Source organism: Phodopus roborovskii, unplaced genomic scaffold, assembly GCF_943737965.1.
Source record: "Phodopus roborovskii unplaced genomic scaffold, PHOROB, whole genome shotgun sequence".
Lineage (NCBI taxonomy): Eukaryota > Metazoa > Chordata > Mammalia > Rodentia > Cricetidae > Phodopus > Phodopus roborovskii.
Window position 1 is genome coordinate 11,538,536 of NW_026125278.1, and position 144,179 is coordinate 11,682,714.

Below are 144,179 nucleotides of genomic sequence, written 5' to 3' on the forward strand. Positions count from 1 at the left end.
ACCGTTTTTCAACGTGTCTTGGGATTCAGTAGCAGTAGCATCTGCTACAAGCTGTTCTCTAACTAGAGTCCGTCTGTTACAGTGACAAGCCTTCCTGGGGCACGTCTCTCTTTACTACTAACTGGCACCAAGATCATAGACAACCTGTTAAGAGTTCTCACCACAAAACAAAACACGCATAGGCAAGGCAGGACAGTGTGTAAGTACATGGATGGTACACGTTAAAGTGCTGCTTACAAATGTTCCTCTTTTACACACTAACTTGTGCGCATGCTCAGATACGTGTACACATAAGCTGTACCATGTGTGCTATGGCACGTGCTGCCTTCTCACCGTTTGTGTCCCAAGGATCAAACCGATTATCTGTGTGGCCGGCAAGCACTGCTCCTCATAAGCCCCTCACCTGGGCGTGAGACAGGCTTGCACACTAGAGACTAACCTGCCTGCCCTCAGAGCATTGCTATTCTCCAGTTAGCTCTTGCCTTATTTACTACTGTTGTTATTTGTAGAGAGACCATCTCAGACCAGAACAACACATTTTAATTCAGGTTATGATTTAATGACAGCAAAAATAGTGTCTACCAGAAGTATCTGGTAGTGTATGTCTTGTTTGCTTACATGCAGGTACAAGCTTTGTGAAAGCACCTCTGGGAACATAGTTGGACCTGGTTAATTTGTTTTGTTGAATGGATGTGAGTGACAAAATTGAATCATGACATGTTTCTACTAAAACTTGGTATTCCTTCAACCATGTATTATTATATTGTGTTGCATTAATGTATTATTCCTTTCTTGTTAGGAATGAGTCTGAATTCATACAGCGGCCAGTATAATCTTTGGAAAGTGTGTATTAGATTGTATTCTTTATAATAATTCTGAAATAGAATAAATAGATCTCTAAATTAACATTTAAGACATAAGCATGTCAAGTACAGGATAAATCCCCACCGTCACCTACAAAGCTCCTCCTCGTTTGGTGTGGGTTACTGAAAGTTTATTGAGGTAGCTTACTCTTTCCCACTGGGTTTCACACTTACTGCATCAGTTTTAAATGCTGTATTTCCTCTTAGGGCGTCTGTATGTATTGTTCCACTACTCCAAACAACCTGTAAGGTGTCATTAGATAACCAGGACTGGCCTTGAACTCTTTACCCTCATGCTCAGACGTCTGAGTGCTGAGACTATGGGCATGCACCACCACACCTGTACTTCATATAAAAATTGAAATTATAAAAATTATAAAAATATATTACATTTAAATCCCACATTTCTGGGGCCACAAACCTCTCTGTGTTTCATTAGGTGATTCAGACACTTAGCTGTGCTTGAATACCTGGTTCATGCTTAGAATCCAGATTTAGAGTGCTGGTTAGTTTTAATTTTCAACTTGGCACAATGTAGAGTCACTTAGGAGAGAGTGTCTGTAAAGGGTAGTCTTGGTCAGGTTGTCCTGTGGACGTGACTATCTGGGATTGTCTTAACTGTGTTAATTGAGGTAGGAATAGATAGGGGATCCCAAACGGTATGACTAGAGAAATTGAGTTGATAGAAGCACGCACCCTGTTTTCATTCACTCTGCTCCTGACTGGATCTGAGTAGCAGTTGAGAGTTCCTGCTGCCCTGACTCCTACCACTAGGATGGATGTAACCTGGAGTTACTAGCTAAAACAAACCCTTTCTCCCCTGAGTTTATCTCCCCAGGGTGGTATGTTAGAGCAAAAGAAACAAACGGACAGCTAACAACTGGGGAGACTTAGTATGGTACTAAGTAAGATGGAAAGGCCAGGTACAGTTTGTACTCCATTAAAACATGGGCCTTGAATGGGTGGTCTATAACCTCATGTAAAATTTAAAATGACAAGGAACAGTCTGATGTTGAATGTCTCATTAGTGGTTACCTGTAGGGAGTAAATGGAAAGGGAACAAGACGCATTCAGGGGTGACCAGTAATATTCATGGTGCAATTTGTTCATTTCTTTAATGTTTCACAAGTGTGTTTAAAAATTAATCTTCATTTCACAGATGACAAAAATAAGACTCCCAGAAGTTTAAAAATAAGATTGAAGTACTGCAAGTTGAGAATATTGTCATCTCTCACTGCCTACCCAACTTGGGTATTTTATTTTCATAAAATAAAAAGTGGAAGTTAGTCAGTTGGTGGTTGACGTGTGCCATTGGAAGATGAGTGCTTCTGTTCGTGGTATAGATGTAGAGTAAAGGTCGTAAGTTGGGTCTGTGACTTTTATGTCCGACTCTTCATGGAAAATTATGGAGTAGGATTCAGGAGGAGAGTCTGGACTCAGTGCACAGATGGGTCAGCAATCTCTCCCTCTCTCTCTGTCCCCCCCCACCCCCACCATGTTCTCCCAGTCTAGCTTTTGATGTGCCACAGGAAAGTGTTGAGCTTGCTTGCTTTGCCCCAAGAAGCGCATTTAATAGGTGAGGGGCTTCCACACGGAAGTCTCTGTCTAGCACCATTCTCAGCTCAGGGTGGAAGGAAGGAATGCCTTGTAGGGTTTCTGTAGTCGTGTCCCGTTTTGTACTGTATCTGGGCTCTAGCTACCATGACCTTCCCAACTCTTCACTCGTTAACTTGTGCTCTGCAGCTTAGGACCTCTTCAGGCAGTGCACCACGCAGTTGGAGTTATTAATACTTTCGTTCACTGATCACTGCCCTGTATTGTCTTGTTTGTAAAGTGTAATTTGTATGCAATTTTCGAATTTTTAGTTGTTCAGGTAGGAGCTAAATTTTAGTTCATTTACTCTGTGACCAGAGATGAGTGGGAGCTCTGGATAGAGGCCAGGCTACAGGGATGGCTCAGAGGTTAAAAAGTACCTCTAACTCCAGCTTTAGAGAGCTCACACGCTTCATATCCCTGCTTCATGCACATACACATAATTAAATTAAAAGTTTGGCTAGATGGTGGTGGTGCTCGCCTTAATCCCAACACTCGAGAGAAAAAAGGTTGGCAGATCTCTGTGAGTTCTGGGCCAGCCAGGACTGTTACACAGAGAAGCCCTGTTTGGGTTGGTGGGACACAGACAGACAGACCAACAGACAGACACACACACACACACACACACGCGCACACACTCACTCACACACACACACACACTCACTCACTTTAGAGTGAAGTAGTTAATTTTTATTTCCTGCTTTGTTTTCTTTCTTTTTTGGTAAACTGCATTTAAAGGGACAAGATTTAAAGCAGTTGTCTTCTTTTTTCTGTTGCTGTGTTAACATACTCTAACACAACTTCAGGGACAAAGGGTTTACTTTAGGTCACAATCTAGGTTAAAACCCATCATGGTAGGACACGTGAAGGCATCAGGAACTTGGAGCAGGTGGTGACGTGTCCCCGGTCACACAAAGAAACCAATGATCACAAGTATGCCATTGCACAGCACGTCTTCTCGTCTTCTCTACTTCATACAGCCTAGAGTCCAGCCAAGGGTGTGGTCCAGGCGTAGTAGATAAAGCTTCCCACTTGAGTTAACACAAGATAATTCTCCACAGACATTTCAGTCTATTTCCCAGGTGATTCTGAAATGTCTGCCTGTGGTAATGGTCATTGGTGACTGTATAACAGAAGTGGGAAGCAGTTTGGGAACTATATAGGAGGAAGAATGTAGTGCAGACTCTTTAAAGGGATGGGTGTGTGTGCGCGCCCTATGTACTTGATAAAATGGAGATTTTTGTTGCCCCTTTTCAGTGTGAGTTTCTGTGGGTGTGTCTGAGAAAGTGTTTAGCCCATACTCAGTTGGATGCTTACAGGCACCATAAGTTTTAGAAGAAGCTGATAGAGAGATCAGATCATTCTAGTGGCAGCCCTGCACTGAGATGGCCTGAAGTGCAGAATGAAGCCTTATATACTACTGTCTAGACCTGCTGAGTCTGTTTCTTGGTGGGCTGGGTCTGGGATAGAAGCAGATACACACAAGTTCTCCAGAAGTGGTCTCTTCTGAGCTTACACTAGCTCTCTGAGGTGGAGGAGGCAAGTGGTATGTCCACATCTTACAGATGAAGGAAGGGGTATAGGCACAGCACTGTCAGCGCCAGCAAGTGAAACGTCTCTCTGCTTCTGCATCTGATACTCCTCTCTCTGCTGAGCCATATTCCTGGACCTGTAGAAGGCATCCAGTTTAACCTGTGGCTTTGAACACTCCAGGAAACCAGGGGAATAGGGTTTCCTTGGTCATGTTTTATTTATACCAAGTAGTGGCTTTTTTTAAAGTGGGAAGTAACAAGGAAAGAATGCCCAGGAAAAGTATTTATATTTGTCCATTATTCTAATGTTTTTTATAATTGACTTTAAAAATCATGCTGTACAGCACATACTTAGTATTTTTACTTAGACTAACTAGAGAATCGGGTATTAAAAATAGTCCATAGTATAACCTTTTATTTGATCCCTACGCCCCAAGCCTTTAACATAGAGTATTGCAGTATCTTGCAACTCAAGTTAGTTTAGCCTGGATTTTGCAGTTTTGTTTTTTTTTAATAGTATTTGTGTTTATCCGTTTGCTTTATGACCAGAGCTGAGATTTTGTAGGGAAGTTGCCATAGTCTTTTGAAGGACTCTTGTGTGTCATGAATCTAAGGTCCTATAATTCAATGAGCACAGTAGTTCTAGTGTTCAGTAGCAAGTAGTAGAGAAGAGAATTCTCTGCAGTGAAGAGTGGTGTTTAGATTTGCTGTTGAATGCTTGAATAGCCCATGGCTTTATTAGTACAGGAAAACAACTGAAGCTCTGTGTCAAAGATGGGATAAAATAAGGCTTTAAGAACCGGGCTTATTACATAGCTTGTTTCTGTTTTGTGCATTTAAAAGACAAATAGCTGTCTTTTAAGAGCCTAGAACTTGTTATTAAAGTAAAAGCATTCAAATGAAAAATGTTTTAATTCAAAAGTATTTTATCTGCTTCATTTTTTGTGAAATGCCTAACTTTGAAATCTGTGTGAATAGTAAATGAAGGGCATTGCATTGGATTAGTTGAATCACTTTGCTTTTTAGGAAATGATTTGGCTTACTTGCATTGGTGTTAATTTTTTTCATTTGTTTTAAGAGACAAGGTCTCGCATAGCTCTGACTATCTGTCCATGCCGGTAGCTATAGCTGAGGGTGGTTTTAACCCTTTATCCTCCCAAGTGCTAAGATTACAGGTGTGTGCCACCATACCTGGTTTGACACTAAACAGGTACATGGTTACCTATGCCTTTTTCCGTATAGCTTTTGACTTTTCTATCATGTGAGAATTTGGAGTGGCATAGGTATTTATGAGATAAGCATAAGTCACAGACAGTAATTGAAAAGACTTAGGACTTCCCTTTTGAAGCGTCGTGTTCACCAGGGTTCACGCAGCCCTGCACTGCCTACTGAGCCTGGTGACTTAGTTTATGATACTCTTTCTTCTGTAGGGCAGAGGCAAATGTCCCAAAGCTGGGGCGTGTCCACCTGGTTAGACAAGGGACTCTGCCCTTTGGGAATGGTGGGTGAAGGGAGCGGCTTCTGCCGCCTGGGTGAAAACCAGGTCCGGAGAAAATGCGGATCCCGCTTCTGACACCAGATATCGCTGTTTAATTAGTATCAGGATAAACAATTAGGCCCAGATGTTTATTCGGGGAGAAATAACTCACAGCATAGACAGGTGAACACCATCAGGTTCCTGCTTTGGAGAATGCCTCCGGAAGTCCTCCTGCCCCCTTGGGGCTTGTAAGAGAGCTGTCTCCCTGGCCTCCTCTGACTTAGTTCTCCAGGTCACTTCCGCCCCTGGCTCCACCCCCCCAATGGGTGTGGTCAGTGCCATGGAAGGAGACAAAGTGAATATCCCACTACATACTTCCATCCTTCTGATTACAGGGATACAGCTTAGCTATGTTATCAGTACCAATCCCTTTAAAGGAACATATTTATTTATTCGTTTGATTTTTAAAGACAGGGTTTCTCTGTGTAGCTTTGGCTGCTCTGGAACTCACTCTGTAGACCGGGCTGGTCTCAGACTCAGAGATCCACCTGCTCTGCCTCCCAAGAGCTTGGATTAAAGGTGTGCACCACCACTGTCCAGCATTAAGTACTTTGTTTTTAGGAAATGTTGGCATAGCTGTATTTCAAGGGTGTTTTTGAGTTTGAGGGTGCTGAGATTTGACTTTAGGGTCCTACACATGCTAAGCCCGTACCTGTCATTGAACTGTGTCCTTAACCCTGAATTAGTTATTTAAGTGGAACCTCACTGTGTCACAGTGGTAGGGTCTATGTCTCCTTTGCCTAATTAGACTATTGAGTGTTGGGCTACAGTCTGGAGCTACCACATACTCGGCTTCACCTTATTTTGAATCATTAATTTCCTGATTATTCTGATAGATTTGTCCTGTAGAGGATGTAGGCTATGATAAGAATACTGTAAAAGAACCACGGGTGTACGTGTGTGTATGCTTAGTGTATGTCTCTGTGTGGCGCAAGGAATCTGACCTAGGACCTCCTGCATGGTAGACAGATACTGTGTGCTATTGTCCCAAACTGGACAGAGCCTGTGCAGTCCCTATCGGGAATTTCAAGTTATTATTGAAGAGGAACTCGTGTTCCAACTCTGCCTGCCCCCTGCCTTGTCTTTGTGGGTCAGCCTTAGATGTCGTCTTCACTTGTTGTCAACGTTACTGGGATAGACTCACTCGCTGCACCTGGAGCCTTACCAGGGGGTTAGGCTGGCAGGCCATCCAGACCCATCAGTCTCCTTGGCTCCCAAGCTTAGAATTGCAGGCATATACCCTGGGGGATCTGACCTAGTGTCCTCTGCAAGCATGTTATCAATGGTGTCATCTTCCTGGGCCTATCATGTCATTCTTTTTTCACATTGTGTGTGTGTGTGTTTTATTTTTTCACCTGCTCAGTCATCTAAGTCTCATACTGATTTCTTTTTAGTATCATAAAACACCAAAAGGTGCTTTCTTGTTAATGTGATGGATTGTGAACTTCAAAAATGATAATGTCTTCAATCTAAGGCTCCCTGCTTTGCAGAAATTTAAATTGAGAGTACTTGATTCTGTGTTATGTCAAATATATGAGAATGTTAACATATCATCTTGCTCTGATAATATGTATCATGATAAATAGAAGGAATTAGTTATGGAACTTGGTAATATGTGTGCTGTATGTATCTTGAAATATTTTTGTTATCTACAAATCTGTAAACAGTAATATAGTCATAGTTACCATATTGTGATTTCCCTTCACAGATAACAAGTTGTGCTAGGACAACCGCATAAATAATCCCTGAAGTCTCAGTGTAACGTGGACATTAACAGTGATGACACATAAATACAGATGCTTGGGAATTAAGTACTAGGCGAAGCACTTCAAAAGGTAAGAAAAGCCTGCGGTACTCTGTGAGGCCATGTGAGACAGTTAGAAGCCATTGCCTGGTGTGTTTTCAATGTGTCAGGCTTAAATGTCCACGGGAACCTGTCTAAAACTTGCAGGACTCAGCTCTAGGGATCAGTTCTGTTGTGAAAATACCAGCAGCAGATACTCTTGTTTGGCAAGTACATCGAGTGATGCTCTGTAGTGAGCCCTCCTGAGAAGAGGCTAACAGTGTGCTGAGAGTTTAGAATGCACGGAGCCTTGGGTCCTGATGGCGACTGTCACTGTCAACTGTGTCCTGTTGAGATGGACATCTGGGGAGGGCAGGGAAGTTGTGAGTTGGAGTCTTCAGTATGAGGCTGAATTTTTAAGGCATCTTACTTTTTGCAGGATCATATTTTCCCTGTGCACCCCTTCCTCATGTTATTTTAGAGCTGTAAACATACAGGGAAATGGCAGTTTTATTTACTTTGTGTACTATAGAATTTACAGGGAGAGGTTCTGTCTATACTTGGTAGGTCATACCTCTGTTTTTTCCTTCGAAGTAATCTATTCCTACTTCATATCTTATTAATGTAAACACTGAGATTAATAAGGGATTTCAAGGGTAAAGATATATAGTACAGTTTTTTTATTTTAATTTTATTATTTTATGTTTACGGGTATTTTTGTCTACACTCCAAAAGAGGGCATGGATCTTGTGGGACTATAGTTACAGATGGTTGTGAGCCACCATGTGGGTGCTGGGAATTGAACCTAGGGCCTCTAGAAAAGCAGACAGTGCTCCCAGCTGCTGAGCCATCTCTCCAGCCCTGCAGTCACTTCTGTAGGATATTAGAATGAGAAGGAAAGTTTGAAGAGAAAAAGTTAAAAAAAAATGTACTTTAAATAGTGCAGACGTGCTGGACATGGAAGTGCCTGCCTTCAACCCTGGCATTTGGGAGGCAAAATAAGGTCTACCGTACATCCTGAGCTCCAGACAACCACGAAGTGTAGGAAGCCCCTGTCTGAAAACCAGCAAGAGGAACAGCAGGTGTGATTATTCGTGCACACCTGTAATCCCCGCCCTTGGCAGCTCAAGTTCAGCAACGTAGGGAGGGAGGTTTGAGGGTAGTCTGCGCCACTAGAAACCCTGTGTTGGAAAACAAAATCACAACCAGGAGCGCTGGCTCTCATGGTTAGCTCTAGCACTCGGGAGTGCTGGCTCTCATGGTTAGTTCTAGCACTCAGGAGCGCTGCCTCTCATGGTTAGCTCTAGCACTCGGATGGTTAGCTCTAGCACTCGGGAGTGGTGGGCTTCTGTGAGTTAGATTAGCCTGGGTTACATAGTGAGACCCTGCCTCAACAAAACAAAGACACATAAACCAGCAAAATACTATAGCATTTACAGAAACAAAAAGCGTAAGTGTGTTAAAGTAAGTATAGCAGGCACTGAATCATTGTAACATTTATTTAGATTCTGTTGGCTATACTTAAGTAGGCCAACACAACACCCTTAATCTATTCATTTTTGCTAGATAGAATGTTGGTTTAAAGAATTGAAGATTACATCAGCCCTTAATTATAATTCTTCACTTAAAATAGTATCCATTTAAAAATGTCTAGTTTATTGCTTAGAATAAAGTGACAAGGTCAATCATAAACATCTGCTTGTCTTTTTTCGAGTACTATTATTTGCAGATGGCAACTCCTAATAACCCAGTTAGCTAGAGCTTATAGTTTCCGGAAAACAATGTCATTCCATACTAGTAAAACTGCAGTTAAATATAAACATGCCAAGAATTTGAATGCTATTGGGTTAATTAAAATACTGGACTGAGTATTTAACTCAGAAAACATTGACTTTGAATTTTTTTGATTTTGTGGATTTCACATCACACATACCAACCCATCCATTTCACTGTTGCGTTTCTCTTGTTGAGAGTCTGCATGGTAGTGCATGGTAGTACACACTTTAGTCCCCTCCCCTGGAAGGCCTGAGTGTAAAGCCAGCTGGGTGACAGAGTTAGTGCCAGGACAGCCGGGCTGTGTAGGGAGACCTTGTCTCAAAAACAAAAACCACGAGAGAAGGGGGAGGGGAGAGAGAGAACAAGAGAAGGAAAAAAAAATACATGTGGCAGAAAGTACCAGAAGCTTTGTTGGTAGCTGAGTCTTTAATGAACCCCGTGTGCTGTGCTACGAAGGAGTCATGCTGCGTGTTGGGCTGAGCCTCATGGTGGTTGTTAGGCCCTACTTTTTGTACTCAGTCCCAAATCTAGGAAATCCTTTAGGTCATCTTTAAGCCGGGGAGGGAGTGGGTGCAAGAAAGGGCTGAGTCATGTTTTACTCAGATTAATAATTGAGTTGTTGTAAGGATTCGTTATATTTCTCCATTTCTCTGCTTAGTGTCCCTGAGGCCACTTAACAGGAAGCACCAAAACACCCCTGTGAAGACACTGCTGTCTCTGTGATTCTGTCATCAGAGCACATTGCTAGCCTGAGTTAATTTCCTTATTTAATACCTTTTTTTTATCATTTTATTTTGAAGAGAGGCGTTAAGCTGAGAACCTGAAGCTAAAGCTCATGTGTAGATCATAGCTTCGTCTCCTTGAGGATACAAGGAAAAGAGAGGCCATTTCCACAATGATTGATCTTTGGTTATGCAGGTAAGTTTCTCGTCTGTGCAGTAGAGAAGACAATGGTAGTTTTGTTTACTGGGATGGGAGGACATGTGTTACTTTCCATCTTTCTTCCTCTGCCTTGCTGTTTTATGGCGATCTCAAGCTGTAGGAGATGAAGATTAAATATGTTTCCGTTTCGTCTAACAAATGGATAACAAGATGACTGTTGGCATCTTGAGACTAGACCATTAACCCTGTCTTTGCAGGGGCAGTTTGAAATTCTTTGGCTTCTCTTCAGTTGTTTTAAGTGTGTATTCATTTGAATCTATTCTGTCTGTCTTCCTATATAACTCTGTCTGTCTTGTCAATCATCTGTTGTATCTCTGTTGATGACAAAGAAGAGATCCCTGTATATATAACTGCATGATAGAATGTCTAGACTTCTAATCGGTGACTATTAACCTTTTGATAGTGAGTGGATAAGGTCATAGGTGCTGTTCTACTACAATAGATCGATACTTGTACAATTGAAATAATTAGTCTTTTAAAAGAGTGTATGACTAGGTGTGATGATGCGCACTTGTAATCCCACTGCCGGGATGCAGGAGGGTTGTTAGAGTTTTAGGGCCAGGCCTTCTGTCCAGGGCTACATAGTAAGTCCCTGTCTCAAAAGACATTTGAGAGACTTGTGTGATAAGCTAAGCCTGAGCATAGCTTATGCTATAGATAGGCAGGATTGTATTGGTGACACCTCTCAGTTACCCTGACTCGGTTCTTCCTTTGACTTTGGCCTTTGTACCTGAAAATATATAGGTATTGTGACCAGTTTTCTTAAAGTTGTCCACTTAGTAAAGCTAATATAACGATAATAATACTGGTGTTAGTTAGGTGTTGGTTGCTCACTCCTTTAATTACCAACGCTCGGGAGGCAGAGGCAGGAGGATCTCTAAGGGTTCGAGGCCATCCTGGTCTATGGAACAAGTTCCAGGACAGGGTCAAAGCAATGCAGAGAAACCCTGTCTCTAAAATACTGGTGTTAGCTGGGCATGGTGGTGCATGCCTTTAATCCCAGCACTTGAGAGGCAGAGGCAGGTGGATAGATCTATGTGAGCAGGAGGCCAGCTTTGTCTACATAGTGAGTTCCTGGACAACCAGAGCTACATAGCAAGACCCTGACTCAAAAAACCGAAAATAATAAAAAGAAAATAATATTGGTATGAATTGCCAACTCCTCCATTCTTAAAGTAGACTGGGAACACTTTTGGTGAGTAGAACAGGAGCCAGAGATTGCAGGTACTGCATTAGAAATGGTCTTTGAGTAAAAGTGTAGCTGCAGCATGGGTTGTTTCTGGTTTTGTCCAGTCTGTCCTGTGTTTTTTTGGTTCTTACTCAGTTATAAAGGTGTAGTCACGGGTTAGAGGTTTATGATAAGAAAGAGCTAATAATGTTTCAGGATTTATGAAAGTAGATTCAAGTTTAGGGGACGGTGGTTCAGTGGAAGGCTGATAAGAAGAGTTAGGATGTGGATTTAGGGGAGCTTGGATTCTGTGGACAAGCTGAAGAAGTTTGATTGGCCCTTTTCACTCTCCTTGGAAGACTTAGGAGGTTGGAGAATGCAGCACAGTGAGGGGTCTTCCTGTCTTCCAGAAATGCTGCTGTCCTTTAGATGGTGGGTAACATAGGACAGAGATCAGTATCATTAATTGTTTAGGCTTTGCCTTCATTCTGAAACTTTAATACAGATCCTGTACCGAATGGGTGTGGCTAAGGCTGCCACCAGGTGTCTCTAATTTAGTTTATTAGCAAAGGCATTCCTGAACTAGTTGGCAATGGGTTCAGTTCTATTCCCATAACAACTTCATATTTGGCAAGAATATAATTATATGTCCAAACCTCTTCATTGGATTCTTTAGTGACTTTGTATTTAGCTAAAATAAGGAAAATAAATATTGAAATTTGGTTGGAATAATGTAGACATACTTCATTAAACATCCCTTATTGATGAATGGCTTTTATATCCAGTTTATCATATAATTGCAAAACACATGTATACTTCATGTATGCTTATGTAAAAAATAGGAAAAAGAAGAAAAATATAACAAAGATTTGTTGTACTCAGTCTTCATAATTTGATTAGGTTTTTACTTTAAGTGTATAAGATAATTTTATAAGCTGTTGTTTGATTCGTCTTTAGCCAAAGCGAGCATGGCCTGATTTATAATGTTTGTTTTAATCATTACAGTTTAGTAAAATACTAAGGAGAATTATGTATCTAATTTGGTTTGCAACTTGATGATCGTTAGGCTATTGCCTTCGTGCCGGGATATCAGTGTTTCTCAAACTTCAGTGTGTGTGAATGGGTTGGATAGGGCCTAATGTTCTTCAGTTCTTCCCTTTACTTGCCTTTCCCCTCTTCCATTCTAAGTTATCAGATGCAGGTCTGAGTTTCCAGCAAGCTTCAGGATGTGGCTCTCAGGCTTGTGAGTTACAACAGATTGAAATACCAGAAAATGCTTGCTGTAAAGTGTGCTCCTTGTTGGTCTCTAAGATGGTTTATGTCTTCTAGTATTTTTGCAGTTTATTATTCCTTTCCCAAGACAGCTTCTTGATAATTGTAGCCTAGTAGTTGGACAGTACTAAACCTTTTTAGGGACTAAAAGACACTAATCAGTGTTTTAGTTTTATAACGAATCATGAAGAAAAGTACAGGCTTTCCATAGGTGTTTATTTGATAGTGATTTTCATATATATATTTGTGTGCACATACAAATATGTTTATATGTTTGTACATACACACATATACTTTTAAAGTAATCCTCAGTACTAATGACAGATGTCTGATTCAGTAGTCTCTTGTGGAAGTTGAATTACAGAGAAAAGTTTTGCACTTTGTTCAGCTTGGTGTGGAAAGACACTTAACTGAAATCAGTTCAGAGGTTTATAAACCTTTCACGGGCATTCTTTTTTATATAAATTTTTATTTAAATTAAAAAAAAATCTTATTTTACATAGCAATCCCAGTTCCCTCTCCCTCTGGTACTCCCCCTATCCACTGCCCAGGGAGGGTGAGGCCTCCCATGAGGGATCACCAAAGTCTTCACATCATTGGGGTTTAGTGGTCATTTTACTGAAAAGTAAAGCATTGAATTTTTCTTATTATTATGTAATCCCAAATTAGGAAGATAATTAAATTTATATTTCATAGTTTGTTTATGAAACTTATTTTTGATTTTATATTCATGTTTACCATAGATATTTAGTATCTAACCATCAGTTTTGAGAGCTCCAGACTTTGGTACATCAAAGAAATAAATTGCTTTAAGATTTTTTCAGTTTGTGTTAACACATTGAACTTACATTTATTGTAATTGGAAGTGGACACATTGATCAGTACTTATTACCTGTAAGTAAAGCAGAACTGTCTCTTGATGGCAGGGTTAGAAAAATAAATTGTAGTCAGATTGCTGCTGTGGGTCTTAGACAGTGGCGTTCCTGTGAGATGCTGTCTCCATACTTACTGCTAACTTGGCTTCCATGACATTCGCCAGAACAAGCACTTGCCTTTAAAGATTTTTAAAGCACGCCCTGCTTTGAAACAAAGTTAAGTTCATCCAGTTTAACATATCTCACAGAGTGCTTTTCTTCCTTAATGCACTAGCAGCGGCCAGAACAAGGCAGCAGTGTCCTTTAGTGTTTGTTGCGTAACAAGTTGCTGGAGTCTTCTGTCGTTCCAGCTTCACATACAGTATCAGGTCATGCAGTTGAGGCCTAGAAGGGAATGTGCTTGATTTGCATGGGGAGAAGATAAAATGGCATTAGAAGGGCTCTGTAAGAGGGAGGCCATTGCAGGGTGACAAAAGTGTGTGTGTGTGTGTGTGTGTGTGTGTGTGTGTGTGTGTGTGTGTGTGTGCGCGCACGCGCACACGGGATATTTGTGAAATGATATTCCTTACTTCTGAAGTGACTGTTTTCCCTCTGAGGGCTGCTCTTGCTTTCTGTCCTCCTCAGAATACTTTCACACAGTGCCGTGTCTCTCTGTAGAGAGTAAAGCCTTGATTGCCTGTGTTGTTAGCCAGTACAAGCTAATGTTGGGACTTACTGAGACTCCATAGCAATGTGCCAAACAGCTTGCTGTCAAGGGACTTAACCTGAAAGCATTTTAGTAAAAGCCGCAGACCGATTAGAATGTGTTTTATGAGATAACTAGCTGGCCCATAGCTTCAATGGTGCTCCTTGAAGGTTCATCAGTTGTGGGTACTTTATGCCCTTCTGGTTCTATATGAACTGGCTGTGTGGCTGTCAATAGGCTGTTGAGGGTGTGTGTGCCTCAGTCTTCTCAGTTGTAAAATAGGTACAATAACTATTCCTGTGTGAATTGTGACTTCAGGGAGTAGAGGGATGGCAAACATAAGCATGGAGTCTTAGGGCATAGTAAATGGTATTTACTTGTTAGCTGTTATTAATGTCATTATTGAACATTTTAATAAAGTAACTTTTGCCCCATTATTTATTAATAGTGGCTATACTTGGATAAAAAGTTATAACTTCATACTTTTGTTTTAGATATATTAACGATTACCTTTTTCTCATTATTTTGTTTACATTTTTGAAGGTTCCCAATGAGTGGATCATGATGAACGTATGGTAGGGACTTGCCATAGTATGGCTGCTTCCCGATCTACTCGTGTTACAAGATCAACAGTGGGGTTAAACGGCTTGGATGAATCTTTTTGTGGTAGAACTTTAAGGAACCGTAGCATTGCTCACCCAGAAGAGATCTCTTCTCATTCCCAAGTACGGTCAAGATCACCAAAGAAGAGGCCAGAGCCTGTGCCAGTTCAGAAAGGAAACAATAGCGGCAGAGCTTCAGACGTAAAACAGCAGAGTGCGCGAGAGGCGTGGGTCAGCCCTAGGAAAAGAAGACTCTCCTCTCCCGAGAAGGGTGACCTAGAAAGGCAGGCCCTAGAGAGCTGTGAAAGGAGGCAGGCAGAGCCAGCCCCTCCAGTCCTAAAGAACATTAAACGCTGTCTTAGAGCCGAAGCCACAAACAGTTCAGAAGAAGACTCGCCTGTAAAACCACACCAGGAATCGGTAGAACAGAGGAGGACAGTAGTGGACCATGATGCAGAGTTCCAAGGGACTAAACGAGCTTGTCGATGTCTTATATTGGATGATTGTGAGAAAAGGGAAATTAAAAAGGTGAATGTCAGTGAGGAAGGGCCACTTAATGCTGCAGTAGTAGAAGAAATCGCAGGCTATTTGACTGTCAATGGTGTTGATGGCAGTGATGAGTGTCAGCCTGACGGGAACACTAAACAAAATAGCACTGGTTCCTATGAGTTGCAGGAAAAATCAGTAGCTGGAAATGGGCATTCAGAAACCCAGACTGCAGTGCTCTTTGGTAGTAGGAAGGAAGACAGTTGTATAGACCATCTTGTGCCTTGCACCAAGTCGGAAGTGCAGGTCAAGTTGGAGGACCACAAACTAGTAACTGCCTGCCTACCAGTGGAACATCGTAATCAGCTGAGTGCTGAGCCAGCTTCACGCCCTGTTTCTGAAACCCAGTCATCCTTACGAGACTCTGAGGAGGAAGTAGATGTGGTGGGAGACAGCGGTCTCTCCCGAGAGCAGTGTGGTGAGAGCCGCAGAGCCCCTCTGGACTCGGGTCCTGGAAACATGCCAGTCTCTGTGGAGCCAGAGCCCTCCTCTATGCTAGACTGTGCTTCGGCTCAGATGACATCTTTAGCTGAACCTCAAGAACACCGATATACCCTGAGAACTTCGCCCCGAAGGGCAGCTCCGAGCAGAGGTAGTCCCACTAAAAACACATCTCCTTACAGAGAAAACGGACAGTTTGAGGAGAGCAATCTCAGTCCCAATGAAACAAACACAACTGCTAGTGATAATGTAAGTGAGTCTCCCACAAATGCTGTTGAAATTTCTCAGAATGCAAAGGTTCTGTGCTGTGACCCTCAAGGCTATGGAAGTGAAGGACTGAGTAAGTCACCCTCAGAGGCCAGAGTGGATATGGGACATTTGCCATCTGCCAAAGAGAGTGCCAGTCAGCACCCTGCAGAAGACGAGGATGATGACCCTGATGTTTATTACTTTGAATCAGATCATGTGGCACTGAAACACAACAAAGAGTATGTGTAACTATGGTAACCATGAGCTCTGCTTTGTTTATCACCTCTCAGGTTCTCGGTGTGTACTCATCAATGTCTGTCCGTAATGCTTTTATTGCAGATGAAGTGAACACGTTAGCAGCAAGGTTGCATTTAACATACGCTTTTAACTTAAAGCAACAGAGTGGACATTGAGCTTCATTACTAGTCAGTCTCTGTGCAGTTCACATTTCTAGAGCTGACTTCCCCCGTGTCCAAATAAGAAAGGACAAGTGGAGACTTGATGGTAGTGCTTTGATCCTGAGCTAGCACCTGCACTTTGCCTTATACTTGTAGAGATTTGTAAGGTCTGCCTTTAAATATGGCTGCAATAAATCACGACTGTGTAGCTATCATCCAGGAACTAGAGGTCTGGCAAACTAGGCATTATTTACATTTAAATCCCCATTACATTTTTGACTTGAGCCATAGTCTTTGCAGCTTAGAGAAATAGTTGTTAACATTGTGACAGTGATTTTTGACATGACCCGAGCAAATAGTGACTGTAATTCCTCGAGCCTGTGTGACAAAGGCACTAAATAATTGACTATCCAAACTCTTTACAATTTTACTCACTTACTTTAAGGTATTCTGGAAAATAACACAATCAGAGATAACTTTAATAACCCTGGAGAAACTGAAATGCTCGTCAAAACTACTTAATGTGTAACAGTAACCAACATGGGAATCAGTTCCTTCCCTAGCCTGGCCTTTAAAGCTGCTGTCACAAAATCAGATTGTGTTGGTTGTACAACAGTGATTGAATCTTAAGAATGTGTCTAATGCTTTTGTTGTGACAGATGCCTGATCAAGTATCATATCGTGGCTGTGAGACACGATCTTCCTACCATGCTTAGTGGGACGCTTGTTCAGCACATGCATCTGGTACTGTTGTGGCCTTTTAGCATAGGGCTCTTTTCTGGGGAAAAAAAAAGTTTTTTTCTGTGCTTTTTGATTTTGTTTTTTGATTTTTTTTTTTTGTTTGTTTGTTTTGTTTTGTTTTTGAGACAGGGTAGCTGTGTAGCGCTCTGGCTGTGCTGGAACTCCATCTGTAGATCAGGCTGGCCTCAACTCACTGAGATCTGCCTGCCTCTGCTTCCCGAGTGCCGGGGTTAAAGGTGCGTGCCGCCACTGCCCAGCTTCCTGTGTTCATCTAAAATTCTGTTTTAAAACCGGATTTAGAATTTTTCCCTGAATATTTTATGAATTATTGTAGAAGGTTCTGAGTCTAATACACTAGAGATCAGTTTGATGCAGAAAAACGCAGTAATTGTGTAAGGGAAAAATGTGTTAGAAATGAGGTAACTGTTACATGATGGCATCCACACAGTCCAGCATGAGAGGTCAAGGCAGGAGGGAGCTTGGGGTCAGGTAAGGGGACCCTGGCTCAAAACCCAAACTAAAACAAATCAGTAGATGTTTTCCATTTATGCATAATTTTAAAAAGGGGGTTTTGTTTGCAGATACAAAGAAATATATTTTAGAGAAACAACAAAACTTCAAAAAGTATGATGTCTTGCTTCATTTTCTTCTTTTTGAAATGAGGGCTATCTTTCTGTGTCATCTAGGTCAGTGTTGAATTGTGACTCAAGTGTTTCCGTTTAGCATCTTAAGAATATGGAACTTCGAGTTTATGTCTCCGTGACCAGCTCCAGCTTAAAGGAGTTTGATGTCTCCAGAACTTCACTTGTTTTCTGAATGAGAGCCTGGCTGGTGTGATGAGGCATAGGCTCTGCCACTGAGCCGCATCTTCTCATCCGGGAAATGATATTCCAGTAGTTTTCTTTCTCCTTGGTCTTTGTTGTCTTTGTTACAGGATTCTGGAGAATAGTAATTCAGTCTTGTTAATTTTAAAAATGAGCTCAAATGGTGGTTAATGACAATACTCCCATAGTTAACACTTAACTGCGGCTGACTTGTCCATCAGCATGGAGGAGCTCGGGAGGGAGTCAGTCCTTTAGAGTTGGGGCGCTGCTTGCTCTGAGGGCAGTGCAGTGCTCAGTGCCCATGCGTCATCGAGGCACTGGGTAAAAGAGATCGCTTGCTCTGCCCCCTTCTCTCTTGCTTTATCCCACGCCTTTGAAGACGACGCTTAGTTGCAGGTTTTCCTGCTTGAATCAAAAGCAAGGGCCTGCGCTTTAGGCAGGCCCTGTACCAGTGTTCCTTTGCGATGGAAAGGGTTAGTTAGCATCATGACCTTCTTGCTTTGCAGTAGCATCATGTGATCATGTTGCATGTAATTCTTTAATAAAGCCCCCCCTTTTTGCCTCATTTGTTCTATTCCCATGTTTTTCATTCGTGTCAGAGATGATTAAAAAAGAAAAAGCTTAAAAAAAAAATCCAGTGATTGTTCAAAACCAGCACAGTTATGGTTGTCTAGTGCTTTCAAGTGTGAGGGAATTTAAAGTACTTTGAAAGTGGTGTTGGTGAATTGTTATTCTCTTCTACACCCCGTGTGCTAGAAAAGACCTCTAGTTTGTTGCCTGTGAAAACTGGGAATTTAGCGTTGCCTACTGTATTCGTTGGACTACTCCAGAAGGGATCAAGTCATTTTTCCTGCTGCCAGTTAAAGGTTATTACAGCCAGGAGCCGTGGTGCACACATACATATCCACAGGCTCTGTCTCAAACAAAAGTATGTTAATGGAAAAGTCTGTGATTGCCATGGTTTTCTCTTAAGAGTTAGGAGGCTCTGATTCTACCTGTTAAACCTAAAACTTTCCTCTACGCTAACAGAAACGATGTTGGCAGCCTTTGCCTTGTCCTTGTAATTTATCCACCTGTTTGAAAGATTATTACTTGAAGGTTCTCATCACTTGTAAGTATTTGGGAAGATTAGAGGCCTCGCTTTAGACCTGGCTCGTGACAAGTTAGGCAGCGGCACAGGGAAATGAGTGTTTGGGGTCCCTAGCTGTGCCTCACATTGTACCTGCTGAGTAAGAAGCTAGAAACTGTCTTCTTCTAGTGAGATTCTTGCTCACGGTTGTCTTAGTAGATGCTCTCAGAGGTTTGTCGAAGAGGGCCCAAGGCAGTACTTTCCCTGAAAAGTTAGTGGTGGCCTTGAAGGAAGATAACACTCTGTGGCCCTGCAGTATCTTCCTGACTGGCTGCTCTTCCTGTTTAGCATTTAGTTCTGGCTTTCAGAGTCAGATAAGGATTGCTAAGGCCCTGGGGTTTTAAGATTTAGTGTTAATTTTCCAGTTCAAAGGGTAATCACTAGAAATGAAGCTTTGTATGTGCATCAAAGACAGCTACTAAGTAGCCTATTCCATAGGCAGTCAGTCTGTCTCCCACCACCAGGGCTGCGCAGAGGTTTAACTGGTCGGTAGCACACTTCCCAAGTGTGTGTGAGGCCCTGGGTTTCCTTACCAGTGCTGTACTGAGAATGCACAAGTCCACTGTGAGCTATTAGACCAAAGGGAAGCTCAGGCTGGCCCCGCTTGTGATGTTGCTGACGGTGACCTTGTGCTTCTGACCCTCCTCCCTCTCTGTTGCTGGCATACTACAGTGCCATGACTGGGCTCAGACTTCCGTTTTCTCATTGGTAATCTGAGCTGTGCCAGTTACCTCTCGTGGAATGGATGAAGACTTCCTCCATGGATTTAGGGAGTTTTTAGGTTGAGGATCTTGTAGAGCATGTATTGGTTTAAAAACCCTGACTAGTTAGAATGACCTGGTAATGACCTGGTTTTTATCTGTCAGAACCAGCACTTTAGGTAACAGCCCCTGTTTAACTCATTGTTTTAGGTGACAGCCCCTGTTTAATTTACTTAGCTGCTGTCCTGTTCTTTGTTTTAGCGGTGTGTTTGTGAAGAACAGCGGCTTTGTATAGAGGGTTCGGTTCATTTGAAAAGAGTGGTCTGAGGGTTTAGAATGCTGTGATCTATGAAAGACGACAGCTACTAGGGGAGAGCGTGCCCAGGGCTCCGTTTCAGTCCCTGGAAGAGCTGTAGGTTCCCAACCTTGGCTGGATTAATGGGAGGAGCAAAAGCTGTCAGAAGTGTAACATTTGTTGTTCCAGGGAATAGTCACTGACTAACCAAAACATGTAGTGAATTGTTGCCAATTAAAACATTGTTTTATTATGTGTAAGCTTGTTTTGCTTGCATGTATGTCTGCAGCACATGGGTGTGCTGGGTGCCTGTGGAGGCCAGGAGAGGGAAGGATGCCTTTGTACTGGAGTTCCAGAAGGTTGTAAGCCACCATGGGTGCTGGGGACCCTGTATGTACCCTGACTGCCCAGTGCCCTGGAAGAAGCAAGCAGCTGGTGCTCTAACCACTGAGCCATCTCCAGCCCCGTTACCAAAACCTCTCACCTTTAAAGTAATGTGGGAGATTTTAAATGATTGTCTGCTCTACTCCCAAGGGCCCGGCGGGCACATTGTTGATTTAGGCTGTCGCTGCAGAGGTGGTGGAGTGACACGTGACGTCCCTGTCCTGTGGTATGGTTCCTGCTCCGGTAGTTTGGCTTCTTGTATGTTTTTGGCACCTCTGTGGCTTGGCATTTCGTTTCAGTTTTGTGGACTTTCCCTTTTAATTGACTGCTTTTAGCTTTCCTTGAACTTAGAAATCGGAACGATCAAACGAACCAAGATGATCTTGTGTGGTTCACCGAGCAGTTTCTTTCTGAATGGATACACGTGAATGTTTGGTCACTATATGTCCTTATTTGTCTTGTTTTCTTTTTCTCAATAGAGAAATTATGGTTCCTTTTTTATACATGGTAAAAAAAAATTGATTTAGTAATAAAATATTCCTGAAACTGTATTATTTATCTGCTGGTTTTTTTTTGGTTTTTTTTTTGTTTTGTTTTGTTTTTTTTTTTTTGAGGCTAACCTTTAGTTGCACAAGCTGTGATTCACAGTTTTTGTGGTAGTAAGTGGAAAAATTAAACTTTTCTGTACTAATCTTGTTCAGCAGCTTACCTGGGATGCCGTGCTCATAAGCAAGTTTAACTTGGACCATATGTGTAGGTATCTTTTACCCAGTTCTCTGACTATTGAGTAACCTACAATTTGTTGTCATTTTCTGACAGTAAATGGCATTACTTAGGGAATTAAGATCTGAATTTCTCAAGACTTTCTCACTTTATCCCTGATAACAAAGAGGTCCTTAAATTGTCTGTAATTTCTCATGTGATACATTATAACTTCCCATTACCCTCTCACAGGGTTAGAGAAGTTCACAGACCCCAGAGAATAAGTCTTTTTGGTTAACTACAGAAAATACTGAAAGGATCCAAGTGAGTGGCCGTATGAAGAGATGCATTCATAGGCAAGGTTGGGGAAAGACCGAGGCACTCTGGACGCGTAGATTGTCCCTCTAAGCCCCGCCTTTAAAGAATTCTTTGCTGTGGATGGTTGTTGGAATGTGTGTACTCCATGGTGGTTCTTTGCTTGCTCCGTAGAGTCTCGCGTTAGGTTCCACGTAGATTTGGGGTCTGTCTATCACTTCTTCCTCCTTGGCGTTTTGTCCTGCATACCCTTCCTAAGTCCTCAGCTGCCCAGGCTGTTTTCCGGCTGTGCGGAGGAGGACGCCTCCCTGTGCCGTCCACTCGCAGTTCCTCCTAGTGGGAAGAGAGGTAGTGATGACACTGCTCGTGGCCGTCCTCACACGCACCACTGCACCACGGTCGTGTTACCTGCTACCTAGGGTGTGAAGAGCAGTTACTTCCCTACTTTCTCCGTCGGGGGTCTTCAGCCTCCTTCTGCCACAGCTGTGAGGAGATGCATCTGACATTTGTGTGCATCTGCCCGTGGGAGGATGTGTATGTGTGAGCGTGCGTGAGTTTATGTTCACAGGTGGCTGTAAGATTGCAGACATCGGTGCGGGAAGGGAACGGAGTCCAGGTCGTCTGTAAGAGCAGTGAGTGCTTGTAACTGCCTACTCTCTCCAGCCCTTCATCTGACTTAATTTTATTTTTAAAGTTTGCTTTAGATATTCATTTCACCTTATATATAAATGTTTCTGCTGCATGTTTGTGCACTATTAGAAGGTGTCAGATACCTTGGAATGGATGTTTGTGAGCCATGTTCTGGGTCCTTTGCATGAGCATCAAGTGCTCTTATACGCTCATCCAGCCCTCCAGCTGCATGATATATTACAACCTTTCCCTTCTCCCTCCCTCCCTCCTTCCCCCTCCTTTCTTCCCTCCCTTACTTCCTCCTCCCTCCCTCCCTCCCTTCCTTCCTTCCTTCCTCCCATTTTGTTTTGTTTTGTCTCTGTTTTAAGACAGGGTCACTGTGTTGTCCTGTAGACTAAGCTGGCCTTTAACTCACAGAAATCCACCTGCCTCTGCTGGGAGTAGAGGCATGCACTACCATGCCCTGCTTGACTTCATTTTAATGTACTCTGGGAGTATTTCTTATAATTTTGGTTGTGAGCCTAGCCTTTAATGGCTGAGCCATCTTTCCAGACCAGCTGGAAGTATTTCATGACACTCTCTGGCCTGCTGGTTGACTGACTATTTCAGATACTGACGGTTGAATTCAGGGCTCTATTGTTGAGATTTTCCTCCAGCCCTGGAAATTATTCTTTTATTGACCTTCAGTGACAGTGTGGATTGACTTTTGTTTATATCCTAAAAATTCATATAAGTAGATTTTAAATAAAGAAGCTGAATTGGAATATTGGAATAGGAGTTTTAATTGAAGATGGAGCTATGTTGGTTAGATAGATATTGCCGTGGCTGGGGTGGGAGTTAAAATTAGATCATTGGTTGAGATAAAGTTCATCAGGATGACCATGAAAGACATGAAGGTTGGACCAGGTTTGAAAGGTAACTCTGACAGATTAAGTGGCGTGATGCATCTGGAGTTTTGTTGCTGTTTCTCAGGCCTGAGGCCTTTGCTGGGTGAGGTCTGCTGTGTACTGCCTTTAGAAAGGAATGGGAGTATGTTCCTGTGTGCGCGCTCCAGCTTACGCTATCCCCAGTGTCTGGTGAAACCCTTCCGTTACTTGCGTTACTCGTGTGTGTGGGTGCTCTGCCTGCGTGCGTCTGCACCATGTGTGCTCAGTGCAGTGCCATTGCGGAATTGGTAAGAGGGCATCAGACCCCTGGAACCCGGGTTAGAGAACAGTGATGGCCCAGCTTGTGGTTTCTCTGAAAGAGCAACCTGTGCTCTTAACCACAGCCCATTTCTCAGCTTTCTTCTTAAATAAAATTAACTGTAGCAAGTGTGTGGCATAGGCCTTTAATCCTAGCGTTTGGGAGCCAGAGACAGGTGGATCTCTTGAGTTTGAGGCCAGCCTACATAGCTCCAGGATAGCCAGAGCTACATAGTGAGATCCTGGGTTGGAAAATTAAATTTTAAAAAGTTTACCTTTACAATATTTTGCGGAGGAAATTTGTTTTCTTTAATACTATACTTTATGCTGTTTAAGTTGGAATTTTTTATTCACCTTTTATTTTGCTACTTTTTACACTTCCTACATTATTATTCCTCTTTATTTTTGTTGTGTACTACTAAATTATTAAAATCGTAGAAGGAAAGTTTTGTGATCACAATTTATTGGTAATGAGGGTATGAAGTGAGAGTCAAAGTGATTATAGTCAAGAGGAAGTGTCTGATGGACTCTGGATGACTATAGTTAATAGATGTAGTGTGATAACACAAACATGGCTTATGACCTCACAGGGATCACATATCAGGTAATTATATTACAGTTCATAACAGCAGAATCACACTTGTAGCAACGAAAATAATTTTATGTTATTGTAATAATAATGTGTAAAATAATAAATGTATGGCGGGGTCAGTGCAGCCTGAGAACAGGTATTAAAGGGCGGAGGGCCACAGCATTGAGAGGGTAGACAGCCACTGCTGCAGATGCTGGCATTGTTACAACATGGGCAGGATGGTCTATGTTATGCTGGCTTCCCTGGTTATCACCCTCTGTTAGAGAGGCTGACTTGTTCTAACTCTTTTATTTGTGTATGATAATTGAGCACTTCAACGAGGGTATAGTGTGATATTTCAACACAGGTATAGAGTGTACCTGAATCAAATTGGAAAGGTTGGGTAAAGAGCAGTAGCAGTCTGTTACCAGTCCAGTTGTGTCTTCTGTCAGCGTTGAAGACTGTCTGTGCCGTCAGGCATCTTTCTGTGGTTTCTCCTCACACTCAGTTTCTTATTCTTCTTCCCCATTTCCTTTTCAGTGGGGTTCATTTGTATATGCTGCAGACGTGCTTGTTACAGTACCAGCCTATCCACAGGACTGTTAATGCTAGATCTGTTCACGTAACCACTGATGACGCAGTGGATTGGATCCCCTGGTCAGGTGCCCTGTTTGTTACTGGGAAAAAGAAATCAACAGCTCAGTGGAGTGTGCCAACCTTGCCCTTGGGGGTTGGGGAGTTGGCTCAGAAGATAAAACCCTTGCTGTGCAAGCTGCAGGCCCTGGGTGTGGATCCCATGAGCCCACAGGTTAGAGCAGTGAGTGCACTGTGTGTGATCCCAGTGCTTAGAGCCAGAAGAGCAATTCCCAGGGCAAGTTTTGGCAGCTGGAATAGCTGCATCTATCTGCTCCTGCCTCTGTATAGTGAGGGATGTGTTGAAATTAGATATCCTATGCCAGCTTCTGGCCTCCATGTACATGCAAGACTGCACAGCATAGACACCCACACAAATGACACACCTTTAGATATACCACATATATAAAAATAAAATGCCCAATAGGCCAAATTTTTCCTCTAAATATCCCAAAGAAAAATGGGTATTCAAATAAGAATTTAGATACAGATATTAACAACAGCACAATTCACAACAGCCAAAACCCACCCAGATGCCCAGCAATCGGTGAATGTCACTACTGATGGAATGTTACTTGGCTATAAAAAGGGAGGAATTGCTGGTAAATGGCTCAGTGATGGAGGGTACTTGCTGCTCAGTTTACATTTTACTGTAAAAATGCCTAAAATGCTGTAGGACATAATTATCATATCATATGTTGGAGATACATGTTTAAGATAACCTCCCTGGAGACGAGAAGAACTATATTTTTTTCCTTTGAGCTTTATTCTGTTTATAATGTGTAAGTACAGTGGAGGTTCACAGATTTATAATAGGGCACACATGATGGGAGCATGCTTCTGCTTTATAAATGGCCATGTTTAGAGCAAAAATAGAAAAACTGTTTTATGATTTACTTATTTTTACTTTGTGCGCATTGGTGTTTTGCCAGCATATATATCTGTGTGAGGGTGGCAGGTCCCCTGGAGCTGGGGTTGCAGATGGTTGTGAGCTGCAATGAAGGTACTAGGAATTAAAAGCAGGTCCTCTGGAAGAGCGGCCAGTGCTCTCAACCTCCGAACCAACTCTCCAGCCCTAGAAACTGGTGTTTTTAACAAGGAAAAGCCATTCATTGATGAATCTGTTTTTCCACCTTAGTAGGGGAAAATTTAAAGGTAATAGCAGATTTTGTTGGAATAGACTACAGAGCCCTGCCAACATGAGAGCTCAGCTAGCGTGCAGCAGACTTGAAAGCAACTTGGGTTGCTGGCTTTAACCAAATTGTGTGATATATTGGAATGTCTTAAATACGTTTTGTTCTCTTAAGTAGAACACCAAAGTGGTCTTGGGAATTACAGGTTTGTGAGTGTTCTTTATATTGTAAAGGTATTGTAATTTTAAAGGCTATTTAAAAGAAAACTGGGTGTTTGGGGGGGGGGAGTAAACAAACTCCATGACTCTGCAAGGGTAGGGAAAGGGACTGTGTATGACCAGTTAATGGGAATTTCCGCCCTGGGAGACAGCCCTGCCCTTGAATGAAATCCCCAGAATTTTTTTTTTTTCTTTTTCTTTTTGCTTTTTTTGTCTTAAGGTTTTTAAAGACAGGGTTTCTCTGTGTATTCCTGGCTGTCCTGGAACTTGCTCTGTAGACCAGGCTAGCCTCGAACTCAACAAAGATCTACCTGCCTCTAGAGTGCTGGGATCAAAGGTGTTGGCCACAACCACCTGGCTTTTAACCCCTCACCCCACCCCCCCAGAATTCTTAAGAGCTATATTATTAGCTTAATTCAAAAGCATTGTTTTTTAGAAGTTTACAGATTAATTAGGAATGTGTTGCAGAGTTCCCAGATGCCCTGCACCTCTGCTCAGCATCTTACGTTAGAATAGGGCATTACAAACTGTGATGCATTATTAATGTGCATTCTTTACTATTATACGTTCCTTAATTTTTAGGCCTAATCTTTAATTGTACAGATGTTTGGGGCACTCAAGAATAGTGTTGGTAATTTATTTATTTATGTTTTGAAAAGCACAAATTTATTTAGCAGAGATTCTTACTCTTGTATAGTTTGAATAAAAACCCATTTTTAAAAAATGAATTTAGCATTTCCTATTCCCCTGGATTTCGTAAAAACTTACTAACATTTTTCTGTCTAGATTACAGTGTGACAACTTTATTTCATGATGTTGGAATCATGGGAATTTTATTTTCATGTTCATATTTCTGCTCTGGATTTGTATTTTATGATTAGAAAAGTGTTCATAATGTAACAGAAATCTGTGCCCTTCTTTTGTGATGTTGGGGATTGAATCAAGAGTCTTGTGCTAGTAAATGCTCCTCTTCCAAGCTGCCTCCATCTCCGTGTTTATCCTTAAAGTGGCAACTTGTATTTCACTTTGGTATTCTGTGGTTGTGTGGTGGCTTCGGTGGTTATTTTGTTACATTTGGTGTAGTTGGTAAATTGAGGTGTGATCAAGTCTTACTTATAACTGTATTGGGAAAACAGCCGCCTCCCTCCACAGGATCTTGTCTTATCACAAGGATGGCCTTGAATTTGTTGTGAACCCTGGGCTAGACTCAGGTTTGTGAATCTTCTGCAGAGTATTGTTTATTACTGCCATTGTTGGTGAATAGGTATTGGTGGACACCGACCATATGGAGAGGTGTATGTAGTTTCTGTTAGTGACTGGAGGACTGAATAGAACTTCCTGTCACTCTGAAGAGGGAAAGTCAGTAAGATGGAGTGCCCTGTTTGATTTTTAGTGAGTGTGGAATATGTTGTTTCAAGTTGAGCAAGCTGAGGTAGGTTAAAACAGTGGACAGAAGCAAGACCGCGAAGTTGAAAACGCCCTGAGAATGGTGAGTAAGAGCAGTAAATTAAAGCAGTAACTATTGCATACACCACTCATTTTTGTTCCTATAACTGAGTACCCAGATGAGGTAATTTATGAATTTTTACTTTATTTTATTTTGGTTTTTCGAGACAGCCTGTCCTGGAACTAGCACTGTAGACCAGGCTAGCCTCAAACTCACAGAGATCCGCCTGGCTCTGCCTCCTGAGTGCTGGGATTAAAGGCATGCGCCACCACCACCCGGCTCGTTTGTTGTTTCTTATAGTGAGAGTTTTTATTTCCTAGTCACTTAGGATTTTTGTGATCTTGTTCCTCTTTGAATATCTTATGCATAGGTTGATCATGAATTGCTTTAGGTTAGGTAATCATTGCAGACAGAGCTTTCTTCCTCCTTCAGGTTTAGAGGGTAGCTTTGCTGATTTGCACTCATTTCTATGCATTGGTTCTTGGAGTCTGCTGAGAAGTCTCTCATTTGTGAGTGACTTGGCACTTTCCTCTTGCAGCTCTTGTTCTTGTGTATTGCAGTTTTTAATGGCATAGAGAAGTTCTTTTTTGGTTTCATCTGTTGGATGTGCATTTCTGTCTCAGTGTTTGGGAAGTTTTGGATGGTAATTTTCTGAATAAGTTGTATGTAACTTTAGTCTAAATCTTGATTCCCTCATCTGCTGCAAAGATTCATGGCTGCTTGAGTTCCACAGCGACTGGGATTGCAGTTCTCCAGTTATGTAAGGAGTACAGTTTTTTTCTCCCGCCGCTGCGCCAGCCCCAAATAATGCACAGAGACTCTGTATTTGATGTTATGCTGTTGGCCAGTTACTTGTTTCTTATAGGCTAGCTCTGTCTTAAGTATTAACCCATTTCTATGTATTTCCACGTGGTCTTACCAGCAAGAGGCGGCTAGCGGTTCTATTCTCTCCAGATTCTCCATCTTGACTCCTCCTTCCTACTTCCTATTTCCTCCTTGTCTCCTAGTCCCTCCTATCTTCCTTTCCTATTGGCCAGCAGTGCTTTATTCATTAACCAGTATGAGAAACATATACAGAATGACATCTCCCATCACCAGTTACTCTCCTGGTGTGGTAATACTAGCTCTGTCGTAGACTGCTGCTTTCCTTGGCCTTGGGATGTGTCCTGTTGAGTCTGACTGAGCTTCCCATTCATCAGATCTCTGTGCTACATACACTTTCTGAGTTTCTGACCCACATCATAAGATGACTTCTTCATTCCTCTCTTTACTGAACCATTTTCATTAAACTTTTGTTACTTTTCTTTTTGTTTCTGTTTTTTGTTTGAGACAGGGTTTCTTTGTGTAGCCTGGCTGTCCTGGAACTTGATTCAGGCTAACCTCGAACTCAGAGATCCATCTGTCTCTGCCACCTGAGTGTTGGGATTAAAGGTGTGTGTCACCAACTCCCGACTATCAACAGTAAATTTTGGAGTTGCCATTTCAATGTCCTTTAATTCAGTTATTGAATAGGTATGAATTTGGTAATTTTGGTTTGCTTTTTCATACTCTTGGTTTTATTTGGGTATAGTGAGCGGCCTTTTTCTGAGGGTTTAGTCATGTTCAGCTTATGAAAAGTAAAGCAAACCGCAGCAGCAGCAGCACAAACCAGGTGTGGACTGTAAGGAAACTCAGCTAAGAACAGTGCTAGCACCAGCAGCAGCTATGGGGAAGCAAGGGCACACGTGCAGGATAAAGTACCCTGTAAACTGTATGGAGATAAAATATGGAGATAAAAGCATGAAATACAGAAAGAAGGAAGCAGAGAAGGTGAAAAGGAGAAGGGGCAAAGAAAAATGGTTTAAAAAAAGGTTGAAATCCAGTTAGAAAACAGAACATAAATAAGTGTAGATAAAACAGAGGAATTCTTTTAAAGACAAAAAAATCTCTAAAAATAAAGTCAGCACTAAAGGTAGTAGAATACAGCCCTGATTTGATTGTAGTGACCACGCCTGTAGTGTCAGCACTGCACCAGGAGCCGCAGGGTGATTCAGAACCCCCGTGAGGTGCGCCTGGCCAGGGTTCCCTCCCTCAGCCTCCCAACTCAACAGGAACTGCAGCTGCTCTGCCTGCACTGTGAGGGCTGGGCTGGGGTTGCATGGGAAGTCTGGAGGTTGCTCTCCGCTCTCATGCACCCCCTGTGTGGCGTGTGCAGGCTGAGTGCTGGCTGGCCGAGGGTGTGTTCTCTGTGAGCTCGCGGCTGCCGACCAGGACTGTCAGGCGTCTGTGTGCCCCTTACTCAGATCCACCAGTTACTGGCGTTCAGCTTTCCTTGTCCTGAGGACTGTGCATCAGTGTAGAGTGCTTGCATGCTCAGAGCCCTACACACTTGCAGTCCATCCCTTCCATGAGTTTTTGTTTATGTATTTGTTTTGTTGTGCTGGAGGATGTGACCAGGCAAGTGCTATGTCACCAGCATTTGTACATCATCCTCTTTAAGCATTCACTGCCCAGATGAGAGTCCTTCCTTATCTTTAATACTTAGTGTCACACCCGTCACTTTAGTACCGGCACAATAAAATGGTCCTTGTTCTATCACAGTCTGTATTTAAACATTTGAATTTCCCCTCAATGCTCCTTAACAGCTGACTCTTCTTTCCTGTCCTGTGGGCTCAGGGCCTACATTGTGTGTTGCTTGCATGCCTTGTACCCTCTACAGACACACAGAGCAGGGAGGGTGTGGCAGTCTTCCTCATCAGTACCTATAGCAAAGACTCTGCTTGTTGGTAAACGTGTGGCTATGTAAAACTTTTGTTTATAAATTCAGGCAAGCCATGGTTGTGTGGATTCTAGATACAGACTAGATTGCTCCCCCCCCCCCCCCCCGTTTTTCCCCCATCTGGGTTATAATTAGGTCTTAAACCCTAGACCAATGGCTAACTAAGGTGCTCGTTTAACATATCGAAGTGGACCTACCTGCCAGTTTCTCCCAGCATTCCTTAGCTTAGTCCCTATCTGTTAGAGACTATAGCTACTACCCTCCTGCTCTCAGTTTCTCCACCCCAGGTGCCCGCCCTTCCTTCCTTCTGCTCCCCCAACTCTTCTCATGCCTGGCTCAGGGGCATGTTCACTCCACGGACATGCCTGCCAGTGCCTGTACTCTGCCTTTATCTCCAGCAAACCCTCACCTCCATCATACCTAGGAGCAGTCATGTTTGTCTGTTTGTTGGTCTTTGTCTGTCCGTCTGTTTGTTTCATTCATCTAGTACTGAAACCTGGGGTCAGACCAGGGGCCTTCCCACTGGCAGTTATCATTTTGAAGAATTAGACCAAATCTGAAGCTAGAGATTTTAAAAAATTTCCATATTAGGTTTCAAGGTTAAAAATGTCCTTGTGAGCTCTTAAGGATTCTTGCACTGTGGAAACCTGGCCCCCTAGAAAAAGATGCCGATGCACTGAAAAGTAAAAATTTCCATCCATCTCCTCTCCAGGGGTGCTGTTCATGCAGTATCTCTGCCTAGAAACAGAGCAGTAAAGGAAGCTGCCGGGTTACTGGTTCCTTAGTGCATCTCTTAGACATAGGGTTTTACCTGTAGGGAAGCTTGGGCAGGAAAGGTTGGTGAAGTAACTTAGGTGTAGGTCCTGTAGTCAGATGCCATCCCCTGTCTGAAAGCTAAATATCTGCATGTCAGTGGCACAAATAAGGCAGATCTGCTGGCAACGCTAAGGATCAGCTGTAGAACTGGGTAAAAAGTTTCACACAATCAGTGCACTGCTGTCCATTGGAAAGTTTTGACTTTTCCTGTCACACAGGAAGCACGTGTCATTTTCCCAGGTTACTCTGTTACTTAGAAGGTTGCAGGATTGGCCAAAGTGAAAAGTGCTTTAATATTGGTTCTATGGGATTTCAGAATTTTAAAAAATTATATTTTTATTTTCTTGAGATATTTGGATGAGTATCTGTGGTGAGCAGATACTGTTCTGCCATCTTCTATATGAGGCAAGAGTTTTCTTTGTAGTATGCCTTAAATAACAAATGTACCTGTTTCAAGTTTATGAAATTTAAGATACAGCAGTGTCTGGCACATAGAATACAAAGTGAATGTTAGACCTTTTTACATTTTCGTTGTTTGTATTTTCACACGGGGCTTACTCTGTAGGCTAGGCTGCCCTTTCATTTCCTGTCCTTCTGCCTTATCCCATCTGTCCTTTATTACGGTTTCTTATTACATGGGTGTTCATCTGTCTTGTCTGGTCACAGACTTGTCATCTGCTAAGCAGAGTTGAATGCATTGGCAGGTGTGTGTGACCAGGACTGTACAGTGTCACTTACTGTGTTAGTTTGGATCAAAGACACAGCTTCCTTCATCCCTCCCTCCCTTATTCCCTCCCTTCCCTCCCTCCCTCCTCCCTTCCTTCCCTCCCTCCCTCCTCCCTTCCCTCCCTCCCTCCCTCCTCCCTTCCTTCCCTCCCTCCCTCCTCCCTTCCTTCCCTCCCCCCCTCCTCCCTTCCTTCCCTCCCTCCCTCCTCCCTTACTCCCTCCCTTATTCCCTCCCTTCCCTCTCTCCCTCCCTCCCTCCCTCCTCTTTGAGATGGGAATCTCACTAGGTAGTTCCCTGGTGGCTTGTAACTCACTGTGTAGACCATGTTGACCTCAAACTTAAAAAGTCCACTTACTTCTGTCAGTCAGTTGCTGGGATTAAATATGCAATCCATCATACTCAGTCCTTTTTCTTTTTAAATTAAGTTTGGACAGTTTCAAACACAAAAGAGTGGGTGGACCACTGAGAGGCCCTCAGCTACATGCTTTCTTCCATGCCTGGGGAGGTAGTCAGTGCTGTTCACTCTACATACCCAGTTCTGTTCTTTCTCTGCCATCATTTTAGCTCCCTTGTTATACCCAAGTTTCATGTCTAATTTATTTTGGTAATTGCTAGAGCTTTTAAGAAAGTGCCTTGTTTTCTTAGTAAGCAATAATTGGATTGATGAATAGCTGTGTCTTACCTTGGATTCATTCATGAATCAACTTGTTCATTTTGCTTTTGAGTGTAGCAAAAGCTGTGGGTGGGACTGATAATAGGTTGTGTCAGATGGGATGTTGTTCCAATGTATCCAGGGATAGACATTATAGTCCCTCCCAACTGGCAAGGTTTCTGACTAATGTGAAAAGTGATTTAAACTGGGGGAGAAACCTTAGCGCCACTGCTGTACAGGCGTTCGGTATTCTGCCTGAAGCATCCATTCTGTGCCTTCTAGTCATTTCATCTGCATTAAAGAAGCAAACGAGAGTTGAAAGGCTGAGCTTTCATTGTCATCTCCTGTACCCTAAGCTGGCCTCAAACTGACTGTGTACATAGCCCTTACAGTTGTATGCTGATGCTCGATAGTCATCAAGTTAAACAGAAATGAAGATGCTTTAAGCATCCGCTTGGTAATGAGTCTCTAAGTTGCATTGCTTTACCTTAAAAGATGTTTCTGGTGCTTGGCTGGCTTCTAACTTACAAGACGACTATGCTTCTGGTTGGGCAAAACATCAGACAATTACTTACTTATTGAGCACCTGTATGCTGGAAAGTGTGTTATATCTTGGCCTAAATAAAAAAGGTAAACTGAACAGGTACATTTTCCATTGGGACCGTGAAGGAAAACAGCTCAGTTGATACTTTAAGGACACAGCCTCTTTAAAGTGAATTTCAAGTGACTTGAATTATTCTGTGACAAGCGTCTGAGCATTCAGGTCTTTGGGTTACTGCATTTCTGTGTGTGTTTATGCGTGAAGCCAGCATTCCAGACTCAGTGTCAGTGAAAAGGCAGTGAGTGATACTGGACTAGTTAGTATCTCTCTGTAATGAGATCCCTGGATGATGGGTGACAAGTAAGTCCATTGCTTATGTGGATGAAACCGATGATGGGAGCTTTTGCCTACAGGGAAGTAAAAATGACTTCAGCGTTTGCCTTGTCTTGAATGCTAGAGAAATATGGGTGAGGGGGATGATAGAGCCAATGAGAGCCATGTGACTACTACCATGGCAGTCTAGGGCACTGTCTTATGGGAAAAGCGTGTGTGCCTTAGAGGCAGAGGGTAGCCAGGTGACTCGTCTTTGTGAAACCATGTGATTTTAGTTCTTTTATTAAGAAGTTTCTTAAAACTTTGGTTGCTGAGACATCAGAGCATGTTCCTGTTTTTGAACTCACGGTTAAGAATTAGAAGTCTAAGGTTGAAAGGAGGCTTTGCTTTACTCTAACTGATGTTTTCTGACTAGGTACTTCATAACTCAGGAAGACCTCATTTAATCCCAGTAGTGTTTTACTAAACTCCTTCAGGTAACTTTACAAAGACCGTGTGGCTTCATATAAGTAGATGAGAGCTTGAACTCAGTTCTTGTTTATTGTTGTCAGTAGAAAACTCTAGTGAGATTTCTCTTTGTCTCCAGTTACCAGCGACTGCTGCAGACCATTGCTGTCCTCGAGGCCCAGCGTTCTCAAGCAGTCCAAGACTTGGAGAGCTTAGGAAAACACCAGAGAGAAGCACTAAAAAATCCTATTGGATTTGTGGAAAAACTCCAGAAGAAGGTACGCAAAAAATGTACTTTGGTACTTTTAAACATGTATTGGAGTGTGCTTGGTAATTTAAGATAATCATTTAAGATAAATATTTAAGAGTATTTAGCTCGCTGGACGGTGGTGGCGCACACCTTTCATCCCAGCACTCAGAGAGGCAGAGGCAGGTGGATCTCTGTGAGTTTGAGGCCAGCCTGGTCTACAGAGCTAGTTCCAGGACAGCCTGTTTCAAAAAACAAAGAAGAGTATTTAACTCCTCACCCCCTTCCAGTTAGCCCTGTTTCTGAAGACAGTAGCATCTTCTTTCCCTGTCCAGCACACAGTGACATTTGCCCAGGCGAAGAGAACTGTCTGTTTGGACAGAGCACTTCTGCTCTTTCTTCATCTGCCCTCCACTCGCCCCTCCTCCTGCTCCCAGCCCTTCAGGGTTAGTGGAGCGCTGGGGCCTGGTGCACAGGACGCACTAATTAGTAACTGCTTTCGTTTGGGTTACGTTTGCTACTGAGAGGAAAAGCAAATATTTATAAAAACACAAAAATTTATTTTATGTATGTTTAAGGTATAACCAAGTCTGTGACGAGAAAACTGAATTTCATTTAATCTTGAAAAGGGTTTTGTGTGGAACTAACTAGTTTTCTCTTTTATTTGAAACAAACTTTAATGTTTAACAGTAAGCCATTCAAATGTACTATTAAGTGCTTCAAATTCGGGAGCCCCTAATTGATCAGTATTAAACACATGAGTACATTGTGTTTGGGGGTGTTCTCTGCCACTAGGGATGGAGCCAAGACCCTGTGCATGAAAATGCTCTACCACTATACCTTGCTTCATACATTTGAAAGCCTCAACATTAGCATTATGTAAAAACATTAAAATAAAATCTATGAGTGCTTCTCCGTGTAATGAACCTCGGGGTAACTGAGATGTTTGGTTAATCAACTCACTGTCCTTTCTCTGGTTCAGAAAACGCTGCATTCCATAATACATAATCTATCTATCATCTTATTGAAAACTGGTTTTAGAGCTTTATTATACCTTTTCTGTTAAATGGGTTCCTCTTGGTCCATTGTGGTGGTGCAGATTCAGAGTCCCAAACTGCCAGGAGCATGAGGGCCCTGAGTCGAAGGTCATCCTCGAACCTACCAATCAGATTTCAGGTCACCCTGTGCTACAAGAGACACCGTTTAAGAAAATAAAAACGACCCTAGACAACAAAAGCCTAAGACCTTACAATAAATAAATGAAAAATATATCCATCTTTTATCATTATTAAACGGTTTGCTTGAGCACAAAGACATTGTTCTTAAGATGGCAATTATGGGCAGATTAAATTAAAAGTGTTAGAGAAACAAATAATAAATGTATTAACTTTGATCTCTTTTCTGGTAAGCAAACATGCATTTAGGCATACTTACTAGATTTATATGCAATTGGAGATTTGCTTATTTTCATTTCCATGTTAAATTTTTTTAAAATTCTGAAACAGTTGTGTTATTGAACATCTTAACTTTTTACAAAGATTAAACCCAGATACTCAATACAGACGCAAAGTTCGTGTTGCTTAGGAAGACTTCATTGCCCTACATTTAATTTGGAAGTTTCATTTTTAAGATGCCATAATTTGAAGCAGAGCTATGGTGCAGGGTGTATGTGTTTTGTACAAAGCCAGAAAGAAGAACATTGTAAGTTTTATATGTGGCAAAGGCTTTAGATTGTGAATTAATTTTTTCTTATGTTACAGATAAGCCACAAACTTGAGGTAAGTTTTATATGTGGCAAAGACTTTAGATTGTGAATTAATTTTTTCTTATGTTACAGATAAGCCACAAACTTGAGGCTAACTGTCAAATTTGTATGCCCCAGAGTCTCATCTGTTGTATTCCGCACACTCAGTGTGCTTGTTACGAGAACTGATAGGTGTTTATGTGTAGACTTGTTACTGATGTGGTCCCGTATGTCTTTATAGTTCGCATTTAGCACCCTGGGAATAGTCTTTACAGTGTGTCTCTTGCATTTTATTTTACCAGTTATCCTCTTGAGTTAAATGTAGATCGGCACTCTGATATTTTTGTCTTTTTTTTTTTTTTTTTTTTTTTTTTCCCCAGGCCGATATAGGGCTTCCATACCCACAGAGAGTTGTTCAGTTGCCCGAGATTGTGTGGGACCAGTATACCAATAGCCTCGGGAACTTTGAAAGAGAATTTAAAAATCGAAAAAGACATACTAGGAGAGTTAAGTTAGTTTTTGATAAAGGTAAGAACTCACATGGTAAGAATTTCATGAGGGAGATGTCTTGCAGTGTCTTGCTTCAATAATTCTGCATGTGTTATTTTTAGTAGGCTTGCCTGCTAGACCAAAAAGCCCATTAGATCTGAAAAAGGATGGAGAGCCCCTTTCTTACTCCGTGTTGCCTTTGAGTGACGGTCCAGAAGGATCCCATAGTCGCCCTCAGGTGAGTAGTATGTAATATCTGAGAGCATGGGAATGTTTAACGTTCTGTTGATTTGTGTTGTTAAAATGGAGAGCTGTTCACTGAAAAGTAATGGGGACATAAACTTTCCAAGTAATCAGAGAAACTAAATCTTCGTCTAAACTGCTGGCTGCGACTCTTCAGCTGTTGTGTGTTCTGGTGTCCACAGTGCAGTTCTTGTAAAGAGTACTTGGTGTTGGTCACAGTGTAGAGTCCTTATGGGTTTCAAATGGGCATTGTGGGTACTGTGCCTACTAACAGTGGTACTGTGGACTTGAGATACGGCCTGGTCTCTGTAGGGATTGTTACTTTCAGATTTTGAACCCAAATTTCTTGTTTCTAGAGACGAGTTGCTATCATTTATTTATATGAGGACTGTAAAAAGTTTAAAACCAAATGAAATATAAGAATATGAAAAATTTCATCAGGAAATAGGTGGTGTATATGTTACATATGCAAATATATTTTGGAAATTCTGACACTTTCCTTGTGTTCTCTTTAAATACATTTGTGATGTTTCCCGTTTATAAATGTCTTCTTTTACATGCAGATGATAAGAGGTCGTCTGTGTGATGACACCAAACCTGAAACATTTAACCAGCTCTGGACTGTTGAAGAACAGGTAATGCATATGTCTAGCTTGTCTGGGGTAAATGTCACTCTAAACTGCTAATAGTAAAGTTAGCGCTACCAGGCAAGTGTTTGATCATGAGGTTAAAATGTGTAGACTTACTTTTCTACACCTTGTTGCATGTTTTAAGAATTTTGAACTTTGAAGGTACATGAACTTGTTTTGGATAATTCTTAAAGAAAAGCGCTGGGTTTGGGAAGGAGAAATGGATGGACAGTCTTAAAAGTAGCTTTAAGAGACAAGCAAAGCTCCCTCAAGTTGCATTTTAATTTCTGTTGTGAGGGAGCTGAGAACCCAGACAGTAACACTCTTTCAGGTCGCCTGTGCTAAGGGCTCGGGTTGCCACAGCTGTAATGAAGTGTGCCCTTGATGTTGTGCATTGACTTAGGTTTTGTATCTGCAGCATTTGAGTGAGTGTTAGAAGCTGAGTGCTAGGATTCAGTCAGATGCTTGAATAACCGATGACCAAAAAAGGGAAGACTCTTAAGCTGCAGGAGCTTCTCTGCTCATTCGGGCACAAAGACAGTTGGGGAGCTGCGTTCAGTCAGATGTGTGCAACCCGAGGTGTTGCTTCTCTTCTGCTCTCTCTGGGCTATCTTGTCACTAAATTAGAAGTATACAGCTCCTCTGTGGGGGCTTCCTTCCCTAGGTGTTGTCGTTGAGCTCATCTTGCTGGTGGCATCTTTATGTTCCTAACTGGGACTGCTTTCTACGTTGAGAGTCTAGTGATAGGACCTCCAGAGCTTGGAAAGAAGCACTGTGCTTTTAGAAATCCAGTATTGTAAATGGAATACATTTTTCACTTAAAACTTGGTCTTGGGTCTCATGCAGAAAAAACTTGAACAGCTACTCCTGAAATACCCTCCTGAAGAAGTAGAGTCCCGGCGCTGGCAGAAGATTGCAGATGAGCTGGGCAACCGCACCGCCAAACAGGTGATGGCCGGGCTGCAGGCTGTGCCTGTAGATGTAGTGCACAGTTGTGCAGCCACACTGCCACGCTGCTGCCATTGCTAGCTCTAGTGTGTGCTGGCTCTAAATGATTGGCATTGCAGGGACAACATAAGTGACCCTTGTGTTCATCAATGCAGAACATTATTAATGCGCGCGCACACACACACACACACACACACACACACACACACACGACCTTTTATCTCTTGAGTGCTTAGTGACTGTGCTGCCAGGGTCATTTTGGTTAGACAGTGCTAGTGGGTTTTGTGCATGGCCTTAATGTCACCCTGGGTGGCTTTCTGAGCACGGACACAGCACCTTCCTTTCTCACGCTCATCCATATTGCTAATAGATGGCTTCCTGCTGTACTCACCATGGTCACCAGTGAGAGTAAGGGCTCAGCTTCGAAATCACACACATTTAAATTTACTGGAAATGATTTTGTCAAGGTTTTAAAATACAGATGTCTTTGATGATAAGCTAAAGGTTATTTACCATTTAAAAACTTCGCTAGTATCATATCATTTCATTGTATTAAAAGAACTGTTACTTTTCCTTAGGTTGCCAGTCGTGTACAGAAATATTTTATAAAGCTAACCAAAGCTGGCATTCCAGTTCCAGGCCGAACACCTAACTTATATATATACTCCAAAAAGGTAAGGAGCACAGCTGACCAAGCCTTAGCTGCAGCTCGTTGAATTCAGAACTGTCATGTGGGTGTGAGTTTATTAGGCTGCAGTCTTCTTTGTGACGTTTCACTATGTTGGGTATAAAGGCAGAGTGAAATTCTTGATTTTTAAGTTCTTCATTGTCTTCCTGGAAGTAATGTGAACGAACACTACTGGAACGGTGTGTACCAGTTCGGTGTTAGGAACGTCACAGTGATAGTACGTCTGTAAGGTGTACAGTCTTTCCCTGCTGTGCCGCACAGGCGGAAAATGTCACTGAGACCCTCAGCCCAACCTCACTGCAGTTCCAGAGTTGTACGCATTGTTCTCCCACTTCATGGGGAGAATGTTTTCTCAACCCTTTTCATTCGTAGGCACACTAGAGCATAATGACATATGAACACTGTCTTGTCTCTAACTAATGAGCCGAGAGCCTATATAGTCCTTAGCCGACCTAGAACTTGCTGTGTACACCGTGGCTTGCATTGATTCTCTTGCCTCTGCTGGGATTGCAGATGGATGCTACGGTGCCATTTTCATGCTAGACCCAAGCAGCCCTGTTGCCCCCCGCCCCACTTCAGGGTGGTAGGCATTGAACCTAGGTCCTTTAGCATGCAAAGTAAGGAGTCTGCTGTGGAGTTACGTCCCCAGGCCTCTCTAGTGCAACCCCATCGCTTGCCTTCTGCTCTCTGATGTACAGAGCTGCATTGATGTGCAGCAATTGGAAAACTAGAGGCATGGTTGGCTGCTTCTGTTAGCCTGGTAACTGCTCATTCCCCTCTTCACATACAGGGAGCTGACATGACCTTCCTGGTGGATGCTGGTTTATACTATTTAATATTCCATTAAGGAAATTGTTTATGTAGTTCACATTTTAATTTTACTATTTAAGTTATGGGTATGTGTATATGAATACTGGTGCCCACAGAGGCCAGAGCATTGGATTCCACTAGAGCTGGTTGTGAGCCACCTTTGTGGGTTCTGGGAATCAAAGTCCAGTGCTCTCCTGAACTGTCTCACCAGCCCCATGGGTTTTTGGAGTGGGTTTTTGGAGTTATGTTTAACCAAGCCTTTCAAGCTTGTTTTTGTTTGCTAATTGTTTTAAGTACAGGTGGTATATACACCTCTCAAAGCCTCGGGATGCTGGACTAACAGCTGTACTTTTCATGGTTATTATTTTTCTTTCCTCTCTTCTCCCTCTCTCTCCTGTTCCCTCCGTCCCCTCCTCCTTCCCTCCTATGGTTAAAACCCAGCACTTTATTTATGCTAGGCAAGTGCTCAGCCATTAAGCAATGTCCCCAGCCCCTTAGTTAATTTTTCTAAATTAATTTTATTAATATGTTACTTTACACCTTGTGCTTTCACAACTAAGAAAGCCCATGGACATTGTGGCTGTGGAGTTGTAGTGTAGCCATACTCATAATGTTCCTGACCATGGGGAGAACTTGGACTTTGACATGAGTGAAATGATGGGCCTCCGGGGGCTCCTCTTTCTGCCGAAGGCATATACCGACCACGAGTGCTCTCTGCAGAGTGGTTGGTAGAGAAGGCTGTGCTGCCACACAGATCTAATGCCGATTATGCTGTCTCCCTGAGACTCACCTCATGCCCCTGCCTCTTCATCTCTAAATGGCCACTTTGCAGTTGATACTGTTGTAAAGCAAGCAGTTACAGTTGTAAAGCAAGTGTTAGGTGATTGGTTTCAGACACTCAGATGTTAATGGCAACTTCTCTCTTACTGGACAGTTATTTTTCTGACTTAGCCATTTTATTCTCTGATTTCCAGTATAAGTTGATCATGAATCACGTTCAAGCCAGCATTGAATTCCTGCAGCTGGTAGGGTGCGTGCGTGCTTTTCCTGCACTTTTAATTCTGTTCTTGGTCTCCCATCTGTTTTCTCACACAGTCTTCAGCCAGCAGACGGCAGCACCCTCTCAATAAGCACCTCTTCAAACCCTCCACTTTCATGACTTCCCATGAGCCGCCCGTATACATGGATGAGGACGACGACCGGTCCTGTTTTCATGGGCACGCCAGCACTGCTGTGGAGGAGGCATCGGTAATTTGTTGCCTGTTTTCGTAGAGAGCGTGACTTTGTGGTTATTCCCTCTCTTCAGGAAATGCTGGTGTCCCCTCTTCTAACTAACAAGTCAGATTTAAAGTTAATATGCTTTGTTTTCCATGGAAAAATTGAGTCTGTGCCTAGTAGTGAGGAGCACACTGAGCCCTTGTCCTGTCACTCAGCTCCAGTAGTTGTCATCTGGCCGTGAGTCTGGTTTGCGTGTCTCCCTCCTGTCCACTTCAGATTGCTTTGGAGGGAGTTACTTCCAGAGGCCAGGCTTGGTCTGCTTATGTCAGTCATGCCACAGAAGTGTGTGTACACATGTGCTCAGGCCCTGTGCACATCAGGCAAGCACTGTACCCCTGACCGGGACTCACAAACTCGGGTGCTTTTACCTGTTTGTTTGGAGACAAGGAATGGGGATAAGTTGGGAGTGGGGGTGAGCCTTCCATTCCCTCATACTGCTTCACTGAAACCTGCTCTGTTTGTGCACGGATTTGCTGCCGTGTGTGGTGTGGTGTGGAGTGCAGTGGATCGTGTCAGAAGCATCCTTGTGTCATTTGTCCCTTCGTCCTGAATTCCCTGTGAAGGATTGATCCCTTGCTTGAAGAATGCATACTAATACTCTGATTGCACAGAATCAGAGCAGGGGATTTTCATGGAGAGCTACAAGACACATGTTTCTGTCTCTTAAATAACCATTGGTGGTTGTGTTGTGGAGTCATGTCCTCTGGAAATGCGCACGTTAGGTCTTAATGCGGGACTCTTATCTTATGATTTTGTACATTGTGATTGTTAGAATGATTTGTTTGAGGAGCTATTTCCCCAAACATGTTGTGTGATAGGCTTTGCTCGAGCTGTGAACATACATGTCTATATCTTGGACTTGTTAAGTGATCACATCGGTGAGCAGTTGTTAAAGGGCTTCAGAGCAGTAGAGGAGGGAGCATTCGTAGTCGGCTTCACTGCACTGAAGGCCTGACTAAATGCTAGCCGTGTGAGGATGGTGGCAGGACATTAAAACATTCCTTCAGTGTTTTATATAGTATATGTTATGTACTATATAGTTTATATAGTTATATAGTATGTGTAAGGCCCTTGACTCATTTCCCAGTATACAGTAATGCATTAGATTAGATTGAACCTTTGTCTCTCTGGGTAGCCTAAGAAAGTCTTGAAATGATAATCTTCCTACCTCAGCACCCTCAGAGATAGAACCTGTGTCACCATGCCCCTCTGATCCACATAGCTATTTAAAATGTGTACTTGTCTTCCCGTGGTAAAATGTATAGGTTTCTCTTTCCAAAGATGCAGCAGCTAAAGAACTTACCTGTGCATAATCTGTTCCTCAGTTTGAAACACCTTCATTCCACCGTCACCTTACTGAAATTGGTCCTTCTTAAGTAAAGTTGAATAATATAACTGAGAAAGCTATTGAGTACACATCCACTAGTGTTGGTATTGTGTTCCTGTGCCATTTCCGAGACCCTCTCCACACCATTACCTGAAACTGTCAGACAGCGCAGTCTCCAGCGTCTGCACGCTGCTTCCAGCTCCTAGTGCCCACCGGCTTTCACACCCTCTGTCCAGATGGACCAAGAGAAAGCGCACAGGCGGCTTCCCAGTCTGTAGGTCTTGTCTGTTGATTTACCCATCTGCAGATGGAGCTGCTTAGGGGAAAATATCTGTAGTAGACGTGCAAACTTTTAACAGTGGTTGACAGGCTTGGAGACGGATGAAAGCTGCAGTAGTGCACTGTGAAACTGAAGAGTCTTCTATCCACGGGAAGACCTTGGCCTGGACACTTCGGAAGCTGCAGGGAGTTTAACTGGGAACAGTGGAGGGAGTGGGTACTAGAAGGTGGATTTGAGGGAAATGTTACATCATGACAGAATTAGGTAGATGTGCATGAGGAGAAAACCCTGAGAATTCTGTCTTAGACAGCTGGGTGTATCAGGAAAATTAGGGTCCAGGTCATCCGCTCTTAGTTAATCTCACTAATTAATTGTATGGTCTAGGTCGGTTGTTATAGTTTCTGTCAGCATCTATTCCTTGGATGTGACATAAGCACAGTAGTTAGTGGTACTTAACATTACAGAGGGATGAAGAGGTGGGATTTGTATCTGGTGTGGGATTGAGAATTCATGGAACTTGGGGCGTGGATGGAAGGTATATTTAGGAAACTAGTGGCCATGGGATCAGTCATGCGGTTGCAGAGGATCCTGGATAGCAGGGCAAGATTGGGAAAATACAAAACCAGGTTAGAAGTCACAAGAGAGATGGGATGGGGCGTTGTGAGATGTTTGTGGTTGATGTTTGGAGCAGACTGCACTAGTGGAAGGCAAGGTCTGTTGTGTGGCTGTTAGTGGGAACCAGGGAAAAGACTAGAGGGAAGTCACTGCTGTGGAACTGAGCAGAGAGCAGGAAAGCCATGGACATGGCCTGGGCACCATGGGGACCGTAGCATCGTGCAGCACAATGAAGTCATCTCAGGGGTAAAAGCACAGGTTCTGTGTGGGCAGCAGCAGGGCTGGAGGAGTCATTACCGGATTTGACTCCTTGTGGTTCAGTGTTTTCTGAGACCCTTGAAGTATTTATATAGTCTACACGGTTTTCTAAATAAATAGCCAGTGTAATTCAGTTCATCCCTTGAGTGAAAAATGTACTGTTTTGGTCAGTCATTACAAATAGAGAGTATAAAAAAAAGATACAGATTGCTTTGCTTCTTAAAATAAAAAAGATACCATGTTTACAGAGGTAAGCGTGAAGACTGTTAGACTAGAAAAAGGAAATTAGTACAGAGCAGAGAGGGGTCACGTATGGGGCTTCTGAAGTAGCCCTGGCTGACGTTAGGTTACGTTAGTGAGTGCCCCAAGTGTGAGGCAGTGCACGCCGGCCTTAGGACAGCATTGAAAGCCGGTGTGTTAGGTGCTTGGTGTGTGATGGTGAAGACCCAGATTTGGATCCCAACCCCGGTAAAGAGCTGGGCGTGATGGCAGGCCTGTCTGCAGCCCGGTGCTGGGGCAGCAGACATGGAGGGTCAGGGGGGAATCGGTGCACGCACACTGAACAATAGTAGTGCTGATTTTCTGAGGGTTAAAAGTGAGAAATGTCAGGAGAAACATAATTAGGGCTGTATCTCTTACTTAGTCCATTGTAATTATCAAAATAACAGTATGTTTTGTTCTTTTTTAACAGGATGAGGAAAGCATTCCTGTCATGTATAGGAGTTTACCTGAATATAAAGAACTATTACAGTTTAAAAAGTTAAAGAAGCAGAAGCTTCAGCAAATGCAGGCAGAAAGCGGGTTTGTGCAACATGTGGGCTTTAAGGTAAGCAACTCGATCATCCAGTGTTTGAAGGCGTCTGGAGTGTCCAACTGTGAAGTCAGTAAGCGTTCAGGTAGAGGGTAGTAGGTTTCTCTGTAACTCTTTCATGCATACGTGCAATGTGCAGGTGGCTGGCTGGGATAAGGCTCATCTGCTTCCCTAGTCGCAGCCGTTCTGAACGCCTCTCCCTGTTTTATGTTGGGTTGCCTCATTGAGTTACAGGGGGCTGATGGAGGGTCCACGCACTGTCCACATCGCACAGGCTCTCCTGATGGGGGCTGGGACTGAGAGGAGGCAAACTCACTTCCTCCTCACGCATGTCTTCATCCCAGCAGAGCCAGGTGGATCTCTGGAGTTTGCAGCCACCCGGGGCCATGTAGTGACTCTGTCTTTAAAATAAAATAAAATAAAATAGGATCCTGGGGATGCTATACAAACAGTAGCTGAGTGATAACTGAGCACACCTAGAGAGTGCTTACAGTAACCAGAGGCTGTGAGAAGGGAGCTGGAGATTCTGCTAAGGAGTTTGCATAATGCAGGATTTAGAACAGAGAATAACGTGAAATTTTCATTGCAAGAAAATGGGTTTGCTACTTTAGGTAAACCAGATTTAGACTTCACAGTTCTTAGTCCTTCACCATTGCTAAATATTGTAAAGCAATTTATTCGTGTGCTTTAATGTCATTGAAATATATAAGTGAGGTGGCTAGAGATCGTTCTGAACACAGTGTGAGGACTAGATTAAAAGAAGGTAAGCCCAGAGATGGTGACATCTTGGAGACTGAGGATGATATGAAAGTGTGTCCTGCCTGAATTGTCTGTCCGTTAGAAGTGGTATGTGGAATGACGCTGGAAGAAGTCCATCAGGACTTTGATGTGGCGTTGCCATTGGCCGTGCGTAGTGTGGGTGCAGCTGTGAGTAGCCTGTCCTCTGGACGCTTCAGTGACTTCACTCATCCTTCACAGATTTTCCTAACTGGCTTCTAGACTTTCTGAGAGGAAACTGAGTCTTCTTGTAATTGAGTTATAGACCTTAGCCATGGCGTGTTGGGCAGTGTCGTCAGAGAGTGTAGAAAGAAGATTTGCTTTGTGTCCTGGTTCTGTTGCTGGGAGGAGACAGCACGACTAGGGGACTCTGACAAAGGAAAGCACTTAGTTGGGGCCTTGCTTACAGTTTCCGAGGGTGAGTCCATGACGGTCGTGGTGGGCAGCAGACTGTGTGGCGTGGTGATAGCAGTGGCCCCCAGCTCTACACCCTGATGGGCAGGCAGTGGTCAAAGAGACAAGGGCAGGCTACCCTTCCCAGACGGTTCTGCCAGCTGGGAGCAAGCACTCACTCCAGTATATGAGCAATGGGGTCATTTTCATGCAAAGCACTGTACTTTGATTTCCAGAGTTCCACACTGAGGGGGTCTTGTAATGCAGTAATTACCCTGTGGAAAACAAGAGGACGTACTGCCTTCTTGTCATCATGGGCTTCGTTCTTTGGGGTTCAGTCTGGTAGCCATCCAGAGAGGATTTGATGCCGGGTGGATGCCTGCCAGTACATGTCTGGGCAGCTGTAGGTCGGGTGTGAGTGAGTCAAGTGTTGACAGTCTCACACTGGTGCTAGGTGTCCAAGTTTGAGGTGACTCACTTAAAACTTCTTGGGTAAATACAAAGAGTGTCATCCACCAGTAGTCTGATCTTGCATGGATAAACTTCTATCCACTAAACTGGGAACTGTGTCTAGATTAAGCCAGTGTGTTGTATCTCTACAACTTGGGGAAAGGGAATGTCCATGTCATATCGTGTGCTTCCTAATAGAAAAGAGACAGCCGCATACTCTGCCTTTCTGCATGTGTTGCAGTGTGATAACTGTGGTGTGGGACCCATCCAGGGCGTCCGCTGGCACTGCCTGGACTGTCCTCCAGAAATGTCTGTGGATTTCTGTGACTCTTGTTCAGACTGGTGAGTGTTTTCTTTATTTTGGGGACAGGGACCTCAAACGGTGAACTTTATTTCCAAACTTCTTTAAAGTGTAACTACCCTTTTATGCGTTAGATTTATTCTAAGCATTAGAATTTCTGTAAGTCACATCAGCTCTCGGGCAGCTCTCCAAGGGATCAGTCTAACTGAGGATTTTGTGGTGGGAAGATGAAACTGCCTGGAGTTGTAGTGATGAGTCTGTGTGTGTTCTTTCCTTGCAGTCCACATGAAACAGACATTCACAAGGAAGATCACCAGTTAGAGCCTGTTTATAAGTCTGAGACATTCTTAGACAGAGACTACTGCGTGTCACAGGGCACTAGTTATAGTTATCTCGACCCCAACTACTTCCCAGCCAACAGATGACGTGGAAGAGGTGTCGGCACTAGTTCTCGTCAACACACAGCAATGGCGCCATTGTGATGGTGTGTGCGGTTCGGACACTCGAAGCGTGAGGGCTCCCGAGTGTTCTCAAGTCCAGCTCTGCACCGAGTGGCTGTAGCTGAGCAGCTGAGCTGAGAGTTTCCCCACCACCAGAGCCTTGTCGGCGGCGATCCTCGTGGGTGAGGTGCAAACGAGAGCACGCATTATTGCGAGAGGAAATCCCAAAGGTTCCAAGGACCTCAGTTATAAACATGATGCTGAAAGACAAAGTATTTATATGAAGTCAGTTCAGTAGCGTTCAGTCTTGTGGAAATAGTATTCAGAGCAGAAACTGACTCATAGACGAAGTTTTAACCAATGATGGTGTTTGCTTCTAGGATGTGTACTCTAAAAGAACTCACTGTCCGGTGGTCACTGATGGCCTTTAGTAGACTGGAGCTGCTTAACGGTTTGATACCTAACTTTTAATCACGATGAACTGTCCTTACCAAGAGCAAAGCATGAGCTAGCTGTGCTTTGCTTCCGTAACCAGCTCATGGGGTGTGAATGTTATAAAGTTGTCACGCAGATATATTTTTTAAATGTCATGTTATATAAGATGATCATGTGATGTGTACAGACTATGGTGAAAAGTGCCAGTGGTAGTAACTGTGTAAAGTCTGGTTCACAACATTAATCCCTTTAAAATACACAGCCTTCTGCCTCTGTATTTGGAGTTGTCAGTACAACTCGTCAAAGAAAACTGCCTAATATAAAAATCATATATATGGTGATAATTTTTCCCTCTTTTGTAGTCTGCACAAGATCCATAAAAGATTGTATTTTTATTACTATTTAATGAGTGATTAAATGTAGTCTGCACAGTGAGCGAGAGTTCACAAGCATTCTTTTATACTGCTGGATTTTGTTGTGCATCATTTAAAACATTTTGTATGTTTCTTATCTGTGTATACAGTATGTTCTTGAATAATGTTCATTTGTCGGGAGAACTGTGAGAAATAAACTATGTGGATTTGTTTGTTTATATTATAGAATGCTTGTTGTGGCTTCCTTTTTCAACAAGTGTTAAAACTATAATTTTTCACTTAAGTCTTTCCTCTGTATTTGCTTTCTGTTCTTTTAAAGGGTGAAGAGTGTATTGTGGAAAAGAGCGTGAGCTTGCAACCTGCTAGAGGGTTAGTGTTCTCGCCGAGCATGCTGAGACCCTTCACAGTAGGGTGCTCACTCATGAGCACATGGGGAGCCTAAGTATAAGTCAGATGTGTATCCAGGCAGTTCTATCCTGACAAAAATTAAGTACCCATGTGTAGAAACAGGTGATTTCCATAAAATTACCAACTAGGAAAAGGTAGTATCTTCTATGGTGGATTAAGTATTATACTAGTCTTGTTTTTAACTTTTTTTTGTTTGTTTGTTTGTCCTGTTTTTAAGTTCAGGGAACATTATTTACTAATTCCTTTCAACACTTAGCAAGGTAAAATCTACCCTGAATTTTTTAATTAAGAAAAATTTTAACTGTGGAAATGAGAAATTTAAATAATATATTGATTATGTAACACTGGTCATATTGATGCAGTCTATCGTACTCAGAAAGAAAAGTAGTCAGGCTTTTATCTCTGGGTCTTCAGTGAAGGAGAGATACTTAAACTAGGTGTCTGAATACTAAATGCTCAGTGCACATGCCAGAGGGCCGCCTTCTGTCTGTAATATGCAGGACACTTAGACCTGTCTATAGAAATAGTACCAGATAGTTTTGGAGAGCAGTTCGTATCCATCCAAAACCCCATGAAACTTGAAATACACTTTGGAAGGGATATAAGTGATAGATCAGCAGAGTAGACAGACTCACCGTAATGCATTTTCAAAGGCAAAGGCTTTGAGACTGAGGTAGCGGTGTGGGTGTCTCCTGTTTGGACAGAAGGTGTAGTTACTTTGGATTTTTCAGCTCTAAGCACATCATCCCTATGGCTTGATGGGATGTTTTCTTGTGTTTCTGTTGAGGCTTACAGAGGTCGCAGTGCTCTTCTGTGAGACCACCTTCTGTCTGCACAGGGAATACTGGCTGCTGACAGCTGTGCTTGAGGGGCAGTTGTTGTCAGGTGTCTTATTAGGTCACATTTACTTTGTGGCATATGATGCTCACGCTATTTGCTACTACTCTAATAACTCACCGAAAGCCATTGCTCTGATGTTAGGGGCTGGCACCAGGAGCAAATGCTGACAGAGCACTTACGTGCACAAAACAAGCCTGTGGCACTCTTGGAACCTCAGCCCAATGAGGCAGGTTCGTCTATTGCTCCGTTTTCATGGGAGACCTAGCCAGAAAGAAATGAAATGACTCACCCAGGGTCCTATTGTTAGTGGCATGATGAGTCTTGTCTCGGATTTATCCCTGTGTTTCCCACGCCTCTTCCCTTGTGTATTGCCCGGGAGAGAGGCCTGTGAGTGGCTGGAGAATGCACCAGAGCACCCTACCGTTGTGAGTCACAGGACCACACATGCATCTCCGTGGCCTTTTACCCAGCCCCATAGGATTCCTTGACTCTTCCCTTCCTCCTTTTACTTACAGTAAATCACAGAACACAGTTTACTGAGGTAAGGGAACAACTTTAAAAGGCTGACAGGAAGTGGGTTGCTGCTGTAATAGCTAAGTCTTGTTTGTGCAATTTCCCTTACAGCCATGTGAGATAGGTTGAATGAACTTTCTTGCTGTGGATAGCCAAGTTTAATCCCATTGTTCTGGAAGAAACCACCATCTCCAGTGCATTGTCCTTCTTAAGCCTATAAAGTTTTTGGTTTTCAGTGGAAGAGTAAATTTCTATTCGTATGATCCCAGAGGAAACTGAAACCCATTGCCTTGCTTACAGGGCTTACGTATCTGTTAAATGGGTTGATTTCTGAGAGTTGTGCCCCATTGAGCTGCCTGAAATGCAGTCCGTGTCTGTGCCTCTAGGCCCTGAAATTTTAACAGATTCTCTTGTTGGTGGTGGGGCCCAATCCATGAGTCACCAGTAACTCCTCAGAGGAGGAGGTCCCTCGACACACCCTAGAGAACTGTACTTGTAGTGTGTGGTTCAGCCAGTCAGGTCATTCAGCATGAGTGTGACTCTGTCCTGTGTGGGTCTCAGTCACAGCTGGGCAAGTGGAGAACCTCTGATTGAGTCCTAGGACCTAGTCACTGGATTGTGCTAAGTGCATGGAGTGGGAACCTGGAAGGCACTGGGAATTAAAACACGTTAGCCCTCGGTAGTAAGAGGTGTGTTGAGGACTCCTTCCATAGAAACGCCAGGCCTTTGTGAAGCTTATAGACTTAACACAGAAGGCAGCAATGTGTAAGCAAGCTTAAATACCTCTTAAATAAAAGAAAGTAATTGAAGAAAAAGAATACAGGGCTATGAAGAACAAGGGTAATGACCTTGGAGTATGGGAACTAGCTGTGTGGGTCAGCTGTAGGGACAGGCAAGAGGGTGCCCAGAGCCAGTGTAGAACTTGGTTCGCTCAGCCATTTTGAAGACAGGCAGGGTAGCTTGAGGCAGATGTATGCGAGGGAAAGTCCAGTTGATGGCCTTGGGGAGGGCTATAACATAGGTTATAGCCAGGGAGTTTACATTTGTGCTCTGAGGTCCACATACACGCACAGCCTTTTGCCAGGCAGAAACTGCTAAGGATGTTTTAAAATCCTATGGCTTTAGCATAGTGGTGTCACTTGCAACCATTCACAAGAGCAATGTGTGCTTTAGCTGTTCTTTGGAAAACTGATTTCTGTTGAAGTTTTCCAAAGCAGCTGTGGGACCCCGGGCTCCCTGGCCTGCGTGTCTGCTGCCTCATGTCCCCGTGCGCAGCTGTGGGCCAGCGTTTGCCGCTGTGTGTTTTGTGTCTGGAGACTGTTTTTACCCTGTAGCAGCACTTTCGCCTTTGGATACGTATTCATGTTACCTGCCAAGAGAGTGACAGCTTGGAGTCGTGTGAGCATTCAACAGCTCTGAATTTGAGAACGTGTTGCACCCTTCCTGGTAATAGAGGCCTAATTGTAACCAAAGAAACTCAATTTCTTGTCTAACACGCACTGACATTTCTGTTTAGGTACCAGTGCTAGGGGAAAAGAAATATGGAAATGATGGTGTGTCATGAATACATTAACGATTTCTCTGTAATAGCTCAGATCTGGTCTGTGGCCAAAGTTGAAACATATAAGTGGATCATAATTTTAAACTCTTACTGTGTTTACTTCTGTTTGGAATGAAAGCTTCCAAAGGCTTTCCAGAACGATGTGAGTTGCAAATAAATAGAGAAAGAGTTATCCTGGCTTCCATTTATTTCATTTGTACATAACTGTTTTGAGGGAAAAAATAATGATATTAAAAATACAGTTCTGTCCTGGAAACCGTTCTGTATTTGCACACTCACTGAGGAAAAGAATCATGCAAACCGAACTGCGTGTTGAGTGTAAGATGCAGGTATTTCAGAAGATAGCAGCTCCAGTTCAACTCGGTACAAAAGATGCACACTTCACTGCTAGTGTTTACCCATGGAGCAGCAGGCCTATGAAACACACACAACACAGGAGGCGCAAGACACCCGTGCAGCAGCCTGTCCCCGTCCCCAGCACTGAGAGACCCGTGCAGCAGCCTGTCCCCGTCCCCAGCACTGGGAGACCCGTGCAGCAGCCTGTCCCCGTCCCCAGCACTGGGAGACCCGTGCAGCAGCCTGTCCCCGTCCCCAGCACTGGGAGACCCGTGCAGCAGCCTGTCCCCGTCCCCAGCACTGGGAGACCCGTGCAGCAGCCTGTCCCCGTCCCCAGAACTGGGAGACACCCGTGCAGCAGCCTGTCCCCGTCCCCAGCACTGGGAGACCCCCGTGCAGCAGCCTGTCCCCGTCCCCAGCACTGGGAGACCCCCATGCAGCAGCCTGTCCCCGTCCCCAGCACTGGGAGACCCGTGCAGCAGCCTGTCCCCGTCCCCAGCACTGGGAGACAGGTCGTTGTCTCAGGTCAGAACAAGATAGCTTTGTCCAGTGACTGAAGTAACAGTCATCTCCTCTGCTTTGGATTACTTCCCATCTCTGGTACTAACATGGAATTGCTGAGGCGTACCACCACATACAGATGGTTTGCACAGTTGCTCAGGTGTGTTAGCTTCTGATTCCCGTTTTGCTCTCAGAGAAGCTGGTTGGTGTCTCATTTGGAAACATTTCTGGGAGAAGCAAATGAATGGGCAGAAGGGAGATGTGATGTAGAATTAGGGATATGTTCTCTCTGGATGATGGATGGGTCAGACTCCAGGCCGCCCTGGGGCACGGCTAGCACAGACAAATCCCACACTGCTCTGAGGTACAGCCTGGTGACAGACAAGTACCAAAGGGAATAGTTGTCTACAGGAGGAAAAGGTGGACAGTCCCAAAGATCCCATGCATGGCTTCCAGATAACGCTCACGTGGGTCGAGCTGGGAAGGAAACAGCTTGCCGGGATGGGTGGGGACAAAGGGAAATGTGTTTAAGGGGTGAATTTCATGTTTCCTTGTCTCTACTTTCCTTAACAGTTACACATTTTCTTCAGAAAACAGAGTCAATAGCTGTGCAGAGCTGAAGAAATACTTGATCTGGTGTTCCCTCTGCGTTTACCTGTATTTGAAAGGGAGAGAGAGACTTGTTAGTTATTAACCCCCTGGCCTGCTTGTAAATGCCATTTCTTAAAATAACGAAACACAATTACCTGCTTTTGCTCAGCAAACTTAAACTGTGCTCACCCTCCAAACTTACAGAGACTACGGAGTGGGAAGTGATCACTTGGAAAGCAAGTGCCTTTTGTGGTGGCTCACACATCCAGTGGCAGCACTCAGGGTGCAGAGGAAGGCGGATCTCTTGAGTTCAAGACCAGCCTGGCCCACATACCAAGCTCTAGGCCCGCCAAGGCTGAATAGTGAAACCCTGTCTTCAAAATCTACCGTTTTATCCCTAGGTGAAAGAGAACATCGCTATGAATTTATTAGAATGTCCCAAACCCCCAAGGCTGGTGCCACCAAATGCTGCCTAGGGTATGAAGCAACCAGAACTCTCAATGGCTGACACGGGAGAAAAGTGTTACAGCCACTAGGGAGATGGTTTGCTTCCTTCAAGTTCCCTTACAGCAGCCTCTCTCCACATCACAGAGGTCAGCACACAGTGTACAACACTAAGGTGTTGATGTCAACCCCTGCCTGTGGGTGACAAGCACAGGTTCATCAGTTGTGGCAAGTGGATGTCTGTTGAGTGATGTTGATAGCTGGAGTGATTTGCTTTTGAGGATGGGGTGTCTGAGAACTCTTCGTCTGTGGACTAAAGCAGAAAGGCCATCCAAGCAGCAAGCCGAGGGCGTGCTGAAAGTGTTAGAAGTCAGTGGACACTTTGGTGCTCCCGCAAGAGCTCCCAGTGTACTGGGTCACTTAGATCACGGTGGAAATACAGCCTGGATTAGAGGGCAGGTGCTAGCAGGGGTGTGGAGGACAAAGCAAAGGGTAGGCCCACACTGTGCACATGTGGACTAGGGGCAGAGTCGCTAGGGATAGAGGATACACCAGTATAGAAAGCCAGCGACAGATGCGAGCCGGTGGTGTCCTGGACTTCCAGTCAGGACATCCGCTGGAGATCGTTCTCACACATGTCTTCAGAAGGCAGAGGTCTGATCGCCAGAAGCTCTGTAGAGGCCAGAGTGATGCTGCTGGGATGCCTTGGACATAGATAGCCCTGCTTATTTGAGGGAAGTTGATGGACAGGGGCAATAACCACTTGAAAAACTGCTGTTCTTGATGAAACTGCACACAGGTCAGTGATGGTAACCGAAGCCATGGCCACCATCGGTGTCCTATTGGACTGTGGCGCTCTAAAGATAAAGACGGTTAGTAAAACGACACATGTGATGCTTAGGTAATCAAGTAATAACAGTGGCTTGAAGGGCAGGTGACTGAAATACGGCTCACATGGCCAGGGAAATGACAAGGTAGGGGCAGGTCGCAGAACTGAAGTTTGATACTCGTCCACTAGTTTAAGGTGACTGGATGGTTGGGCATGGGTTAAGTGGAGAGTGGGCTGCAAAGAGTGTGTGCAGCAGTCCTGTGAAACCCCAGACAAAGGTTCCTGGAGAGCACAGAGGCGGGCGCTGGAACCCTGCAACAAACGGACGGGAGTTGAAAGCAGAGCGTCCTGCATTAGCGGTGATGGTACCTAATCGCATACCGAAGCCTGCTGTCCCCACTGCGTCTCAGGGCATTGACTGGGCACCTGGCCTGCTGGAACTGTATCTAGTGATACAAAGAGGGAGTGGAGCTGAGCAGACGACTTTTGTTCAGATGCTCAAACCAGTCAGGCTTGGCTTGGCTTGGCTTTGAGACAGGGTCTCACTGTGTCAAGTCAGGTGGCCTGAAACACCATGTAGACCAAACTGGCCTCCACCTCCCCATGTGATGGGATTAAAAGTGTTTACCACCAGGCATCTATCTGTCTTTAAAAAGGAAAGCGTTTGTGGCGTGCACACCAGCCCTGTGTCCCTTCAGAGAGCAAGGGCTGCATGCAGGTTTGTACCCTGTGTTTCTTAGTTCAGGGCTGTGGGATGGCTGTAGGGTCCCTGGCAATGGGATTTTGCAGAAGAGAGGTAAGTAGGTCGAGTCTGAATACAGCATGGGCAAGTAGCAATTTATAGTCAAGAAGCAAAGTGGAGGCCAGGAAATCTATTACTAAAAGGCAGGAAACATTAGCAAGGGATGTCTGCTAGCTAACCCCACCGAACGGTTCCTGCAGTAGACAAGCCACGGTGGAAGCCAAGTATGGTAGCCTGGGTTATAATCTTAGCACTTGGCAGGTAGAGGCAGGAAGGTCAGGGGTTTCCCACACCTAGAAAATTTAAGGTCAACTTTTATCCTGTCACAGACTGGGATAAGCTGGGATGATGAGGCAGTCCCTGGTAGATGATGGGGTGCGGAATTATCCGTGGTAGGGATGGGGGCATGCTGATTTAGCAGCATTTGCTAAACTGATTTATATAAGAAGCTCACAGATGGGAATGTCCTAGAGCATGCCCACAGTTTGAGCAGGACTTGTCATCATTATTCAGTTGGGTAGTTGCTCTTGAGGGCAGGATCATTTCTCAGCATTGTATCCCCAGAGTCTGGCAGGCAGGTAGACTCAGAACAGCTGGCTGAAAGACTGCCCTGAGTGGCATCTCTCTCTCCCACACGGGCTGGTGGAGGGCAGCCTGTTTCTGTCTGGTGGGCGTCACAGGGAGCTAAGGGATCTCATGGAAGCCAGGTGACCTTTCCACACAAAGCCATTGAATGGCCGCTCTGAAGGGCAATACTTGGGAGCTCCTGACCAGTCAGACTCAAACTGGTGTGAGTGTGTGGTGAGTGTGTGTGTGTGAGTGTGTGTGAGTGTGCATGTGGTGTGTGTGTATGTGTGAGTGAGTGAGTGTGTGTTTATTGTGAGTGTGAGTGTGTGTGTATTGTGTGTGAGTGTGGGTGTATTGTGTGTGTGAGTGTGTGTATGTGGTGTGAGTGTGTGTATGTGGTGTGTGTGAGTGTGTGTATGTGAATGAGTGAGTGTGTGTTTATTGTGAGTGTGAGTGTGTGTATGTGGTGTGAGTGTGTGAGTGTGTGTGTATGTGTGTGAGTGTGTGAGTATGTGTATTGTGTGTGTAAGTGTGGGTGTATTGTGTGTGAGTGTGAGTGTGTGTGAGAGTGTATCTGAGTGTGAGTGTGAGTGTGTGAGTGAGTGTGTGTGTGTGTGTGAGTGTGTGAGTGTAAGGTCAGCTGGTAAGGCTAGCTGGTGCTGGACCTCGGAGGTTTCCTAGGACCCTGCCCACTTCAGTTTCTATGTACTGCCACCTTCATTTGGCAACATGGTTTAAATACAAGGATTTGTTGTTGTTGTTAAAGAAAAACTGTTCCCTGGAGACTCATGCTGTGGTGTTTGCTTCTGTCCAAAGGCCAGTCGGGCTTTCCCAGTAGAAAGCAGCCATCCTCATTAGGCGAGTGGAGCAGTTGCTTGAGTGACACCCATAGGCACACAGTCAGCCTCTTTTCTAAGGGCAGGCAGTGTTCGGTGAGAGCTGATGGTTTGCACAGTGGAGCACAGCGAAAGAAGGAACGGTTTGAGCCAGAGCCTCTCAGTTTCTCCTCCGGTTCCTCCCAGGTTACTTCAACGCTTTCCTCTGCGCGTCTCAGCCCACAGAGTAATCTCGATGATTCTGTGTATAGCTGTACAGCACTGAGACAGAACCAAGTTACAGTGCAGAGCCTGGTTTTGTGGGGTGTTTTGTTTGGACCCAAGGAGTCTGTAGCCCAAGTTGGTCTTGAACTTGCTACGACCCCCAGGCTGGCCTCGGACCGTATATGCCTCCTGAGTTTGGGGGCTACAGATATGTATCACCATGCCCGGCATTCATATTTAATTCTAAGGTCCATTTTTGATGCTTCTAGATTTAGCAAATCTAAAACACTGTTCACCCTGGGTGGGTGGTGGGACTCAGAAACTGGTTTTCTATATTTTCAACAATGAGCTTGTATTGCTTTAAACTATGGGGGAAGCTTTCCCCCACTACGGATCACAGACTAAAGGCCTGGAAGAATTCCAGCAGCTGCCACCAGCCCACTTTACATCAGAAAGCTCTGTAAGGGAGATGACTCACCGAGGTCCCCAAGTCAGGCCTGGGACTTTCCACCCCGTGTCTGGACACCCAGGCCAGTGTTCCCAGCAGTGTTCGCTCAGTGTGGGCACTCTTCACAAATGCTTCTTTCCCAGCTACTCATTTAGAGTAAATTCGCCCACTGTGGACTAGCTCTCGCTCCCTTGGGCTAGCTCATCTATGTGCGGCGCTGATGGCAGTTGCCCGCAGAGCCTGTGTGGTGCCCCTTTGCATTCTAACACAGGAAGCAGATGCCGTGCAATATTTCCGTGTCTCACACACATCTCAGGCTTGGAGTTGTAAGATCTGGTTTGGCAGGTACCCAGAGGACCTGTCGAGGCAGCAGAACCAAGCAGCGTCCACTTTCAGTACTGCCGCAGTAGATGATAAATATCGCTTCTCTGTGGATCCAGCTGCCGGCATTCCCAGTAAGGGGAAGCCTGAGAGATGAGCCACAGGGGCCTGGGAACTTGGCTTCTTGGAGAGGAACAGAGTTGTAAGGCTTGCGAACACAGGTTTCCCTGAGAACACTATTAGTTTGGTGCCATTGAGCCGTTCATTCGTGAGTCTGCAGGATGCATTCAGGTAATTCAAGAGAGAGATTCTGATTCTGAAATGATAAACTAGATCACACCCAGCGTTACCCCCCCCCCCCCCCCGTCTCATACTGAGTGACAATCTACCTGGACAATCCCTGGGCAGCAGGTAAGGCTAAGTCATGTGGGGGAACTTCCCAGTTCCCAGTGATTTAACCTTACTAAGGTTTTTGCAGCCCTGAGATTCTTTAATTTTTTGTCTCCATATGTACAGTTGTATTCCTGCATGTGTATCTGTGCACCATGTGTATGCAGTACCCTTGGAGGACAGGAGAGGGCGTCAGGTTCCATGGTTGTGAGTGACCATGTAGGTGCTAGAAAGCGAACCCAGGTCTTCTGGAAAAGCAGTGAGAGCCAAGTGCCAATCATGGCCTGTGTGAATTCCAGAATCCAAAGGTGTTAACTCTAGGGTCTAGAAGAGTCCTGCCTTTGGCCCAACCTATTTAGCTGAGGTCTAGCGCCACCTACAGTTGGTGGTAGAAAGCTTACTCCAGTTCCCACTGCCCCCCATTTTCTTTTCAATCCTGGAGATTGAACCCAGGCCTGTTAGGCGAGTGCTCCCCAGGCCTCGTGCCTGTTAGGCGAGTGCTCCATTGAACTGCATCCCTAGCTCCTCAGTCTCATTACCTTGAGACAGAGGCTCAGTAACCTGCCCAGAGCTTATTGAACACGAGCTGTCCGTGTGGCTGGGATTTCAGCTTGTGCTTTAGGCCCTGATCTTGCTGTCCGTCATTTGAAACAAGAAATTTCAGGGACTACGATGGCACCTGCTATTAATTAATGACCAACTTCTTATGGTCATCTGCAACCGATACTCAACTTTTTTTTTTTTTTTAAAGACAGGTTCTCCCTGGCTAGCCAGGAACTGGCTCTGTAGACCAGGCTGGACAGATTCATAGCGATCCACCTGCCTCTGCCTCCTGAGTGCTGGGATTAAAGGCGTGTGCACATGGTCATCCCTCCTCTTACGTTCACATACTTTCAACTTTGAGACAATAGCAAGGGGAGAGAGCAATTTGGTCTCAGTCTTGCAAGTGCCTGAGCTTCCCCGGGTCTCGTGGGAACGCTCGCCTCCACTTTCTCTCTGCTCTCGAAAGAAAAGAGCAAGCGGCTCATTTGGAGGAGGCGAGGCTCACCTTCCGCAGCTGTGTTTTTCTCTCGTAGTAGGCGATGACAGGGATGGATGCTCGGTGGTAGGCCTCCAGGCGCTTGGCGATGGTCTTGGCTGTGTCCTCCCCGCTCTGGCTGCTCCGGCTTCTCTGCAGAAGGCGGTTGGTCATGGTGTCTGCTGAACAGTCCATGCAGATCACCAAGTGTGGGTCTCCAATCTGGGGTGAAGGAGAGGAGCAGAGATGGTCAGTTGGATTTGTGAAAAAGGTCTAAGGCCTTCCATTCCGGGGGCTGCTGGCGCCTATCAAGTGCCCAGTGCCACACTGGACCCCGTGAGATGACACTGGACCCCGTGAGATGACACTGGACCCCGTGGCTTCTTATTTCCAGGGTGACCCTCACCACCTGCTGCCTCAGAGCTCTGTCTTGTTCAACTTTCTGGTCACTTCACAAATGCAGTAATTACAAGCTGGCCGGTACAGCCTGCATGTCCTTTACACCCAGGACAAGGGTGTGCACATGCCTGTATGTGTGTCGGTACATGCCTGTGTGTCGTGCATGCCTGTGTGCCCATGCATGCTGTGTGTGTGTATATACATGTGTGTGTATGCAAGTGCATGCGTGTGATGCATATGTACACACAAGCGTGTGCATGTATGTGGTTGTTGTTCCCTATGTCAAGGTCTCTCTGACCTGATAATTCCTCCTTCATGCCACCACCGTGTCTTATTCCAGCCACCAAGAACACCCTGTGCTATTCCATGGAGTTAGGGAGCACAGCTAGCAAAGCAGGTACAGACTGGAGTCAGGCTGTTAGGACCAGCGTCTGGTGTAAGAGCTTCATCCCTTGGCATCTTTCACCTGCACGCTGTTCTTCCACGGAGGTACTGACCTCAGCCTTCTGTGTCGCCCTGTGACTCTGGGGCGATGGAAGGGAGGCTGCCTGCTTTTGGAGGTGAGGCAGGGCCCCCTAACCTGCTTCCTTTGGTATGCATATAATTTTGCCACAAGAAACCACAATTTCTGTCTGGTCTTGTGTAACACTCGATATGGGGAAAGCAGCTACTTTTTATGATGTCTTACTACTCCGACGGCATCAAGCAGTGAGAAGCTCTCAGCTAGCCACCAGGAGAGGCCATGTCAGTAGAAATGCCAGGCTAGCCGGCTCCCAACACATGCCCAGCTTTACCCAGTATCCGACTCTTACAATCCTGGGGACCTCGTGGGAGAACCCACCAGCTGAGCCTAGCAAGCTGCAGAACTGTGAGAGGTAAAAACAAAACAAAACAAACTGTCCTTTTAAACTGCCTAATATGGCTGTACCTTGAACCCCATGAGGACCGTGGGGAGACCAGGCTCGCTAGGAGGGTTAAGTGGGGCAATGTTGGTGCACTGCCTGCCATGCAGTGGGTGTGCAAAGCCTTAGCTGCCCTGCTCTGAAGATGGGATACAACAGCCTTGAAGAGCTCATCTGTGCATGGTGAGGGTTAGGGTACTCCGAAAAAAAATAACCCAGTTCACCAGCAGAGGGCGAGCTTGGGAGGCAGGTGGTGGTTCCGTTAACTCGCTCAGAGAGAGTGTCTGCCAGGCTTGCTTGCTCTTGGGAACAGCAAAGACAGCTCAGGGATTCACTTAGTCATAAACAGAGGTTATTTCTATCTAGTCTGGTGCCAGCCCTGAAACTGTAAGAGGCGGCCGAGAGGTTGCTCCCATGCCCAAGGCAGCTTGGGTGGGATCTCCAGCACACGGCTCGGCGCTTGTTAGGAGTGGGGTCTCTGGCATAGCACCTGACATTGAACCAGCGCCTGCATGCTACCAGCATCCATGGTGACATGGATGGTAACATGGTAAGGATCCTCACAGTGGACCGTCTAAGAGCCTCCTTGCCAGGTCGTTTCCTTGGGTGTAAACCACAGGCTTGACCTCACTGTCCTGGAGCACTGTTCCATGAACTCAGCTGGTACACAGTAATTAAGCCTGGAAGTGACCTGAGCCATTTACATGGTTTTTATTTTTCTTAAAATTTTATCAGCTCTTGGGAATTTTGCACACTGTGTTTTGATTGTATGATAACATTTTGATTACTGAGAAACAGACATGACCGTGACTGGTTCAGTGGTGAACGCAGCTCCGAAGCTCCAGCCACCCACCGGTGAGACACTTCCAGCTCGTGAGGCCTGGTGGGAGAGCTTCATCTAGGCCATGTCTGAAACCTGACTCGAAGCTGCTCACGGTGGGAGGGAATTCCCCTAGTGAGGTGAGCCTTGGGCCCACACTCCCTGGGTTCTAGGCGGAGGGGGGGGGAGGGAGGGGGAGAAATGATGGGGTATTGAAGGGCTGTGTGGGCAGAGCGACAAGCTCAGTGTCTTGTCTATGCCCTTACGCAGCAGCCAACCCCAGTGAGGATGCTGACATGGAAAAACATCCAGGGGCATCGCACCTTTTAACTGTGACATAATGCTGCCATCTATAAACGCAGCGGGCTATATTTATAGCAGCCTTGGGACACGTGGCCCATGGGGTGCTGGTTGGCTATGCCTGTATCTCCTCAGATCCTCACTGGTGCCTGACATGGCATGTGACTCCACATTGGGACTTGCCACCAGATCTAGCTTTTAAAACTCCAAATGAAGAACCCAGGTTATACTTTTGCTGTTGCTTTTACCTGGAGAGTAGGCGGAAGTAAAAGATGCCCATATTTACAACATGTCTTACCTCGGACAACTTGGGGCTTTCAGAAGAGAGTCCTATCACCTCTGAACACACTTTTGAAAGACCTCCACACCCTGAGCACCCAGGCAGGGGCATGGCTGACACTATTTCCACCTCAGCAAAGGTAGCTGTGACATCGGCCTGTCACTCAGAAGCCAGCTACAGTCATCTGCCCAGATGTTTACTTGTTTTTTGCTGTTGCTGCTTACATTTACTTACGGATGCTGCCACAAGGCTTGGCCACACGAATCCACCACCCCTGTCCACCTTTGTCGATTGGACCACGATGCTTTTCTCTGACTCTATTTTTAAAAGAATACTTCATTTTCATTTTCTGGCATAAGTGTATGTGTGTGCCTCTTTGCTTCTATGATGAACACCATGTGTATGCCTGGTGCCGGTGGAGGCCAGAGGGGGAGCTGAGTACCCTGTGTCTGAGTTCGTGGCAACTGTGAGCAGGAAGTGTCCTTCACTGCTGGGCCATCTCTCCAGTCCCTTGACTGTGCATTTAAGAGGGCACAGGCAGTGGAGGCCCTGATGGAAGCTAGACAAAGCAGACTCCAGGGCAGGTGAAGCTCAAGGTTTAGCCACCGTCATCCGTGTGGCAGGGGATGGAGTTGGTGCCCCCAAACCTCTGTCCTGTCATCAATTGTCCCCAGCTGTGTGGCCATGGGCAAGTCACCGAACCTCTGTGCTTAATCCACTGCCTTGGCGTGAGGCCTTTCTTAGTGGTCACTTTACCGAAAGAATCCAGTGGAATGAGACAGGGGGGGTGAGTGCCTTTCTGTCTCGGGCTATGTGGCTCGGGTAGAGTGCCCCCTACTGGCTGTCTTGCTGGATCTATCAGCAGACTCTACTCCCTTGTCACAGCGATTCAGGAAGAAGGAAACAGCCTTGGGTTTTTTTTTTTTTTTTTTTTTTTTTTTTTTGTGGGACGTCCTGCCACCACCCCCTACAGAAATAGTTTCCTGTGAGGCCACAGAAATGGGCCTGGATTAGGAGAGAATGGGCAGGAAATCCGGACATGGACAGGAAGGGCCGACCAGCGTAGTTCTGCACCCAAAACCCAGCACGCCTGACCACGACTTACTCACTAGGCCATTCTTGCCCTATTCCTATATTTCATCTTTTGAAAAATGTCTCTGCTCTCCGCAATGGAAAGATGTGGTCAGTGTTGCTGGGCAAACTGAAGGCTTTGCACGTATGCCCTCAGCTGAGTGATGGTCTTTTTTGTCTTCTAACATCAGCTCACCCTTCGTCCAAACTCTTCACCTTGCTTCACTTCCCGGGGGTAGCCGTCAATCAGGAAGCCCTTGGTGTTGGCCAGGTTGGCCACCATGGCCTCCTTTAGCAGCTCCAGGATGATGCCCTACGGCAGAAAGAGTGGTCAGCGCGGGGCTGCAACCCCCAACTCACAGTAGGCGTGATTCCTCAATGCTGGTAGTGTGGGTGGGCATCATGAGTAGTTTTCCCGCCAGCCAGACCCACAGCCGCACCAGCCCCAAATAACACTTTATTCATGAACCGATAAGAGGAACACATTTACAGAACGACACATCCATCCATCAGGAGGGTCTGTCAGTCAGGTCTGGGCCATGGTTCTATTGGTGAGGGTTTGTCTGTCCTTACTGCTGTTATTTAACTAAGTTTGAAGGCCTTCAAACATTTACACCCATGAGTCGCGCTAACCCCGCCTCCCACAGCAGCCGCGAATGAACAAGGCATCACGGCAGACTAGGGGCAAATGAAAATCGCTCAGGACATACTTCACAGCTGATGTCCCCCCACCCCAGGAAGCAGTGCCCAGGACTTGGCACGTGCTCACTGGAGAAGACTTTTAGATTGCAGAACTATTTTCTAGCAGCATGATTTCCCCATCAAGAAGACTGATTTGACAAGAGTTTGTGAACAGGAGGGAAGTGCATCGTGGGGAAAGGCCTGTGGGAGGAGGTGCTGAAGTCCTCATGCTCTAGTTTTTGGCAGGAGCCTGGGGGGGCCGCAGATGGCACAGGTATGGCTAGAACCCTTCCCTAAATAACTGTGAGTTGATTCTTCATCAAGGTCACAGTCTAATGTGGGAGACAGACAAGACAGACAAACGGTTATACGGCAGCTAAGGAAAACAGGCACACAATTCGAGCAGGGCAAGGGCCTGGCGTGTACCAGGAGCGCTGTTTGCCACAGGGTGGCCCCTTTGATAAGATGTAGCACTTAGGGAGAGCTCTGCTGGAAGCCAGTGAGCCAAGAATGCCTGGTGGGGCTAAAGCCAGCACAGAGGCAGCAAATCCTGACCTGAGGAGAAGAGCCCACCCGGAGGGCCCTGAGGGAATGGCGCTGTCATAGACAGTTTTGAGGAATATGTAAGTTTTGGGGCATGCGGACAGTTGGGAAGAGCTCTTGCTATGAAGACATGAGCTCCTGCGTTCACATTCCCTGGCACCCATATTAAACAGCCAGGCACAGCAGCCACCCACAGCATCGGGAGGCAGAGACAAGTGGATTCCAAGAGCTCCGTGACCACCCAGGCTGGCCAAAGGGTAAGCTGCAAGTTCAGTGAGAAATCCTCTCTCAAAATCCTCTCTATTGGGGGGCAATAGAGGAAGACACCGGACATCCTGCTCGGGCCTTCACACACACACACACACACACACACACACACACGCACGCACGCACGCACGCACGCACGCACGCACGCACGCACGCACGCACACACGCACGCGGAGAGGTGAATATATGCTTAGCCTGCCTTCTCCATCCTAGACAGCCCACGACTGCGCTGGCTGCTTTTTGTCAACTTGACATAAACCTAGACACACCTGGGAAGAAGGAACCTTAACGGAGGAAGGGCCTCCATCAGATCGGCCTGAGGGCGTGTCTGAGGGACGTTTTCTTGATCGTGGATTGCTGTGGTGGGCCTGGGCTATATAAGGAAGCAGGCTGATCAGGCTAGAGGAGTAAGCCAGCCAGCAGCTTTCCTCTGTGGTCTCTGTTTCAGTTCCTGCGTCTAGGCTCCGTCCTCGAGCTCCTGCCTTGCTGAGCTCAGCAAAGGAGTGTGACCTGTGACCCAGGCGAACTGTTTCCACCTGTAAGCGGCTTCTGGTTCTGGTGTTTATCACAGCAGTGGAGACGCTCTGAGGACAAGGGTCCCCTGCTCAGAGTGGCCCCGTCCATAGTCAAGCTGCGTCTTCTCACATCTATGAACCTAATCAAGATAGCCTCTACAGATTACCTTGTTCTTCTAGGTGAGTCTAGCGTCAGTCATGGGGAGAATCAATCCATCCTTACTCGACAGACTTTGTGTCCTTGGGCTTCCTCATTTTAGCTTTCCATACCACCTGGGGTTTGAAGATTTTACTCCAAAGTGAGGCCGGATTTGGAAACACAGGAACCAGATTGACATTTACGTGACTGGCCAAGGAACAGCTTGGAAGACAAGTGACTGTTGGCATCAACCACCCCTCTTCAGGACTGTCACCAAGGGCAGAAATCAAAGCTGTTCCCTGGCCCTCAAGGTTTCTTTGTCTTGGCGATCTAGCCAGGGGTGCAGGGCGGGTCTCTGCTTACCGAGGGCACCAGGTCTCCACGCTCCATGATGTCACGGATCAGTCTGCTTCTCTCTGACTCGGAGGCCAGTTCCTGGCGCAGGAGCTCGCCAGTAGAGAGCTGAGTGAATCCATATTTCCCTGCCAGTTTCTCACACTGGGTGCCTTTGCCAGAGCCAGGACCACCTTGGGAAGGAGATATGTCAGGCATGCATCTCAAGTCTACTGCCTCTTTTTAGCAGACATAATAATTATTTCTTTCTAGTGGATATTCATTGTATAAAATAATGGTGTCATGATGACATTTTTTGTAAGTTTATCACGTGCCCCCTGCCCCCTCTTACGCCCCTGCAACACTGGTCCTCTCCTCTTCCCGAACAGTCAACTTTCTACTTGCATGTAACACGTATGTGAATTCTAGATTCTGCCGAGGAGACAAAATGAGTATACATGTCAGTGTCTTCGTTTATTTTTCCTTCGTGCGTGTATGTGTATGTTCATGTGTGTGGTGGTGCATGTCTGTGCCCAGGTCAGAGGACAACCCCAGGTTCGCGCTCAGGAACGATGCCTGCCGTCCGTGTATTTTAGACAGGCTCACTCACTGGCCCTGAACTCTCCTGGTAAACTGGGGGGGGGGGCTGCTCAGTAAGCCACAGGGGTTGCCCTTCTCTGCCTCCCAGCGCTAGGATTCTGAGCACACCACTCTGGCTTTCCCCACTATGGTGCACACGTGAGGGTCTGTGTGCTCACACACATGGAGGTCTGTGTGCTTACACCCATGCCATGATGCTCACATGGGAGTCAAGGGACTTCTGGGGGGTCTGTTCTGGGGACTGAGGTCAGAGCCTGAAGCATCCTGGCAGGCAGCTTTATCTGCTGAACTTGCTTGCCGGCCCTCTGGACTTTTTAAAAAGATTTATTTATTTTATTCTTTGTGTGCATGTGTTTTGCCTGCATGCATATCTCTGTACCACGTGCATGCCTGGTGCCTATGGAGTCCAGACTGTCATATTTCCTGACTCTGGAGTTATGGATGGTTGGGGGCCACCGTGTGGGTGTTGAGAATTGAACCTGGGACCTTGAAAGAGAGAGCATCTAGTGCTCTTACCCTCTAAGCCATCTCTTGGGCCCCACCCCTGGATTCTTTATGTCTGGAGACTGAACTCAGGCCCTTGTGCTAGCAAGGTAAGCACGTTTCTGGCCCTCAGCACAGCACATTTTCTTCTGGCAGCTTCTGGGCTGACTCCGTGCCCTGTCTGTAATGGACAGTGCAGCAGCTCACATGACTCCCATGATGTGATGGTCTTTGTGGTATGCTCACATGGAGCGTGCAGCTCAGGGGCAGAGCTGACCACACGTATGTGCAGCGTATAGTTCTGTGTCTGAGGGGCAGAGCTGACCACACGTATGTGCAGTTCTGTTTTTAGTGTTGTCACCACGGGAGTAAGCTGTGGTACTTCCTTCACCAGATAAGTATCAGAGTCTTATGGCACCCAAAGTTGTGCCAGGACCCATGGACGGACACACAGTGTGTAACATGGGCCAGTCCTTAAGGGGTAGCTCTCCATGAAGGGACAGGTTTTGAGGCAAGCACAGCAGTTGTGAGCAAGTGAAAGTGTGTGTGTGTGTGTGTGGACATGTGCGCACGCGTGTGTGGGTGTGCATGTATGGGGAAGAGTAATTCAGCCTGCTGTGTGGCCTGGAGACAGGAGCACCCAGACTTTTCCTGGGGCACAGAACCTTCCAGGGTTAGAGAATGGCCACAGTACCCTGCACTTAGGGATTTTTTTCTTTTTTTAAATCACACACTGACACACAGTGACAGTGGTTGCTCCAGTACCTCACTCTTTTTCCTTTTAATTAATTAATTTATTACATATACAATGTTCTGTCTGCAAGCCAGAAGAGGGCACCAGACGTCACTGCAGATGGTTGGGAGCCATCATGTGGGTGCTGGGAATTGAACTCGAGACCTCTGAAGAGCAGTCAGTGCTCTTAACCTCTGAGCCATCTCTCCAGCATGCACTTAGTGAATTCTTAAGAAACGCTATTGCTTGTTGCTCATGTTTTCAAACATTTGTAACCGTGTAGAAGGTCTGTAAGTGGAGCATGAAGACGGTGTGACTGATGATGGCACACAGGTCTCATCACTCTGGATACTTCAGCATCCTTCCTACAGACGGGGCGGGGACAAGTTTTCCAACCTCCCACGCAGTTACATCTGCAGACCACCTTCCACTTTCAGTGGAACCACCCTGACCAACTCAACAGTCCTTTAAAGCCAGCAGACTAATTCAGAGTCCCACATTGCTCTTCTGATCCTGTGTGTAGGAAGGATGCCGATGTGTGGCATCATCGGTCACCGCCATCTACACGGTTACAAATCTTTTCAAACTGGTTCCCTCAAGGGACCAGGAAGCACCCAGTCTTTCTGGTTCTCAGCTTCAAATGCCAGGTCCTTCCTTTTCTTTCTGTTCTCCAGCTTTCGGAGAAAAACTAAACTATGTTTACTTTATTGATTTGGTGTCGTCCTTGTGTCCGTAATTGGTACTCACTGTTCATGCCTCCTAATCATAGCTTTCCTGAAAGGGAAGCATTTGAAATAAAAATGCAAAACACAATTGAGATTCTAGCCTGAGTCACAACTGTCTTGGGTAGGGGAACTTGCTGGTAAGGAATGTCAGCTCCTGACCCACTTTAACCGAAGGGCCTCTCAAGCTCCCTGCCTTGCTCGGGCAGACAAGCCAGGAAGGATATGCGTGTTCTGTCCTCTGCTCATTCAGTTAGCTGCTTTCAGCCCCACAGTACTGCACGGATGGGCAGACATGACGGAGAGCTGCGATTACAGGGCAGCAGAGACAAGGCAGACCGCCACAGCAGCAGCCATCTCCAATGCCACATGCCCTCCGGCAGTGACCTGCTTCCAGTCGTAAGGGAAGGGAAGGGGGAGGGGGAAGGGGACAAGAGGAGACACTCAGAGGGAGAAGTCCTTCTAGGAACATGACTAAGAGGGGTTCACAGATGAGCTAGCTCTGTGAGGCCACGGGGCTTTTGTGGCTTGTGTTTACCTGGAAACTCTTTTCCTAGGATGACTGGTCACGTGGAAAAGATGTTTTCCAACTTGCCTTCCAAGGCAAAGATGCTGTGTTCCAATTATTGCCTCCTGATTTCAGCCTCCTACTAATATGACTATTATAGGTTTGCCCCTCTGAAATGTTATTTAATAAATCTCCACACAAAGGCAATTAAGATGCTCCATCCCAGATTAACAACAGCTGAGTGGAGTGGCGTTTGCTGCCCTAGTTAGAAGCCTCCTGTCGGAGCAACAGCTGCAGATTCTTAGCATTTTTTGGGCCCAAATCGGGCAGGCAGTGTGGAATTTTAAGTAACCTGTACAATGGCATGATTCTTTCCCTGGCTCCAAATGGGGAACACTGTGCTTTTTCTCACTGTAAGAGGAGCATACAATCTAATACTGACCACATGGCTTTTCATCCTGTCTCTAACGTCACCAGAGACCCAACTCAACACTTTTAAATAAAGTTAAAGAAAGCGCGTGACATCCCTCTGGGTAGTTTGATACATAAACAACATTCTCCGGCCAGGTGACTGATGAGGAGCTGCCACAAACTCCCTGCAGGCTCGTGCCCCTGGGCAGATCCGCTGCTCACAGCCCCACGAGGTATGACTTAGAGTCTAGATGTGATGCCACTTCAAAGGGAGGAGTGGAAAATCCTTCTCTTCAGCCTCAGAGGGAATCTTAAAAAGACTGGTCTGTCGAGTTTCCCATGTGAACCTCAAGTTGCACTAAGGGAACAGGGCAAATACTCTGAGCCTGGCTTTCCACTCAGCCGGTCCCTCCCCAGAAGCCAGCAGAGCGAGTGCTGCATTCCCGACGGACCTGGAGTTCTCGGGGCTAACCCTGTACCACTTTTCATAACCTCGCCTTAAAGGCAGCTCCTGGATTCTCAGCCAGATGTAGGTGAGGACCTACACCTCGAGCACTTGTTGCTGTTGCCTGGCTTCGGCAAAGCTTGCAGGGGTGGCGCATGCTCGCCAGGGCTGGAAACCACAGGCGGATGAAGACATCAGTCAGATAGCTCTCCGCATCCCAGACCCCGGGACACCGGGGACCATACACTCGGGCTTAGAGGGCTCCTACCGCTGCTGTTCTCTAGTAAGGAACGGTGCTGAGCTGGGCTCACTGTTGTCCACTTTATCTACCACCTCATGGATCCCGGAGGAACAGCTGGGGCTATTTAAAAAGCCAGACCACATTATTTGCGTGCGTGCGTTCACACTCAATATTATAAAACGCATCTCCACAAAACATGGTGACTTTTATCCCCACCACGTGGAAATGCAGAAGGCGTCTGTCTACCTAGGGCTATTATGAGGTTCATCTTGTATGAAGAGCTCTGAACGCATAGTTTTGCACATTTACAGTTACATATATCTTTGGCATGGGGTGGGCATCTTAGATTCTGAGCATGAGGACCTCACGTAGTCTAGGCTGGCCTTGGACCTGAGGTAGCCAATGGTGATTTTGAATTTCTGGTCCTCCGGCCTTCACCTCCCAAGGGTGTGATTGCAAGCGTCCACCACGGCACCTAGTTTATGTGGTGTAGAGGGTGGGACACAGCTCACGGACCCCCGGGAAACACTCTACCAACTGAACACAGCCCCAGCCACACTGCTGACCCTGTCCTCTTGGTGGTAACCCTACTCACTCACACAGCTCTCGCTTGGGGGACTTTGCTGGGGGGCTACTGTAGTGGGACACTGATAGGCCCTGGTACAAACAGTCTCGGAGCTGTCTTCCTACTGAGGAGTTTTAGCTGGGTGCCAGGTTGTGATTGGGGCCCATCAGCACCAAGTCAGAGGGAGGGGTCTTTGAAATCTCTCTGCTGTCTATAAGCCCACTATGAATAAATGTGCCTTATCTTTTCTCTCAGGCAAAACCATGGTGCTTGGTACCTAACCATTCTCAACAAAACCCCATTCCTCAGCTTTGTCCTGAGTGCCATCATTGAGCACACAGAGGTCTGAACCAAACATAACCCAAAGTCAGAAGCAAATGTGTGCACACCTCACTCTGTGCACGCATGTAAGCTCTATCAGTGTGCACGCAATTCTGCACTTGCGATTGGTGCTTGAGTCACATGCGTTGGCTCCAGAGAGCTCACAGAACTGCATTTCTCTAAAGCAAAGCAGGGGGCAACGCTCGCTGGGTTTTGATTGCCATCAGCAAAATGTCCCAGGCCTGTCTACTACACAGTTGCAGCTACGTAAACAGCTGATCAAACCTAAGAACTCACCCCTTGATCCAACCTTCTCTCTAATGGCGTATTCCCACCCCCCCTCACTGTTCAGAATGTTGTCTATTCTCCTTATGACTCCATCAAACTGACCCAATTCCTTGAGGCTCTGCCGCCCTAGCCAGCTATCCACTGGCCTGTCGTGGCCGGCGCTACCCACTCTTTACCACGAACTCACTTTATTTAAGTGAACTCTGAGTTGGTAAGTATTCCTTGAAAGAGTCCGGAACTAGCCCACTGGGTCACGTGCTCCAACGTCATCACAGCTTTAACGCGTCTTGGCAACTCTAGTCCTCTTCTGCTGATATGAGATGTTCATGGTTGTGCTTGAGTACTTCCCAGAGTTCTCTGTGATAGTGATATGGTAGGCAGAGACCGGAGAATCCCTGGAAGTTTGTGGACCAGTTATCTTTGACTGCTTGGCAAAGTTCCAGGCCAATGAGAGACTGTCTCAATCAAAAGATAGAAGGCACCTGGGGACCAATGTTCAAGGTCATCTTCTGACCTACACACACACACACCACACACACACACACCACACACACACACCACACACACACACACCACACACACACACACCACACACACATACACACACACCACACACACACACCACACACACATACACACACACACCACACACATACACACACCACACACACCACACACACACACACCACACACACACCACACACACACACACCACACACACACACACACCACACACCACACACATACACACACCACACACACCACACACACACACCACACATACACACACATACACACACACACATACACACACACACCACACATACATACACACACACACACACCACACACACACACCACACACACACACCACACACACACACACACACACACACACACAGTGATCTTAGGGCTAACACTGCACACTTTTACAATGATTAGACACAACTTTTAAATTGTGGTACTATCTTCCATATCTTTAAAGGTGAATGGTCTTTGCAATTATAGCTTTGAGAGTACTAAGTATCTTTTGAAAATCAATCTATGCATTTCTAGGCAATCTCTGTTTGTTGTTGTTGTTTTTCAAAAACCTACCCATTCCTGCCCTTGACATCCTCCTCTCTAAATGAAAGCAGCCTTAACCCTGAGTTCATACTTTTATGACTGAATGATTCCTTTCAGAGAAAAGCTATCTTGCTACTTAACTGTGACCTGACTGCCCAGGAATAACTGAGCCAGCTGGGACTCCCAGGCCACTTGAAACCTCCTACAGCTAAGTGCTTTGCCAGGCTCAGCTCCAGGGTGCTACTGCTGGGAGCCAATGTTCTGTGGCCTGGAGTGATTAAGAAAACGACAGACATCTTTATACTAGTCAACATTTCTGTTAGTTCTGGAAACTTTTGACAGGTGTTTTGGTGGATGTGTTGAAACATGCCAGTGACAGGCCCAGCTGTGGGTCATATAAGAACTTTAAAAGGGACTGGAATCCTGAGAACAGTAGACATGTTCCTTATTATTATGGCCTGGTGTCTAGGAGGTAACCTGGCAACTACTGTATCAGGGAGAATGGCTCTCAGCAAGGCAGTGCGGGGCATGACACAGGGGTCAATGGCCTTGCAGGCTCAATGGGGCTGGTTCTAGGCCTTGCAGGGTCAATGGGACTGGTTCTAGGCCTTGCAGGCTCAATGGGGCTGGTTCAAGGTCTTGCAGGGTCAATGGGGCTGGTTCTAGGCCTTGCAGGGTCAATGGGGCTGGTTCTAGGCCTTGCAGGGTCAATGGGGCTGGTTCTAGGCCTTGCAGGGTCAATGGGGCTGGTTCTAGGCCTTGCAGGGTCAATGGGGCTGGTTCTAGGTCTTGCAGGGTCAATGGACCTGGTTCTAGGTCTTGCAGAGTCAATGGGGCTGGTTCTAGGTCTTGCGGAGTCAATGGGCCTGGTTCTAGGCCTTGCAGGGTCAATGGCCTGGTTCTATGCCTTGCAGGGTCAATGGGGCTGGTTCTAGGTCTTGCAGGGTCAATGGCCTGGTTCTAGGCCTTGCAGGGTCAATGGGGCTGGTTCTGGGTCTTGCAGGGTCAATGGACCTGGTTCTAGGTCTTGCAGAGTCAATGGGGCTGGTTCTAGGTCTTGCGGAGTCAATGGGCCTGGTTCTAGGCCTTGCAGGGTTAATGGTCTGGTTCTAGGTCTTGCAGGTTCAATGGGGCTGGTTCAAGGTCTTGCAGGGTCAATGGCCTGGTTCTAGGCCTTGCAGGGTCAATGGGGCTGGTTCTGGGTCTTGCAGGGTCAATGGGCCTGGTTCTAGGTCTTGCAGAGTCAATGGGGCTGGTTCTAGGTCTTGAGGAGTCAATGGGCCTGGTTCTAGGCCTTGCAGGGTTAATGGTCTGGTTCTAGGTCTTGCAGGTTCAATGGGGCTGGTTCTAGGTCTTGCAGGGTCAATGGCCTGGTTCTAGGCCTTGCAGGGTCAATGGTCTGGTTCTAGGCCTTGCAGAGTCAATGGCCTGGTTCTAGGCTCTGCTTTGAACTTGCTGAGTGGCTAGAAGAGAACTGATTTGCCCCCTCTCTGGGGCCACAGGACTCCTACATCCTGACTCCAATTCCTTGACTGTGAACTGGGACTGAATTCCATGAAGGGATCCATCCCTACTCGGGGTTGTGTTACTCCACAAAATCCTATGGAAGGATTTTCATCCTGTCCTTTTCAGTTTGTTAGGGTTAGAATCCACTCTCAAGGCCCCTGTGAGTGGTGAAGGCCTGAGTCCTCAGCTAGGCACAGTGTGGTGGAGTTGAAGAGGTGGGGCCTAGTGGGAGGCTTAGGTCTTGAGGCATGAGCTCTGAAGGTGACTGGGATGCTGGCTCACTTGTTTTCTCTCTCATGGCCTGTCCACAAGGTGAGGGGCTCTGCTGTCAGGTACCTACCTCACCGTGGCAGGCTGGGCAGTCACTGCACTATTGACTCACAGCCCTAACCCATGTCCCTGAATGCCTGCAGCTCATGCTGCCTGCAGACTCAAGGTTTTAGAACTTTCCCCAGGAAAAGGGGGATTGACTGTGAATTGCATACGAAGTAAAGGCACACCGATGGGTAGATAGAAGCCCAGATCCGTGCGTGAAAACAAGACGTTGCAAAATGCTAACAGTAGAATGTGGTTCACAGACACACACTGTGAAAATGCTTCTAGCTCTGTTGAAATGTCTTATTATTAAAAAAAAAAAAAAAGATAATCATTAAAACTCATTCCCCAGGTGATTCTAGGGCTGGGCCTGGCCCCTCTAGAAGAAATAAAGAATAAGCAGTTTCCCATGATCCCGCAGGAGCTGCCTGGGGTGCTGTGCAGATATTTCTCTTCATTCACAGTACGCTAATGCTGAGATAATGGCTCCACGGTGAATGAGCAATTGTTGTGACAGTTCATTAAACACTCATGGCTTTATTCAATGCGGGGCCAGCCCTCTGACAGCAGATGTAGGGACTGTTGGTGTATCGTCAAGATGAAGGGAAGGTGGGTAGGATTGGGAGCCCCTGCATGCTGCCCAGAAGAGAGTCTCCACTCCACCAGGCTTTTCTGCCTTCCGTGATTTGTTTGCAAGAGGTCATGTGATGTTTTTAACAGCATTAGAGACGGGTATGCTCTAAAACCCTATAATGGAGAACTGCGCCGAGAGCCACAGGTGCCCTGGCACCACTAGGTGCTGTAGGGGGAGAGAGACTTTTAAAACTCCGTTTACTCTCATTCTGACAAGTCAGCGAACGTTCAATTCAGTCAAAACTGATCACAGTCGTAGAGACACAATACATCTCATTAAGACAGAACCTGGGAGGGGGCACCCTAGCACCTCTGTGGCAAGTCAAGGAAGGCGCGGCTTGGTCTGCACAGTGAGTTCCAGGCAAGCTATAGAGACCACACACGCGCACACGCGCACACGCACACACACACGCACACACACACACGCACACACACACACACGCACACCCTCAGGAAACTGAGGTGTTCTTCCCACAGCAGAGCATTGCTGCGGTGAAGTGGGGCCGTCATTTTAGCCAGTGTTATATGGCTTCCAGAAGGGTTTCAGCCTCACAGAAGGGGTGACAAGTGTGAGGTCAGTGTTATTGTGCCGGGCAAGCCCAGGAGCTGGGATCTTTCCTTTATTGTGGTAATTGGTATTCTGCACCACCATGAAGTCAACAGTACTGCTTTCTTGTAGGGACCGTTTGACAACTTGATGAAAGACCATGGAAGAGCTGAGGAATGACAGAGGTAGACAGAAACCTGGCTGTAATGCCGTGCTCCAAGCATCGTGCTGTGGCCTTTTGAATCTCGGGTTTTTTTTTGCAGAGTTCGTTATTACCTTTGCTTGAGTAAATGAAGAAAGTACGCATGCCACTTCTATTAGACATGGGTTCCGTTTGCAGTGTTTATGTAACCGAGTTTGCTCTCAGGACATGATACCCACATTTCTCACTAGAGAGATGTCTCAGTTTGTGATGCATTCAAGGGCTGTCTTGGCAAGTACTGCAATGTTTGCCTGCCTTTTCTCTCTGTGAATGGCCAGGTGTTTGAAAGTGTGACAGAATCAGCTAGAATGTACACACTTTCACAGAGGGATGTGTGTGTGTGTGTGTGTGTGTGTGTGTGTGTGTGTTCAGTTAAGACCAGCTAAAGGCTGAGAGTCAGATAGAAACTTCTTTCTCTATGGCAACCCAGCTTTATTTGCCAGGGGATTCACAGCCTAGTGCTGGGTATGATGGCATGAATCTATAATCCCAGCAGCATTCAGGAAGCTGTGGCTGGAGGATTGGTTCAAGTCTGAGGTCAGCCTGGGCTGTGAGACCTTGTCTCACAAACTAACGCAACAGCAAAAAGAGGGAATTAAATGTGGGAATTGGATTACTTGATGTTGGAGGCCAAGATGTCTCTCTGTGGCCATCTCAAATCAGAACGCGGGAAACTGATGGTGACAAGCTGGGCCCAGATGTCGACTGAGCAGGAGGTCTCTCAGGTTTCTGGCAGTTTGCTAGTCCAGTAGGTGGTATAAGTTCCAGAGTCTGAAGGACCTGGAGCTGTGATGTCCAAGGGCAACATAAATGCATTCCAACAACCAAAGCGACAGAGGACTTCCGTTTCTTCCGTGCATTCCACTCCGAGCTGCCGCTGCCGGCCGGCCACTTAGACTGATTGGTGATCACCCATATTGGCGAGGTCCAGCCTTCCTTACTTGGTCCATGGATTCAAACAGAGTTCTCACTTGGAAAAACCCTCAAGACACGTCCAGAATTCATGTTTTACCCACTGTCTTGGTGGCACATAACCAGTCAAGTGGATGCAAAATGGCCCATGGCTTTCTCATGAGCGAGCGGTGAGCTCCTGGGACCCCACAGCTCACGGTGGCCATCCTGATGGCTTGGTCCAGTTTGCTTGCTTCTGCCTCGAAACCCGGGCTTTCCTCGACCTCGGAGGGTTTCTCTGCCCTCCCTTCCTCCCTGGCTCTTCCCACTGTGCTGACACACACTGTGCTGACACAAAGCTGGTCCTCTGACACACTCTTCTGCGCCCTCCCACATGAGTCCTGTGCCCCTGGGTCCAGAGGGACTTTTGGAGTAGTCCGGATCTCCAGGAGCCAGGGAGGTGGAGCCTGCCTGGAGATGTGGCGCTGTCTCTGACACCGCCCGCACAGCTGTGCTTTTGGAAAGACCAATGGCAGCACACACCCGCTCCGAGATGCCTAAAACAAAGGCTGGCTCCCTTCGGTCCCACGCCCTCTCCACGCCCACTTCACGTGGCTGCTGGCTTTCTCTCTGAGTGTGGCCACAGACACTGGGAAGGCCCTGCTCGTATCTAATTCTGAGAAGTTATTTGCTTTCCGTGGATGGCAGAGGCGATGACTAAAACTACTGAATCAAAGTATCAGAACCCAGCTGAACAAGCCGCATACAGCTTCTTTAATTTATTACTATGGATGTATTCATGCCACAACACACCGAGTAGGTTCCAGGGGTCAAACACAAGTCTCCAAGCTTGGCGGCAAGTAATCACCTTTGCCAGCCAGCGAGCTGTCTCCCTGGCTCATGTCTCACCACAGCGCTCCTGAATCGCTATCACTCAAGGACACTTTGGTGAAGCAGAGAAGAAATCAATAAAAAAATTACACGTAAGTATGCATTATATTAATTCTTTTGAGACGGAGTCTCACTATGTGGCCCTGGCTGGCCTGAAATTTGCTGTAGACCAGGCTGGCTATAAACTTACAGGGCTTCCCCTGTCTCCACCTCCTGAGAGCTGGGGCTGAGAGCAGGCGCCACCTTCTGGTGGCGTGGCAAAACGAAGGACTCCTGAAGGCCCTGGTGCTCGGAGAAGACTGTGTGTGACTACTTTGCAGAACCGGCTGCTGCCTGTTTAACCGAGTGCTCTTCCTGATCCCTCCTCCCAAGCAGTGTCCAGGCCCAGACCCTACTTGGCTCCCGAGATCAGGTGAGATGAGATGCACTCACTGTAGTGTGACTCTAGATCTGTTTACTTTCTGAGGTGCCATCTACCGCTTGTCAGGCTCCAGTACCCTGCAAACATTTTTTTTTTTTTTTTTTTTTTTTTTTGAAGTAAATAAAGCCTGTCACTACTCCATAGAATAACCCTGAAGTGCTTTCTCGGGCAGGTGTTGAGCTGACGCTGCTCCCTACACGAGTTGATGGAACCAACCTATTCACGCCAGTCCCCAAGTAGATACTCCCGGGAGGCGATTAATTCACAGTTCTTTCATAACAGGGAGTAATACAAAGACAACGGGTTATAATGAAGTCATGACGGTCATTTAAAATTGAATTTTAGGAAGAAACTTTCAATTCTCTAGGAAAATAAACGGGTCTCGGTGTAGTGGCTCAAAAGGCACGTGGTGACACAAAAATCTTATCCGGACATCTCAAAGCTGACGCCTGTGTTAATTACGCTTTTGCATGGCTGTGACAAAGGACTCGTGGAGAGCAACTTAAAAGCCAGAAGATTGACTGTGGCTCCTGGTCTCTGCACGACGGCTCCATCATGGCTGTGAGAGCATGCTGTAGCCGAACAGTTCTCGTCACGGTAATCAAGAATCAGGAAGAAGGGAAAGGGAGAAGTGGTAAGCCACGAGACATTGCGCAGAGGCGACAGACAGTCCCCACGAACTCCCAACTCCTCCTTCCCTACACCTTCACCCTCTCCCAATAGTGTCATCGTATCGTGAATCTGTGCCCTGACACTGTGGAAGCTGCCCCATTGAACGATGGCTGTGTCATGCTGCCCCATTGAACGATGGCTCTATCATTATGCCATTAGCGTCGCCTCTCACCCGATTAACCAGATGCGCTTTCCAAACAGGGACAGCGCTTCCACCAGGCCTCTGGGTGAGTCAACGTGACCCTCGGGTTGTGTGATGATTTGGGCACAGGCAACACTGAAATGTGGAGAAGGAAAATGAGTAGATTGGGCAATAGCAAGGTAATATTCACGGGCAGGAGGGGAGGAAAGGTGGGCAATAGAAGAGGCACCGCTTGGCGGGACACAGAGCAGTTCTTGAAGCACATTCTCCAAATGCTCCCCGTGTTCTGCTTGCTTCACCTGCGGGGAAGGCATCTGTGTCTGTGGAAAGGGTTTCTCTACAGTCACCCGGCTGCTCTCCTCAGGAACGCAACAGTGATATTCATACAGGAGTCAGAAGTCAGCTAACTTTATCCTTGCACCTGCCCGTTTGGTGTGGAGGACGCTGTTCCTGAACATTCCTCCCACCGGGATGGTGGAGAGCATTCCTGCTTGCTCCACAGCAGCTTAGGCCCTAAGGCCTAAAGCGGGGTGGTGGGGATTGGGGTGTTCCCTAGGCCCGAGCCTTAGCGGGAAAGTCACTGCTGTCAGCGAGAGGGTTGTGCAACAGCGAGGAAGGGAAATCGTGAGGCTCATAATTAATGCTCTTCCCCGAGACATCCACAGCGCCAGCAACCTGCCCGCCAGTTCCGGTCCACGGATGCTGCTTGCTGCGTCGGTTGTTATGGAAACAGACAATACTACTTCCTAAAGAATTCATTATTCTAACCAATCTATTTTTTCACTAGGTGTAGGCCATCCAAATGAGCGGTTCATGTGCCAGCGACAAGGAACTCCAAGGAACAAAGCTGGTGATCAGCAAAGACCCTTCCAGGAGCAGGCCCCCTCCAGTGAAACAGACTGACAAGGAGGCCGGCCCAAGACTCGGAGCTGGAGTCAAAGGTTGACCTGGGGCTATAGGGGAGGACGCTGGGCCAGCCAGCATACAGTAATGAGGGCAGTCTACTGGGGTCTGTCCCCCTCCACAGGAGCAGATGGGACTTGAATGCGGGCCAGAGTGTGTGGATATTAACTTTGTTTTAAGCACAACAGCGAACACGTGCACCTAGGTGCCAGGCCTGGAGTTATACATGCTGCTGTTGCTAAGGAGCTAAGGCATTAATTGCAAGCTGCACCATCCAGGAATGTTCAATGTGACCTTGACAAAGGTCCTCTACGTCCACCTTTAGTGTGGGGGACGGGACCGGGCTGTGCGCGAGCTGTCCCGCCCACCGATCGTCTGTGCACAGCCACATCTGTGCCATTGACATCCTGTGGCGCTTGTTAAAATTTACCCAAACAGCCCTAGCTGTGCCTTTGCATTCTCCGGGACTTCACGACCTCAGACTGACCTGTGCGAAACAGTCACTCTGCTATATTAGAGGGTAGGCCTCAGTTTTAGTAGCTGTCCTAGAGAAAGAGAAGTCAATTCCGTCTGTCACAGTGGCTTTGCCCCTTTCTGTCTACACAGTAAGTTGTTTTATTTTTCCAAGCAGGGCAGAGACTGACCAATAAGTAGAAAAACAGGACAATTTGCTCAGAGCCAAGGAAATCCTTCCGTTCCGAGAAAGGGGGTGTGAGGGTGCTGTGGACCTGGAGGGTCTCACGACTCCACACTAAGGGGCACAGTGCTTTGCAACAGTGAGCCGAGGTCTTCAGCTATGTCCATACCACAGAGGCGACATCTGACAAGGTATTTCCAGGTCATAAGCTGTGAGTCGCAACACGGCAAAACTGGAAACAATAATACCAGAGGTGGCCATGACAACCAGAAGCCATGCCACTGTTACAGGCTTCGGGGACCACATAATTAAAACCACACGATAATATAGGGTTCCTTCATTATCCCTGGTTCCTAGGTATCAACTATATAGGATCTCTCCTTTCCCTGATTTGGTTTCTAACATAAAATCTGAACAGGGGCTAGAATACATTACAATACAAGGAAGGTTTCAGGCCTAGACAACAGACCGGGAAAATCTTAGTAAGCCATAAGCAGGACTGATTTTCCTGTGAAATTAAGGTATCCAGTAAAGGTTAAGAAATACACTTTTACTTCCTGAGAAAAATACAAAACAAGTATGGAAAAACCGACAGCCAAGGCAGTAAAGGAGCCCCTAGCAAGACCGCAACACGCAAGGATTCTCACGGAGAGTTTCCCTTCCGCCTCCTCCCGTGAGGCCCTTCACAGGCTCCTAGTCCCCTGTGTCAACATGCCCTCCTCAAGGAAGCTGTGCCGTCTTCCCATTTGATCCCTCAAGGCTTAGCCCAGATGTGAACAGCTAATGGGGTGTTGGCTCCCTCCCGGCACATCCCCTCAAATAGTTAATGTGTGAGGCCAGGAGCTCAGGTGTCAGCTCACAAAGCTGAGTGATGAGGGTAAGACCCTGGCACAGGGAGAGGCAGTCACAGACTCTTGTCTCTAGCCTGCCACCAGGTAACTGAGTGTCAACTTCTCTGGGTTTCATTCTCCTCACCAACCATGAGGGAGGTTTACCCCAGGGGCTGCCAGGTAGTGTCCTAAAGTCAGCATACGCAACTAGAAGAAGATCTGATTGTATTGCTCTGGGATGACACACTGTTTTCTCATTCTTGAAGAGGTAGGGGATCATTCACTATTCATAAGCATAAATAGATGACTATTATGGAAAATGGACAAGGTGTGGGTTCTTGCATATATATACATATATATATATATATATATATATATATATATATATATGAATAATAAACAGTAAAGTGTAACTACTTTTGGGAGGCATTCTGATGGCCTGGCATGTTTTGGAGAGGGCTGGGGATTGAACCCAAGACCTTGAACATCTCATTGCCAAGAGCTCCTGGCACTAAGCCACACCTCCAGCTCCTCCCCACATTTTAAACTGTTGCATAACCAGTTCATTCCTGTCCACAAGTAAAGCTAATCTCTACCCCATGATCTTGGCTAAGTCCCTTAACTTTCCTGAGTGTTGGCTTTCTTGTCTGTGTAAGAGAGATGTAACAGGGCCGGGCCACCCAACTGAGGTGTGTGTTGTGTGCTGTTGGGGGTCAAATCCAAGGCTTCACACATACTATGCAAATAGCCTTGGGCTTCACACTCAGCCTAAACTATTTCACCACGAGCTGTGCGGAATATAGTGTGTGGCGAGGAAGGTAATGCTTTCATATGTGGTTACTACGCATTTAGTTTAAGTAGAAGGTTGGCAGTCTAATGGCAAAAGTGAGTGCCAGACATTAACACACAGCATCCCCATGGCCAATACACTCCAGCTGAGCCTGGGGTCTGAGATTCCAGCAGCCCTGCCTTTCCTATGCTGAAAGCAACAAGGCAAAAAAAAATTTACGTATTTATGCACACAACCATCTGGAAACCTCAGGGTTATTATTTTGATCAAAAGAGGAACATGATTTCAAAGCAGGACAGAATGAGAGATGAATATAATTTTTCTACTCTTACAATGTTATTAATAACTATATGAGAAAAGTTAGAGCTGTTACTCACCCATCAGGAAAATAATTTTACACTTCCTCAAATCCTCCATTAAGCCTTTAAAATAAGAATAGTTTAAATTATTGGCGAGAAACACTGCCCCGAAGCCCTTTCCCTACCCATGCTCCGTGCCCACACAGAACAGAGGGGCAGTGACGAGCAGGCACTTAGTGACTGCCTGGGTTTTTCCCACGCAGTAGTCTTATTTAATGTAGACTCTTCCAAAGTGTGAAACTGATGGTATCGAATAGTGGGACTCACAAGCAAAGCCGGCTTGTTTTTTGTCTGCTTTGGTTTTGGGTTTGTTTCTTTGTTTCTGAGACAGGGCCTCACTGTGTGTCCCAAGCTGGCCTCAAACTCAGCCAGACTTTCCATCCCTACGCCTCTGTCTCAGCTCCCTGAGTGCTGGGTTACAGTGTGCACTATGCCTGGACATAAAGCCAGTCTTACAATTTATGCTTAAGTTCCTTAAATATTAAAAATAATATTAACCTTAAACTTTATGCTTAGGCATCTTAAATATTAACCTTAAACTTTATACTTAAGCTTTCTTAAATACCTCATCTTGTTCTTTCGCTTTAAAAATGTAGTCCTCCTTTTGTTTCTAAAGGGTTTCATGTATGCACACAATATATTTGATTGTGCTTATTCCTGGTCCTCCCCCTACTCCTCCTAGATCCACTCCACCCTGACCCGATACTTCACATTTGCAACATCCTGCTTAATGAAGGCAAAATTAAGATGTCTAAAAGACAAAAAATAGTTTATAGCTACAGCAGGCAATGCCACTTTCTGTTTGAAGTTGTGATGTAAAATTTCCTTTAAAATATCTGTGTTCATCTGTTAAGTCAGTTTGTAGACCAAACAAGTAGCAAATAGAATCAGTAGTACATAGCAAAACTCACAACAGTAGCAACAAGGTGTGAATTCGGGAACCGTTGCCTTAAGGAGAGTGATCCGGGACGGGGAAAAGTATGAGGACATCCGGAATTAGTGGATCCTAAATGATTTTGGATTGCCAAGTGTTGGAATGGGAACCTCAGGGGTAAGTAGACAAGTGTTACGTTTCTGGTCCCTCCCACAAGCAACCGGTTCGACCTACACAGGGGAGGGATGTGCGGCATGGTGGAGGAGGGGATACCGTGATTGTGTGTTTTAGTGGGGTATGGAACTCAAAGTTTCACACATGGGGTCAACTGCAGAGCTACATCCCGGCCCTTAAACTTTATTATTATCATTTTTTACTTTATATAGCCTTTCTGCTCGTATGTTTGTAAACCACATGTGTGCATGGTACCCACAGAAGCCAGAAAACGGGATCAGATCTCCTGGAACCGGAGTTACTGATGGCTGTGAGCCCCCACACAGATGCTGGGAACAGAACCCAAGTTCTCTGGAAAAGCAGATAGTGCTTCTAACCGTGGACTCATTTCTCCAGTCTATTCCAGTCCTTTGGCTTTTACTTTTTAATTTGGGGTGGGGTCTTACTAAGTGGTGCAGGCTAGCCTTGAACTCACCCTGAGTCCAGGCTGGCACTGAACTTTGGCTATTCTGACTTGGCTCCCTGAATGGCTGGGGCTCCAGGCCTGTGCCAGGGTCATGCTGGCGTCTGGAATTTTCTATTGAGTCAGACACAGAGCCTCACATGTTCTGCGGCCTTCCAGCTTATCTGAGCATCTTTGAACATATTTTCAGTTTAAGAAGGGGGGCACATTTATTGTGGCTATTTTCTTTGTTTTCAGGAGGGATCATATGGCTGTACCATACTTCGGTTTAAAATTATTTTTTTAGTTGATAGTCATATATTTACACAATGTAGTAATTATTAAGTTGTAATAATTTTCAGTGACTTGGGAACATGCTTATATAGCAGTACATGGAAAAAGTAGGAGGATATTTATACATACACGTAGATCCTCAGCGGGGTAAAAACAGAATGAGGACAGTTTACTCAAGTAAGGCATACTAGAATGTGAGGCACCAATGTCATTGGCCATAACGTTTTAGATGGTTCTAGTTTCCTACCTGAAAGTGCTTCTACAGTGAGTGTGCTGATGGTGTGGCCAGGGATGAAGGACCTTCACACGGCAGCCATCCATCACACCGCACACACGCACGGCCAAGAGGGAGCTGGCTGTGGGCGGGGCCGAGTGAGTGATGGCTGTATCACAGCTCAGGACTGTGGGCCTGCCCTGATGATTACCACAATCGTTTGGTGACTGTTATTTTCACACACTGCTGTTTCTGTTCTCATTGAATAACACTTTACCACGGATCGATGGGGAATTAGAGCTGGGGTTATTTAAAAACCCAAATCGCTTGTGTGAGTTACAGTCGATACTATAAACCTATCTCCACAAGCCATGGTGACTTTCTTTTTCTAAGTTTCATGTGTCCCAGGCTAGCCACGGGCTTACTATGTAGCTGAGGATAATCTTGAGTTCATAATCCTTCTGTCTCCACCGGTTAAGTTCTGGGACTACACGTGTGCCATCACGTTAGGCTATGAAAGCCCAGAGACTGAGCCCAGGGTGATGAGCGCGTTAGACAAGCCCTTCCTAGACTTTGAGGACCTTTAAAGGACACAGGTGATAGGTAGTACTACTTTGCTCAGGATCTGTGCTGGGTTGCCTCTCAGTGGGACACTGTTGTACACTAACTGCTATTTGGGAAAAAGAATTTTGTTTCCAACTCACTTAGCAGAGACAAACCCGATTGACTGTTACCACCACTGTGAAGCTTTTATGTACCAATTAAGTTTGAAGTTTAGTCCTGGCTCAACTTGGTATGCCAGACTTTGTTGACTCCCCAAGAAGGCCTTACCCCTTCTGAGGAGTGGATGGGGGATGGGAGGGGGGTCCTAGGGGATGGAGGAGGGGAGGGAGGGGGAACTAGGATTGGTATGTAAAATGAAAAATATTTTTTTTTAAATAAAGAAAGAATATTGAGCGGAAGAATGTTACTCTTTACTATGTGGCCTTGGTACATGGTAACAGGTATGACTTCCAGTGGGGACCAGACCACCTTGGCCAGAGCATCTGCTTCTCATTGAGCTTCTCGGGTGCCATGTTCTCTGGCCAGTTAGGACATGCATCTCTTAGTAATGTTTCCTTTGTTTCCTCATCAGGACAGCTCATGTTCACTGGCCAGGGGTATGTACTCCGTTATTATTTTTAATTTTCTTAGCTGGTGTTCATCAAAGAAAGCATATTTGAAGCTATGTGTTCTGATTAGCAAAGGGAACTCACCTCCCATGGTGTCCTCTCCAAACACATTTAGTTGATCATCGCCCTGTTTTTAAAAATAATCAAAGCATTAGATGGTGACATTAACAGATACTTTAACCTCCTTGCTAACACTGAATGCTTGACTTTTGAAACAACCCCATTAAGGGAAGAATTTCCAAACACTTGTACAGGTGTATAGCAGAATTACAGGAGTTACATTGTTGCAAGCTGCTGTTCTTTTGATACAACTAATGTCTATAAAACACAAACACCAGACTCAGTGACTCAGCGCCCACATGGAGTTTATTGAGAGAGGGGAGAGAAAGGGGGATAGTTGGTGGCCAACCAAAAGCAGGGGAGGGAGGAAGAGAGAGAGAGAGAGAGAGAGAGGCCAGAGAGAAAGAGCAAGAGAGGGCAAGAGAGGGGGGGCTTGCACATGTGTAAGGACATGAGTCCTCTGGCAGCCAGGTAAAGCTTGACATATCCATGACATGGCCATGAGCGTCCCGCCCATCATCAGGGGTGGGGTCAGCAGACTGCTGATTCCCAACACAAGCCATGCAGTGGGAAGGCACAGAGCCGAATGAAGGGTACGCCTAGGTCATCTGCCCTCACACTCCATGGTCTGTTGGCATCTGGTACAGAATTCAGTCTTACAGTTCGTTAAAATTAATTTATTTTTTTATATTCCAATTCCAGTTCGCCCTCCCTCCTCTCCTCCTGCTCTCCCCTCTTCCCCCTCCTCCCATCTGGTCCTTGGAGAGGTAAGGCCTCCCCTAGGAAGTCTACTGAGTCTGTCCCATCCTCTCTTTGAGGCAGGACCAAGGCATCTCTCCACATCCCGCACCCATGTCTAGGCTGAGCAAGGGATCTCCATATAGAATGGGCTCCACTAATTCAGTGTGTGCATTAGTGTTAGATCTTGGACCCACTGCCAGTGGCCTCAATATTGTCCCAGTCACACCACTGTCACCTATATTAAGGGAGTCTAGTTTGGTCTTTTGCAGATTCCTCATTTGTCAGTGATCGCTCACTAGCTCGGGTCAGCTGATTCTGTGGGTTTCCCCTCATGGTCTTGACTCCTTTGTTCATGTTATCCAGGAGCTCAGTCTTACTCTTTTGGAACATAAATTATATATGGACAGAAGAGCTAGCTCCGAGAAGACAAAATTCTTCAGTGTTCAGAGCTAATGGGTAGGCATGGTCACAACTGTTTTATGAACACTCCCTAATTTAAAGTTGATATTGGCATGTTTTTTCAGTAAAGGGCCAAGTAGTAAGCATTTTTGATGTGAGCCTCTGACCCTGGCCATAACTACAGCCTGTTAGTTCAGAACGTGAAACGAAGAAAGATCAGATGATCATTCTTTTTCCTGGCATCTATCTCTAAAACTCTTGCTTTACCTTTGGCGAGGCGACCGTTTTCCTTACAACGCAGCCCAGTGTATTTAGGGGGACATGTTCATAAAGAGGCATTTGTTGAGAATGCTCATCACTACCTAAATTGTTGCCTGTCCTATTTTCCTACTTCCTTACCCAGAGGTTACCACATGTGCAGGTTAATTTTAACTGCCAGCCTGAAACAGCCTAGAATCATCTCTGGAAAGAGTCTTAATGGAAATTATTTAGATAGGGTTGACCCATGGCCATATCTGTAGGGAGTTGTTTTGATTTTTCATTGATCAGTAAGATTTAGTCCACTGTGGGTGGCACCATTTCCTAGGGTGTGTCCTGAACTGTTTAAGAACGAAGACGGTCAGCTAAGTAACAATCCAGCAAGCAACCACGTGGCTTTGCTTCTCTCTGCTCTTGGCTGTGGATGTCATGCGGACTGGGTGTTTGACTTCTCAACGGTGGACTTCTGCCTGGAATTGTAAGCTGGAGACCCTTTCCTCTCCAACGTTGCTTTTAGACATGGCATTTTAGACCAGCAACAGAAATGATGGTAGAATAGCATGTATAGATGCTTCTTTCCAGGTACATGAAAATGTGACTTCCAGATATCCAAGGATACACGTGTGTGTGTGTGTGTGTGTGTGTGTGTGTGTGTGTGTGTGTGCTGTTCTATTTTTGCAGTGTATTTTGGAGAAATTTCTGTCAACACAGGATGTTTTCAGCACAGTATTCTTGGTTGCACAGTATCCTGTTTTGTGAGTAGGACCGTAATTAATTTTTAACCTCCTTTTCATTGATGAGCAAACAGAGCTGTCCTCCCTATTTTAGGGAAGCTGCTCCAGTGAGTAAATTCATATAAATTCACGTCACACAAGCATTCCTGCAGGGCAGGCTCTACGATTGCAAATGTGTGGCCACAGATTAAATGGATTTATAGTTTTGGTAGATTTCTTTCTTTCTTTTGCTAAGCTGGTCTCTGTGGAGGTCACAGTGTTCTGCAAGGACAGCGTCCACGGCACTTTTCCCAGACTTCAAATTTCATTCTCTTGGATGCCAGGGTCAGCTGAATGAGGTCACTGGTTACACGGACCCCTGAGGCAGAGTGCATGGAAAGCACTTTGTGTAAGCACGGGGCCTTGGCTCCTTGTTAGAATCCAAGGCTTCAGGGCATCTTCCCTGCTTGTCTCCTTAGACTGCCCTTGTCCCTGGAGCCACTGCAGGAGGAGAGGCCGTCCAGGGACACAGTCACATCACTTAATCTTGGCTGCAAAGGGAAAACAACCTCAGAACTCCTCAGGGACACTCACTCCCAGCAGCTCCCTTGTTGAAACCACCACCTGGGGAATCGTCGAAATTCCATCCATTCCTGCCACCTCTCCCCTCCCCATTCTGAAGATGAAGAAGCTGAGAGACCTCTGGCGATGCCTTCACCACCTTGATCAGCTCCAAAGATTTGGCCCCATCAGCAGAGCCACCATGGTGGGTGATGTGGTCTTCTGGCCCTCTGGCCTTCTGGACTCAGCACTCAGGATCCGAAGCCTGGGCCTGGGGGCTGGGATGACTCTGCCATACAGTGGCATGACTCTACCATACAGGTGAGCTCTGGATCTCCCTCCAGGATCACAAAAGCTTGGATGGAGCAGGGACCACTGTTGTGCCGAGCTTTCATCCCTGCTCTGACCTGAGAGCAAAACCATTCACACCACTGTGTGAGAATCTCTGCCTCAGGAGCAGCTTCTAGGGAAGCCAGCCAACTGTCCTGTTCTGTAGCAGTGAATACACTTGTTCAAAATGCACACTCTAGGAGGTCACCAGCATTGGGCAGAGAGTGACTGCTAATCAGAATTTGCTCTCCCCTAGTCAGACAGTTGTTGGAAATGTCTAGGCGATTGAAGAGGAAGCTGAGTTGACACCTCACTCTTCAGGGTTGTTAGAATATAGGATGATATGCTGACAGGCTGAGATGTGTCCCATCTTTCCTGTTTATGGTAGCATGCCTTGGGAGTTTGATCAAAGTTAATCTGAATTCCCAAAACAATGGACCACATCACAAAAGGGCCCTCCTCATCTCTATCAGTCTTTATCCCTAGCTTCTTCTTTACTGCTATCTATCCTGTTTGCCTCGAGGCTTTGACTGAACCTCCCTTTATTTCTATTAGCTCACTGCTAGTGAATAGGTTTCTGGGGCACAGAAGGAACTGTCATTTGTTCTTAGGAATGCCATGAATAGACATGAAAACCGAGATGAAGGAAATGTTTCACTGAGGGTATAGTTCTCCAGTGGTTCTCAGTATCTCATGCTTATAGGGTAAATCTGCAAATAGAATTATAGGCTAATGGCAGAGTGCTTCCCTAGAACACCCAAGGTTCTAGATTTTATTCTCATCCCCATAAAATAAAGCTGACCTCTTGCCTAGGCTTTGTGAAGCCACCCCAATTCACAGCAAAACCAGTCAACTAACCAACCAGCTAGTTATTCAGTCAGCTAGCCAACTAACCAACAAGTCAACCAGCCAACCAGTCAACTAGCAGCCAGTGAGCCAGCCAACTAGCCAGCTAGCCAACCAGCCAGAAATCCAACCAACCAGTTAGAAAGCCAGCCAGTCAACCAACTAGCCAGCCAGTCTGCCAACCAACTAACTAACCAACCAACTAGTCAGGCAATCAGCCATTCAACTAACTAACTAACCAGCCAACCTACCTACCTACCAGCCAGACAGCTAGCCAACCAGCAAGCCAGCCAGCCAACCAGTCATACAGTGAGCTAACCAGTCAGCCAGCTAACAACAAACCCACCAACTAACCAACCAACCTACCTACCAACCAACTAATCAACTAACCAACCAACTTACCTACCAACCAAATAACCAACTAACCAACCAGCCAGACAGCAAGAAAGCCAGCCAACCAGACAGACAGCTAGCCAACCAGACAGACAGACAGACAACTAACCAAACAGCCAACTAACCAACTAACCAACCAACCAACCAACCAAGCAGCCAGCCAGCCAGCCAGCCAGCCAATCAACCAGACAGCCACCAAGCAAGCCAGAGTAAGGGTTAGGATTGTAGCACAGTGGTACAGTACTCTCTTGAGTTCAGGGTCCAGGCACTGCAAAAATAGGGTTTAACTGAGTCAGGGATATAGTTCTATAGCAGAGGTCTTTTCTCACATGCTCAAGAGCCTGGATTCGGTCCCTAGTAATGAAAAAGAAGAAATGAAGAAAGGGAGGGAGGAAGGAAAAGAGGGAAGAGAAAGGAGGAGGGAAGGGGAAAGGAAAGAGATAGCCTCTCTCTCTCTCTCTCTCTCTCTCTCTCACACACACACACACTCATGAAGGGTGAAAGGAAACACTTGTTTTAGTAAACAAGTTGCTAGAGGCCTCTGGAGGTAGTCTTGCCTCTTCCCATGCTGGGTACATTCTACATGGAAGGTGCTAATTTGGGGATATCTGCTGGATGATGAGAGAAAGCACTGCCTTATTCTGGACCATCATTTATCCCCAGTTGCACTGAGGTTTCCTCTCCACACTGAGGTGAGAAATCCCTTTAACGCGTTGATTCCAGCCAGCCAGCCTTTTGTCACTTTGGGCCTGCGTGAGGAGTTACAGTTAGAGGTGCAATGAGGTAAGGTGTCTTCCCATCGCCTTAGAGTTTAAGGGGGCATGCTATGGGATAGCGCAGCCTCTCAACCGACAAAGACAGCACACAGACGGGCACAGGCGGGTTTCACGTAAACAGCGTTGTGGCACACAGGTGCAGAGTGTTGTAAGGAGTAAGGTTTTTCCTCCCGCCGCCAGTCTTGTCCCGCCCCCGCGCCAGCCCCAGTTAATACACAGAGACTCTGTATTTGATATAATGCTGTTGGCCAGGTACTAGTTTCTTATCGGCTAGCTCTATCTTAAGTATTAACCCATTTCTGTTAAATATAAGTAATTCCACGTGCTCTAATCTTACCGGGGAAGGGGCAGGCGTCTGGTCTCGCCAGTCTCTCCATGCTGACTCCTCCTTTCTCCTTCCTTTTTCCTCCTTGTCTCCTAGTCCCTCCTATCTTCCTTTCCTATTGGCCAACAGTGCTTTATTCATTAACCAGTATGAGAAACATATATACAGAATGTATATCAGAGTGTAGAAGTTCCCTGCAGTGATGCAGTCTCTGCAATGGCCCGAGAGCGAGCTCGTAAAGTCATCGACACAGCCCAGCTTGCTGCATATTTTTGGGTCTCCATGGGGAGCGGTTTGCTGATAATTGGTGGGAAAACGTTCATAACTCAACTGAAGGCACATCATCTCCTCATGAAAGGCTCAGAGAAACTCCAGCTTCTGCCACAGGTTGCCACATCTAACCATCATTCTCCAGTCAACCAACACTCCACTTCCTGCCCCGTGTGGAGGGGCAGACGGCAGGGATTTTGAACAGCTGGCTGCACTGGGGTGGGGTCATCTGCAGGAGCATCACCCGATTGACACCAGACATTTCCGCTGGGGTAACGGAGCCTGGGTTAGTTACTTCTCTTGTCATTAAGACCGAACGCCCGCCCGACAAGAAAGCTCAGGGGACAAAGGAGACACTTGGGGTTGGGAGCACAGCTCATCTCGGTGGGAAGGTGTGTCAACGGGAGTGGCCCTGGCCTGCGAGGGGGGAGTGTGACAGACCAGGAGGCCGAGAGGTGTGTGGGAGTGCCCACCAAGCTTTGTCCTCCACCCCTTTTTATTTAGCCGCACAATGGTGCCACCCACATTCAGAGTGAGTCTTTCCCCTAACTTCCCTGGACAAACCTTCCCAGACAGAGGTGTGTCTCCTAAGTGATCCTAAATCCCACTAAACGGACACCGAGCGCCCACTATCACGCGTCTTTCGTCACGAACTCAACAGAGCACAGCCTTGCCTCTACTAGTTTCTTACTGAGAGAGGACAAAACTGAACAACCCAGTGGCACGGATGGCTTCTGCGTCCTCACACTCTAGCATTCCGCACAGCGTTACCACAACGCAGATCTTCACAAGGCTGAGAAGGCGCATGCAGCTGTGATCTCAGGGGATGGATCACCACTGCGGCCCTGGCCCCCGCCCCGTGGGTGGGTAAGAACTGAGTGACTGGAGCCTCTGAATGGGGTGTGCCTGATTATCCGTTACCAGGAGGGGGCACTGAATTCAACCCCCATACGAGCCTCTGCCTGCTTAGTGCCCATACTCCTGTCCTTCCTAGCCACCAGGCTGACTCCGGATTCAGGGAGAGGCTGTTATCTAGGGCTAAATCAGAGAACAATAGAGCAGGACACCTGGCATCCTCCTCTGGGCTCACACACACACACACGTGTGCATACCTGCACATACACGTGCAAATATAACACACACACGCACACACACACACACCTTTTATATATGACACACTCACACAAGACATATTAAAAGGAAATAAAGATGAGGATGGGAACTTTCGCTTAGATTTCAGGGACGTTTTCAATGCATGGCCTCACCTGAGCTCAGCCCAGGAGGAGGCAGGGGAATGTGGGGTTTTCTGTTAGGTGAGGAAGCATTGTCTTGGAGAGGAGGCATGGCTGGGGGCTGGTGGGTTGGGGCCAGTGTTGTGAGCACATGGCCTGTGTCCTGCCTCTCCCACCATCCCACATGGAGAGGGGTGGCGTGTAGGTTTGTGAACTGCGAAGGACCCAGCTCAGCCAGCATCGGGGTCACAAGAACATGAGCACAGGTCAGCTGCAGAAGTGAGCGGAGGTCTCTAGCTAACAGATGACCTGAAGCTAGGTCATGTCCGTCGTGAGGGGTTAAAAGGTTACTTTGATGTGTGTGGGTGTGCGTTTTGCCTGTGCACAAGTCAGCATACTAAATCATGCAATACCCATGGAGGCCGGCAGCTCATCTCCCGGGAACTGGGGTTGTAGCTGTAAGCCACCGTGTAGATGCTGGGAACGGAACCCAGGTCCTGTGTAATTTCCCACCCATCTCTTCTGCTTTGCTTGCTTTTCGAGAGAGGGTCTCAGTGTATATAGTTCTATCTGGCCTGGGGCTCACTGTGCAGACCAGTGTTTTTCCAGAACTCACAGAGACTTGCCCGCCTCTGCCTCTGGCGTGCTGGAGTCCCTGGTGTATACCTGCACACTTCACCAAGTGAGCTAACAGCGAACCATTAAGCTTTGCTGCTCAGCTGAGAAGGGAGTTTCTGAAATCTCCAGGAAAAAGAAGGAAAGAAAACCCCCAAATGTGTAGGAAATGGTATGTACTTTAGTTACACTCGAGAATGTAGTCTACAGCAAGTCTGACTTGTCATTCACTGGCGTGCGCACGGTTAGGGGACAGATCTCTGGGAAGCGCTTTGTACCTGGTAAATAGACATGGGAAATACAGTTCGTGCCCGACTGCTGCTCCAAATCACAGGTTCTCCACACCAGTGGCTCTCAGGCGTGGCGCTTCCCTTTTTAATGTATAGATGGAAACACTGGTGTTTCTAGTCAGCAACTCTAAGGGAAACACTTTCTCAGTAGTCTACAGGTTCCTGATCCCATAGCCGTGTGTTCACATCGACTTGCCTGTCTTGTAGAAGGCAGGTTGAGTTCATGGATGAATGAGTCCATTCCACTTCCCTCACACACCATACCCTCACACACGGTGAAGCTGCTGGGCTAAGAGGAGGGGGTTTACGCCATCTTTATTTAATGTGTGCATGTCTGCTTGAATGTATGCCATGAGTGGGTGGGTGCTGGCAGGAGCCAGGAGAGGACACGGGATCACCTGGAGCTGGGGTTACAGGTGGTTATGAGGTGCTGGTGGATTCTGGGAACTGGACTTAGCTTTTCTACAAGAGCAGCAAGCCGGCTTAACCACTGAGCTTTCTCTTGAACCTGTCAAAGTTCCCACTTTGATTTCTTTCCTCACTTAGGGTGAAGGTTGGGGTTTGGGCAGAGGGCTGAGTTGGTTAAGTGCTTGCTTCATGAGAGGATTCGAGTTCCATCCTTAACACCCCCATAAAGAGCCAGGTGTGGCCACAAGTGCCTGTAATCCTAACAGGGACAGGAGGAGCCTCGGGCCGCACTGGCCAGCTAGTCCTTGCTCAGTTGGTGACTTCCAGGTTCAGTGAGACATCCTGTGTCAAAATATAATGCGGACAGCTATTGAGAAAGATACATGGTCGTCTCTGGCCTCCACGCATGCGCACATGGAAAGCCCCTCCCCAACCTTCTTTTCTTTGGGTCAACCTAGGGCTCCGTAGTGCCGACCCCCATCAGGCACAGCTTCCCAGAGGCCACCACAACCATCTGCAGTCTAGTGCTGTCATGCACCAACGTCTCCCACTTTCATTATTCCTCTGCGTTAATGTTTATTCTCCGTTTCCCCGAGACTAAGAGCAGGGGTGGGTAGAGGTTGCATTTGGAGATCCAAGTGACAGGTCAAAGTGTTAGATCACAGACCTTCTAGCTCTTTCTCTCCCTTTCCCTCCTCCCCTCCCTTCCTCTCCCCAGAAGTCAGGCTACCCCCCCCCCCAGCTCTTTCTCTCTGGGATGGAGAGTTGATAAGAAAGCGTGCTACTCCTTGCCCATGTGGCTGTTAAGTTTACGGTCCCAGGTAAACCAGACTAAGTCACAGGTGTGGAGCACATCTCACCACCCTAACCCTAAACACCTGTGAGTCGGAAACCCTTTCTGTTTCTCCCTTCAGACCCCTGTCACACTGCACAGAGTGGTCATCTCTTGTAGTGCTTTCTGCCTTCAAGGCCTGATCATGACAGTCCGAAGTCGTGAGGCCCTCTCCTAGTAAGGCTCATTCAGAAGGTTAATTTCAGCTCAGCTCCCTTCAGCCAGCCTGCATTGAGGTGAAATAACTAACAAGAAGAGATCTTCTGAAAGAGATATTTCCTAGATTGGCCAAGAGGATGTTTGAACTTTGGGATTTCTTTTTGATGAATGAGAAAAACAGCCACACATGGGGCAAATCATTCTATGATCTCACCGTCTGGAAGGGGTGTGTGTGCGCGTGTGTGTATGTATGCGTGTGTGCATGTGTGTGCGCGCGCGTGTGTGTGTGTGTGTGTGTGTGTGTGTGTGTGTGTGTGTGTGGTGCTGAACAAAACCAGAGCCTAAGTATTCTACCACTAAGCTACACAGCCAACTCCTGTATTTTTGGAGGCAGGCTCTTCCTGTATGGCTGAGGCTGGCTGGGAACTCAGTACACAGCCCAGGCTGGCCTTGCACCCATGAGCCTCCTTCCTTGTTCCCTGAGTTGTGGACTTAGAGCCATGCATTACCATGTCTGGCTTTAAAAGATCTGTGCTTTGGAAGATCTTCACGACACATTCTTATCCCTTCCCGAAGAGCCTTGTACCTTAACTGAGGTGATCATCCTTCCCACCCCTGCCCCGCTGTCAATTTTGTGATTCAGTCGTCATTTAACAGAAGGAAGCTGGGCAGAGGTTGAGCTTGCACGCATGAGCACGAGAAGACATGTGGAAGGAGTCTGAGTCATAGCACTTGAGACCATCCCAGGCGGCCTGGGCCTCGAGAGCTGCTGGCCACCCAGCCAGATACGAACTGGTCTGTTTATGCCCATGTCCATCCACAGCTATGTCTTTCTTTATGTGGGGTTCATCTAAGACCCTGGTTTCCACAGTTGAAGGGACTGAGGAGGCAAGCCTGACAGGCACAGGCAGAGTGAGTCTTGAGACAGGAGGCTGATGGGAGATGTCATTCTGTAAATATGTTTCTCTTATTGGTTAATGAATAAAGCCCTGTTGGCCAATAGGAAAGCAAGATAGGCGGGACTAAGAGACAAGGAGGTTTTGGGGAGAGGGAGGAGGAGATTCAACATGGAGGCCCGAGAGAGCAGAGGTCCAGACTCTCCAGTAAGATAAGACCACGTGGAAACACTTAGATCAATAGAAATGGGTTACTATTTGAGACAGAGCTAGCCAATAAGAAACGCTAATAACAGGCCAACAGCTTTATACTAATACAGCATCTCTGTGTGTCATTTGGGGCTGACGCGGCTCTGGGACCAGGCTGGTGGGAAAACTGTTCATAACAGGAGGTGGTACTAGGGACATGACCCCTAGAACTTCTTTGGGGGACCTTCAACTGAATGGAGAAGGCCACCAGCTTCTAGAGGAGAAAACCTTTAATGAAGGGCAACTGTTGTTGACACCAGTGGTATGTACAGAACACTTTCCCAGCATAGGAGTCTCTCTGGTAAGGCTGCCTGCAAGCTTTATAGACAACGCCAGGGATGCAGCAGCCGAGTCCCCCCACACTCTTAAGGACCACTTCAGATTCCCTGGCTCATGAAACTAGACTTGGCCGGGCTAGTTTCTTTGGTCTGTTATCATTGTTCCATCTGGATTTGTTCACATCTCCCCAGGAAGAGTCACTCTGTAGTGCTACATCTTAGCAAGGCTGACACTTGAGTCTGAACACCATACACTACAGACAGAGGAGCCGGCCAAGACCAGCCAACCGGGTGGGAATCGGTGGACCTGCCCAGCCACGCCCAGCCACGCCCAGTGTCCCACCCGCATCTGGAGACATCACCAGAAGAGGCTGCTTTAAGTCCCAAGGTTGTAGGCAGTGGCACAGCAATAGTTAACAGAATCCCAGCGTCCTCTTTTGAAATGGTATTTGAAAACCCCTCCGTCCAAGGATGATTGCCCTTTCTATTTCCATTCTGGTATATATATATGTTTTCTCTCCCCCCCCACAGCACAACACAGAGGTCATCTCCCAGGCTTGCAGCATGACCTCCTCTAGTTGTGTGCTGGGCTGGGAAGCCAGCCTTTAGCAGCCGCACCTCTTTCTCTTAAGATGAGAACACAATACTCTGCAGGTGGTAAAGAAAAACATTGACAGCCCTTTGAAAAGCCTTTGGGGAAGAGTATTTTGGGAACATTTAAAAGGCACAAAGACATCACCAGGAACAGCACACATTCAACAAAACACCAGCAGATGCAGGGGCCCAGGAAACTGGTCTGCCCCTTTCTACTTCTGCGAGTCTCTCCCAGACAGCAACCAAAGGAGAACCATGGTAGAAGAGAGAGAAAATGCTCAGACACTCTAGCCTGTGCCAGAGTGGACCCTCAGCAGTGAGGGCATTGCCAATGGGAGGCAGAGTGACTAATGGAGAAGAATGAAAAAGAAAGGCTTCCCTCTGCCCTCTAAGGATGGCTGCCTCCGTTCCTCAGCTGGGCACCACACAGGCATTCTTGGCTACGGGGCTGCGCTGCTGTTGACTGCCTGAACCAAGGTGTGTGTCCTCTGAGACACACGTGCTTAGAGAAGGGTTAGCCTGTATCGGTGTAGGAATATCAACCCCTTTAATTTTAAACATTCAGACTATTACAAGAAGAAGTTGCGGGGACAAGAGCCAATGGGAGTTTACAGCTCTTGCAAGCTCACAGCCATGGTCCTTGACTGATGCTGCAGGCAGTCGTCTGAAATTTGCGCTTCGTTTCCCAGCTGAGGACTTGCTGGCTAATGTGGCGGTTCTTTAAGCTTTCCTTCCTTTTGTGAATACAGGGTCTGTGTACAGCCCAGATTGACCTTGACCCCTGATCCCTCTGCCCCTGTCTGTGTCCTGAGTGCTGGAACTGTAATTATGTAGGTGTGAGCCACCATGCCCAGCTCCCAAGCCCTGGCTGACCCAGCCCAGCACTTTAGCTTGTACACATTCTAGAGAGGCAGCTGGAAGACGGGAGAAACACCGTTCCTTTCCCCTGAAGATGCCCGTGGTGCGGGTCTAGCGAGGTGTGAAGGGAAGGGCACTACGATGAAGGATGGGTGATGGTAGGATGGTCTTCTCAGGAATGCCCCGTGAATTCAGAGCCATCTTCTCCTCAAACTGCGCCCCTTTCTTCTGGCTAGGAACTAGAGGCCTGCCCTCTAGGCATGGCTGCCCCTTACAGCCCACTCTGCCCTTGCTTAGGGGACAATGGGAATGTCCAAGAGGCAGGAGTCAATCCCTCCCCTCAGTGCCCTTTCCATGACATTCCCCAAAATGAGAGGATGAAGAGGCCGGAGTAGGAGTAAACAGGGAGGGCATTATGCTGTAGATTTCACACAGAAGTATTTACTTCAGGAAAAAACCACCAAGAATAGAATTACCATGCAGGAACTAGATATACAATATTTTTCCCTTTGTATGAATATATGTTTATGTATGTGTTCAGGTGCGTGTGCAGATTTCTGCACATGAGCAAAAGGAAGCAGAGGCCAGCCCCAAGCATCCCTTCAGGAGCTGTCACCTTCTTTTTTTGACAATGGAATTTGCCAGTGAGGCTTGCTAGCTGGCCAGAGAGCCCGGGGTAGGCATGTCCCTACCTCCCCAGATCTAGGACTATCGGTCCATGTCATTTTGCCCAGCTTTTACATGGGTTCTGGAGACTGAAATCACATCTCATGTGTGAGTTGCAAGGCAAGCAGGACCTGTGGAGCCATCTCCCTAGGAGCCAAATTTTACTCCTGAACATTATTTACAATTTGTGATGAATAAGTCACCAGCCTTGGGATCCCAGGGTGCATTGCCTGCCCTGTTTCCACTCACATCTTGAGCAGCGTGCCCTGCAAAGAGGAGATTGCAGGGGTAGAAGAGAGGGTCGTCATGGCTGTGATGGTGCAGCAGGGACCAGAAAAAGTCAGGGAACACAGGCTCCAGGGGTGGGGCGAGATGGTGGTGGTTGTGACTGGGACCCCACCTGTGACCACACCCCTGGCATTTAGAAGGATGCCGTTACCCAGCGTTCCTATGCATGAATGAGTGACTGAGGAAGCTGTGCATTATTTTCCAGGCGGGAGCGTGACTCTGCACATAAACTCACTGTTTGCTTCCTGCTGACAGCTAAGTCGATGTGAGTGACAGAAATCTGCCTTTCCTTTCTAAATGTCCGTATTTTGTATTTCAGGTCTTTACACAATGGAGGATAATTTCATCTCCATGATGTGCAACGCTGTGGTATATTAGTAAAAATGCTGGGTTTGGGTTCTAGTTCCCCTGAGAGAGCCTCCATCCAACACTGAAGATCTGTCTGTCAAATACTGGGTGGTTTGGGGGCAGGGGGCACAGACACATAGTCTTGTCCTCATGACCCCTGTCCTCACGGAGTTTGGTGTCTACTTGAAGAGTGGTACTGTTTAACACATAAGTAAATGCATTTTAGAATGAATGTGTAATAGATGCAGATTTTCCAGAATGTGAAAATGAGAACTCTGGTGTGAACTGGGGTGTTGGCCAACGGGGAAGAGACGGGAAGGTGGCGGGAAGAGACACCGTCCTAGGAAGAGCACTCTGGGTTTACGAAGGGACCCCAGGGTGGCTGGGGCTCATGTGGATGGGGTGAGTACACTGAGGTGCCTGGCAGAAGGATTCAGGGGCAGGCAGCAAACTGAGCAGAGACACCAGAGGCAAATCCTTGTACACATACACGGCACTGTGCCCCTGTCTGAGCCTATCAAGGCGGGGCTGCTCTCATATCTTCAGAAACTCACACCTCTTAGCGAAGGTCACAGGCGTGGCCTCCAGTCCAGGGTTAGCATCCACTAGCTACCGCTCCTGCCTGTGAAACAGCGCTGCACTCCACTGGCTTAGGAGAGTGGCCTGCAGGGGAAGCTAGGTCTTAAGCACACATTATCAAAGGACGCTCGGAGGCTGCACCCGAGGCTCTTGTTCCTACCCTCAATGACAGCTCTAGCATCCAGCTCTGCATAAAGTGTATGAAGGATACGTGCTGGTTAAAATGCAGAAGAAGCAGTCTAGGAAAGGTCTGGGGAAAACAATTTACTAAATGTCACTTACTTTCCCCTCTTCATCGTCATCATTTTAAAAAGAACGTTAAGCTCAACGGTAAGCATAATAAGTACACTTTTTTTTTCTCACTTAGTTGAGTAGTTACCATGGTAACTTGAGAACTGAACTGAGTACTCATTGCCCTCAATGAATTTCAGATACATTTTTTTTTTTTTTCTGCTCAAAGTTGCGGCAAGCTGTCAGGAAAGGTAGTCCAGCCTCACCCCAACCCTTATCTGATGTCAGCAACCCTCCCTATGGGACCCAGAAATGGCAGCATTTCATTTTCGTGGGTAAGAAAGTTATAACCTGGGGAGGGATGTGTTGGAAATATCATCAGGTTTCAGATCTGTAGCCAGACAACACTGGAGGCGGTGTACCATCCTTCCAGAAGCTCCTTTTCTTGGCAGAGATCTCCTGGAGGCCCATCTCCAGAAAGGAATTGTGGTATTAGAGGGGCAGGCCACGCAATCCTTTCCAGTGTTCTCCAGAATCTGTCTCTCCTCATCTCCCTTCTGCTTCCCACCCGCCCGGCGTCCCCTCTTGTCCTAACATATTGCGGAACAAGGGAGGTGGCCTACCGAAATCCTAAAGCAATCAGGGTGAGCCAGGCTTCTCGCTATGGACTAACAGTGCTGAGCTCCGTCCCCTCAACACTTCTCAAAGGAAGCCGCTTGTGGCTCACGGTCAGGAGTCAGCCCAGAAAGAGTGCAGCAAGAACTTTTGGAACTTAGCTGAAGTGCTCTGTTAGCTCATATCCAACCCATGCTTCTGAACACCTCACTAGAATATGGGTTCCCTGAACCGTGAAGGGAAGGATTCAGCAACAGCCTGAATAAAGTAGCCAAATAAAATAAGTAAATCAGATAAATTTTAAAAAAGTAGCCAAATAAATAAATGAATAAATTAATAAATAATGTGGCCAAATAAAATAAATAAATATTGTAGCCAAATAAACCAGGAACAAGGAAAAAAAATTAGGAAAACCTCCCACCTTGCAGAGATCAAGTTTGTATAGAATTAGTCACCTTCCTTCATTAAACGGGTTCATGCTATTGGCAATAATCGTCGTTTTAGCCCATCTCCAGAATATTTCCAGTGAACTCAGTTTTTAAACTATATTAATCACTTAAAAAGCCCATCATCTTCTATGGTTTTGCTGAGGGATGTTTGATCACACTGTGACACTCCTAGACTGTTAATAAATTTAACTTTGAATCAGGGGGTGGAACCAGCTGCTAGCTGACCGGAATTAGCCATAGAGAAGCCAGGAATATAGATCGGGAAGACAGACAGGAAGGAGAAGGGGGGGGGGGCTTGGAATTCATGGACTTTCTTCCATCTGGGGCATGTGGGAAGAAGAGGCTCTGATTGAGTCTCTGGTAAGAAAGGGAAGGCCAGCTGGTTGCTCCTCCTCGGCTCTTTGTCTAGAAGGTTCTCACCCAAATATCTATCTCTTGAGTTCTTATTGGTTATAGAAAATTCAGCAAACACAGTGTGGTGTTGGGCAAAGAACTGCCCCCACCTTGACCACTGATTTGGACATGCAGTCCTATGTGCTTGCAGGAGACAAATATAGAAGACTGCTTGACCTTGCCAAGTCAGGGTAAGACAGCCATTCTACCTCCCTGCTGTGGTCGTGGTCTGTCAAGTTCTCTTGGCCTTAGCTAAATCTGGGTGTACCAACATTGCTGTGAGACCTAGGGTGACTGTTCAGGTGGCTTGCTGTTTCTGTCCTTGCTGCACCTTTTGGAAGTTGTCCATCCGCATTTCCTGTCTACTCTAGTATTGTTAATTTCCTTCTCAGGTCTTGATGAGGTTGAAGATTAAACTATCACAACTATTATTCTCTCTTCCTAGTTAGATATATTAGGTACTAGACTTATGTTTTCCAACTTGGGACAACTCTATTGTAAACTCTATTGCCTTCACCCTAGGACTAGATATGTAGGTCATTTTGTTCTCGATTTTCCTTTTCTTAGAGCACACTTGTTATTCACTTGTTTTGTATATAGTTTTGTATTAAGCCTAAATCTTTTCTTTAGACTAAAAGGGGAATTGTAGTGAGATAGTCCTTCTGTGGCACTGACCACGCCCATTGGAGGGTGGAGCGATGGGCGGAAGTGACCTGTGGAAGGAGGTCGGAGGGGGCGAGGAAAGGCGCTCTCTTTCTGGCGTGACTCGGACAGGAGAGGATCGGGTTGAATTTCCTGGTGTTCATCTGTCTAGGTTGTAAGTTATTTCTCCCTAAATAAACCTCTATTCGGCCTATTTGTTTATCCTGATCCTTATTTAACCGGGATAGTGTGGTTTCTCCTATTTCATGTAGCTATTCAAACAAGGTGGTGAGGGGCATGTTTGTCAATATTGAAAGAGCTTGGCATCACAGTGTGGATACAGAGGTAACAAAGTAGCGGGTGCACTATGGTTCCATTTTATTAACTTACTTGCTTTCCCTTGAAAGTTACCTTACAGAGTCAGGAGTTTCACGATGGCGTTTCCACACATACTTTGTTCTTACCGAGTCCCCATCTCTCCTCCTGCCCTTGATGGTGGTCTCCACTTGTCAGGGATTGTGTCTTTTTGCTGTCAAAGACCTTTCCACAAATGTCTCTGCCTTGACACATTCATCCTGCGGTTTCTCTAGCAATCTTAAAGTTTTGGGTTTCACAGGCAGACCCTTGACCCACGGGAACAGACTTTTGTGCGTGGTAACAGATATGGGTTAACTCTAATCTTCTGTATGTGTACAGTCAGTTTCTCCACCACTGTTTGTCAATAAAACCATCTTCCCCCAAAAGTAGGCCGTGTGGCTATGTGGGCTTAGCTTTTGAGCCCTTTTTGATTCCATTGGTCTCTGTGAATGCTTTGGTGCCAGTACCAAGCTGAGACTTTACTCACCACAGGAAGAAGTGATAACCAAGCTGTGTTACAATTGCATGTAGTTATGCTACAGCACAGGCACGATGCATGTAGCGAGCTGCATCGTAAACACACACTGAATGAAGAGGTCAAGTTGCCGAGGGGACAACACGTGCACTTTAAATAAGAGCTCGAAAGTGTAACAAACAGCCCCTACTACACTGCATAGGCAAACATTATTTAACAGCCAATAAATGGCGTCTGAATGCCTGTCTGCCACATGCCAGATGACTTGGGTACCAAGGGCAAAGAGATGAAGTACATGTGTTCCTAGTTCTGGTGTCCTAGACCCTGTGGGACTGGGAAGACAGATGTAGGATCGGTAAACACTGCACTGAGGGCTGTGCGTGTCTCCTTGTCTCCGGGAGGGAGGCCAGAGGATGAGGCCAGAGGATGAGGCCAGAGGATGAGGCCAGAGGATGAGGCCAGGGAGTGACAGGCTTTTAGCTTTTCTGAAACACCTAATGAAAACTGATTTGTGTTTGCCTCCTGGTTCCAATGAAAACGTGTTTCCCCCCTACAGACAACAGGGAGGTCATAGGGAGATTAATGGAGGGGTCTTGGGCACAAGGTGTGTTTAAGAAAGCCTGTGTGCTTGGGAATGGCGTGGTATCTTGATACTTCCCCTGGAGGGCTGTGCTCTGCGCTCAGCAGCATGGGGTAAAGACTGAGTGTGAAGCCGATTCATTCCCAAGGAGGCTCTGCTGCTCGCCCTAGGCCCCTGGCTCGTCTCATCTGACCACAGGTGGCTGGGTGTCAGAGCAGAGCTTACTGGCCACTGGACTGCAGATGTTCTAGCGTCCCTTGTGTCCTACAGCCCGAACCACGGAGCAGAGAACTGGATCAGATTTAACACAAGAAACAAGGTTCTAGAACTCTTCAGTGTTCCCACGGCCGCCGTTTGTTGAGCATATGTTGTACGGCAGGTTGTGTGGCAGGTAATGGTGACAGAAGGCATCACATGTTCTATGACAGGCAAGCAAATGTTATGACTTAAGGTGTCATGGGTCCCTGAAAGAGATGAATCATCCATTATTGTTAGCTTTTGTTTTTCTTTTAAGAAAGAGTCTCACTATGTAGTCCAGTCGGGCCTGAAACTCACTCTATAGATCAGGTTGGCCTCAAACTCACAGAGCTCCACCTGCCTCCACCTCACTGGTGCTGGGGTTCGTGGCGTGAGTCATCACATTCAGCTGAGCAGTTGTGTTTGTAAGCGAAGGGCTTCCTGGCCATTATGGTACATATCGGGGCTCTCCAGGAGGGAGGTGACTGGGCTGGGGAAGTTTCTCCACGAAGGGAGGAAACTGCAAGGTACAGCTCTGCTGAGGTGGCCGCCAAGCTCTTGGTGTGGCTGGACCAGCCACAGGGAGAGGTTGGAGATCAAATTCTGATTCAGTTTCCCGTGGGTCGCTTTAAGCGATTCTGAGATCAGTAAATAGCCAGGAGGGTTTAAGCAGTAGACTGCATGGTTGAGTTTGCTTTCATGATGCCGATTTTGTGTTATATGAAGACTGGTGCAGAAAGACAGGGGAGCAGTCCCAGACAAGGGGACAGAGAAGGTGCTCAAGCAGGGACGGTGGGACTGGAGAGGACAGGAGCCTTCCTGCTTAGCAACCCTGGTTGAATCGATGTGGGAGGGGGAAGAGACTAGGGAGCACCTAGGTTCCCGGCTTGGGGAGATGGTGGTATCACTCACAGAAATAGAGGAAGCAGAAGAAAGAGCAGACGTTGTGGGGGAGGTGGTTTGGGATGCGTTGAGCTAGAGGTGCACACGGAAAGTCCAACCGTGCTGTTTGGTGGGTGGATACCGGCACCAGCAGCTCACTGGGGAGCCCAAGGGGAAGCCAACCCACCGAAAGGTTGAGCCTCTCAGAGGACAGTGTATGCAGTGGAGGGCCACGGACAGGAATCCAGGCACGTGCTTGAGTAATGGAGCAATGGAGAGCTTGGCGGGGAAATGAAACTGAGCGAGAAGAGAATTGGAACAGAGGAGAACACACACACCATGGCTACAGCCAAGGCGAGAACCTTGCATCCCGGCTGGCTGGGCCTCACAGACTTCCCTGGTCACACAGGGACTCTGTTTTCCAACCTCTCTGCTTCATCTGTGCAGAGCCACGCTATGGCTGTTGCCAAACACGAGGTGAGGTCATGTTTGGTTAAAGTTCATTCCTCAAGCCCCCCAGCCCTCAGCCCTCCATAATCTCTTTGGAAGTCAGCCATCAAATGTCCCCTGGGCTTTGATTTTGGTTTAAGATCCCAGCACAGTTTAGCCTATTTCTCTACATCTACAGCATGCGGTTTCTTGGGGGATAAAGTCACCTAAAGGAGGTGAAGGAATGAAGAAGTAGGAATGTCAGAAACTAACGGAGCGGAGGGTATCAAGACCCAAGGATGGGTGGTTCACAGAGATGGTGAGGCATGGCCCAGTGGCCAGATCCCTCTGGCTGCCGCCTTTCACTCAGCCTCCCAGATGACAGCAGGCTTGATTGTTGTGTTTAAGAATAGTGCATATTTTACTTCAATGAAAACCAAGTCATGTCTTATCTTCAAGGACATCCTTGAGCCAAGGAAAGGAAGGCATGGATGAGACACAGCTTGTGTCTCCACCTTCAGTTTGACTTGGCTGGCTTACGTGTTTTAAAGGGTTAAAACACACCACATGAGGATTATGCGGAGTTGAGAATTCACTCCCCACAAATATTGTCGCCACACTCATTTGCTTTGATAGCGTTACGACTCTTTCAGTCTGAGTCACCACGGCAGAGACCAGATGGCCTGCAAGGCCCAAGACATTTGGTGCCTGGTTCTTTAAAAAGAACATTTGGTGAATTTTACAGTGTCGGATGTACCAAGGTCAAGAAAAATAACTAAAAGTCGTCATCTGGATCCAGCAGCAGCTTTCAGGGGTCCTGATCGGGCTCCCTCAGAGTGCAGAAGCGGGCTTCGGTGCCTGGAATATCAACGTTTGATTCCTGGCCGGAGCCTGCCAGCTGCGTGGGCCTGGCAATCGCTCGCCTCCAGTCTCCTCAGCTATAAGTGGAGGATGAGCAGAGCTGCTCTCCTGAGTGACTGGGAGGGTTAGTAATAACACTGCAGATCACAGGACGTGGCACCTGCTTCATAGCGTGGTCCAGACAGCAAGTCCAAGTGCAGCGTTTTATCTGCTGCCACCGGGTTTCAGTGCCTTCGCGGCCAGTGCCCTGTCCTTCTGAAGGTCTTGCTTTCATCTCCGGTACTCTGACAACTTGTGCTGTGGGTCACTCACAAAAATCTCACCTCTTCGCTGAGGTCATCCATTTCGTTGAGCATCCTGTTTAATGTGATGCTCGACCCCGCTCCTTAGAGCCCTTTGCCCGGCTCTGTTTTTCCTTTGCTTATGACATCTGACATGCTGACTGTGCAAGCTCCCTGAGCAAACGTCCTCATCGGATCGATTACAAGCACCTGAACAGAACCTGGAGCTCAATATCTGTCCCATGATTACATGGAAAAAGACTAGCGGAGGTCACATTTAAAATTTCTTTCCTTTGGACTGAGTGTGCTCTCTCAGTCTGAGTATTTGTCTTTATCATGGCTATAAACTCTCAACCGCTATCTGTTAAAACACGGCCCCTGCTCCATCTTCAATCTGTTCCTCTGGAAAGTTCAGCACATATATGTTGCTTCATTCTGCCCTCAGTGTCTGCTGAGCTCTTTCTCCATACTAGACAACTGCTCAGCTTCCTACGTTATTTTAAGGGAATTTCATCTGCCCCGTTGCTCTTTTTTTTAGTTGGGTCCAGTCAACTTTTCAAACTGTTAAAGGAATTTTTATTTTAATAACAACTGTATTTTGAGCCAAATGTCTTAGTTACTTTTCCTGTTGCTGCAACAATATCCGGCAAAAGCAACTTGAAGGAAGGAGGGAGGGAGGGAGGAAGGGAGGGAGGAAGGAGGAAGGAAGGAGAGAAGGGAGGGAGGAAGGAAGGGAGGGATGGAGGAAGGAAGGAGGAAGGAGGAAGGAAGGAGGAAGGAGGAAGGGAGGAAGAAGGGAGGGAGGAAGGAAGGGAGGGAGGGAGGAAGGAAGGAGGAAGGAGGAAGGAGGGAGGGAGGGAGGGAGGAGGGAGGTTTACCTTGGCTCACAGTTGAAGGAAGGGTGCCGTCCATCAGCACGGAAGCCTAGGTGACAGGGGCAGATCTCAGTGCATGTCCAGTGAAGATGCAGACAGGACACGCGTGTGTCAGCTAGCTTCCTCCTTTCATGCAGTCTAGGACCCGAGGTCTGCGAACGGCGTCACCCTTCTTCATAGTGGCTCTTCCCTTCTCAATTAACCTGATCAAGAACAGCCCTCCCAGGCACACCCAGGGTCTAGCTTAGTCTCTCACAGGTGCGCCTGCAGGCTTGGCTCTCACACAATTCTAGATCCCGTTAAGTTGGTAACCAACTATCGCACTTACCACATTAATTCTTTCCTTTCTTTCTCGTGGTTTCTACTCTTCTGTTATGTCTCTGGGTAACTAAAACGTTGCTATCTAAGACTTCCTTCAGTGTTTGCCATTATCACTAGCCCTGCGGGATGCGAAGCTGCCCACTCGTTGCTGGCTTTCTTGCTTTCATTTCTTTGTGCGGTCTGTAACTTCAGATGCACACCGAGCAGTGTCCACTTGCCTTCGCTGTGGCCTCAAGGGTCAGCAACGGAGAAGGCTCCAGCACTGTCCCCTGGCTCGTCTTCACAGGGTAGGGTGGGGGATAGCGCACTGCGGTCTTAGGAAATGTGTGCCACAATTAGACATCTGTATAAATGCCCAGGCCCAGGGAGCATCATGGAGGACAGAGCAGAAGGAATACAAGGGCGAGGAGGAGGTGATGTAGAACGCTTCTTCCATGCTTCCATGGTCAGGGTATTCCTGCACTCAGGAGCCATGGTTGCTGACAGAAGATTGGACTCCTCAACAGTCACCTTGGTAGGAGACAGTTCATAAGGCTCCCCCCCTTCCGGAGGGTGTGAAGGCAGTTAATGGTTGCTGGAGGTGAGATACTTTCTCCAGTGTTGTAGCCACTGGTGAGTATAAATATTCTTATAAATAACCCATGCTTCTGTAACCAGCCATAATGAAACCCATTGGGTCATCAAAGTGGAAAAAAATTCCAAAATATCAAAGTAGAAGGCAGACTAATTAGTTTTGGGGTCATGATAGGGTAATGGGTGGATATGACAAAATTTCATTATGTACATGTATGCAAATAGTATAATGAAACCCATTTATATATAATTAACATCTGCCACTAAAATAAGCAAGAAACTACATCTTATGTTCCACATCTCCATTGTGAAACTATTTGTATAACTTTGAGCAAATAACTCTATCTTCATTTTCTTATCTGTGACATAGAAGTAATAATTCTGCTTGGGAAGATGCTGTGGAGAGGGAGCTCAGTAGTCAACACAGGATCAACAGCTTGGCTTTCCATGTAGTAAATGCTTAACAGTGATTGCCAGGTGCTCTAAATGCAGGGCAACCATTATGTGCTTATATACTTGTTAATATTTTCATGTTTTGTGATGGAAGGAACTTAATTTATGAGTGCACACATATATACTCATGTGCTTGCATGCTCACAGCACACACACACACACACAGAACACACACACATACACAGACACATACACACAAACAGAACACATACACAATTACACAGAACACACACACACACACACACACACACACACACACACATACACGTCATACGTGGACAGCAGCCCAGTACATTTGCTTCACTTGTGACATAAATTAGTTGGAAATGGGAGCAGAAACCATCACAAGCATGCACGTGGCTCTCCAACCCTTCTGAGACACGCTGACATCAGTGGGCACTGAGTCTAAGACATTATCTTTAGAAAATTCCTAAAAAGCCTAATTAGGGAGTTAGATCATGTGCCAACTATTTTAGTATCATTAAAATGTAGCAGCAGAGAAAGTTCTGGTTGAGAGAAAAATAACCCAGATACATTTCTTCTGTTCTATTAAAAGGGAACATACATCCAATTCCTCGGCCATGTTTCCCTTGGGCGCCATTCCCTGCAATAGTTAGAGAGTGTACCAGATCTCTGAACCCAGGCTGGTGCTCAGCCATAGTCCTGGTTTCTTACTGGGAAGGTAGAGTGTATTCGTTAATTTCCTCCTTGCTCTGAGAAGTAACTGAATGGAGGAGAGGGTTATTCTGAGCCAGAGCATGAGATTGCACACACTATCACAGAGAAGGCATGGCAGAGGGAATGATCTCGGGATGTGGTGACAGGCTTCCTTGAGTCTTGGTGGGTTAGTAAAGCAGACAGAGGGAGGAGGGAGGGGAGAGAGGGGGGAGGGGGAGGAGGGAGGGAGGGGGAAAGGAGTGGGGGAAGGGGGAGGTAGGGGGGAGGAGGGAGGGAGAGGGGGGAGGGAGAAAGGAGTTGGGGAAGGGGAGGGGAAGGGGGAGGGAGAGAGGGGGGAGGGGGAGGGGGGAGAGGAGAGGCTGCTGCTCTGTGGCTGTCTCTTCTTTTTTAATCTTTTTATTCAGTCTGGGACCTCAGACTGCGGAATACGAACAGTGATTCCCCTATTTGGATCTTGTTACTGATTGGTCCCTTCACCCAAAGGTATGAGTTCTCATGCCCTCAGCCTTTATTAGTCCACTCAACTAGACAAAACTAACCACCACAGAGACATAGGCAAATTCTTGGGCGAAAGGAACTTATTTTTATCTCAAGGACTTTTCAGCCGTAAGTCCCCACCTTAATGAACTTTTGCGTCTGATGACGGCAGGGGAGAGAGCAAAGCGTAGCGAAATAAATTTGTAGGAGACCATGGCTTCACATGAAATGCATTATCGGGGTTCTGTCAAGGTCTCACAAAGTCAAAAGTTTGGCTTTCATATTCATAAAATGCAGAGATGAAAATTAAACATATTGAAACAGAAAAATACTTTGAGGTTTAGTTACCTGGTCATCATGGTCTGATCCTGTATCCACGATCTCCCCGGCATCAAACATCGAAGGGTCAAGGTCACTTGAATCTAGGTTGAAGAAGGACAGGATTAGCTGGTGGCGACTGTCCATGTGTTTCCAAAGCAAGACCTTTCCCACCAGGTTGCTACACAGTCCTACTGTCCCATTAAGGCATGTTATACAACCCTCCATCTGCCACGCGTGTCTGGGCTGGTGGTGGAGGACACAGGCACTCTGGACCCTGTCCCAGCCTTCAGAAGGGCAAGCTCTGGGGGAAGCTCAACTCAGAAACCAGAAATCTCGAGGCATTAAATCTGGTCATCAGAGAAGGTGAGCACGGAACTGAGATTCTTCACCAGGAGCTGATCCAGGAGCTTGAAGATGGAGAGGGGGTGCGAGCTTTTAGGAGAGATGGCCTCTGAGAACGAAGACACAGGAGCACCACGAACACGCGGAAGAGCAGCTGGGTGCTTGAGAACTGATTTCCCCATCCTAAAGCGTGACCCTCCAGCCTGGGGTCCCCCTCTGTCCTAGCTTCAGTTCATTTGCTCTGACAAATACCTTCCCAAAAGGAGTCACAGGGAGGAAAGGGACTGCTTGTGTTCAGTTCCAGGCTCCACTCCACAACTGAGGGGAAGTCAAGAGCCCAGATACCCAGTCATTTACACCAGTAGCCATGAGCGGAGAGATTAACACATCGTTGTCTGCTGGCCGCTCAGCCAGCTTTCTCTACACCCACACAGTCCAGGGCCCAGCCCAGGGAATGTGCTGCTCATATCAGGTTGGGTGGTCCCACCTAAATTAACACACACTCCTCCCTCTCCTTTATCCTTCCTCCAGATAGCCCTCACTCTTTACCTCAGGCTGGCTTTGAACTTGGGAAGCCACAGCCTCAGGTTCTAATGGAATCGCAGCACGCACCACTATACGTTAGTGCTCCCCTCTGATCATTGCTAACCCTCCTCTCTGCCAAACAGACAGAGTACTCGCTGTAGGACCATTGTTGGTTGTAATATTCTCTTCTATTTTCCTAGGGCAGGGTTTCACTGTATGTCCTGGGGTGATCTCAACTTGGAGCAGGTGTTACTGTGTGAAAGCGACGACAGAGCTCCAAACTTCCATCTCTCTTTTTCCTCATGCACCCCGCTGACAAGACACTCTGAGCAGAGCTACACCAAAGGGCTCTCCCAATGCTGCCTCTCAGCACAGTGAGCTCAGGCGAGGGCTGGGGGGGGGCATGGCTGTCCATTCAGCACTCTGAGACAAGGGGGGCCGGTAAATGCGTTTGGATGGAGCACATGGCAAGGGGCTATGAAACATCAGGGACGGAATCTAGTTCAAGCCAGGCCAGTCAGGTGCCTTCCTAGGTGGCTTCCGTAGACAGCAGTGCTAAAGACAACAACAAAGAAATGGATTCTGTTCTCCTTAGTCTGCAGTGTAGATAATGTCTTCTTGACTAGTCAAGTAGAGGGAGGTGTTTGGGTGGCTGTGTTTCCCTGATCTCTGGCTGTCCTTTGCTTACTACAGAGTCCACAGGATTTGAACACAAAGTCTTAGCGAACAATCAGCAGCAAGGGGTCCCTTGCCCTACTTATTTTGTTGAATTGCAAACCATTCTAATCATTTCCGAGAAGTACAATCTGAAGGGTTCTTAGCCAACCCTCCCAGTGGGGACCGCATGCTAGCATTTGAAACAGTAGAAAATACTTTCAGAATGGAAAGACTGTTCATTAAAACAAACTTCCCTCTTAAGAGGAAGAGGAGATGGATCGCCCATCCTAATCAGGGCCTTTGACAGAAATCTCTTTGTATCACTAAGGGATGGCAATTCTTGACACGCTGTTGCCCGTGGCAACGGTAGTATTAATATATCTCAGATGATAGACAAAGGGTATCATTATCAGCTCAGATAATGATTGAGTGGCTTGCATTTTTAAAAACGCTGGTTGCTCAGCTTTCTGGAAATGGGGACTTTACTAATAGCCCAAGACTCAGCAAGTGAGCGGGGGAGACAAATACTGATGTGAGCATTCGGGCTATCTTCCAACCAGTACCCCAGCACATAAGTCACCAGAGCTGCTTTTCTTCCTTAGAAATGACCACGGGATTCAGACATTTGGAAAAGATGATGGTATGGCTTTCATTTTCCCCTATTTTTATGTTTTTCAAGTTCTTTTCAGATTTAAAGAATTTTTTTTTTTTTTAAAGAGAGGTCTGATCTGAAATGTCTCCCCACCCAAAACACTGGGTGTCATTTGTTTTAATGTAAGGTGGTCTTCGAAAGTATTACCTTCGGACTGTCTTTAATTTAAGTGGGAACCAGAGGCAAAGGTCTTTAAAGAGGTAACAGAGGTGAACAAGACCGCACAGCTCCTGTGACAGTGTGTCATAGGTGTCAACCGTCAGCTGCAGGGAGACATTCCTGTCACCGGCCTGCCAAAGACACCCTCCTGATTGGGTCTTCTTGAGGCATAGAGGACAGCGTCGAATGAGACTCCTCTGTCCCCCTAAGGGGAGCAAAGTCTCCTGTTCCTATAACCCTTAAACCATCAGGGTTATGATTCACGATAGAATGTTAAAGCACCGTTTGGAAATTAAAGGCATTCTGTTCACAGGCGCCACAGGACTGAAGATGAACAAAGGTTGTGCATTTCCCCAAGACAGATGCTGTTTCCGGGTGCTGTCTGCAGCATTCTGTCTACACCGAGCTTGAGAATCCCACTGCTATGCTAAAGGCATGGGTGTGTTAGCCACACTTTGTGGCAGAACTCCATTGAGGAACAGCACTGTATTCATCTGGGCAAAGGCAAGCCCCTGAATGGGGCAGACGGCCCGGCCACCGTGGGATGGAATGGGCGTGGCTGCCAGGGGGAAGGGGATGTTTCTCTAGGTAGAACAAGACAGAGCTGCACAAGCTAGGGAGGGCCCTGACCACTATAACCTTCTACAGTTGCACAAAATATGGGGTAGGCTAGATTTCTTTTTCTCCTGGAGATACAGGTGCTATGCTACATCATGATAGCCAAAGGTTTATATGTGCTATCACAAGAAAAACCTCAGCAAGTACCCAGGGAGAGATTTTCAGCCTTTCCATTCTATTTTTTTTTAATCTTTATTTTTGAATCAGAAAGAATAAGGTTAGGAATAGAGTGTCCCTTTATGTCCCATGGCAGCAAGTGGAGCTTCAGCCAGGGATAAAAACCCTGGGTCATTCAATGGACAGCAGATCCTGATGTTCTGATGCCGAAGGGCCTGGTGACTTACCTGTTGCAGCCTCTTTGTTTGCAAATAACTTGTTGTCGACAGCCATGCTGATGTCACGGAACACAGCGTCCTCATCTCGGTCAGCGTCAAACTAGGGAAGCCAGGGCAGACAAGTTTACAACATGAGACACATAAGCGATTTGAGTCTGGCGTTCAGCGGGCATACGCTGTTCAGTCTCTAATGAGGTAGGAGCTAAAGCAGCTGTGTTTATAACTAGATCCTTGGAGTCTTTCGATTCAGATCTCTGGCCAGATGGGGAAGGGCAGCAGGAAGAAAATATTCAGTCACTATGGCTGAGAAAAATGGGCAACAGTTTCTCAATATATAAGGCATGTTCTGAAAAGAGAATTGAAATTTACTTATGGCTTTCTGATTTAGTTTTTCTAATAAAATAAAGATGTGTAGTTATAAACAATAGGGTAAAGATTTCCCATCTATCTATTGTGTATATGTTGTATGTGACGTGCACAAGTGTATGAAGGTGTGTGTGTGTGCGCGCGTGCATGTGGTGTACATATGTGTAGAGGTCAAAGGACAACCTCAGGTGTGAATTCTCATCTTCTACTCTGAGCATGCTCTCCTGTTTGCTATTGCATACACCAGCCTAACTGTGAATTTTGTGGGTTCTCCGGTATCAACGCCTCATCTCACCACTGGTGTGCTGAATCACAGGTGCACCCTGCTGTGTGAGGCTGGATCACAGGTGCACCCTGCTGTGTGAGGCTGGATCACAGGTGCACCCTGCTGTGTGAGGTGAGGCTGGATCACAGGTGCTCACTGCTGTGTGAGGTGAGGCTGGATCACAGGTGCACACTGCTGTGTGAGGCTGGATCACAGGTGCACACTGCTGTGTGAGGCTGGATCACAGGTGCACCCTGCTGTGTGAGGCTGGATCACAGGTGCTCACTGCTGTGTGAGGTGAGGCTGGATCACAGGTGCTCACTGCTGTGTGAGGCTGGATCACAGGTGCACACTGCTGTGTGAGGCTGGATCACAGGTGCTCACTGCTGTGTGAGGCTGGATCACAGGTGCTCACTGCTGTGTGAGGCTGGATCACAGGTGCTCACTGCTGTGTGAGGTGAGGCTGGATCACAGGTGCACATTGCTGTGTGAGGTGAGGCTGGATCACAGGTGCTCACTGCTGTGTGAGGCTGGATCACAGGTGCACACTGCTGTGTGAGGCTGGATCACAGGTGCTCACTGCTGTGTTGGCTTTAGCTGGGTCTGGGGATCAAGCTCTTGTGTTTCACCCACAAACCAGCCTTTTCTTATTCAGAGGGTTGTATCTCACAAGGCAATCTATTTTATTTCATTTAATGTGAGAGGACTGAAGAGGCCAACTGGAAATTTCAAAATGAAGTGCTTACAAAATTTTCTAGCCTGATCACAACATGTATTTTCACATGAAAAAACAAGTGAATACACAGCTTTCAAAAGCACACGAGAAACATCTGTATTAGGAAAGAAGTTTACAGTAGTGGGAGCAGGACTGGGCATCGTCCACGGAGCACAACAATTCCCACATTTCCAAGGGTACAAACAGTCTTTGTCTTCATTTGACCACCTCGTCTGGAATCAACAGGCTGCACAAACCTCCTCGGGGACACGCCTGTGCCCAGCCTTCTCCCTGTCCCCATCCACCTTCCCTGGGAAGGTTCCAATTCAATCCTTCGAGACTGCACCTTTAATTAAGCTTAGGGATGAGTTTGAGGGGAAACAAATGGGCTGTGTTATTAGCATTGTTCCAGTTTCTTATTTCCCTCGAGTGCACTCTCTAGCCTCAATCCAGGCTCGAAAAATGTTCTCTTCTCCCTTGCCTCAGGCCAGAGATTTCAACCAAGCACTCCCCCCCCCCTCCCCGCGGCTTTCTTCCTCTGCCCTCAATTGCAAATAGTTGGCCCCTCAAATGCTCCACAAGCGCTACCCATGGTGGAACACACATGTGCTTCTAATCTGCTGGGAGCCAGGGAAAGGCAGATCCCCAGGGGTTTGCTGTCCAGTCTGACCTAATTAGTGAGCTCCAGGATCCCAGCGAAAGATCCCGTCTCAAACAAACAAACAAACAAACAAACGCAAACCCAAGGGTGGGTCAACGGCAGAGAGTGCACCCACGTGACAGCTCACAACCATCTGTAGCTCTAGTTCCAGGCCCTGATGCCCTTGGCCCTCGTGGGCACTGCACTTACGGACTGCACAGATATGCCTGCATGCAGAACACCCATGCACATAAAATAACAATAAATCTGAATACACAGACAATAATGAGGTGGAGATGGATCCAAATCCTGTCAGGGTTCGGTGCAGAGAGATTCGCACAGGGCGCGTGGGAGCTGTGGGTGGCGGGCCGAGGACTCATTGTCTCTGCCTCTCTTACTGGGATTCAATGCTCAACAGCCTTGTTGGGAAAAGCTACCTGAGTAGAGATCGGGATAAGCCTCATAGGGCACTCATGAAATGCCTTCAGAAGAGGAATCCCCCTGAAGTCAAAGCCTTAACAATGCAATTGTGGCCTTGATTTGTTTTGTGACAGGAACATGGGAAGAAAAAGGCAGCCGGATAATTCTGGCTAGCTACTAACATTAGCTCCGAGGATACTCTCCACAGTGACGTCAACATGACAGCCGCCGACTGTAAAGACCCACATCACATTACTGTTGGCTGGGAAATCACTTCACTGTGGTGGGCGGCTGCCATGTGTACGTTAGCTTACCACACAGCCTTGCAACAGCACTGCAAGAAAGCGTGTCCATGCATGCGCGCCCCGTCCAGGAGCGTGCACAAAGGGACACTTCCTCACACAAGGGACCACAATCTTCAGGTTTGAAGTAGCCTCTGGGCTGGTGATGCCACTCTGTAGTGTGTGTGAAGTGTGTGTGAGACTGTGGATTCACCCCTGCACTATAAAACCAACCAACCAACCAAACAGGACTGAGATTTGCAGGGAGTCCATGACCCTTCTAAGATCGTGGCAGTGGCGGAGTGGGGAGGTTGGGTAGACTTGCGGCCACATCAAAAGATGAGTTCTGTCAGCTGCCATTGTGGCTGAGCTCTCGGCTCGCGCTGGCAAGTCACTGAAAGAGTAGGGAATGTTGGGTGTAGCTGCTCACTTCTGTAACCCGGAGCGTGGGAGGCTCAGGCAGGAAGGGAAGGAAGTCTCCAAGAACAACAGCCTCCCTCCTCTCTCATTTAACAATTTGGTGTACCTGTGTGTGTGTGTGCGCATCTGTGTACATGTGTATGTGTGTGTGCATGTGTGAGTACCTGTGCATGTGTGTGTGCATCTGTGTACATGTGTATGTGTGTGTGCATGTGTGATGTGTGTGCCTCTGTGTGTGTACCTGTGTATGTGTGTGTGCATCTGTGTACATGTGTATGTGTGTGTACATGTGTGATGTGTGTGCCTCTGTGTGTGTGTGCATCTGTGTATGTGTGTATATGTGTGTGTGCATCTGTGTACGTGTGTACATGTTGTATATGTGTGTGTGCATCTGTGTACATGTTGTATATGTGTGTGTGCATCTGTGTAGTGTGCATGTGCCTCTCTGTGTGTGTGTGGTGTGTATGCCTCTGTGTGTGTGTGTGTGGTGTGTACGCCTCTGTGTGTGTGTGGTGTGTACGCCTCTGTGTGTGTGTGTGTGTGTGGTGTATGCCTCTGTGTGTGTGTGTGTGTGGTGTGTACGCCTCTGTGTGTGTGTGTGTGTGTGGTGTGTACGCCTCTGTGTGTGTGCATGTGTGAGTGGTGTGTGCCTGTGTGTGTGTGCCTGTGTGTGTGTGTGCCTGTGTGTGTGTGTGGTGTGTGCCTGTGTGTGCCTGTGTGTGTGTGCCTGTGTGTGTGTGTGTGAGTGGTGTGTGCCTGTGTGTGTGTGTGTGTGTGTGTGTGGTGTGTGCCTGTGTGTGTGTGTGTGCAGGGACACATGTGCCAGAGAGGGAAGTACATTTGGAAGTGAGAGGACCAACTCTCCTGAGTCCCCCCACCCTGCTGAGGTAGAGTTTCTGTTTTTTCACTGCTCTGTGTATACCAGGCTGGCTACCCATGAGCTTCTGGGCAATTCTTTTGTCTCCTCCTTCCATCTCTTTGCAGGACTGCAGGGATTACAGATATGAACCACTGCATTGGGATTAAACTGCGGTCACAGGCCTGTCACTCTCCCCCAATCCTTCACTGAGCACGCTCCGTACCACAGGCTCTGTACCAGTACAGTGATACAAGCATGGAGGATTACCCATGCTGTTTTTGTCCTTGTGAAGGCACCAGATGGCTCAGGGAAAGAAGGGCTAACAGGTGAAAAGGATAAGAGCAGCTAAGCTTCAGGGTCTGAGAACTACACTGTATTTCCTTACCACACTTAGCAGCATTTGCATGGGCAGTCAGCCGCCAAACGCCAAACTGATTCAACCAGAGAGCTAACTTAACTGAAGTGCCTTTCCCCTTTCCTGGTCTCTTTTTCCTCCCAGCATTTCTGCAATCTGAAGCTTTCAAAAATTACAAAATTGTTAAAGATTTAAACCTTTGTCATGAAATTTGGCAAATTAAGGAAGCGTGAGTCCTAGAACACAAATTTCAACGTTATGTGACACCCGTACCTTTCCTAATTACAGGCTCTATTGTCTCCCATGCTCCCAAGTTCTGAACCCTGGATGGCTGAAACACACACGCACACACACACACACGCACACACGCACACACGTGCACACACACACACACGCACACACACTCACACACACGCACACTGTTGAAGCCATGGGATTGGGGCTGATTTTAGCCGTAGAAGATGGAAGATCAGGCTCATTCGAGTTTTTTGTTTGTTGTCCTTTTCCTCCCCCTTTATGTTAATTTTTTAGTTGAGATGCTTCATTCAATCATCACCACCAACCACTACCATCATCATCATCACCACCTCATCATCAACATCATCATCACCATCACCACCACCATCATCACCTCCACAACTATCACCATCATCATCACCTTCACAACTATCACAACCATCATCATCACCACCACCATCATCATCAACATCACCATCATCACCACCATCACCATCTCCACCACTATCACCACCACCATCATCACCACCACCATCACCATCACCATCACCACCATCATCATCACCGTCACCACCATCACCATCATCACCATCATCACCACCTCATCATTAACATCATCATCAACATCACCCCTTTCCTTTTATTTCCTGGCATTCCACAGCCTGGGACTCAATTATCAGCACAAATAAATGTTTCTGTCTTCTTGACTAGCTACAATGGTTAAATATGGTCAATTTGCAATTGTGTGGGAGAGTCTATGGAAATCAGGGAGAATCAAAGAGATGAGCTTAGAAAATTGAAAACTCTGGGAAATGTTTCTGACGGGAATACAGAACAAGCTGATAGAGGCATGATTCACAGGTGGGAGAAGTCAGATTTTCAATCAGCGCATACTGTGGCTCACGCTAAGGGATTGTTCTTGTAAATCTAACAGCACTGAACATTCAAGGGAGTGTTATGCTGGGACGGTGAATAAACAGTCTGGATAGTCAAGGGCTGAGAGAGAGCGTGCTTTAGGGATACCAGGGCAGGGGACGATAGCAGGGTGTATGGGATATGGTCAGAGGCTGCAAGGGCTAAGCATGGCTTTGTGCAGGCAAGACTAGCAAAATGAAGAAAGGCAGGGGCTCTCTCAGCAATGGGGGGCAGTAGCGAGAAGGAGACTTGGAAGCACGCTGTGTATTGGGAAAGTGAGGGCGCCTCTGGTGTGTACCGTCTTTCTTCTTGACGCTATTTCAAGGCCTTCTTTGGCTGCAGTAGCTTACTACTGTCCGGGAAACCTCTGGCCGTGTATGTGAAATGAGTGGGCACCATGTATGCACACAAGAATGGGACAGTAGAGCTCAGGTGTGTAACGGGCGCTTGCCATTTACTAAGCTTTGCTGCAGCCAGGTGACAGGCAGTCACTGCAAAACGTCCCTCATGGAATTCTAGAACAATGTGACGTGTTAATCGCCACAAGAAATAGTTGGCCTAGAAAATAAGTCCTTTTGGAGGTCATGGATGCCGTGGAGAAAATGGTTGGGGCGGGACCTTAGGTTTCTCTCTCTATGATACTTGTGCTCTTAAAAGCTAAATTATTTTAGCTTTGGGAAGAAGCAAACCATGTTCTTAATTACCTTGTTTCTCTATCCTTCCTATTTTTAGCTTGAGAGTTATTGCCGACCTCTGGGCCCTTTCTGTGCCCACCCCACTTGCTTCCCCAGATATAATATACTCCATGGTGTTTGCACCAGCTCCCCCTTAAAAGAAAAACAAAACAAAACAAATTACACCAGGCTGATCTTGGTTTCAGAGCAATTAACTTCTCAGCAAGCTGGCCCAATGATAGAAAGTAATTACAGAATGGAGGGCTGTTAAAAAATTTACTCACCAACTCTTTGGCTAACTGAGCAATTTTGCCGCAGTTTCAGGAAAACATAAATGAGAAGGGGAAGAAGAGGAAGAGTGGAAAGCTTCTTCGTAATAATGGGGCGAAGAACTGTTTCCTTACAGCCTGCGGATGCTTCTGAGGCTGAGACCATGTGGGTGTGAACGACTCAATCAGCAGGACAATTAACTACTCTATTGGTCTGCTAAAATGGGCCCGTGGCCCATGAATGACACTCAAATCTTTTGTAGGTGACAGGGTTAAATTAAAAGGCTGGACATCCTTAATTTAGGGTTTTGACAAGCAGCAGACGGAAAGAAAGACTGATTGCCATCTAAAAGGAATTGCTACATTTTATTTGTTGAATTTTTATTCCATAGGAAAGTAATTTTATTGGCTATCTGCCACTCAACCAAACTACACTTTCAGCTGCCGCTGTCGCATGTGAGGTCAGGGCTGATGTATCGAGGGCCAGGGACCGGGGTAGATCTTTCAGCCAACGCTTGATTTGGGAAACAGAAGAGGAGCAGGCTGGGTGTCCTGAAGAAGAAAACTCACGACTGTATCCAAGGAAACACCCACATGTGTCATTTTTGAGATCAGTCGGTACCCTGCCCTAAGTTACTCCATATTGGGTAATATAATGGTTCTCAGGCTCGCCTTACCTTGGGTTACTCGCCTTGGCTTATAATCAGCATTTGGCGCCATGTTGAGTGCAGATTCCGAGGCAGGAAGACTCTGCCTTGCTATGCATGTAAACACCGGTGCCTGCCCAGCACCATCAGAGACACAGACTGATAACTATCCAAAGCGTCACTACAAACCCATGAAAGCCCATTGAGAACATATAGACATATGGGTGTATTCAAATTATAGGAGGGAGGCCAGGTTCGGAACTTATCAAACCCACAAGACTTGGCAAGGAAAGGATGCAGCACCCACACCAGGACCCAAAGGACGGACGGAGGAGGGTGTCGAGCACTGTGACGGTGAAGGCTGTCACTCACCATCTGGAGTGTGCACCAAGGACTGACAGGCAGAGCTGAGGTGTCAGGTCAGCTGGCTCACTACTGATGTGATCTACTTGGGTTGTCATGTGTCTGTCCATTCTGTTTGTTCTCGGCCCTGTCCTTTGTGTGGCCTCCATCGCCCTGCATTTGGCTTCTTTAGCTTGGCTTGACCCTTCGCCTTGCTCAGATTTGTGACCCTGGGGCTTGTCTCTGTATTCAAGGCTCCAGCGGCAGGCGTCTAACCAGGTTTATCAATGTCTTCATTACCTATTGCAACGGTGACTCTCTTTGCATCTGTATCCCTTGTCTTCTAGCGAGGCTCTGAACTCCTTCAACACTACTGTGTCTTGTAGACACACACACACACACACACACACACACACCTTTCTCTCTCTTCTTGTGTGATATGTAATGTGTGACCTGAGAGTTAACATCAATAATTGTAATAAAGAACTTGTGTCTGTGTTTGCCAATAGCCAGATATCAAGGGAAACTGGGATTATCAATCGCACTCAACAAAGCTGAGAATCTGATAGTGATTATTAATTTATTGCTATGTAGTGAATTCTGACATTGTAGAAAGACATACACATGCTGTGTGCTTCTAAAATAGCACTTTAACTGCATCATCCTGGCTCTATCTTCTTCGCCTGTTTGCTTTGGCTAGCTGCAGCCAATTTTCTGTTAAGTAGACCTCAATCCTCTGTTTTCAGATAATCCCGAGCCCCTGAAAGAAATTCTTCCTACCCTGAAAACCAACTATGACAGATTCTGTTCTGGAAAGGTATGGCTTCACTCAAAGACAGTGACCACTGCCGTGGAGGAGTGCTTAGCTTCCCTCTGGCCTGTTTGTCTCCATCTTTTCACTGCTGCAATTAGGATACAGTCTTCCTCTTCTTAAAGGAGGACAGAATTTCAGGCTCCCTAAGGAATACAGGGCACCTCACATCCACAGGCTTCTTCACGTTTTCAGAGAAAGCGTCTGCTTGATACATGGGTTCAACTGGAGACGGACCCTCGCTAGAATCTGTTAGGAGCTCCAAGGGCAAAAGGCTGTCTGAGGAAAACTCAAGTGCTAACTTCAGAAGCAGCCTTCAGGCTCTGTAGAAGGAGGCAAACTTAATCACAGAAAACGGGCGACTGTCAGCATCTACGATGCAACAAAGGAGCTTTGCAAGACATCCATAAAACTCGCCATGCTTTGCAGGACACCTTCCTTTCAAACAAAGCTCCACTCTTAGCCTACAAATAATTCACCCTACCCTTGGGTGGCATGGAGGATTGACACAGGGTGAGACTTTTCCCTATGTATCTCTGGCCCTCCTTTTTGACTCTTCGATTGATGCCTTGATTGAAGAAGTATTACAGGAGACTCCTGGATCCCAGCATTTACTGCCTCTAATAATGAATATTATTGAGGAAGGGGTTCATAAGATTTTTTTTGTCCTTGAGTGTTTTTAGGGTTAGCAGAGTTATTTAAAAGCCATGCGGTTTTTTGCCGCTAATGCTGAGTCAGGAACCTTCCCTTAAAGGAGCCGCGCGAATATCTGCTTGTCTCTCGCAAAGCAGAGTTCAACCGAGAAAAATGCTGTTAGTAAGGAGCCTTGCTTGTTTCTGTTCTTTTGTTTCTAAAACCCTTTTTTAAACTTTTGTTAAATTTTAAGTGGAAGTTCTTACTAGCCCCATGTTGGGCACCATTTGTAACGAGTACGCCCGCCGCCTGGTCTTGTCCCGCCGCCGCACCAGCCCCAAATAATGCACAGAGACTCTGTATTTGATACAATGCTATTGGCCAGGTACTAGTTTCTTATTGGCTAGCTCTGTCTTAATTATTAACCCATTTCTATGTATTTCCACGTAGTCTTACTGAGAGCGGAGGAATGGCGGTTCTATTCTCTCCAGACTCTCCATCTTGACTCCTCCTTACTACTTCCTATTTCCTCCTTGTCTCCTAGTCCCTCCTATCTTCCAGACAAGCTGGAATGCACAAGTGATAGTTTTAGTGAGACTCTGCCTCAATAAATAGAAGACAACAGTAGAGATAAACTTTGGGCTTTTACATGTACTCGAATGCAAATGCATATTTATCCCCCCCATACACATGTAAAACATACATGCACACATGCCATATACGCATGCCCCACCACATATAAAGGTGAACATGTTACAGCCCAGCAATGGGGAGGTGGAGACAGGTGCATCTCTGGGATTTCCCAGCAGCTAGTGTAGCCTCTTTGTTGAGCTCCAGGCCAGGGAGAAACCCTGTCTTAAAAACTAAGTTGGATGGCTCCTGAGGAATTACATACCTGGGACTGACATGTGCAAAGCATCTCTCTCTCTCTCTCTCTCTCTCTCTCTCTCTCTCTCTTACACTCACACACACACACACTCACACACACACAGACACTCAAATACATACACACCCAGACACACACACAGACACACAGAGACTCAAACACACACACACACAGACACTCAAACACATACACACACAGACACATACACAGACACACACACAGAGACACTCAAATACATACACACACAGACACACACACACAGAGACTCAAACACACACACAGACACTCAAACACATACACACACAGACACTCAAACACACACACACAGACACACACACACACACACACTCAAACACATACACAGACACACAGACACTCAAACACATACACACAGACACACACAGACACACACAGACACAGACGAACACACACACAGACACACACAGAGAGACTCAAACACACACACACACACACACAGAGACACACATACCTCACAAAAAAAGTCAGCTGTTCCTTTGGCCACTAAAAAGCCATTTCCTTCTGGCATAAAAACCATGACCTACTTAGCCATTTTGTCAGATGATTTAGAGCCATTATTAGGAGTTCACAGACTGGCTTCACAATTAGCATAGCTGAACGGCAGAGGTGAACACAGTGCCTGAGTGAATACACAAAGATCAGTGTAGGCTTCTCTTTTTAAAATCCAGGTACATAATTGTTAAAGATTCATTAGCCACCCCCATCCTCATTTGCCTCAAGATTATATCAGTATTCAGTACATGCGTGATTTTAGTCTTCTCCTTAGTCTATCTAGTGAACAACAGAGGATTTGTGTAAACTTTAAATCAGTCATCTCCACAGTATGGAACCCACCAGTAATTACCCCTAACAGAGCCAAGGTCAGGGAGCCTCCAAATGCATCAGAGGAATAATGAGAATTTGACATCTATTTTCATCTCATGCCTTCTAGTAACTTCTACAATACACGTTTAAGCACAGCCAGGCCTAAACATAAACAACTAATTTAGAGTGTGTAATTATATTTGTACACAGTAGTTAATCCACCATAAACAAACATGCCAAGACCTTCTGTTGGGAAGTTCCAACCACTCTGCATGATCCTAGGATTCTTGGATCAAGCTGACAAATTTTAAAAGCATTCCTCATACACTTCGTTCTAAACTATCATTGTCTGCACGCAGAAGGGTTACATAGCATCAGGGCCGGAGGGTTACAGATCTGGCGGCATGGTTCTAGCTGGGTTCTGAGAGCGTTTGCTAACAAACGTGTGCAGAGTGGTGGTAATTCGAGAACACACAGACTAATACACTCCTCAGTGCAGCATTTAACCCTGGACAACACAGGACAGAGATGGTGTGACTGCCGTCCCTAATGACAGATGTCTCCTCCTGGAGCAGTTTGACGGCTCTGTGAGATAGGAATGTTACTATGGAGACCAGTGGGGCTGGTGTGAACACATGGTGTCCAAAAGTTTTCTCCTTGTGTGGTATCTGCGCGCTCGTGTACGGTGTAAGTGTGCATATGTGTGGTGTATGTGGGCATATGTCTGCACATGTGTGGTGTACACATGTGAGACCAGAACTTGATGTCAGGTGTCTTCCTCGCTCTCTACGTCATATTTTGAGACAGTTTTTCACTGAACCCAGAGCTCACAGATAGGGATGGCTGGCTCATGTTGCCGCCCTCTCCTGCTCTAGAGTTACAGAAGTGTGCGACCACATCTGGCTCTTATGGGAGTGACAAGCATCTGAACTCAGGTCCTCAGGCTGAGAACCATCTTCCCAGCATGGCTTTGCAGGAATCCATCTTACGATGTACAGAACAGACATAATGGCATGGATGGAGTGAGAGGTCCCGAGTCTGCTACAGCCACCCCAGGAAAGCAAAAGAACACCTTACTTTTTTTATGTGTATGTGTGTTTTGCCTGCATACATGTATGTGTACTCACGGAGGTCAGAAGAGAGCATCGGATGCCCTGGGACTGGAGTTACAGATGGTTGTGAGCCACCATGTGGGGGCTGGAAAGTGAACCCAGGTCTTTTGCAAAAGCAACCAACTGTTTTGAGTTACTCAGGCAATGCTTCAGCCCGTACAACCACGGTTATAGATGAGCACGGCTGTAGAACCTCTAAACAATATGATTGTCCGTGTCGTTATGCCACAGCAGGATACCAACAAAAAAGTAACCGATAAAGCCATAATAGGAAAATGTATCCAGGCCTTGGATTTGGCAGACAAATTTTAACTCAGAAATAATGGCTCTCTTGCTTTAAGCAACAACACATTACTGATGGAAAAGTTGGTCTTAGACAAAAGATAAACAAGAGGATTGCTATTTGCTTTTCAAATGACTTAGACATTTAGAAAATGCTACAAGGCAGATACCAAGTCATGCTAACTCCTAGCAGAAGGAACTCTGAATGAGATACGAGCAGCCTTCCTGTACCCTGTGTATCCTACATACACATATCACACCCACACACCCACACATACACACATGCTCACACACACACACAACACACACCACACATACCACACACACACACACACACACATGCTCACACACACACTCACACACGTGCTCACATACACATATGCTCACACACACACACTCACACACACACACACTCACACACACATGCTCACACACACACATCACACATACCACGCAGACACACGCTCGCACACACACACATCACACATACCACGCAGACACACGCTCGCACACACACACATGCTCACACACACCACACATACACACACATGCTCACACACACATAACACACACCATACATACCACACCCACACCCACCCACATACAGACACACACACATACACACACACATGCTCACACACACACATAACACACATAACACACACACATACACACATACATACACACACATGCTCACACACACACACATAACACACACCACACATACCACATACACACCCACCCACATACAGACACACACACATACACACACACATGCTCACAAACATAACACAAACACATACACACACATGCTCACACACACACACATAACACACACCACACATAACACATACACCCACACACACCCACACACACGCTCACACACACACATACACACACACAAACACCACACAGTAACAACAATATAAATAGCAATACTAAACTAAAAACAACTAGGAAGTGCCCTCTCTCCATGAGCATGTCCAGACCCTGAGCAGGACCTGCACCTCTTTGCTTGGCTCTCCCAGATTAGCAAAGTCAGCGCTCGGTGATGGTGATTGGTTGTGATACAGCGGAGACTTTCCCAGTGGCACTTGGCATACATTGCTAACGTTTTCAAGGATTGTGGGTTTCTGAGTTTGTTATTTTTAAATCTTAACTTTGTGTGTGTGTGAGCATGTGTGTGAGCGTGTGTGTGTGAGCATGTGTGTGTGAGTGTGTGTGGTGTGTGTGTGTGAGTGCGTGTGTGTGGTATGTGTGTGGATATGTGTGTGGTGTATGTGTGTGTGAGTGCGTGTGAGTATGTGTGTGTAAGCGTGTGTGTGTGAGTGTGTGTGTGAGCATATGTGTATGTGAGCACGTGTGTGTGTGAGCACGTGTGTGAGCATGTGTGTGTGTGAGCATGTGTGTGTGAGCATGTGTGTGTGTGTGAGCATGTGTGTGTGTGAGTGTGTGTGTGAGCATGTGTGTGTGTGAGCATGTGTGTGTGTGAGCATGTGTGTGTATGTGAGCATGTGTGTGTGTGTGGTGTGTGCGTGTGAGTGTGTGTGTGGTGCGTGTGTATGTGTGTGTGTGAGTATGTGTGTGGGGTCTGCACATGGAGGTCAGTGGACAACTGTGGAAGTTGGTTTTGTACTTCCAAGGATCAAACTCGGGTTGCAGACTTTATGGCGAGGGCTTTTCCGGGCTGGACCATCTCACTGCCCCAATAGGTGTTCAGTTCCAATACCCTCCCTTTCCCCTCTCTGTCTCCCTCCTCCCTCCCCTCCCTCCCCTCCCCTCCCCTCCTCTCTCCCCTCCCCCATCCCTCCTCTCTCTCCTCATTTCCCTCCCCCTCCCCCTTCAGCTTTCTGTGTTTTCTGGGCTGACCTCTCCACTGCACACTACTCTTCCCCATTAACTGAAGCCTACGACATTTCCCCTCGAGTCCTGAGTCACTGCCAGTCTGCCATTGCTATTTTTGTTTTGGAATATGCTGCCTTGTAATATTATTTTCCTGGAATTAAAAAAAATAAAACACAAATTCTTAGAATGGACTGGCTTTTTGTAAGTAACCCTGAGTAGGGTTCGTAGAACCTCAAATCCTCCATCTGGCTAAGAGCTTAAAGATACTACTGATTTATAAAAGTTAATCCACATAGACTGCCAGGAATGCAGCTCTTATACAGAGTTATATTGTGGTTATTACATTATTTTTTATTTGAATATAATTAAATCAGGTAACATTTCCACGAGTAAAGAGAATATGCTATCAAAAGGCTTAAAAAGCTTAGCAGTCCATCTCTGGCAAGCAAACATGCTTTTATTCATTTGCTTTTTGTCATTGCTGATAACATGCCTTTACTGTTAATTACGTCTTTAAATATTTACCCCATCTTATGTGTATGAGTGTTTTCCTGCATGTGTGTATGTGAACTCCTGCGTGTCGATACCCGCCGAACCTGGAAGGGGACATTGGGTGCCCTGGAACTAGTCACAGATGACTGCAGTCTGCTGTGTGGGTGCTGGGACCTGAACCTGGGTCCTCTCCAAGAGCAGACAGTGCTCATATTGGCGGGGCTGTCTATCCAGCTCCTATGTCATTTGTTGGTGACTTGTTTTAGAGTTCCTTTCTGACGCCCTTGCTAACATCGCTGCGGCCCCCGACATTTTACCTCCGCTTTCCACTGAACTGTCATTTCCCCATGCTGCCCATGTCCTGCGGAGACCCGGCTCCTGTGTTCCCCTGGAGATGCTCGCTTCCCCTCATTCCTGCCTCTCCCGGTCTCTCCCACACAACCCCTTCTCTGTTTATCACACATTCTTCCTTGCTGCACTGAATGAGGCCACCAGGCCAGAAAATCCATGCACTAGGCCACGGCTCACTTTATTTCCTTCGCACGAACCCACTGAAGTGATAACGGAAGTTTGAAAAGACATAACCTCGCCGATGTTAACAAGAGCAGTCGGCATAGAGATGAGAGGCCAAGGCAGTTCGGAAAGCCTGAAGCAGATGTAACATGTCAGTAACCCAAGGGGGCGGGGGGAGAATTCTAGTTAAAATATACAGAGGGAAAGTAAGACAATCTAAAATCGAACCCATCCCAAACCAAAGCCTTCATGCGCGGCGGGATCAAGGGATCTGCTGTGGCTGAGTTCAGCGCACCGTTTCTCCATGGAGAGCATGTTCCTGTCTTTAGTTAGGGGAACATCTCTTCACACTAGAGCCACCAGAGCCTGACAGCCCGTGGAAAGGTTTCCAACTCATTTAGCTGCCATTTCGCTGTGCACCCGAGGTTTTGGGCCGATGTCGAGGTCCTCATCTCCAGTCCCTCAGCACGTCTGTGTGTAGGAACAGGGGTTTTATAAAGAAGCAAGGTGTCATTCTCTTGCGTGGTGGTGGACCTTATACCAGTATGACTGTTATGGTTGCAACAAGAAGAGATAAGTAAAGGACATTCACAGAGGGACCAGTGTCACAAAATTTCACCTGGAGCTTTGGCTGCCAGAAGTGGGAGACATGTAATTTTTTTCCTGTTTACACCACCTGCTTTGTGGAGTAGTTTACGGTGTTTTAAACAAACAAATACAGGTGATATTTTCACATCTTCAGGGTCTGCCCATATCCTCCAGAATTTCTGTTTTACTCATCGCAGACCCTTTCCCCTAAATCTTGAGCATTGCTTCTAGGCCAGAAACCCGCTCTTATGAGTGATGGCGCTTTTCAACAGCCTAAGTGACGCCTCTGCCATGTTAGGGCCAGGCCGATCCCGACTCCCTCAGTCACTCTGCCTTACCCTGGCGCTGTCTCTGAGCCAACAGTACCCACTTTTGTGAAAGAATGCCAGATGTACTTTGTAGGAATTTCAGTGTAGACATCTCTTAAATTTGTTGTACACTTGGGACTGAGTTAATTGTTAACGGAAAACGTTTCCTCCAACACTGTGCTGTGTTTAAATATGTCTAAATAAATGAATTGCGGCCAGACTCTGGGAGTCTTGGCCCTGTGCCGGTACCTAAACTGGGCTGAACGGAGTTTCATCCTTGTCGCTTTTGGATTGTGTCCTTGTCTGTTAGTTATAAAGACAGCATCGACCTCCAGGATGACCAACGCATGAGAGTTATCTCACACCGTGTTTTATTACGACGGGTAGCGACTTACATCACAGCATTTTATTGCTCTGTGTTATCATACCATTTTACTACTTTGGCCAACAGTTGGCACTGGGCATCAAATCCATACTATACATATTGAACAGTGTCTTGCTTTTGCTTTCTTTTCTGAATCATGCGATATTAAATAGGTTACAGAGAGACCCAAGTTTCTCTTCTCATTGGGTTGCCTTTCATGTGAGCACATGGAATGTAAGTCTTGTTTTTTGTTTTTTGTTTTTCTGGAAGGACATAGAAAGCCCTGACAGTCATTAGAGCTTTCCATACCTAAACTTCCATCCTGACTCTAAGAGATCACTGTTTGGTTTCATATTCTCATGTTGCTAAGCCTTTGGCAAAATATTGCCTTTGCCAACTTAAAGTTGATTTAAAAAAAAAAATGGAATTGGCAAATGTTAGAGAAAGATGCAAAGGGAGGCTTTTCAACCTAAGACTGCAAATAGTTTTCTGCCTTTCTGGCTCATTTTGAATGCATTTACATGATTTCTGCATATTTTATACCCTGTGAATGTTTGTTGATCTTATTGGTTTAAGTGGCCAATAGCTAGGCAGTTATAGGTTAGCCAGGACTTGTGGACAGAGGTGTGGGAGGAAGGAAGGCGGAGTTTCCAGCCAGATGCAGAAGAAGCAGGAAATGAACATGTGTGGTGGAAATGAACATGTGGCAGAGCATAGATAAGGAATATGGATTAATTTAAGTTGTAAGAGTTAGTAACAGACCTAAGCTATCGGACGGACATTTATAATTAATAGTAAGTCTTGTGTGGTTATTTAGGAGTTGTGGTCCTGACAAAAAAAAAAAAAAAAAAAAAAAAAAACCCACCCTACATATGACATCCTTTTCTGCCTCTACAGGTACTGTATATGTGTGCTGCACAGACATGTATGCATGCAGGATACCTATATATAAAATAATAAAATAAAATAATAAAAAAGAATTGTAGCAACTATTTCACTACATTTGGTTTTCTTTGGAGGGGAAACCCCCACATTTTTGAAGATTTATTTTCACTTAGTTTTTGTTTTTGTTTATGTATCCATGTGTGTGTCTGTATATGGCATGTGTATGTAGCTGCCAAGGAAGCCAGAAGATGCCCCTGGATGTCCCAGAGCTGGAGTTATAGGTCATTTGTGAGCTCCCAGTGTAGGTGCTGGGAACCACGCTCGGGTCCTCTGGAAGGTCAGCCAGGGCTCTTAACTGCCAAGCCTACATTTTCACAGATCCCTTCAGCTGCAATTCATGTGCTTTACGGTGTAACCCTGAATTGACTCATTTTCTCTTTGAATGACAGCCAGTCATTCCCCAGAGTATTTGCATCATTAAAAACTATTTGATTCAATATACACCCACACTTTACATCGTGTAATTTTATTAACCTCTTTAAACATTTGCTATTATGTTTTGATATTTTGATGGAAACTGTGCCAGCCTTGAGTACTTTTAACCATTAAAGTCCAGAAGCAGGGGCATGTAGTGTTTGTTTAAACTGTTTTTTATTTCTCCTATTAAGGTTTGGTAATTTTATTTGTCCAGTGCTAGAGAATGCCATATTAGTATATATAGCAGATATTTATTATTGTATTATTGTGGTTGATGTTGAAAATGAGATCTTGCTCATCTAATGACCACTCTACCAAATTTTCTAGAGTATGACAAAGACAAGTGTTTGATACTAGATTCCCTAACTATAAATGGTTTGAAATGTTAAATATTTTTATCTTTCCTTTCTTCTATTAATACTTTTATTACTTCTATTAATACTTCTATTAATGCTCCTACTGATGCCACCATAGCAGTAATCTTTTAAATATGGGAAGCTTCAGTGCAGCCAACTGTACCCTGGTTTGTATAGGATGTGTTCACCATGCTTGGTGGGACCTTGTTATTATTTAAAAGAATCACTTTATTCTCAAGCTTTACTTTCAAAGCCTCAAGAGAAAAGTATAATTTTATAAAACACCTTTTGGAGAAACGTGTTTATCTATTTATCTCATTTTTGTTAATCACTCTGCTGGTATTTGCGCAATGATTTTTCTCATGTGGCACTAAGGCATGTTCTAGAAATAAGTTGTATCTGGTTATGGGAGTGAATTGACAGGTGTACTCATTTGTCCTCTCGGGCTATCCATACATGAACTTACTTTGAAGCAATACATGTGGTAGAGTTTATACTCAATGGAACAGAAGCCCTGAGAACCCCGGAATGCTGGCTAAAGGGCATTAGTTTATCATTAACACCACAGCGTCTCATTATTTAATGCTAGACACACCTGTGAGACCTAGTCCATGTTAATTCTTGGTTAACATCCAAGGAAATGGAGATCTCAAGATGTTACTGACTTCTTCACAAGTCCACGGGGATTAATGGCATAACACATTTACAGACATAGTGCGTATCAATATCCTTGTATCAATATCCTTAGACATAGAATGTAACGAGTACGGTTTTTCTACCCGCTGCCCGTTCTGGTCACGCTGCCGCGCCAGCCCCAAATAACACACAGAGACTCTGTATTTGATATTATACTGTTGGCCAATAGGAAAGGAAGGTAGGAGGGACTAGGAGACAAGGAGGAAATAGGAAGTAGTAAGGAGGAGTCAAGATGGAGAGCCCGGAGAGAGCAGTATGCGGCAGCTGGCTCCGGGTAAGAAGACCACACGTGGAAATACATAGATTAACACAAATGGGTTAATAACTAAGGCAGAGCTAGCTGATAAGAAACTAGTACCTGGCCAACAGTATAATATCAAATACAGAGTCTCTGTGTGTTATTTGGGGCTGGCGCGGCAGCGGGACCAGACCGGGCGGCGGGTAGAACAAAATCTGGGGACTCATATCTTATATGCAATTTTCTCTCTGAAATCCTAATTTTCTCACATACTTTTAATGCTTATTGTTGTCTTTCCCTAATGCATACCTTAAAACTTAAAAATTTAATTTAATATTGATGTGTAACTTTTCCACAAGGAATAATAACGATTCCTAACAGCAGTCTTTGAACTCTCCGGAAAGAAGATGGGGCCCCACATCATCGTTTCCACTTGACTCAACCTGATGCATCGGAACTACAAACATCACCCTAAAACCGGTTTGAGACTGTTTTGCTCGAGACAACTCATGACTAGCTAGCTGTAATGGTGCACCTTCTTATTACACCCTGGCCAGAGTTTCAAATAGAACTACAGTCAAGAATTTTCTGCCACACAGTGACTAGCTACATTTGTCACAGCCAGTTCTGTTGAGAAATTTGGTTGCTAAAAATTTTCTTCCTACAGGATCCATTGGAGCAATCATCGTCCCATTTCAGCAGGAAGTAATCTTAAGATAATGACGACCCCTTTCCCTACCCTTGGAATTTTGGGATAATAGTCATCGTCTTTGGGTTGGTTTTAGTTATTTGGGATTGGGTGATGCTTACACTCGGGTTTACCTTTTAGACAGGTATAGGGAATGGTTGGGAAAGGTATGGTTTAGATGGGATATAGGTAGATTAGCCTATTTTCTTGAGAATTTGAGTAAAAATGAGATAGTATTTTACAGCTTACATTGTTGTGTATTCTTATGTGGTAAGCTATGTAAAATTAAGTTTATATTTTGTTATATTGTGTTAAATATTTCCACTTACAATCTTTTATGCACATTATTTTTTACCATATTCTATGTATGTATATTTTCTTGTATTCAAGACATTTTGTATATTGATACAATTTGGGATATTTATCTTGCTGCCCTTTATAGTTCTACCTCTTGTCTTGACATTTCTACTCTACCTCTATTTTGGGGATTTATATGTATGTATATGTAAATAGTTATATTGTTTTAAGTATTTGTTCCTGCTTTACTCAGGAAAGTTTTAATCAGTCTTTTTAGCTAAGTCCCCGAGTATTACAGATTATCTTCACTCACATTTCCTGTACCTATGAGATTAGTCAGATATAGATGCTTAATCTTCAATCACTTCATAGACATGCAGAACATGGCATTTAAATGTTTTAATATTAGTACTCCATTGACATGAGACACTGTTGCTCCTGACAGCACCGTGCACTTTCCCAAAAATATGTTGGACACTGTTGTTGCTCCTGCTGGAGTTCAATCTCGCCTCAGCTAATGGCCTGTTGGGCATAGAACTGCCCCCACCTTGACCACTGATTTGGACATGCAGTCCTATGTGCTTGCAGGAGACAAATATAGAAGACTGCTTGACCTTGCCAAGTCAGGGTAAGACAGCCATTCTACCTCCCTGCTGTTGTTGTGGTCTGTCAAGTTCTCTTGGCCTTAGCCAAATCTGGGTGTACCAACATTGCTGTGAGACCTAGGGTGACTGTTCAGGTGGCTTGCTGTTTCTGTCCTTGCTGCACCTTTTGGAAGTTGTCCATCTGCATTTCCTGTCTACTCTAGTATTGTTAATTTCCTTCTCAGGTCTTGATGAGGTTGAAGATTAAACTATCACAACTATTATTCTCTCTTCCTAGTTAGATATATTAGGTACTAGACTTACGTTTTCCAGCTTAGGACAACTCTATTGTAAACTCCATTATGCCCTCACCCTAGGACTAGATATGTAGGTCATTTTGTTCTCGATTTTCCTTTTCTTAGAGCACACTTGTTATTCACTGTTTTGTATATAGTTTTGTATTAAGCCTAAATCTTTTCTTTAGACTAAAAGGGGAATTGTAGTGAGATAGTCCTTCTGTAGCACTGACCACGCCCATTGGGGGGTGGAGCCATGGGCGGAAGTGACCTGTGGAAGGAGGTCGGAGGGGGCCAGGAAAGTCGCTCTCTTTCTGGCGTGACTCGGACAGGAGAGGATCGGGTTGAATTTCCTGGTGTTCATCTGTCTAGGTTGTAAGTTATTTCTCCCTGAATAAACATCTATTCGGCCTATTTGTTTATCCTGATCCTTATTTACCGCGATAATAGAGTGTGTATGCACATCCTTAGAAGACATGGTGATGGGGTCTGGGAAGACAGCCCAGTGAGTAAAGTGCACTGGCTGTACAAGAGAATTTGAGTTTGAATCCTTGGCACCATGTAATAAAAAAGCCAGACATGGCAGTGTGTGTCTATAACCCTAGTTGGTTACTGGTGAAGGGACAGGTGGGTCCTGGCAAGCCACAGTAAGCTCTGGTTCAGTGAGAGGTCCTGTTTCAAAAGTCAAGAACAATATAATAGACTTCTGACCTCTGTATATACGCGTGTGTTAAATGCCATTAGTTCTTAAACAGGCCAATAAAGGTGAAAAGCTTCAGGAGATGGGTCTTATGAGGAAATGTATAGGAAACTGCGGTCACCTAGTTTGTGGGGGTGGAAAGATCAAAAGGTCTTAATGTCTTTTGTGCACTTTTTTTCCTAAAGAAAAGAAAGCTGTGTTATGGAAGCTGTGGAGGAACTGCTGAAGATATAATCCTGAGACCTCCAAGTTTCCCTGTGATGGAGCGCCCTGCCAGGTGATGGAGAGCCCTGCCAGGTGATGGAGCTCCCTGTAAGGTGATGGAGCTCCCTGTCAGGTGATGGAGCTCCCTGTAAGGTGATGGAGCTCCCTGTAAGGTGATGGAGCTCCCTGTAAGGTGATGGAGCTCCCTGCCAGGTGATGGAGCTCCCTGCCAGGTGATGGAGCTCCCTGCCAGGTGATGGAGCTCCCTGTCAGGTGATGGAGCTCCCTTCCAGGTGATGGAGCTCCCTGTAAGGTGATGGAGCTCCCTTCCAGGTGATGGAGCTCCCTGTCAGGTGATGGAGCTCCCTGTCAGGTGATGGAGCTCCCTGTCAGGTGATGGAGCTCCCTGCCAGGTGATGGAGCTCCCTGTCAGGTGATGGAGCTCCCTGCCAGGTGATGGAGCTCACTGCCAGGTGATGGAGCTCCCTGTCAGGTGATGGAGAGCCCTGCCAGGTGATGGAGCTCACTGCCAGGTGATGGAGTGCCCCGCCAGGTGATGGAGCTCCCTGTAAGGTGATGGAGCTCCCTGTCAGGTGATGGAGAGCCCTGCCAGCTTGCCAGCATCTCTGTGCTAAAGGTATGTAGAGGGAGGGAAGTGTGGTGGGGAGGCCTGGTGAGCAATCCCTGAAGTTTCACACCTGGACTTCAGTTATTTAAAATTTCAGCTTACTTCAATGTTACCTACTGTTCTCATGAAGGCTGTTTCCACACCAACGTGGCATTTATTTTGCTTAATAAGATGTTGCTTTTGGATGGCAGCATACTTCTAGGGTTTAGCTAAATATATACAACAGAGAACACCGAGTACTGCTGGTAATAACAGGAAAACAGCGGTAATGATCAGCTAGAGTTACTTGGGTGCCCCTCAGATTCACGAGCTGGAGAGCGCCCAGACTCCCTTTAGTTCAGAGTCTGTTAAGGAAGCCCTGGGAAGTAAGGAGGCTGCAAAGACACTGAGAGCTTGTGGGAGCCGCTGTCTGCTGCCAGTCTCTCTCTCTCTCTCTCTCTCTCTCTCTCTCTCTCTCTGTCTCTTTCTCTCTCTCTCTCTCTCTCTCTCTCTCTCTCTGTCTCTCTCTCTCTCTCTCTGGTCCTGGGCATAACATCTAACTCTAAATCGGCCCATTGCTATGGTGAAGAGCTGGAACCCTGAGCAGTTCTTTGTTGTTGCCATAGCAACATTCCATAGACTTTGTGGCTTGCAAAAAACACCTTAATTTCTGACAGTCCTGGATCAAGTTTGGTGCAGGCCTGTTTCCTGGTTCACAGAGCCACTTATACAGCCAGCTTTCCGGGCCCTCACGCTGGGTGGAAGGTTACCTTCAATATATGAATATGTGGATTTGATATATGAGTTTTAGCATGAACTAAACCGAATCTCCTGCCTAGAAAAGAGACACCTTCCTTTATTAGTGTTCTGAGACAACTTGGCTTCAAAGCCTTACTAGAAACAAATGGTAAATGTGGGATTTTGTCTTTTCGTCTTTTAAAAAAGTACGTGTTTCTGTGTGTGATGTGGTGTGTGGTGTGGCAGACTGTATTGTTGGTTGGGTTTTACTCTTTGGCTCTTTTGGGGGTCTCACCATTCAGCTCCCAAATAAATCACATGCAGAGTCTTATAGCTACTTAGTTTCACACACTCACATACACACACACACACACATTTTTTTTTTTTTTTTTTTTTTTTGCCAGTTTTTCTTAAGTTATCCCTCTACCTTTTGTTTCTGGGCTTTTCCTGTTCTTTTACTTCTGTAAACCTTACTCTTACTGTGGATTGCTGTCTAGCCGGGTGGCTGGGTGGCCAGCCCCAATGTCCTCTCCTTAGTCTTCTCCTACTTATACTCTGCCTGCCCGACCTGCTCATCCTTGCTCCTGACAGGGCGTGCAGAGCTAGGTACTAGTTAGCCAGAGAGGCCAGGCAGTGGTGGCTCACACCTTTAATCCCAGCAGAGGCAGATGGATCTCTGTGAGTTCAAGGCCACCCTTGATTGATCCAGTCTAAAAGAGAAACAGAGCCAGGTGGTGGCGGCTCACGCTTCTAATCCCAGCGCTATGGAGGTGGAGACAGGAGGGATATGGCTGTGCAGAGAGAGGAGTATGAGGTGGGAGGCGGCAGGAACACCAGGCACTGAAGTTTCCTAGAGACAACATTCAGGCTGAGGATTCATAGGGACGGGATGGCCCCTTTGGCCTGAGCATTGGGAGAGGTAAGAACTCTAAGGCCGGCTGCTCTGCTTCTCTGACCCTTCAGCATTTATCCCTGTATCTGACGCAGGGTTTTTATTAGTGCCTACTGGAATTCGGCTGAGCATGCATGTTCCACTGTCCATTTGGGGTTACTGGACAACTTTATGGAGCCCTTTCCATGGGCTTTGCGGCTAAAATCCAGGTCACTAAATTGTACATCATAAGTACCGTTACCCCCTGAGCCACCTTAGCAGCCAAGGGCCCAGTGTCAGCTCTTCAGGGCCCTCAGAATGAGTTTCAGCCACAGCACACTGGACATTTCTAGAACAAAGCAGCTTAAACTTTTGTCTTTGTGACCCCTTTTGCTGCAGAAGATGTTGTGGAACCTCAGGCATATAGGGAAATAAGATGGGTATACAAAGCAAACATTTCCTGATAGGAAAACGTGAAAGGACTGTATTCTAAAACACAAAACACCTGTTATACACATTTCTTTATAAAAATTGGAAGCAGCCTGCGTATTAAATAATGAGATGGGTGTTCTTGCTCACTTTTACATAAATAATTATATCTTGGCTGAGTACTTGACACTTTTTTTCAGTTGATCAATATTTTTGCTTTATAATTGTCAATACTGAGAATAAGGCTTCGCATAAACATGTTGTCTAAGACGGTGCAAGTATGCGTTGGGCACTTCAGGAATTATTGGAAATCCTAAGACAAAATCCACTGGATAATATTTTATGAAACTCAAGTGAGCAATTTAAGGATTAATCTAAAAAACTGAACATTTGAACATAATATAACGCAAAGATATGCTAATTCGGTGCAGTGGTAGGAAAAACGGTAAAGTTTGTTTCCCATCGTTAAGCTGCTTTGCCTCTACGGTAGCAGGAGACTTTGGATTAAGCGACTACACTGTAATTCCTCACAAACCTGAGCTCAGGTATCACTGGCATTGCCAGGTGTGCCGGGCAGGCACACAACCAAGGCTACAGTGAGTCCCATGATGCAACCTTGATGAGCAACATCAGAGATACTCATGTTCATTTTACATTTTGTTCTCAATTAAATTCTGGTCACTGCGTGCTCAGAATCCTTTCACTGTTGCTGTTTGCATGTTCTGTGACCCCCACATTCAGCGACATCAGGGGGAACGATGCTCGTTTAAGCAGTGTGTTCTAGGCCATGCCCCACTCCTCACTGCCAAGCACATTCCTCCAGATTCTGGGGCCAGAGGTGACAGACAACGCAGTGGGCACTTCCTGCCGCCACCCGAGCCCTGCTGAGGAAGATAACAAAGTCCACCCTTGTGGCCTTCACACGGCAGCTGGCTCGTTCAGCGCTGGCCTTCTCAACGGGTGGAAACACTCCAGGGTGGACGTTCAGGAGGCTGTCGGTCATTAATAATGATCAGTTCCCCGGAGCCCCGCAAGCTGCCTGCGCGCTACAGAAGCACGTTGAGAGCCCCGCTTTCCCACGGGGAATACTCAAATGTGCTTTGGGCTCCACTGGCTTTTAGGACAGGCCTGTATGAAAGGCATGCTTCGGTGATCCAGGGTTGGTACTTAGTTTAGGTTCATGTCTCTAACGAGTTGCCTTCTGAGACGTGGTCGCGCAGCGGAGCGCCAGAGGTGTAGCGCACCCCTTGCTCCTGTCCCTGACGTTTCTCCTGGTTTCAAGAAGGCAGGAAACAGATGCGAGAGTTGGGCCCCCAGGTATGGTCAAGGGAGCCACACACGTAGAGAACTTATCGGGGTGCTCCCCCACTCTCAAATTCCCCGCCTCTTCAGAGCGCCTTGGTGACACCGTGAAGGCTACCCCGGTCACGAGACACAGAGGACCCTTATGTGACAATCCGTGTAGTGCTATGTCTTGCAGCCTCTGATGGCCCTCGGCTGTGATCGCATCCGACCGTCAGCTTCTGCCAGCAGAGAAAAGACACATCCGAAGACTCTCCCTCTCTAGGGTCTGTAATGACCATGATTAGTGCGTTCCGGAAGCCACAGAGGGCAAGTCTCCAGGGGAAGTGCTGAGGATGCCAACTGCAGCCAGCCCCAGGGCGCATGCCTCTGCGAGGCGGGCAGCTATCTAAGTGGAGCGGTCTATCGTGGCTGACCCGAAGCAAGGGCTATCAGCCACACGCACGTCCTTCCTGTTCAACCTCAGGTCCTTGTCTCTCTGGTTCATTCCAGGCCACATAGGGCAAAGGGCATGTAAAGTATTTAGACCTCAAGACTGGAACACTGTGAAATGGGTGATGGTGTTGAGGAGAAAAATTCATTCTAGTGTTGACAGAGTAGTCCATGTGCTCTCCGCTGGGCCTGTTGGATGCATTTCTGTCCAGTGTTCCTGGGAACATGAAGGATCCATAAAGAACATGGACTCATAGTCCAGACATTGCTTACGGACTATGCTGCGTTGTTCATTCAAATCCACAGCACTTTTGCCGAGCTAAGAGACCTCCCTCAGCCTAAAGAAGCCAGCACTTCAGTTCTATGAACTCGGGGCCCCTGCAGCTCCAGGGTGATCCCTGGGGCCCTCACAGCCCCAGCTGCTGACCTCTGTGGACACAGCACTTCTCTCCAGCTCCCTCACAACTCTGACCTGGCTTTAACTTGTGTCTTTGGGTGACCAGGGCTCACCATCAAACTGTTACCCTGCTTCCTACAAGCCAAGAGCCAACAGGGCATTCCTCTCCCGCCCCCATTCTTTACGTTGGGGGTTTATGTTGGTTTTCCTGCATTTAAAATTCACATTGTCGCTATTCTGCCTTTACAAAAGTTGTAAGCACACAATCCAGGTCTCATTACGATTATGAGCATATGGCCAATTTTTGTTTATACAGTCCTCTTTGTTTCTCTGTTAGGTTTATTTATTTTTATTATGTATACAGTGTTTTTCCTACATGCCAGAAGAGGGCACCAGATCTCATTTTAGATGTTTGTGAGCCACAATGTGGTAGCTGGGAATTGAACTCAGGACCTCTGGAAGAGCAGCTGGTGTTCTTAACCCCTGAACCATCTCTCCAGTCCTACAATTTTCTTTTTATAGTCATTAAAACAAGAAAAAAAAGGGGGGGGGGACATTGAGATGGTTACATGGATGAAATTGCTTGAGTCTAATCCCCAGACTCCACGGTGGAAGGAGAGAACAGACTTTCAAAGGCTGACCTCTGACCTCTATACATGGTCTGCACCACACGTGTGAGCACACTCGCACACACCTCAGACACACACACACACACACACTAATTGTAATGAAAATAAGACAAGGAGGTCAACTATGCTTTATCTTCCAGTGCATCTTAAGCCCTCTTTATTTCTTTACGTGTGTTCAAATTCTGGCTAATGTTATACCCTCTTGCCTGACGTTCTTGAGACATTTCTTGTATGAGGGTCTGCTGGCTTCAAACCTCTTGGTTTTAATTAGTCCGTGAAGCATTATCTCCTCACTTTTGGAATAATTTTTTACTGGTTGATTTTGTAGATGCATTCCCTTCCACGCGTGTACCTAACTGTCTTCTAGTTTGCAAGGTTTTGACAGGAAGCGTGCTAGGCATCTTATTTTTCTTCCTCTTGACATAATGTGACTCTTCTCCTCATCCTACACTTTGTCTTTGCTTCCTGTTTATGTTACTCAAACCATGGCAGACTTAGATGTTCGGCTTTTAATACCCTCGGTATTCTCTAGGTCTTTTGATTCCGTTGCTTGTTCACTATCCATTTCTTGGAAAGTTATTTTTCTATTTAGATTACATTTAAGCTCTTCTGTCTCATTGTCTCTCCCCTTCCTTTCGGGACCCCAACCATGTAGCTGTTGGAAAGTTTGAGACGCTCAGGCCTGCTTTCTGAGCTTTCGTTTTCACCGTCTCCATCCTGTGTGTTCCAGGCTGCGCGATCTCTACTCCACTGAGCTGCCTTGGAGTTCCCTCATTCCTCCTGGGGCTGTGCTGAGTCGGCTGGAGAGCCTAGCGGTGGGGTCGTCTTAGTCTTCATCCCTCAGCGGGTCCTTTTGCAGCATCAGCAGCTACCCTTTCTTTTCCTCCCTCTCTGCTGAAACTGCCCATCTGATCTTCTTCCCTACCTTTCCCATCAGCATTGTGAGCACATGAATCAGGATGTTCAGGCCTCCCACAACTAGTCCTACTAATGCTTTGTCCATGGGCCGTGTGCTGCTTTTCCCCGAAATTCAGCGTGGCCCAGCGTGTCTGTTAAAAGACGGATGCTGCAGACAAACCAGTGAATCGTTTGTATGTTTGGATCAAGCTTGCCTGCCCTTTGTCTCAGACTTTTGTAGTGTGTGAGTGAGGCTGGGTTGAGCTATTTGCTGCTACATTTACTTGCAGGGTTGAGGCTTCAGGCTCCTCCAGGGACAGCCTGTGTATTTGGGGATGGCCTCTGGGAGTTTCCCTAAACTTTAGGCCTTTGTTGTGTGCCATGCATCAGAACCCATTCCCACATCTGTGAAACTCCCCAACAGGACCCTTGTTCTGAGATCTGGTCCTATCCACAAGGTATCAATCCCACTGGGAGTAGCCGCCCAAAGGTTTCACAGTCCCTTGGAAGCCCACATCTGGCTCCCCCGAGTTAGTCAACTCTTCTGGAATCTTCCACCACTTGCCTCTCCGCACAATAACCTCTTTGCTTGCCAATGCTCATCTTTATCCAGATTTCTGGTTAAGTTGGTTGCCCTGATACCCCAGTTCCCTGGGGCGGAAGAGGAGGAGCCGACTTGAAGAGGACCCTGAAAGGAGGGATATGGCGAACTTGGGAAGCAGCGAGAGAGAAGGTGTGTGGTGATGTGTGGTGACGGAGGGCTCTGCACGAGAGGCAGGGCTGACATTTCTTGAGGGAAGAAATGCGGGGCAGGCTGAAGCGATGAGCAAAAGCTATAGTCTAGTCCTGGACAGGCTGTGCCAGACCGCCGCGGGATGATGAGGAGAGAATGCAGGGCAAACAGGAGCGTCCAGAAGAAACGAGGAAGGACAGTACAAAGTCTGTGATGGGATACAGTTCCCCAGAGTTGGGAGAAGTGACTGTCCCCTTGCTCGAAGCACTGGAGAGGAGGGATGCGAGTGTTTACTTCATCTTTACCACAGAGCGATGCTATTTAATGGTGTCACTTACCAAACGGGGGGAAAGTCAGAGGGAAAAGATGAACAAAGGCGAGTCCTAGCAATGGCTGCTGCACCAGCCGTCAAGACAGCAGTAACACAGGACAGAGATTTTGAAGAAAGGCCCCTGGCATGGAGTCAGTCCAGCGACAGTTTCGCGTCCTCTGGAGACTTGGTTGCTCCCTTCCTGGCGTGGAGGACAGTGAAAGAAGACCGCTTGCCTCCAGTTTGCTGTCCTCACCGAGCGTGAGGAGGGAGGTGTGGGGTCTACGCCATGCCACTGTGGACTTTACGTATGGCCGCGCTCCGTGATTACTGTTCAGTGCCCGCACCGCAAGTGACACAGGGGACGCCCTTGTGTCCTCCAGGACTGTGGAGCTGTGCTGATGCTCACCACCGAGGCATGGTGCAAGCATTAAAGCAAGCCGGCTGTCTCGGCCCTAGGGCACATCTTGTGCCCCATCCTTACACATCACTCCCCAGTGCCTAGGCATCCTCCTCCTCACCCACCCCACCATCCCCAGCTGCATCGGCAACCACCTGGGTCACAGGCCCCGCCTACACCTGAGGAAGAGATGGGCAGACCGCAGTGAAAGAAAGAATACATGTAACAGCATAGAGAACAACATGGCAGCTCCAGACACCAGTGGCCCGAGCATCCCAACGCAGATGAAGCAGAAGAAAATGGCCTTAGAAATAACTTTATGGTGATGATAGAGGCCCTTAAAGAGGAAATGGAAAATCCCTTAAAGAAATAGAGGAAAAGACAAAAAGAAAACTTGGAGAAATCAATACATCCCTTAATGAAAACCGAGAAAAAACAATCAAATAAGTGAAGGAAACAGTTCAAGACTTGAAAAATGAAATAGAGGCAAAAAAGAAAACAAAGAGCCAAAGACATTCTGGAAATGAAAAATCTGGGTAAACAAACAGGAACTACAGAAGCAAGCATCATCAGCAGAATACAAGAGGTGGAAGAGGAAATCTTCAGGTGTTGAAGATACGATACAGGAAATAGATTCATTGGTCAAAGAAAATGTTAAAATCAACAAAGTCTTATCACAAAACATGCAGGGAATCTGGGACACCATAAAAAGGCCAAACCTAAAAATAATAGGGATAGAAGAAGAATTACAGCTCAGATGCACAGGAAAAATATTCAATGAAGTCATAGAAGAAAACTTTCCCAACCCAAAGGAGATGCCTGTGAAGGTACAAGAAGCTTACAGAACACCAAATAGACTGGACCAAAAAAAGAGTTCCCTCGCCACATAATAATCAAAACACTATACCTGCAGAATAAAGGAAGAATAGTAAGAACTGCAAAAGAAAAAGGCCAAGTAGTATATAAGGGCAGACCTATCAGAATTACACCTGACTCAATGGAAACTCTCAAAGCCAGAAGGTCCTGGACAGATGTTCTGCAGACACTAAAAGAACATGGATGCCAGCCCAGACTACTATACCCAGCAAAGCTTTCAATCAGCATAGATGGAGAAAACAAGATATTTCATAACAAAATCAGATTTAAACAATGCGTATCTACAAATCCAGCCCTACAGAAAGTACTAGATGGAAAACTCCAACCCAATAAAGTTAGCTGCACCTATAAAAACTAACTTATCTGCCATCCTAGATCCCTCATCTAGTAGTTGATGGAAACAGAAGCAGACACCCACAGCTAAACAGTGAACTGAACTCCTGGAATCCAGTTGCAGAGAGAGAAGAATGATAAGAAAAGGGGTCAAGACCAGGCTACACAATCCACAGAGACAGCTGACCTGAACAAGGAGGAGCTCATGGACCTCCAGACTGATAGCTAGGAAACCAGCATGGGACTTATTCAGACCCCCTGTACATGGGTCTCAGTTAGAAGGCCTGGGAAGTCTAAGGGACCTCAGACAGTGGAGCCAGGATGTATCCCTGGTGCACAAAAGACCTTGCGGACACATTCCCCATGGAGGGATACTCCCTTAGCCTAGATGCAGGAGGGAGGGCCTAGACCCTACTCCAAATGACTTGACAGATTTTAATGATCCCTTGTGGAAGGCACCACCCTCCCTGTGGAGTAGGTGAGGAATGGGGTGCGAGGAGGGAGGGAGGGAGAGAGAACTGGGATCGGTATGTAAAGTAAGTAAAAATAGTAAATATATGAAAAAAGAGTTGGTTCTTTGAAAAAATCAACAAGATAGACAAACTCTTATCCAAACTAACCAAGAGGCAGAGAGAGAGAACATGCAAATTAACAAAATCAGAATTGAAAAGGGGACATAACAACAGACACTGAGGAAATCCACAGAATCTTCAGGTCATACTTCAAAAACCTGTACTCCACAAAATTAGAAATTTTAAAAGAAATGGACAATTTTCTGGATAGGTACTAGATAACAAAGTTAAATCAAGACCAGATAAACAATTTAAATAAATCTACAACCCCCAAGGAAATAGAAGCAGGCATCATAATCCCCTTAGCCAAAAGCCCAGGGACAGAATTTCAAAGACCAGCAATACCAAAACTCTTCAAATTGTTCCACAGAAACAGAGGAACATTGCCAAACTTTTTTTTATGAGGCTACAGTTACCCTGATACCCAAACCACACAAAGACACAACTAAGAAAGAGAACTACAGAACAGAATCCCTCATAAACATTAATGCAAAAAAAAAAAAAAAAAAAAACTCAATAAAATACTGGCAAATAGATCCAAGAACACATAAAAAAAATCATTCACCATGGCCAAGGATCATCCCAGGGATGCAGGGATGGTTCAACATACAAAAATCTGTCAATGTAATCAACCATATAGACCACACAACCATCTCACTAGATACTGGAAAAGCCTTTGACAAATTCCAACACCCTTTCATGATAAAGATATTGGAGAGATCAGGGATACAAGCAACATACCTAAACATAATAAAGACAATACACAGCAAGCCAACATCAAACTAAATGGAGAGAAATCCAAAGCAATACCACTAAAATCAGGAACAAGACAAGGCTGTTCACTCTGTATTTATTCAATATAGTACTGGAAGTTCTAGCTACTGCAATAAGACAACAAAAGGAGATCAAGGGGATACAAATTGGAAAGAAAGAAGTCAAACTTTCACTATTTGCAGATGATTTGATAGTCTATATAAGTGACCCCAAAAACTCTACTAGGGAACTCCTACAGTTGATAAACACCTTCAGTAATGTGACAGGATACAAGATTAAGTAAAAAAAATATTAGTAGTCCTTCTATATGAAAATGATAAGTGGACTGAGAAAGAAATAAGAGAAACAACAACTTTTACAATATCCATAAAGAGTATAAAATATCTTGGTGAAACTCTAAGCAAACAGGTGAAAGACTATATGACAAGAACTTCCAAGTCTTTAAAGAAAGATGTTGAAGAAGATATAAGAAAATGGAAAGATCTCCCATGCCCTTGGATAGGTAGAATGGCAATCTTACCAAAAGCAATCCACAGATTCAATGCAATCCCCATCAAAATCCCAGTACAATTTTTCACAGACCTCAAGAGAATAATACTCAACTTCATACAGAAAAAGAAAAAACCCAGGATAGCCAAAACAATCCTGAACAATAAAGGAACTTACAGAGGCATCACCATCCCTGACTTCAAGCTCTACTATAGAGCTATAGTAATAAAAGCAGCTTGGTATTGGTGCAAAAACAGACAGGTGGATCAATGGAGTTGTACAATTTGATGCAGACACTCAGAAACATGGCCAGTGCAGCAGAAGAATAATCCAGCGAAGCCCTGTCTTCCACTGCACTGCTGACTATACTGCATAAGGGCCTCATAGCCACCTGGGAGGCAGAGCAATGGGAAACCCAGCTCATCAAATATCTGTGGCCAAAGTGAGGTGAGGAGACCACATCTTCCCCCACTTCCCAACCATGAGAAGGGTGTGGACATAGTGTGCCCTCCCCAGGGGAGGGTGCCAAGCCGTGGTCACATTCCTGCTTGCTCCAGTATTACTTCTTTATGCCCGGGGCGTCATATCTCCACACCCATGCTGTCTGCCTTCTGCCTTCCCTGCAGATGCCACCAAGTGACCAGGAAAGCTCAAATGGCTTGTCAGCCTGCAGACGGCCCTGTAAGTGCTGGTCAAGTTAGGCACGCCAGCCAGATAAAGGACTCAGGTGTCCCTGCTTGAGGCCAATGATCTGAACTATGCTGTTATCTCGAGCATCAGGAACATGATGTCTGACCCAACTCCCAGAGCACCGGTCTTTCAGGGGAGTAAGATGTCTCTGTATCTGGAAGCCCCCAGCCTCAGCTTCATAAAGCGAGAGTAATGGAGCCTTGCAGTTCAGTGTTCACGAGAGGAGGGAGGCAAAGTAACATGAGTCACTGTGCTCGGCGCACAGAGTGAATGGTTGTGACCTTGTTAGCGGAAGCTGCATAAAGGCCAGGTCAATAGGAAGCATCCAACAGTCGGATAATGCACTTATTCTCATAAATGAAACTGATAAAATCAGCACATTCCCTGCATTTTACAGTCTATTATGCATTCACTTCTTCAAGGTATCAAAAGTTAGAGCAAAGGCTGCTCTCAAGCTAGACAGATGGTCCAGCAGTTGAGAACAATGGCTGTTCTTCTACAGGACCTGAGTTCATGTGTCTGGGCTCACAAGCATCTGTAACACCAGCTCCAGGGTATCTGACACCTCTGGCCTACAGTGCCACCTGCACTCACACGCTTACACCCACGGATGCACACACGTAATTAAAATAATAATTAAAATACATAGTTAAAAATAATAAGAACAACTTTAAAGACATATTTGGAGAAGAAAATTTTCAACTTGTGGTTTCCTTGGCATAATTTAAAAAAAAAAATGTATTAC

At 46.2% G+C, this 144,179-nt stretch overlaps 2 protein-coding genes across 4 annotated transcripts; one reads left to right on the forward strand and one right to left on the reverse strand.

Annotated features, from left to right (window-relative positions):
- The first annotated feature begins 9,891 nt into the window (after nt 1-9,891).
- Zzz3 (zinc finger ZZ-type containing 3) lies at nt 9,892-47,208 on the forward strand. Of its 3 annotated transcripts, none has more exons than XM_051195550.1 (12): nt 9,892-10,002; nt 14,570-16,103; nt 33,583-33,721; nt 35,815-35,962; nt 36,046-36,161; nt 36,730-36,801; nt 37,642-37,743; nt 38,322-38,417; nt 40,337-40,489; nt 43,691-43,825; nt 45,672-45,772; nt 46,012-47,208. In XM_051195550.1, the coding sequence occupies exons 2-12, from the start codon at nt 14,599-14,601 to the stop codon at nt 46,154-46,156; spliced, it is 2,712 nt and encodes a 903-aa protein (XP_051051507.1). In that variant the 5' UTR covers nt 9,892-10,002; nt 14,570-14,598; the 3' UTR covers nt 46,157-47,208. The 3 variants fall into 3 exon arrangements, with proteins under 3 accessions (XP_051051507.1, XP_051051514.1, XP_051051520.1); XM_051195557.1 differs by having other exon boundaries at nt 36,049-36,161; XM_051195563.1 differs by lacking the exon at nt 14,570-16,103 and having other exon boundaries at nt 9,906-10,002.
- Nucleotides 47,209-51,705: 4,497 nt separating this feature from the next.
- Nucleotides 51,706-66,156, reverse strand: Ak5 (adenylate kinase 5). Its single transcript, XM_051195880.1, has 6 exons — nt 66,094-66,156; nt 65,109-65,247; nt 63,810-63,973; nt 61,498-61,614; nt 57,560-57,751; nt 51,706-51,794 (listed from the first exon to the last, which is right to left on the reverse strand). The coding sequence occupies exons 1-6, from the start codon at nt 66,154-66,156 to the stop codon at nt 51,726-51,728; spliced, it is 744 nt and encodes a 247-aa protein (XP_051051837.1). The 3' UTR covers nt 51,706-51,725.
- Nucleotides 66,157-144,179: the final 78,023 nt, after the last annotated feature.

Coding starts and splice junctions, on each gene's coding strand:
- Zzz3 (XM_051195550.1), top strand. CDS start 14,599: ATGGTAGGGACTTGCCATAGTATGGCTGCTTCCCGATCTACTCGTGTT. Junction 16,104..33,582: donor GCACTGAAACACAACAAAGA/GTATGTGTAACT, acceptor CTTTGTCTCCAG/TTACCAGCGACTGCTGCAGA. Junction 38,418..40,336: donor TATATATATACTCCAAAAAG/GTAAGGAGCACA, acceptor TTTCTCACACAG/TCTTCAGCCAGCAGACGGCA.
- Ak5 (XM_051195880.1), bottom strand. CDS start 66,156: ATGGCGGTGACCGATGATGCCACACATCGGCATCCTTCCTACACACAG. Junction 65,248..66,093: donor CACAGGATCAGAAGAGCAAT/GTGGGACTCTGA, acceptor TATCTGGTGAAG/GAAGTACCACAGCTTACTCC. Junction 51,795..57,559: donor GAAAAACACAGCTGCGGAAG/GTGAGCCTCGCC, acceptor TTTCAAATACAG/GTAAACGCAGAGGGAACACC.